Genomic DNA, 108811 nt, shown 5'->3' with positions numbered 1-108811 from the left:
CAGTAAAACTGTCACAAAACTAACAGATCTATAAGAACCAATTCTTTTCTTGTATACACACACACCAGCACATGAAAGCAGTATTAAAAATCAGGTAAACAAGAGCAAACCTTTACCAGAAACATGAATATAGTTTACTACAAAAAAAGACAACAATGAAGGAGGCCTGCAGATGTTGAGAAGAACCATGGATTCAACATTCATAATGATTTTTCCCTCCATAATGCATAAGAATGTTCTATGATGTAGATGAAATTCTCTAGGCAGATTTAAATTCGTGAGTAAACATTAGTGATTGCAGTACTGTACAACATTTGCTGGATGTTTGTGTAGGCTATGTAATTTTTGGGGGAAGTGGGAAAAGATTATAACAAAACCACTCATTAAAAAACAATAATAAGTTCATAAAGACATTGTTTAAAATTTATTTTAGATTAAATCCTGCAATTTGCAATCCTAGTCTGCTTGTGTACACCAGCAGGTGGTGGTAAAGTTCCACGTTTTTTATTTCACAAAATGACGCGTTAACACGTAATTACGCGTTAACACGTCATTTGCGCGTTAACACGTAATTACGTGTTAAGACGTCGGTTTCACACGTTTTGGCCCTTTTGGCCTTCCATACTGAATAGCAGTTTTGACGCGCAAATGAGGCCGCGGCCATCTTAGCTGCACGTGACCGCACGTCACTCACGGATAACTGAAAATGGGCAAAGAGGCGGGACGAAGTTGGAGCCCATGCGACTTGTTGCTGAAACCACGCCCGCCCTAGCTATCTATCTTAGATACTATCTAAAATATTAATAAAGATAGCAATATCATTAGAAAGTACTAAAGGATTACTGTCAATCTACGGTGATTTTTTTTACGATAACGTTATAGATGCTCCAACACCAGTAGGCTAATTAATTTGTGTGGGGTGTGCAAATAACACAAATCAAATGGGATTTCATACCTTTATAATGAAATAGAGATCGCGAGATGAATCCAATCCGTGGCACTTGGGTAAAATATATATATGTACCAGATGTATATCTCTCAAATGTTCTCTCAAACTAATGAGCACGTATCCAAAGTATTATTTTTCAAAATAGTGCAGCAGTTTTAGTTATATCCAAGCAGTGCTGTCGGAGTTATCCTCCTGGTATTGTCATTGTAGTAAATCTCAGGAACAAAACTTTTAGCCAATGCCACGACGATCCAACAACGTGTGTTCCGCATGCGAGCACATCTACACAGACTGACATCTGTCTCGAGTATGCAGCAAGCCATATATTGTATAAAATAATACAGAAAAAAGCACAAATACGAGTGAGATGCCAAATTCAGCGGCTGAAATGAGCTGCTGAGGTAACATGACGGCTCACAGACAGCAGCGGCATACCTGTCACTCAAGTGACCACGCCCTTAATTATGCAGAACTTTAAGGCTTAATATAATTTAAACGGATGAGCTATAAAAAAATTCACCCCCCTCAGAGTTGTCATGAAGGGCAAATTCGCAGTATAGACCAAAACCACAATATGAACCAGACTGTAAACAAGTTTTTTTCTGCTGTAAACTTGGCTAATTTAACATGATGGTCAATGAGATTCTGCTCACTTCTGCAGCCTGTCCCTAGCGGTCAGTCGATGAATTGCAGTTTAATTCACTTCCGTATTGGCTTCACGAGAAACGGGGAGGTTGCCACTTGGTAAAATCATGTCAATATCACCCCCCTTTCATGGGCACACTCACTTTTTCAATACTACAAAAACATAGAAGGAGACATCATGATTCAAAGAAACAAAATGGGCCACTACAGGATAGTTATGGCCTCATATGTTTTGAAATATAATTATTTTGGTTTTGACAGAAATTATTTTCTTCAGGTTAGTGGCACGGCAATGGGTTCTATTTTTGCCCTGAACTCTGCTAATTTATTTATGGGTTGTTGTTGTTGTTGTTTTAACATTGTTATGTATTTAATAGTGAAAAAAAAAACATTTCTGTTCACAGTGATATAGGTATATTGATGACATTTTTTTGTATCTTTTTGAGAGATCTCAATAAGGTTCGAGAATCTGTATTGATCTTAAATAACTTTGAGGAGGACCTGGAATTCACTTTGGCAGTTAATTTGTCCAGAGTATACTTTTTATATATGTTTACAGAAGCATAAAGATACTTTGATTACAACGTTATTTACAAAAGTCACGGATTGTAATACTTTGTTACGTGCTACGAGCTTCCATTCAACTGCTTTAAAAAGGGGATTGACTAAGAGTCAATTTTATAGGCTGAGGAGGATTTGTCATTCTGATTTAGATTTTATTGAGAAATTGAAAATCATGGAAAATATATTTTTAGATAGGGGTTACCCTACTGAATGGGTCGATGAAGCATTCACTACATCTTTTCAAAAGTCACGTTCTGAGTTGTTTGAAAAGAAGACAAAAAAACAAACAAAAAAAACATTCCTTTACTTTTATTACAACTTACTACTCCAAGTCCTATCTGATAAGATCTATTTTAAAAAGCATTGGCATTTGTTCACTTCTGATCCGGAGTTAAGTGTTTTGTGGATTAATCACTGCCTGAATTGGTGTTCATTCACTCACAAGTCGCACTCAAAAGTTCAACTACTCGCATATATCCCAAGGGAAGAAATGGACAGATTGAAAAGAAAATATATTCTCCATGGTTCCAATATAGCAGAGATTCCATCAACAACAAAATGTTGGGGGGAAAAAGGTTATTTTGATTCATCCTAGCTGACTAATAAACAGCAAAGTCATAGTTCTGTACTAGCATACAACTGATGCTTGCTTCATTAAACCTCAGGTGCTGTTTGGTCATTTTAGACCAAAAAAGTTATGAAGTTGCTACGAAATGGTACAAAACTCAGTTTCTTTTGTGGCAGTCACTATGTGACCACAATAAATAAATAAATAAACATAAATTGTGGACGTGATTTGAAAAACCTAAATGGTCGTAAACAAAATAGGCACACTTGTGTTGTATATACACACAAATGAACTGGTGTGGCTGTAACAATATGGCAAAATAGAGCCAGAAGACCCAAATAAGAGGACAATTTAAATATTCAAGTGCAAGAAGACACAAAAGATATATGATTTTATTGTTTTATTGTCTGATTTTTCTGATCAGAATTGACCTTTTTCCCTATTACAAAGCCTGCATGCAGACAGTAATGAATTCACGCCCAAAATATCCTACATCTCCACTCTTGTTTGAGGATGAATGTTCCAAGGTGCGCGACCTTCACTTAAAGAATCTACAAAATTTAAGCCCCGCATCAGTTATCTGATAATGTGGAGACCAGTATCGGTGTGTTTGAACCAAGGCAGTCTTTTACTGAATCCATTCTTGGCAGGAGAGAATAACTTTACCTTATGAGTATTACATTGGTGACAATAGTAGTGCAGGGCAGTGTACAGTGTGCCACACAGATTGAGACAAAGACAGCTCACTGAAGAATGGAAACTTCTTCATATACTTACCAATACAAACACAATTGGAACATCTTCTTCAGAGAGAAGGTATTGCAGGTTGTCAGGAAATGTGAGGAAATGGCAAATGTAATTCTGAATATTATAAGGACATATGTAATGGTGCAATGTACCAAAATCGAAACAAAATGATTTACTCTTTGGCTTGTGGTTTGGCAGTAAAAAGCCCAATGTTATATTTTTAAAGCCATTCACTCTAGAGTGTCAGAAGTTTTCAACTTTTCCAGGTGAAAAGAAATGTTGTTGTGGAACAAGGTACAGTGGGGGCAGCTCTTATGATGTGTGATCCAGTTGCCAGGCCTATACTACAAAACATGACCCAGTTTAATGATTAGTGTGCAGCTTTTGTCTACATCCTGGAGAACAAGTTCAAAAGGGAAATGGTACTGTTAGGACATACCCATACAAAGATGACCCAAAAAAGGACCAGGCTTCAACCATAAGTGATGCAAGGGAGTCTCTGCATAGCACAAAAACTGTGAGGGGTGTTAAAGGGCCCTCGTGTCTTATAAACATTCTTTGACATCATATCTGGCATGCCTCCTGACCATATGCATAATATACATCTTGGTCTGGTTCGGCAAATGGCTGAACAGTGGTTCAGAAACTGGTTAGTGTTTTATAGTATTTTTGTGCTAAAAGGGAATTCAGCCCCAGGTGTTTTACCAGCACTGCTTAATCCTTGTAACATTCATGTTATTACAACAGGGGAGTTAAAAAGATGTGAAAAAAATGGTTGTAGATTTTGTCAAAAAGTTTTAAATACTGTATGGAAAGCAAAATGTGTCATTTAATGTACATTTATGTCTCCATTAGCCTGAATCTGTGAATAATTGCCCTTTGTGGGCACATTCCGGATATATTTCTGAGTCATTTAATGGGGAAATACTAAAAATGGCACTCAGTGTGTTCCTTTACAGATAATGAAAGAATTCACACATTGCCTCTTTTGAGGAATGAAGCACTGAGAAATGCTGTCTGAATGCATCCAGCTGTATAACAATTTAACTGGTCAAAAAATACTGACAAAGTTTGAAATAGTAACAGATCAGATCGTTACCCCTGATTTGCATCATTCAAAACTTAATAGTGAAGAGATACTGGCCATGAGGGAGCAGCTTTCAATCACTGTGGACACATTTGTGGAAATATTCAGTAACTTCTAGTCTAAGGACAACTATTACAACAATTCTCTTAGCGAAAAGAAACAGCTTCACTGTTTTGTTTCAGAATGGACACATAATCACTGTTTACAATTACATTATAGTAACAAGTCAACAGAAAATGCTTTGCTCTTGGAAGAGAGTATGATAGATCACACATGTGCATTGATCATTGTAGAAAATGTAGTTGGTCTGAAACGAGTTTTGCAGGTCAGGAAACTATTTGATGTGACAATGTTTAAAGAAAAATGTGTGCTAATTGATCTGCCACAACATGCAATCCTCTTTGCATGCATACCACCAAGATACAGTGTGGAGGACTAAAATGTTTAGGCAAGATGCGTGTTAAAAAAACCTAAACAAAAACCTGTAAATTTTGTCCAACAGTTTGTAATTTGAACAGTTTGAAACAGTTCAATAGTTTGAACTTTCTTCTGTTGAAATATATGAAAAACAATTTACCTTTGTAGGCATATTGAGAATATATTTTTGAGACATTTAATGCTGTATATAAACCCATGCGTTAACTAATGAAAGTGAAATGATTTGAGTGTTTCAATAAAGCTATTACATGTACAGTTTTTGTATTGTTATTGCTATATAGGTATATATGGTTCATGCATATATTGCAGAATATTGAAAAATATAAGCACTAGATTCCCATATACTTTATGAGAATGTATTATTTAATATATCACATTATAGCATTTTCACATATAAAGGGGCCCCGGTCTGTTCTGATAGGGGTGCGGATGGCAGAGAAGAAAAATTCTAGAATAATAATATATTATGATAAATAAATAAATTTTAATAAAATTAAATGCAAATGTTAAAACTCACTGAGCAAACTGAAGACATATCCATAGAGTAAGTGTCCCATTGATTTTGGAAAAAAAAAAAAAAAAAAAAAAAAAAAATATATATATATATATATATATATATATATATATATATATATATATATATATATATATATTAGCTTGGCTTGTTGCTGTTTACCAATATTGTCTGTTTTCTTATTCAGATTATCATGTTAATAATTTTGCATGTTGTTTGACCTATTAAGTTCATGGTAATATTACCCTAATGCATTTCAGTGTTTGACATTTCTGTTCATTTTTGTGTATTGAGAAGTTTTTGATACTGTGCTGATCCACATATTCTGTAAAATATGTGTATTGATGGAAAACCAGTTGTTCTCAAATTTAAGCTGAGAGTTGTATGTGTTTACAAAGATGTTCAGCTGAGGTGAGAGTTAAATGGAGAAACTGTGATTATGTAAAATGATAGTGTCCTAAAATGAGCACTCATTTGGGTGTTTGTGTTTGAACTTGATAAATGGGAAGATTCTGCCAACATGTGTGTGTGTGTGTGTGTGTGTGTGTGTGTGTGTGTGTGTGTGTGTGTGTGTGTGTGTGAGAGAGAGAGAGAGAGAGAGGTCATGCAATCCCATATTGCAAAGCAATATAATAAAAAAAGATTTTTTTTTTTTTTTTTTTTTTCATTTGCAGAAAAAACATGAGTGCTATCCTGTGCAAGACTTGTTGCTAGGTGGTTACTAAGGTATACTCTGGTCAAACGAGCCCACCACAAATCTCAATGATATAGTTTGGGTCCTCCAAGTCCTCACCTCAACAAGTCCTCAAGGATTTGAGGTGTCATTCCTGTATGTAGCGCGTGTAGAGTAGGACGAGTTGCATGCTGAAATGTTCTACTTGGGGTGAGGGATTTGTTGGATACCCAACCCTTATCACACAACATGAAATACAGTTGTTTCTGCTGGGACAGTCAATTTCAATCATGTCAATGCTTGCAAAAAAGAATGTCAATAATAGCAAAACAAACAAACAAACAAAACTAGCTCATTCTCTTCTAATAAGCATCATGCACATGTGAGAATGAGTGTTTGTATGTCAATAATGACACAGTGCTTGAGGTCGCTGCCATAATTATGAATCACAAAGAACATTCTCATCATCAGTACTCCTGTAATTCATTTTCCTCTCTTTCATCACTGACAGTCATCTAAACTGTGATTAAGCACACGTGTTGTTCATCAGCTATCTTGTGTTTCTCATGCTGGAGTGGAAATAAAGAGAGACGAATTACAGATCTTGCTTGAGTCTATGTGTGTCAGTTGTCTGTCCTGTTCTTGGTTTGGGCTTTTGTGGCCACGTATACAAGTTTTGTGAGTTTATCACTTACCCTCAAGTTGTTCCAAACCTGTATGAGCTTCTATCTTCTGTTGAACACAAAAAAAAAGATATTTTGAAGAATATTGGTAATCAGACAGTTGACGGTTGCCACTGATTTCCATAGTAGGAAAAAAATATCTTCTTCTGTGTTCAACAGAAGCAAGAAACTTTGGAAACTTGTACAGGTGAGGGTGAGGAAGTGATGACAAAATTTTCATTTTTGGGTGAACTATCCCTTTAATCAAAGTTATATCATGATTTTCTGAGAAAATCTAGTTCCTTGACATCACTGGATCCCTGGATTTGTAAAATCTGAAAACCCCTGACCTGAGGGGGGTCTGATTGTATGGAATACAGGAATAACTCCTGAACATGTAACAGGGATAACCACAGCAAACTTTTGGCACCTCACTGCTATAAACAAGATACATGGATGACAACAGTTTAAGCCGCCCAATGTTAGGTATTTTTGACAAAACAAACACCAGAGATGTTTTATTATTTAACAATTGTTAGTAAACTACCATCAACAATGTGCTGAGTTTTGTTTAGGCCTATGGAGCTGGTTCTTTTAAATATCATGCTCTCTCTGTACTGTTATGTTTTGATTTGTCCAAGAATGCAGGATTGGTGTAAGCAACTACATTACCGAATCAAGACTTGTACCACTGTTTCTGTGATTTTCTAGCACTGCATCTCAAGTGACAAAAAAAAAAAGAGTGTTGTTTAGTTTGGTAATGTCCACACTATGTGGATATATGGACCCCATCTTTATCAAAAGCAACAAATTAGGGACATAAGTAATTTATCATATGAGAATTAACAAAATGTGCAGAGTGGGAATGCAAGAGTGGGACTTGAAAAATAGAGAAAAGATAAACATTTATAGGATTAGCCTTTAATTAAAACAAGAGGAAGAAATGTGTCTTCAGCTGATTCTTGAAGATTGTAATGGTGATCAGATGAGTATGAAAGCTTCTCCACCACAGGGGAGCAGAGAGAGTAAAGGTTCTGGAATGTGGCTTTGTGTATCAAATCACTAGGCAACGCTTGCTCATTGACAGTAGGGGCAGGGAAGATACTCAGATTTGTAGGAGTGTGTTGACGTAGGAGTGTGTGATGCCAATGGCAGTCCTGAAGATCAAGGTCAGAGCCTTGGATTTGTAGAAGCGCAGCTACAGGTAGCTAGTAGAGTGAAACCAGTAAGGTGTGTCATTAGACTTGTATGGTTTATTGAAGATCAGATGCGCAATCGTGTTCTGGATTATCTGCAAAAGTTTAATTACAGCCAACACAAAATTGCAGTAGTCCAATCTTGAAATAAAGAGCCTGGAGACAAGCTGTTTGCCTTTATGATAATGCCCAGTGAGGTTGTGTAGATAGAGAAGATTAGCGAACCAAGCACTGAACCCTGAGGTATCCCAGTGGTTAGCTGATGTGCCAAATCATTTTGAGAAATGAAATCACTCATAGTAACTTTAATTTTTTCAGATTACCTCCATCTTGCCGATACTCGACAACAGTATCTGACAGGAGATGATGAGAAGCTCAAATGTCTTGATTTCTATTGATAGTCACTGCATCGTTGCTGCATATAAAATTGCAGTGTAACAATATTGCAATGAAACAAACTTTGTTGCAATGTAACAAATAGTTTTAATACTGTTGTTGCATCACAGAACTTGCCTGCAACACATAGCCAACGTTCGTTGGTCACCGTCAGATATGTCAACTCTCTTTGAGAATGAGTGACTTTGTTTGGCAGCTTTGTTGCTCAAAATCATTGTATCTGAGAGAACCCTTAATTCCTATTGTAGTCTCACATAGTGAGATTTTTGACTCCGGGCAGAAGGTCTGGACCTTTTCACAGATCATTCTGGTCAACAGCCACCCACTTATACTGTCTGACTAACATCTTGAGTAAGCAACCATAATTTGCTCATTTCAATGTGATGCTTGAGGCTGGTCTATACCAGATATTGACTACAGTGTCTGAACAAAAGTCAATATTGAGACAATATTGATAGAAGCAAACAGGAACATCCATCTGTCTTGATTTTTAATGTTTATCAAAACATATTTTAAATGTCAGGTTAAAACTTTTAGTATGTGTGTGTGATTACATTTTTTCTGGATCAAGTTTTATCAGCGCAATATCAAACAAGCAACAGCACAACTGTGAGAAATATTGTTTCACGTTTATATGACCAGATTCCTCAGTTTGACCCCTAAATGCTTTTGTTGGTGATAATCTGCCCCAGACACATGCACATTTGCATGGGATAGACTTTTAGTGACCTTTAACTTGAAATTGTGTGTAAGAGAGAGAGAATTCATAGCATTCACAAACAATCCATTTGTTTTTCTTTTGGTGTTTGCGTAGATAAACTGAATTTGAATTGGACAGAGTTTAGTTTTTCCTGGCTGATAAACTAATATTTGTTCATTGGTGCTATTGTGCAGACTTGTATAATTTTCCTGCATAATTGATCCCTTCATAGTTTACTTTTTAGTGAATAAACAGAAAATGTATAATATATATACTCAAATACACTCCTGTAAAATGTAACCATATCAATCAAATGTTGAAACAGGTGAAACTGATCTAATTACTCACATATATGGTTCACACAAGCCACCAAACATATGAGTCTGATTAATTTATAGCACAAATAGAGGTTCATAAATCATGAAGAAATTTTGATAAGTCATTAAGTGCGACGATGAACAAAGCAGTACTGCCACCAAAACCAATATTGCTTTTGGGCATATAGCATATATTCTGAGAAATGTATTTATAAATAATGAGAACACTAATACTTATACCATGAAAAATCAAATAAAAGAAACCACTCTAATGTCTGTTCTGTGAATGCTTTTGAGTTTTCTGTCATGCTTGCCTGCTCCCGCATCAGACAAATCTGAAAAATGTGTTTTACGGTTTCATGAACTCTTAAAGTGTGTGCTTGTGAGTGTGTGTGTGTGTGTACAATCATCTGTGGGAATGTTTAATCTTTCAGATGAAAGGAATCTTTCTGAGAAATAGCTGTTTTAGCTATTATTTTGATCAAGAGAAGCAGGCATGAGAAAGCCACAAACTTTTATTCATAAACAAGTCACACTTGTTCCTGATTCTGATTATATGAGTCATTTTCCTTCTATTTTATGAACTGTCTGTTTAAATCAAAATTCCAAACAGATTGATTGAACCTGCAAAGTTGTACTGACAATTCACAGGCTCATAAGACATAATCAGTTGCAGACAAAAACATCAGTATTTATGCTGTAGCCTGAGGCTGCAGTTGCAAATATTCACATAAACAGATGAAAAGGATATGTATGCGTTAATGAATCTGTTTGTGTCGTATTTTGCTAGCCTCTGCAAAACCTGTTTATGTCTACTAAATACAGTCAAAACAAAAATTATTTAGACACTAGATATAATTTTTTATATTTTTTTAATAGTGGGTGCAGGACACTATAGTTTATCTGACATAATTAAGATTTTAGAGTTTTTTTTTTTCTGACACAGTTTAACTCTGAGATCTTGTCATATTTTATTACCATTTTTTAAACTATAGTGAATAAACTGTATTAATGAATGAAATGTTCAAGGTGTCTGAATAAATTTTGGTTTCTCATTCAGCATGTGCCATGATTAGGAACATTGAATCTTAGTTATGTTAATGGTTCTTGAAAGTTTGTCTATGTGGGCAAAACACCATAAAATGCTCTAACAGACCTGCACTGCTGTTTCCTGTGGTGCTTGTCTGTTTTTCACAGGAAAAACAAATCAACATACACATGACCAGTGATTTGTGAACATATTATTCTTAGGATTTAGTTCTTTAAATAAATTGGTCAAAAAATTTGTTTGATTTTGGTTACTAACTCACTCGCTGAATCAGAATGGTTCTTAACTTATTACTGAACAAAAACTTTTCATCATGTTTAACACACAAAATGGACCATGAACTGATACTGTTTAATGTGTACTGAGAGTTTTATTGAGGCCTAAATCTTCATACCTAAATATGTGTAATTACTGACTTGTTGCTCATATGACAACATGAAATTAAAGATGATATGTTAGGAAAGGATGTGTCCTTAAAATACTGAGAGAACCATAAACAGATTTTCATTCCTACTACTTTTTTCCCCCTGGTACCAGAAAAGCAACATTCTGGTCAGCTAATTTGATTTGAATAGTACTGATATTTCATATGTAGAAGTCCAGTGCTTGATTCTGCTTTGGCTTCAACTGAAACAACTTTCTCTGACAGAGTAAAAATTGTCCACATTGTGTCTGAAATGTCAGGTGATATTAAATTCTTTTTTTATAGAACTGTATGAAAGCAATATTTCTCACAGTTGTGCTGTTGCTTGTTTGATATTGCGCTGATAAAACTTGATCCAGAAAAAATGCTCTCACATTTAGAGGAAAACATCAAATTCAAAAGAATGTTCTGCTTAGTTTTGTGGAAATTTAAATCAAAGCGTATCTTTTTATTCAGCTACATCGATAGCTGTATTAGGGATTTTCTGGAATATCATAAGTTATTTTACTTCTGTGAGGCATATTTGGACTTTCTGCATGAGGGCGCCCTCCAGCTTCCAGTATGAATTATCATACATAATGTGTCTTTAGTGCTCAATAACGCTCACACCACTCTATTTTGGATAAAAATATGAAAACATTTGAATTAAACATATGACAATCCATATATTTTTCTCTAGTGTAATGTACTGAAGTGTTCCTTTCAAATGTTTTTTAGTTATAGGTCGCCTGCATTCCTCCCCCCTGTAAGGTAAAATTATTATTGTTATTATTTTATGCAGCCATACAAGTACAACAAACTATGTGTTCTTTATATGAAGATCCACACCCTTCCTGCATAAGCCTTTCTGATACAAAACATGTATTTCAATTTGTATTTCAATATATTGATTATGTGAATTAGTGGACAGGATGATTTTCACATTATTTTTTAAGCAAATATTCTAGGCTACAAGATACAGTTTTCAAAAGTCTTGTGAACAAATAGTCAATGTGGGTTTTATAGGCTTTTTTCAGTGACATTTTTTTTTCTTTCACAAACCACGCATAAACTTTTGCATACATGCTTGTGGCAAGCAGGATGAGGCTGTGAGAATGGGGCGAGGCCAGTGGTGCGAGTGTTAATGAGCATCAGCTGCACACTGCACTGGTCTCGCCCTGTTCTTACGGCCCTCTGCCTAGTCCTGCTTGCCACACTGCTGCTCACATATTATTGTAGCAGAGTTTATGCTGAATACAATGTAATCAGCCTTTAGGCATGAAAATGTTATAAGTAACAGAAATAAGCACAAGTGTCAAGGCATATCAAAACAGGGCTCAGAAAACACCTCAGACCTCAGAGGGATAACCCATGCCAGAGCACTATAACCTTTCTCATACAGAGGGAAACACACACACACACACACACACACACAAAATAAAAATAAAAAATAATTTTAATAATATCAATTGAAATAAATATATTTCAAAACTATACATAAATCTGTTGTTAATATATATGTATTGAAAATATGTTTTATATTATATATAAATATATTATCAATATGTTTCAGTTATAATATACACTGATCAGGCATAACATTATGACCACCTTCCTAATATTGTGTTGGTCCCCCTTTTGCTGCCAAAAGAGCCTTGACCCATTGAGGAATGGACTCCACTAGACCCCTGAAGGTGTGCTGTGGTATCTGGCTCCAAGATTTTAGCAGCAGATCCCTTAAGTCCTGTAAGTTGCGAGGTGGGGCCTCCATGGATCGGACTTGTTTGTTGAGCTTGAGCACATCCCACAAATACTCGATTGGATTCTGGGGAATTTGGAGGCCAAGTCATCACCATAAAATCATTGTTGTGCTCCTCAAACCATTCCTGAACCATTTTTTCTTTGTGGCAGGGCACATTATCCTGCTGAAAGAGGCTACAGCCACCAGGAAATACCACTTCCATGAAAGGATGTACATGGTCTGTAACAATGCTTAGGCAGTTGGTACATGCCAAAGTAACATCCACATGGATGGCAGGACCCAAGGTATCCCAGCAGAACATTGCCCAAAGCATCACACTGTCTCTGCTGGCTTGCTGGCTTGCCTTCTTCCCATAGGGCATCCTGGTGCATCCCCCGGTAAGTGACGCAAACGCACCCGGCCATCCACGTGATGTAAAAGAAAACATGATTCATCAAACCAGGCCACCTTCTTTTTATTGCTCCTTGGTCCAGTTCTGATCCCACTGTTGCCGCTTTCGGCAGTGGACGGGGTCAGTATGGGCACCCTGACTGATCTGTGGCTATGCAGCCCCATACGCAACAAACTGTGATGCACTGTGTATTCTGACACCTTTCTATCAGAACCAGCATTAACTTCTTGAGTAATATGAGCTACAGTAGCTCGTCTGTTGGATTGGACCACACAGGCCAGCCTTCGCTCCCCACATGCATCAATCAATTCAGCACTACTCCTTCCTTGAACCACTTTTGATAGATACTGACTACTGCAGACCGAGAACACCCCACAAGAGCTGCAGTTTTGGAGATGCTCTGACCCAGTCATTTAGCCATCACAATTTGGCCCTTGTCAAACTTGCTCAAATCCTTACACTTGGCCATTTTTCCTGCTTCTAACACATCAACTTTGAGGACAAAATGTTCATTTATCCCATCCACTAACAGGTGCTGTGATGAAGAGATAATCAGTGTTATTCACCTCACCTGTCAATGGTCATAATGTTATGCCTGATCTGTGTATAACTAAACGTATATTTAAATATATAAACATTATATAAACATTTTGCATTTACCCAAAATGCATTTTAAAATCCCACCCAAAAAACAATCTCATTATCTTATCATTTACTCACCCTCAGATGAATACACAAATATATTTTTTAGAAATATAATTAATCTGTGAGTCCATATTGTCACAATCTCACACTGTTTTCTGTTTTCACCGTTTCCCTAAGTTGTATTTGTTGTCATAGTTACTGATTTGTTTTGTTATTCAGTTCAGGTGTGTGTGATTAATTATCCTTGTTTGCCTGTGTTCTCAAGTGTGACATATAATGCAAGTGGAATCAATGGTTTAGCTGAAAAGGTTTAAAATATTAGTATTTTTCTTACATATATCTATTGTTTCATTTCAGAAGACATTGATTGATCCACTGGGTTCCATGAGTCACTCTCATGTTCATTTGTGTGGTTTTTGAAATGTCAACATTTTGGTTACTAGCCACTTGCAATGAGAAAATTGATAAGAAAATGTTTATTTTACCTTTAGTATACCTTTAAGTTTGGAAATGTATTTTCTTGCCCCTTGAAGAACATTTTGCAATATATTTTGTCATTTTAAGGTTTAAATGAAATATATTTTCAGTTTGAAACATATTTCTTTAAGCCGAACTATTTAAGACATATATATTTAACATATTTGAAATTTATTTTGGCTTGATTTTTTCTTCTGTATGTACTATGCAAGAAAAATGCCTATGATACCTGTACAATATTTCAATCATTTCTTTGAGACAGCAATAAAACAACAAGGGGAAATATCTCCTACTTCTCAGATTTTTCCTGAACTCTAAATAGCAACCTCCTTTGTACTAGGGGTGGGCGATATGACCAAAAAAATAAATCATGATATAGTTATTATGTGTTATTTTATCTAATTTCTGTTATTAAAAATAAGATAAAAGAAGCAAATTATAAACAATTGGACAAATACAATAAAACAAAAATATGATTGAAATTTTTCAGGTACAATAGGTTCATTTACCATGTAGTTAGAATTAGTACAGAAATGTAATTATCAAATGTAAAAATAAAATATTGCATAGTCTTCACTGTATGATATAGAATAAATAAATATGAATTTATTCTTATTAAAGTTAAAAAGTTATTCAGTCGAGCAGTAAGTCATGTTCTCTTTTGTTTGATTCACATTAATGACACAGAGCAGCAGGTATATTAGGCTGCTGTCACTTTAAGACTGAATGCACCGATCCAATGTACTGATATACATCCGTTTACACCCAACTGTTTACTTTCATTTGAGATATATACCAGCTGTGTTTACATGAATACTCCACACAATGAGCATTTTGACATAATTGCATGTGTATTTGACCTATCAAGTGCAATAAGATTTGATGTTGTTTTTGCACTATGATCCTGCGCTTCAGTGCTGTCCTTTCAGATGGCTCATAAGTATTATTATCATTAACTTTTCATTTTTGCTGAAAAACAACCCACAATCTAATTAAACAGAATAACTGATGTCTTCTGGATATTTATGATCTGGTTTCTTAAATAATAATTAATCTAAGTTTGTATTGTTGAATGATGAATACAGGACAGAATTTATTTTGGTTTTCAACAATGAGATTCCGGTCAGTTAAGAAATAGATGTGCGTCAGCTAAAGTTGTTTTTTATGTTCATGGGTGTGTGCTGAAGCCCTATGGAATTACATTTGATCCAAAAAATAATGAACGTAACTTTTCAAAAATACTAATAAAAATATAAATTGAAACTGAATAAAATGTCTTTGAAACTTAAAAAAATAAATCGCAGGCAAAATGTTTGACTTTGTTTTTAATACACTGCATGTTTTGCTAACAGTTTATTTTCTTTCTTTCACTGATCTTTACTTACAAAAGCATTTCCAGAGTTTTCATTTATGCTTCTGAAGTTTTCGTTTACAATCCCAGAGTTTTCGTTCGTCTTTCTGGCACAAATCTCTCGCGGGGGTGGGGCCAGCAGTGGTATGTTCTCATTGGCTACTGAGTTTTTTAATTAACAGCTTCTACTTGACCTGGAAGTGAAGACGTCTGTGTTGTGTTAACATGTGTGGAGGTGAGCGTCTGTAAGCGGCTTCTTATTTCATTTTAGTGATGTAAAGATAGGCGTTTTTATTATTTTATCTGTAGCTGCTGCTACTATAGTGAGATGATTTCTTAGGCCTAGCACAGACGAATGATATAATCATCATTATCATCAATCATCGTCGTTATCTGGATACTCGCGGTAAGTCAGTATTTTTTACGTTTACAAAATCAATATAAGTAACATTACTTGCTTTTGCTTTTTCAGATGGAGAGGTATTTTAGAGCTCATTTAGAGCCCACTTTATACAGCAGTGTTGTCTTGATTTAACCCAATCATTACATGATCTGGTTATGTACTGTACATACAGCCCTGGATTAGATCATATTTAAAGGGGAAAAGGTAGTCTTTAATAATAATACATATAAAGTACTGTGCAAAAGTCTTAGGACACCATTAGATGTTTTAGCAATGGTATAGAGACCATATAATTTGTTTTCAGACTTCTTATTAGAATATGACCAGGAAATACTTTAAATTTATAAGCATTATTAAAAAACAGAAAAAAAAGACTTCTACAGGCTAAAGTGGCAAGTATTTAGTGACCTCTCCTTACACTTGAGTAATAGTGAGAACCTGGCTCTCTCAAACCTAAATGGAATGGAAAATGACTGGAAGGCCAAGAAAACTTTCAAAATCTGATCAGAAGTTTCTCCTTTGAAAAAACAGTAAGTCTAGGAGGTCACATTAAATACAGATTTTTGCTTATAGAATCCATTTTGTTCAGATTTTTTTGTGTGCATATTTCCTGTATTTTCTGTTTGCATTGTAATAAAGACCAAAAAATAAACATGGGTGGCCATTAAAACATTGCTAAAACAACAAAGCTAAGACTTTTGCACAGAACTGTATGGCCAAATGCAAAACCTAATACATGAAAGTAATTATGGCTGAAATTATATATAATTTGTTTGAAATAAATATTTTAAGTCTGCATAATTTGTTATGTGGGAATTCAAAGCAGTTCGTATTGTTAGATTATAATACATCTGATTTCTTATTTTCCAGGGAGTGGAGCAACTTTTCCATTAACAACATTCTGATGATGACCCAGAGGAGGGAGTGGTAGCCCCAGAGATCCACTGTCCCCATCAGACAAGAATCTTATTTTGTTCAGACACATCACCTTTGACTGACTGGGATCTTGATCTTCAGACACCTGATATTATGCAAATATTTTAATTTTTTTGGAGCTCTACATTAAAACAAGACACAGTTCACAAACACACAAGAGGTTGTACTTTATTCTTATTAGTCCATACTGATCTTGCATTAGCATACCAACAACATATGAATGTTAAAGTGATAGTTCACCCCCAAAAAAATTCTCATATATTTTACTCATTCTCATGCCGTCCAAGATGCATATTACTTTCTTTCTACAGATAAACATGAATTAGGATTTTTAGGAAAATAATACATGTCTTCAAGTCCTAAAGACACAGTAATCCATGCGACCCCAGTGGATGAATCAATGTCTTCTGAAGTGAAACAATAGATGAGAAAAATACTAAAAATTTAAACTGTTTTAATTATTAACAATCGTTTCCCACCAACCATCATACGTGTATGGGTTACAGTCCACTTGTGAGATGGACACAGAGATGGACTATTTTCTTAAAGATATTTGTGCTTATGTGGAGAATGAAAGTCATACAGTAATACAGTTTATTCACTATATTTAAAAAAATGGTAATAAAATCAATTTTATGAATTTTACACATGTATTCTATAATAGGTGCTTGTGCATTTTTACAGTAATGTACTGTATATCATGAGAATACTGTGCATTACATGAATATGCAGTTAGTGTTTTGTGGATTCTGGTCGTTCCTTTCACAACATAATTGCATCCAACACTTTCACTTTGATACCTGTGTGTATGCTGTAGTGACAATAAAGAATTTAAATTTATTTGAATTGATTCATATTTTCATTTACATTTATTCAACTGTTTTTTTTTTTTTATATATAAGTCACAATTGAAACTGTTGATGATTGTTAAAAAAAAATCTACTTTTATATGTTAGATGATAATGTTAACTAAATAAAATAACTAAATAAAATTATTAGAATGATAAAAAATGGCAACAAGATCATTCTTTGTGTGGAGTACTGAAATGCCCTTTGAGGTCTATACCGTCTTACAGCAAGCAAAGACTGTTATTTTCATATTGTTTGAATCCTTCAGAATTGAGTGATCATTAATTGTGATGGTGTATGTGCATATGCTAACAATGGGTAGAGGGATGGCCATGGTTGCCAACCTTGATTACCTGGTTGGAGTGTGACTTTCTTGACGGCTGAATATATACATGTATATGATACTAGTATTCTCTTTAAATTGTAACAGCACAACCTAATCAGACCCAACAATAGAGAAGAATCATCAGAAATAATGAAATATTCTCCAAAAACATTGGACATTATGCAATATCTTCAGTATTATAACCTTTTAATGTACAATTAAACCTCAAGACATTCATTTTCTCTCGCGTTTGATCTCTCACGCTCCTAAAAGTTTATGTCGACAAAGTAGAAGCCGCAGATAAATACAGATAAAATTCAAAAACAAAACTTATATCTTTAAATGAAATAAGAAGCCGCTTACAGACGCTCACCTCCACACATGTAAACACAACGCTGACGTCTTCACTTCCAGGTCAAGAAGCAGCTGTCAATCAAAAACTCAGTAGCCAATAAGAACACACCACTGCTGGCCCTGCCCCTGCGAGAGATTTGTGCCAGAAAGACGAACGAAAACTCTGGGATCGTAAACGAAAACTTCAGAAGCATAAATGGAAACTCTGGAAATGCTTTTGTAAGTAAAGATCAGTGAAAGAAAGAAAAGAAACTGTTAGCAAAACATGCAGTGTATTAAAAACAAAGTCAAACATTTTGCCTGTGATTTATTTTTTAAGTTTCAAAGACATTTTATTCAGTTTCAATTTATATTTTTATTAGTTTTTTTGAAAAGTTACGTTCATTATTTTTGGATCAAATGTAATTCCATAAAGCCCATGATAGGATTTAGTTGATGATTTAAAGGTGCCCTAGAACTTTTTTTTGAAAGATGCAATATAAGTCTAAGGTGTCCCCTGAATGTGTCTGTGAAGTTTCAGCTCAAAGAGATTCAAGAGATTCATTTTTTTAAATTTATTTTTTTAACTGCCTGTTTTGGGGCATAATTAGAAATGAGCCGATTCAGGGTGTGTGGCCCTTTAATTCTCGTGCTCCATGCCCCAAGAGCTCGCACTTGCCTTAAACAACATAAAAAAAGTTCAAACAGCTAATATAACCCTCAAAATGGATCTTTACAAAGTGTTCGTCATGCAGCATGTCTAATCGCGTAAGTACAGTGTTTATTTTGATGTTTACATTGATTCTGAATGAGTTTGAGGCTATGCTCCGTGGCTAATGGCTAATGCTACACTGTTGGAGAGATTTATAAAGAATGAAGTTGTGTTTATGCATTATACAGACTGCAAGTGTTTAAAAATGAAAATAGCGACGGCTCTTGTCTCCGTGAATACAGTAAGAAACGATGGTAACTTTAACCACATTTAACAGTACATTAGCAACATGCTAACGAAACATTTAGAAAGACAATTTACAAATATCACTAAAAATAAAATGTCATCATGAATCATGTCAGTTATTATTGCTGAAGTACATACTAAACATATGCTAAATACAGTCAGATTTATGAGCGTGTATACTGTAGGTGTTGTGTATAAGGGGAAAAGTATGTTTGTAAGTGGGTTGTGTATGGTTGTGAGTTATCATCAATCAAAGCTGCAGTACGCAAATCCTAGTTAACCTGAGAATAAATGGTTATAAAGATGAGATGGCAATAGGTCGGATAACTTGCAAGCAGTAGAAGTGGTCAGAAGTGCCAGACAGACGCATACCTCTACAGTCCACATGAAAACAGGTAGTGGTCAGGCCCTGGCTCTCACAAGGCTGAGTTTAGTGGTCAGGACAACAACTGGACACATTAGTTTGACGACATCTTCATGCTTTATGACTGCAGACAATGATGGTGAGATGAAAAACGGTGGACAGAGAGCAAAGATAGCTGAGCTTAGGTCACCATGACTGAATATGTGAAGTCGGTTCCAGCAGGGACTACACACACACACACACACACACAGCCTAAGGCCACATTAAAAACGTCCTGCCACGCCTTCATTAACTTTTCAAATGCATTTTATGCATAGATTTAACAGTTTGACCTTCTCACAGACCCTGAGTTTATATTCAAATATGAAAATTCATCATACAAATTTTTACATGTTGAAAGCAGGGACTTTACAATATGTAAACACACACTGAAGTCATATTTACCTTGACATTTCCAGTTGACTCCTTTTCACATTTCCGGGTTTCTCAGAAACGTGAGTCGTCATATAATTGAGTAAATTTCTCCAGATCCTTAGAAACATGTGCGCAGCCATCTTCAGAATACTGTCTTGAACTTCCGTTTGTGCGGTAGCTCCGTATATTTCTGTGGCATCGCTCTTGTAGATTAATTAGCTTAACGAAAGTTATCATGAGCATTGTAATGCTTAAAGCATAGCCTACGTATTAAATGTGAGTAGACAGGGAAGATTTTGAAACGAGCAGTTCATTCATTAATCCGTAAAATCGCTGTGGAAATACAAACTGGAAGACAGAACAAGCGCAGTGCTGAAAAAGGGTGGGGATACATATATTTTTTACCAAAATAGCAAAAGAAAAACTCCACAATAGTGTTTTCACAACTTTTAAAAAGTGGACAAAATAGAGATTGATAACAGTCAGAAAAGAAAAAGATGTCAATTAATTGATACAATTTTACAGTCACTCCCTCCCATAGACAACGCAGTAAAAACACACTCGCAGCAGCGTTAAAGGGATAGTTCACCCAAAAATGAAAATTTGATGTTTATCTGCTTACCCCCAGGGCATCCAAGATGTAGGTGACTTTGTTTCTTCAGTAGAACACAAATGATGATTTTTAACTCCAACCGTTGCCGTCTGTCAGTTGTATAATGCGTGTCAATAGGAACTCCATCTATAAGAGTCAAAAAAACACGCACAGACAAATCCAAATGGAACCCTGCAGGCTCGTGACGACACATTGATGTCCTAAGACACGAAACAATTAGTTTGTGCAAGAAACTGAACAGGGTTTAATTTGGATTTGTCTGTGCATGTTTTTTTTACTCTTATGGAGTTCCCATTGACATGCATTATACAGCTGACAGACGGCAACGGTTGGAGTTAAAAATCATCATTTGTGTTCTACTGAAGAAACAAAGTCACCAGATAAACATCAAATTTTCATTTTTGGGTGAACTATCCCTTTAAATAGTTTTTTTGTATTTTGATGCAAAGGTAATATAATACAAAGTATAGTGTTATAAATGTACAGATTTATTTTTAAAACTGAAAATATAATTTTTTTTTTTTTTTTTTGCAGGATTTACGATGATGAAGACCGTTAAAAAGCATCATCACAGTCTGTGAAAAGGGTCAGTCAAAAAATAAAAATAGGAAATAAAAATCAGTTGTTGCGTGATGTGACAATATTCCGAATATTGCACGTTACAGTTAATTAAACAAAATAGAAATTGTCCTAGACCGTCTGAAGAAGATTCCAACTCAATTTTTATTATTTATATTATGATATTATTGGTAAAACATTTGTAAGAGATATCAACTTGCTTTAACTCATGTATAATTAAAATAACTGCCCGTAGCCTCGTTTAAACGGCTTGGGTGGTGTGCTTTCCACAGAATAATTAGTGTATAGTTATTCGCTCGTTCCCTTCTCTCTCTCTCTCTCTCTCTCGCTCTTTCTCTTAACAGTCTCGTGCATCACAGCAGAGCGCGCGCTGCTCCTCAACACATTCATCCGATCAGTTACAGAAGAGTCCACAGCTGCGCAGTTTATGTCTCAGCATAAAGTTTGAGGGTGAGTGCGTATTTTAATGTATTGTTTTTTAATTGTTGCATGTAAATTAGAAACATGCAGCGCAAAACGTGCCAATTAGGCGGAGACAGTTAAATACAGTAGGCTAATAAGTAACACAAGTAATCCATAACTTTTCACAATAGTGTTTAGGCTACTCGCTGCGTTATTTATACATTATGCCGAAATATCAGCGGTTTTATTTACCATTTCCCACTAAGGCTAACTTTTAAATTCAGCCATAACACGATCCTCATCTCTCTACATGTCTACTCCGCGTTATTCATGTTTAATTCAGATTCTAATACGATTCTCTTTTCTTGTCAATGATGGCTTAGTAGTACAATTTTAAACATTTTAACTCCCCCACTGCAGACAAATATAAAAAATTAATAATTAATAAGAAATACATCTGTAAAAAAGTACTAGCAGCTCCTCACACAGTACATTATCCATCAATTTTACGGACATTTCCGTTAACTCTAAAACACTACGCAATGCAGTATAAAATTCAAAATACAGGTAAAACACTTATAAAAAATAAATACGGAAAATTCCTTCAAATTAGTACAATACAGTACAAGAATAATGTTGTGCCCTATTTTCATGGATTTTTTTAGAGTGTAAAGTAGAGCTGTTTGGAAATGCAGTGCATTAGTTTGTTTACAGGTGACAAAATGAAGGCTGTATAAGAAAAAAGAACACGCTGAAGGCATTGGACGTATCAATGATGAAATCAGATTACCAAAGCGTTTTAAAGTGAAATGTGCCAAATCATTAAGTTTGAGGTCTTTCAGCAGGATGACGAACCAAACACACATCTCACAGCACCAAAGAATGGCTGAAAAAGACAAGATGGAGAGTTTTAAACATGTTCTGACCTAAATCCATTGAAAACCTTTGGAGAGAGTAGAAAAATGACTCCTGTAAACATAAAAGAGCTAAGAGTTTGAGTGCATAGCAATGGAAGATAAACACCAGCAGACAGGTGGAGGAAGCTTCTGTATGGATACAAGAAACGTTTAGAGGCTGTCGTTGCTGCCAAAGATTCTTCCACCAAATTTTAGTAAAGGGTGCCAATAATGTGTCCAGCATACATTTTTTGTCTGTATTTTTAATGTCACTATATGGAAGCCTTCTTTTGTTTGTGTTGTTCAATAACTTTCGACATGTCATTAAAATATTCTGATTATACAAAATTGGTTTATATCAACAATCAGGCATACCTCCTTACAAAAATAAACAAATTAGTCAGATTTTTATCAAAATAATATAATATTTTATAATAAATTCGTAGACCTTTCTATTTATTTATAGGCTACTTACGTGTTTAACAGGTAACCCCGCGGTTTTCCATAGAAGTTTTCTGTAAAATAAAAATATTATTAATATTATTTTCTATTTATTATAGTTATATTTATCATTAAATAATCTATTTTTTATTTTTAATAATGAAAGTTATTACAATAGTAATAATTCTTATTTGGTTTAATACCTGGTATTATATATATATAGCCTATATATTTATTTATTTATTTTTTTCATTTGTAATTTGTAGTTTCATTTGTAGATTTATAAAGCCATTTCCTCTCTCAAGATCCATTAATGTACTAAAAACATATTTAAATCGGTTCATGTGAGTACAGTGGTTCAATATTAATATTATAAAGCGACGAGAATATTTTTGGTGCGGCAAAAAAACAAAATAACTTATATAGTGATGGCCGATTTCAAAACACTGCTTCAGGAAGCTTCGGAGCATTATGAATCAGTGTATCGAATCCGGGAGAAGTGCCCGTACAAGGAATTCCGCCCCCGTTGACGTCCCTCAGGCCAATACTCGGAAAAAAAATCCGAAACCTGTGACGATTTGGAAGAGAACTTTTGGAACAGAAATACTCCGTCATACGTCCAACTCATGTTTTGAAACTCTGGCCATGTTTAGCATGAGAATCCAACTTTTTAACAGTGTAAATAAGTCAGAATACATGAAATAGCATTCCATCTTGGATGAAATATTAATTCTGAAGTGAACTAATCCTTTAAGAACATTCAGTGAATATGATCAATTCCTGTGATGAGAGATAGTCAATGGGAGTGTCTCTCTTCAGCAAAACAGACATCTGTTAACTGTGTACTGCAGTTGTCGAAGTAACCTCCTCCTGGTTTTAATTTTCATTTACCATATCAAATGCACCAAAATTTTGTAGCCCTGCATTATCCCTCCCCAAAGTGAAACCAAAGTTGAATTTGTATACAAATATCAGGAGTATAAATGTAAATGGAACGTGCAAACTCAATCAGCAATCTGATCGATTGAGACGCATGAAGTGACTAAGTGTTAAACCCCCCTTTGTCAGAGTAGACGTCAATACAGTACTAAAGTCTAGTATGTTCAATGACTTGGATTGGCACCTTGATGTTGATCATTAAGTTGATGATTTTTTTAGCTTCACTCCTGAACTTTTGTCTCCTTTACCTTCAGGAAGAGAAAAAAATGGCATCTTTGTGGTTCAGTTTGACTACATTGGCTGTGGCTGTATCTTTGGTCTCTACTGGTGCTTCTATCCCAAACAATGAAGACGAATGCCACTTGACGCCGATGAAAGTCCCAGTGATCCTGGACGAAAGCACAGTGAGGCTTCAAAGCCCAGAATTCACTGCTGGCGACTCGAGTGAGCCAGGAGTGATGTGTGGGATCGAGTGCCAGCGAAAGCTGCCAGAACCGAGGCCTGCTGAGCTGGAACGACTACTGTCTTATGAAACGATCTACGAGAATGGAACACGCATCTTCACCAAAATAAAACTGGAAGGGGTCACTGAATTAAGAAACACGTCCTCTTCCGTTGTCTGCAAGATGGGACACCTTAAACGCAGAAAACGGCAGGTATACGGCATGGACGGGCGCTTTGTGATCACAGATAAACACTTCACCACTAATTACCCCTTTTCTGCATCAGTGAAGCTCTCTACGGGTTGCTCAGGCATCTTGGTTTCTCCAAGACATGTACTGACTTCCGCCCACTGTGTCCACAATGGCCAAGACTATTTGAAAGGGACCAAGAGGCTCAGAGTGGGTATCATGAAGCTTCGCTCCAAACGCAGGGGAGGGCGCCAACGAGGAGGCAGGAGAGGAGAAAAGAGAAGAGAAAGTGAAGCAGGAAATGAAGGAGATGTTGCCACTGAAGTACAAGTTAGAGAACACAGGAGGAAAAGGAAGAACCGTTTTAGGCGAGAGACAGATTCAGACCAGACCAGACAACCAGCTTTCCGGTGGACACGCGTCAAACAAACTCAAGTACCAACCGGTTGGATGAGGAGAGCAGGCGAGGAGGTCTCAGCAGACTATGATTACGCCCTTCTGGAGCTCAAACGACCTCATAAGATGAAGTTCATGGAGTTAGGTGTTGTTCCTGTAGTCAAGGACATCCCAGCTGGAAGAATCCACTTCTCTGGTTTTGATAATGACCAGTTAGGGAAGGTGGTCTATCGCTTCTGTTCGGTCTTGGAGGAATCTAATGACCTAATGTACCAGTACTGTGACGCGCAGAAGGGATCAAGTGGAGCCGGTGTGTACGTGAGGCTACGAGATCAGGCAGGAAAAGGGAAGTGGAAGAGGAAGGTAATTGGTGTGTTCTCTGGACACCAGTGGGTGGATGTCGATGGGATACAAAAGGACTATAATGTGGCAGTCAGAATAACACCCAGCAAGTATGCCCAGATATGCCACTGGATCCATGGAGATGCTAGTCAGTGTGCATTGGCCTGAGAAAGCTTGATTAAAGGTTTTTAAGTGGAAGTAACTACATTCATTACATCCAACTTGTCAGTAAGTCTTCAAGACTGCTGGGACGGTCTAGATGCAAACTTGTCATATGACTAAATGGAAAGTCCATAGCGAGTAGTTGCGAGCACAAATGGAGCATCTGTACAGGAAATGCCTTTTTCACAAGATGAATTTGAATGCTGTATATTTATTTCTGTTTTTATTTGAGACTGCAGGCTTTGTAATGTCATGTTCAGGCCATGTTTATGTTAAAAAAGCCAATTTCACCAGCTGAGGCCAAGCAGTTAACTACTGAAAAGCAAAACAACTTGACATTCAGTATGATTTTTGTTTAAGTTCTTGAAGAGTTCACCCAAATATGAAAAATGTCACCAGTTACATGAAGAGCAGCCTGTTTTCCATGGAAGAAAAGTAGATGGTGATTCATGATACCTCTGAGAGAAAAAAAACAAAATTAAGTGCAGATTTGTAAATAACAGCTTAAAAGTTGGAGAATAAAATGATGTAAAGTTCAGTATAATTTTATTTAATGCCATGTCAGCATCTGAGGCTGTTTTATGGAAAAAAACTCAATTACAAAAAGAATAAAATGATGTAAATTGCAGTATAAATCACCATCCAGTTTTGCTGCATGGAAAGGAGCTCAGACACTCACAGCTTGAAAGGATGTGGAGGTAATTCATAACGGGGGTGATTGTTTTGGTCTTACTGTATTTATTTAATAATTAATTGCCTTTGTCTAATAAAGTCCATTCAGTTAAAATATTACAAAAGCACTAATTCATAAATGTACTGTAAAGTCAGCTTCTGCTGTTTTAATACATGGTTTTAATATCTTTCACAACAAAATGTCAAACAATTTTCCTTTTTTACACCATTCTGGTTTATTGTTTTTTGAAATGGCAGAAAAAGGAATATTTGTTACATTACACGTGACCAATAGCCATGTTAACAGCAAAAAATAAGTGACCCAAACAAAGTGCACATTCTACACTAACAGCTCATCTGTTGGATCCAAATATAAATACAAAGCTGAGCGGAGTGACACCAGAACCAGCCAACTGATGATTTGATGCAGCTGGATTTAATCCTCCAGAGAGCCTGATTGGACGGCATCCTGGTAGGAGGGCCCGCCCTCTTTCTGGTCAGGGAAGAGCTTGATGAGGTCGTCAATTCGAAGGATGGTGATGGCTGCCTCTGTGGCGAACTTCAGACTCTTGGTTTTGACCATGGTGGGTTCATACACTCCCGCCTGCTTGTTGTCTCTCGGCTTTCCATTTACCAGGTCCAACCCGATCCTAAGTGCAGACACACGGTTAAACAGAGTAATCCATCTATTTTTAAATTGCCATTGGCTCTCAGTTAAATCCATAATTGGCCATATAATTTCCAGATTATAGTCTGAACAAATCCTATCAATCTACAAAGACATTTAAAAGACATTTCAGGCAAGTAAACCAAAACCTTGCTTCTAAACACCACAATCTTTATTCCTGATTGTACGTTTGTCTGCTGTTTGACAGTGCAGTCGTATTTCTAAGACCTGATCAGGTTCCCGGTGTGATGAGAAGAGAGCAACACTAACCATTTGAGGTTCTTGCGTTCAGGGTTGACTTGAGCCTCGTTGTGGAAGGCTCTGAGTTTGGCCACCAGGTCAGTGGAGTCTTGTGCAGCGTTGACTGCCAGAGTCTTGGGAATGATGAGCAGAGAGCGAGCAAATTCAGCAATAGCCAGCTGCTCACGGGAACCCTACACACATGCACACAATAGTTATTTCACAAGTTCACAAGCAAATTATTAAAAAGCACAATTACTGTGTATTACCAACACAGTGCAGCAGTGGCCACCTGATTTCCCCCAGAATATTTTCAAAATACTGAATAATTTAAATAGACTCTGCTACAATTCCTGTTTTAACACAAGTGACGAGCGCGACACACAGCTTGAGAGCAGTGGAGCCTTTATGTCGCAGAGGAGCGCTTCCGGTCAAATATATGAGGTAACACAGCGCTGTTTATCATATTAGATACATTTGAGTGTGTTGAAAGTTGTTATAATGCTACTCTGTGTGTTCGCTAGGTGGCTACAAATTGAGTGTAACGCGGTGTCATGTCATTGATAGGCGACGCACGGTCACGCTTCGTATTCTGGTAGTGCTGGGCGGTATACCAGGTTCATATCGAATACCGGTATTTATTTTTGTTATGATATGAATTTTGATGATACCGCAATACCGGTATGTGTCGCTTAACCAACGTTCGGAACGCGGCGCAGCCCGTCACTATTTGAGGGGGTCCCGTTTCACTGTTGCACTGTAGTGAGAGCACATCTGAGATCGCATCACAGCCTATGGTAAGTCCGAAATCACCCCCTAAAGCCTCATTCACTATTCCCTACGTTATCAACTTATATTGTTCACTTGAAAGAGTGAATGAAAATGAGTGAGTGAATCCGTTGTGTGTACATTGGCTGTACACTCGTTATTGCGGTGCAATGTGAGACTTGAATGAGTGCACTCAACGTCCACTATGGTTTTGGACACCACTACAAATGGCTGTCACCTCAAATAATGCCCTATGAGGTTATAGGGGGCGAATTTCGGATTCAGCCCTTGATTACAGCGGAGAATTCAACCAACACGCGATGTGCAAGATAGAGCGGTTTCTGCGCGGATCGCCGTGATGAGATTAACAATGTTCTCCACATGGATCATATTACATAGAACGGAGCGAGCATGTTTAAGTTTTTTATGTGCCTATTTCATATACTCTAGTGCTCTAAACATGAACCAGCAGCGTGTATGCACACATATTTCATCACGTCTTCTTCAAATGAAATATAACGTTATGCAAAGGACACTGAACTGTACGTCTGATCACGACCGCAATGACACGATGGGTTACTCTGCTACACAGAAGATGATGCAAGTTAATAAATAGACTGACAATTCAAAGAAGAATGGGCAAAAATGTAACTGCTTTATTCTTTCTCTGTTAAACTTACGGGTGTCATTTGTTCAGAGACTGTAGTGCTCTTAAATGTACTGAAAATATCCTTAGTTTAAATGTTCTTCTGTGCGTTTCGCAGCAGTTTGTTGTTATATAGGGTTAGATTTTTAAAATGCTTAAGGTGCCCTCAACTCTTTTTTCTATCTCCATGGTCATATTTTAATATTCATGTGTCATGTAATGAGTGTGTTGCAGGTCTGTGTTTCAGTAGAAAATGTGGTTAACGCCTGGTCATGCATAGGGGAAAAAAAACCATCATATACTGTTAAACAGATATAATTTTGAAAAATAACGTGATATAAATTTTTGGTCATACCGCCCAGCACTATATTCTGGTTAAAATTGCTTATTTCTCTGGATTTAAACATTATTGGAAACATTTAGGATAATGTAAATATACAAGTCAACAAAATATATAACCCTGTTCTAGTGGTTTTTGGATATTAATTTTTAATCCAAAAATCTTACATATTGGGCCTTTAACTGTTCTTTGAGAGTTCAGCAATCAGAATGTGAAAAAAATAAATTTCACTGACCTATAGATTAATTTAACCTCAGAGCTAACAGTAGTCTGTCTAGAAAGGTTTACTGATAACAAGTCACTACAAATCTATTTCTCAATGGAGAAAATAGTCTGTAACAGATCACATACAGGTCTAGTGAGGGTTAATATGTGTCAATAATGAATTAGGCATGTTTGTTCTGAGCAGGATGAACGCAGCTGTCAGCAGAGCGGTTTCTGTCCCTTTCCCTCTCAGCCTCCCACCGCACAAGCCATCCAACATATGGGAATGTGTTCATACATGCAATCACACACACAGTAAACCATATAAACTGCTCTCAACTTCATTCAGACAATAAAAGCTTGACTGTCTTTTGTTGCCTGTCGCATTTAGACTGCATTTATATATCAGCTATAATTTACCCATGTCAGTTTATTATAACGTAACATGTCATGATGACTTGATGTACATCACATAAAAATACAAATAAGTTCCAGCAGCTGTCAGACTGGTTCCTCACCATGCTTGTGGCGTAGTTCTCCAGATAGATGGACAGCGCCGCCTCCACAGCGCCACCTCCTGGTACCACAGATTTGGACTCCAGCACTCTCTTGACCACACACAGGGCGTCATGCAGCGAGCGCTCCATCTCATCACACATGAAATCATTTGCCCCGCGCAAGATGAGAGATGCACACGTACGTGCCTTTGTGCTGAAATACAAAGAGGAAACGAGACGTTAATAAAACAAAGTTGTTTGCAACGCAAAACACTTCTACAAGTTTCCGTGCAATGGAGTTAAGTGCAAAATGTGCCGAATACATGTCACACTGTCATCATCAAATGTGCTGTTTTTATGATCCAACGCAAATTACATAACGAAAATAAGGTCAAGCACACACAAATAACATTTCAGTTCTAGCATTACTGTTTATATGGAAACATTTGCATTCATGTCGAATGAGAGGTACATGAGCCCCCACATCTGGATCATGCAGTTTTACCAACTCATTTTTGACTTAAGGCAAATATTCATAACCTAATGTTCCATGAAAGTCTGTGTACACATGTAAAATAATAAAAATCCATGTTCAAATGTATCATAGCATATCAGCTAAAATAGCAAGCAAGCTATTTGCTTGCTTGCTATTTGTCCTAATAAGTACAGACCAAAGGTTGCTTAACACAAAGAATAAATGTCACATGACTGAATGCCCGATTGCCAAGTATTGTAATTGAACTAATATTATCATCAATTAAACATTTTATTATATAGATATGTGTGAAAAATTTCCATGACTTTTCCAAAACTTTCTGGGCATATTTATTCAGGGTTCCTACACATTTTCATTTTGAAAATTCCATACTTTTCCAGACTCAAATTTCCAAACCTCTCTGTAGATTTCTCAAACCCTATTTAAATTAAATGGTTAATTATACAGCATTATATCTAGTATAAGGTACAATCATCTGTAAATATGTTCTCAGGAATTTTCCCACTGGTTTTCTCAAAGTGTAACATGTGCTTACATGATTAGAAGAAACCTAAAATGCTTTATAACTTGGACTGAGACGGTTAGTCAACATTATCCAAACGTGGAAAAAAAAAAAAAAAAAAAAAAAACTGGACAAATACTTTTGTTGTCGAATAGTCTTTGGAAATCAAATGACATTTTTAGAACCTGCAATATCGCAGTTTGACCAGTGGGGTGCTGTAACGCAACTAATGTAATATCAAACTGACAGATTAATCAGTGAAATAATCACAATTAGTTGATTAACCGTTCTAATAATCATTAGGATAATTGCTTAACATAATTTTTTGCAGCCCTATTTATAACCAGCACATATTCACCTCTGACACACCAGTTTGATATCGAATGTGTTGCTGGTTTGACTGATTAGTGAAGTTCAAAAGAGACTGGCTTATAATAAAGACAAACAGTTTTGCATAATGAATATGTGCGCTTTGATTTCATTCAGTTGTGTTTGAGAATAACTAAACTTTTGCCATGAAATCGCTCTGCTTATTTGATAGATTTATTTTATTAATTCTATATTTCAGAAAACTGAATAGTCTGGAAACACAAATATATTTTTCCATACCCTGTTTTCCTTTTTCCATACTTTACCAGGCCTGGAAAATACTAAAATCAAATTCCGTACTTTTCCAAACTGTGCAATTTGCCTAAAAAAAAAAACTTTCCAGGACTGGAATCTGCCATTTTAAAATTCCATGACTTTTACAGGTTTCCCATGAATGTACAAACCCTGGGCTTTACATTCTGTAGTGAGCTGATCACCAGATTTTCCAAAATTAACAAAACTGAAGCACACACAGGATCTTGTTTCTCTTCTTAAATCTGCATGAACAATCTTTTTTTGCAGGGGATTTATTTGTATAAACATTTATAATTCCACTCACATAAACATTTCATTAAACAAGGTTAATGTAGTAGATCAGATATATATGTTTTTCAAATTCAGTAAAAGACTTTAAATATAGATTAACAAGTCAATTGTTGGTGAATTCAAACAGAAATGTTTTATCTCATTGATTTTAATTTTACCTTTCTTTGTATACGAAGAAATACGGAAGCACGATATTTCACTTCATAACTTGTTAAATATGGATATTTTTCTTACATAAACGCATCACTTCGCTTCAGAAGGACTTTATTAACCCCCCGGATCCGTGTGGAGTATGTTTATAATAGATGGATGAGGATGGAGACTCTTCAGCTCATACTCGTTGATCCTGTTCACTGCTATTATAAAACTCGGATGCGTCAGGATATTTATTCATATTTCTCCGATTGTGTTCATCAGAAAGAATAGTCATATACGCCTAGGATGGCTTGAGGGTGAGTAAATCATGGGGTAATTTTCATTTGAGAGTGAACTAATCCTTTAACACAGCTTGTGCTGTCAAAGTTAAATGTGAAGAGACGTTAAGTTTATTTGTACAGTATATTTCTCACACGCCGGTAATTCCGTTTTGCTTAAAATACATTTAGACTTGATGTTATAAAAACCAAATTATAGAGCCATTCATTACAATTATTTAGTGTAAACATTTTATTCACTGTTCTTTTACATAATTTCTGAATGTAATAATAAAATGTGACTTTTAGACCAATAAAATGTGACTTTTAGAATTTCAGCACAGGATTGCAGGTATTGCAAATATTTTTACTCGTTCCTGCAGTTTTCGCACTTAAAATGCGGGAAATTCCCACAAAAATATATTCACTTTAGCATTTAAGTTGAATAAGAAAATTAATCCACACAGATTATCAGATTAAATCAGTAATTTGAAAACTTTCTTAGCCGTAATTAAACAAACAGCGTCAGTGAATCAGCGCCCGCTCTCTCTCTCTCTCTCTCTCTCTCTCATCTCCATATCCATCATGCTGCACAATAGCGATCTGCTATAAACGCTGAGCAGCTGACAAAACACTCTCACAGTCGGGCCAGTGTCACTCAAGTTTATCATTTGAACATGTTTTTAAGTCTTGCCAATGTAAACATTCAAGCGATTTTAAACCATTCAGCACTAGCGCACTCTGTGAGTGCTTGGATTTAAAGCCACCTCACAAACAGCTCACGAAGACCAAATTAAGCTCTTTGCATTGTTAATAGTGCTTAAATGGTCATACACAAATTTATGTACGAATTGCCCAGCTTGGCGCCACACTTTCACTGTACCGGCTGTGTGGATTTTGACACATTTCACTCAATCTCTGAAGGAGTTAACAGGCAGACATCCTATACATATATCTCCAGAATTGAGTTAATATCAGTGATAAGCTCTGTCCTTCAGGTTCTGATGAGAGAAAAGAAACATGATCTCACTTTTTGACCAGGATGAGCTCATCGTCACACACTCTCTCCTGCACCACCTCCTCTGCCTGACCCAACATGGCCGCCTCAAACGTCTCCTCTCCCTCCAGATTAGACAGAGATGAACAAACAGTGGCTGTAAGAGAAGAGTGAAAACATTGTTGATCAAAATTAAAGACTGAATCTAATCTTAATGGTAGACAAAAGCAAGTGTAGTCAGCTGACCGCCAGTGGCTTTGGCGATGCGTTTAAGGTCCCTCTTGAGCACTCTCCTCACAGCCATGGCTCCAGCATCTACAAAGTACTTCAGACACATGTCATCAATGCCTCCGGTGGTCAGAATCACGTTTGCCCCCGACGCCAGGATCTTCTGAATGCGCTCCTTCGTGATGTCTGATTCCCTGAGAGACAGATGCAGGAGAGGCACAGAATTAAAATGGTGCTATTATCAATCATACAGTGATAGCTAGAGAGTGAAATTTATGACAGCAGTGTTTCCTTATCAGTTACCAGACTGGTGACTGCCAGTTTCTGAAAATAAAAGGTTTCTTACATTTTATTTTGCGATATTGCTTTGGCAAAGTATCTGTCAAATGAACTGAAATCAAGTGTATGTGGCTTTGTGTCCTTATCAAAATGCTGTGATATAGCTTGTTGCACAGTGTTTCAAAGTGAAGCTCACCTGATCAGATTACATTTCCAGGACTCAGTTATCAGTAGCTGCATTTCCATTAGCCTTCAAATTGCGCAAATTGAAAATACGGCCAATGGAAACATAAATTTTGCAAAAACTCCCATATATATCACAAAAAAAAGTTTACATGCACGCATGAGGTGGATTTTCAAGCAATTCAAAAAAGGAACAAGCAATATAAACACTGATATTAACTAATTAATTGATAAACTACCGTAAAAATGTTCAGTCAGTATGATTTTTTTTTTAAAGTAGTCTTTTATGCTCACCCATGATATTTTACTATCCATCTATACACACACACACAGTATATTAATATTTTATTACAAAAATCATTTATTTTAAGTAAATGACCATTTCACAAAATACAGTAAATAATTATAATATTGTGAAATGTCATTACAATTTAAAAATAAGAGTTTTCCGTTATTTCTATGATGGTAGAGCTGAATTTTCAGCATCATTACTCCAGTCTTCAGTGTCACATGATCCTTCAGAAATAATTCTAATATGATGTTTGGCGGAACAAAATAAAAACACGCATGTGACTTTGGGCAGTTATAACTTCACACACGTATAACTTCAAACAGCACAGATGCGCGTTGTTTCGAGGAAGGGAACATAATGTGACCTCACCTCTGTCTGATTTGGTCAAGTTTCTCAGGATCACTGATGACCACCTGAACGCCCATCTTCATCTTGGTTTTTTGCAGGCTGAAGTCCAGACAGGCGATCTTGGCATTGGGCACGCGCTTTATCATTCCTAAACAAATACAAGCCATTTTAGCAGTGTCACACTAGCATATACTAATGCAAAAAAAAAAAAAACAAGCAGTGCACAAACAGACCTTGTGATCCCACAGTGCAGTTCAGAGCATATCCGTTGACGAGGAAACTCTCTTTCTGGCTGCGTCCGTGAGCCTTCAGCACATTAACAGAGTTGATTGGATAGCGAGCCACACCTTTACCATCAACAAACTTCACAGCCAGGGCAGCATCCACCACCATATTAGCAAAAAAATCAGCATCACTAACACAGCGTCAAGGAAAGCTACTCAAAGACTTACAAACGTCAATAAAAGTATCACAGTATTATGCTTTTTAGATACCATGGAGTGGACTTTGTAACATAATATAATTTTTTTGGACTCCACCATGATGGCAATCCAATAAATAAATATAACACACAAGTATTTATGTATATAAACCTGTGTGTATGTAAACATATTAACATTTGACATTAAAATATATTTAAATAGAAAACATTTTAAATTGTAATATTTCACAATATTGCAGTATTTACTGTATCTTATACAATTATTAAATATTAATATCATTCACTTTGTACACCAACATGTGTGTAATCCAATTAATCACACCTAACATTAAAGTTTAATATATTTTTATATTGTAGTAATTTCACATTTAATCTCCAAATTAAAGTAGAAACAAAGACGGTGTATTTGAAATATTTGATCTACCAGGTAGGAAGTATCCAGAATCAAAGCAGTTATCAAGCACTTCACAGTCTTCACTGCATAAGTTAGATTAAAATATAGATGATATTTTATTAAAGCTACAAAAGTTATTCAGATTTTCTTCTTTTGTCCATTAATTAACATTAATGGCAGACAGCAGCAGGTTTATTAGTCTGCTATAAGATCTGAAACATCCAATTATGTCACAGCTCTTTATGTTAATTAAAGACTGCTTACGAGGATACTCGACAAAACGGGCAGTTTGGCATCATTGTGTGTGTTTTTGTCCATTCAAGCGTGAAAGAGAACACATATACATATAAACGCAGCGGACAGCAAACAGCACAACACAGAGGATACACTCCGATGATCTTAGAGGACATGGAGGTCTTGGCAGCATTGATGAGACACTCTCTGCCCAAGTCATCTGTGCTGATGGTCAGATTCTCATTGATGTATCTGACTGCCTCCCTACAAACCACAGCAAACATAGATTAATGCAAAAGTCCTGCTGAATCATGCTTCAACAATAAGACACATGAAGTGACTCTTACTTGCAGGCCAGTCTGTATCCACTGATGATGGAGGTGGGGTGAATCTTCTGCTTGACCAGCTCATCTGCACTCTTCAGTAGCTCAGCGGCAATGATCACCTACACACACACACACAAAAACACACAGATGAGTGGTTTCGACAACGCAATCCTTTCTCTGAGATCCAGTCAACGCTGTCTAATGTACGGTCAGACATGTGGAAGCAGCCGGAGACAGACAGCTTCTGTGTCCTGTTAGCACAGCTACACACACTGACACAGCCCAGAAGGAAGAGTTTATATATAATAGACACTCATCTGAAGTAAGAAACATCTCACCACTGATGTTGTGCCATCTCCAACCTCCTGATCCTGCAGCTCTGCCAGTTCACAGAGAACCTTGGCCGCCGGGTGCTCCACCTCCAGCAGCTTCAGGATGGTGGCCCCATCATTGGTGATGGTCACATCCTGAAACACACATCCACCAGTATTAGCAAAGGAACCAGCAACACGCTAGATCTGGACTGACAACAATGGATCTTCATGTGATCAAGATCTTTTAGTCTGTGCTGTTTTCAGTTGAAAAGCATGCCTCCCATCCAACAATCACAATAAGCTTTGTGCTTTACATTTGATTCAAAAAGTCTGAGCTTCCAAATGATGTCCAATTTATAACTTAATTCAAACAATAAATGTGGTTTTGGCGTTCTTTAATGTGACGTGACAGATCACTGAAGCATCTTGTGAACTGATCATCTCTTCCTCTTTACTACTAGTGGAATGTTTGGTCTCATGTAAATGAATCACGTCTCATGTGACGATTCCGATTTTCAGTTTTTTCAACCGCATTATAATTGACAGCATATAAAACAACTTTTCTTCAATGTTTTTTCATTAAAAAACAAGTAAAAGTCAGTAATAAAATATAAACAGCTCAAATAAATGCAATAGAATAAAGAGAGCTATGAAACTTTGTTTTTCAGGTTAACTAGGTTTCTATTCAGGTAAAAAGAAGACAGGCGCCAAGCGGGTGTGTGTCACTTCACCGTGACAGAGAAGAGAGCAAGAACGCACAGCTGACTTTATTGCCTGTGCCGCTGGTAACAAAACGGATCGGCTCGGAATAGGTAAGAGGTGAGACTGATCGACCGATCACCGATCCGGGCCGATCATGAGTGAAATCGGCCGATTCCGATCCCTGGCCGATCGATCGGTACAGCTCTACTAGTTAGAACAGCAAATACACATGAACATCAGAAGGAATGTTCTGTCTCATGTAAATGAATCATGTCTCATGGAATCACTCAGTGCTTCAACCACAGAAAGACGTAACACCTGAACAATAATGTCACATAACATCACATTTATCTCAGAAAAGACATTCAATGACCATAAACTGGATAGATAGAAAAATAACTCTAGAGGAGCATTTTTATAAATATATGTGCTATATTACATATTCATTATTATTGTCACTTAACCTGTTATCTTCATTAATACATTAGAATTATTATTATAGACAGTTTAAATGTTTATTATTCAACCACAAATTAAAATCGTTAAAATGTTGATTTAAAACCTGCCTTATTTGCAATTAAAATATTTATATACAAGTTAAGTGTTGATTATTAAATAAATTTAAGTAATTGGTTACTAAATAAACATTTATATATTCTATTAAATATATTTTATATCTTCAGCTAAATGAAAACTTTAATTTCTGTGTCTGCAAAAATAATAATAATTAATTACTAAATAATAATGCCCGCTCGTTATTCATACTGAAAACATGTTTTTCTCTTTGGGATATACTTGTGGTTGCCAGATGCAAAGAGCTTAAATCCCCTTTTTCCTATGCCCAGAGCTTTGTGTGAATTCTGGAAGTAACTTCCGTTAAAAACCAAAATAATGACTATAAAGTGTGGCTTCCAGGTGTTTTACTATATCTGTGCAATCTGTCAACTCTGTGCATGCAGTCCCTCTAAATGCGGAAGAGTGCGCTGAAGTTTAGCGATCAACACAGCGAAATTCTGCTTCAATGAAAGTGTCATACAGTCAGTCTTTGCTTCTTCACAAGCAACTTGTACTATTTGTGTGACTAAATCTGCCTTGATCAAACCTTAGGCGACGAATTTCAACAAAATGATGTACTTTTGGAACCTAAATGAACATAGTTTTGAATTACTAGAAAAAATATTAGGAGTTTCACTGTTTTCTCTTGTGAAATTCCTAAAGGTTTTTTCAGTTTTCATAATGTTAATCAGTTGAAAATCATACCGCCACTGGGACATTTATATATATATTTATCAAAGAGCATCGTTCTTTGCTTTACGAATTTGCAGGGCAATCTGAATCGTCTCATTTGCGAATTGTGTTGCTTTAAAGATTGAATACAGATTACAAAGCGCTCACCAAAACCATGTGTTTTGTATTGATTTACCATCTAACGAAGTTATCATAGTTGGTTTAATTAAGTCGGTGTGCCACCTACAGGCCTTTTGGGTGAAGTGTAGGTTGGTAAAGAACATGCAAAATGGCCATAACCACATTACCCTTTTTGATAGAATAATCGTGATTATAATTTTGAGCAAAATAATCGTAATTATCAATTTAACCATTATTGTGCAGCCCTACTCCAATTCATTGTTGAAATATGATCATTTCTACACAGTAGCTGTCATTTTCACGACAGATTTGCATAAAAAAAAAAAATCAAGTCATCACTAACAGATTAAGTAAAATATTATGAATATATAGGTTAATACAGTACATATATTAAGCGAAAGAGTTCATTTCTCTAACAAACCAACAAGCTGTGAACACTAAATGGCTTTTCTGAGGTTAATGCTACATGACATTGTTTACAAACTGTTTTACTGTGATGTCTTTCCGCCGTTAAACACTACAAGCTACTACTGTTACTTCTTCAAACCGGAAGTGCCTCCCTGATCTAAAACGCAGTGGGCTCGTCAGGAAAGAGGTGAAGGATCACTCTGACAGACAGAGAAACGTGTGAAACTTACTCCAATGTCGTCCACCAGCATCTTGTCCAGCCCGACAGGACCGAGAGAGCTCTTGACGATGTTAGCGATGGACGCAGCGGCCATGACTGAAAACAAACACATAAACCATATCAGCACATGAGGAATATTAAACTTTTCAGCTCAACATGTTTATTCAGTGTAGCATGCACTCCGAAACCGTGACTGTGTAATTTAATGCATAATTAAAACACAAACGGTTAGTGAAGCCTAACTCGGTCATATAAGTGTCTGTTTATGCAGTGTGGGCTTATATGGCAGTATAAACGGGGCGTGGATGATGCAGCATCACACAAAAGAAGAAGCCTTCAGTCACATGTATGTCCATATATGCATGTTTTATATCTTTCTTCCACATTATTGTATCGTGTAGTGCAGGCAAGCACTTTTACCCATCATGGCATCACTCATACTTCATATTTCACATGTTTCATTCGTCTGATAGATTAACACACGCGCTGCTACTCCTGCACAGCCACAGAGTGATGGATCATGTACCGGCTCACGCCTCAAGAAGCACATTCACTGCGCCGACAGCGAGCAGAACACAGAAATCACCTATAAACAACTCCAGGACACAACGCTTAAGGCTGAACTCGTCTTTTATTACAGATTCACTATTAAATACAGTGATTCCTCTGAGCCGCACGTGCTGCTCGAGACACCGGGCGCCACAGCGCTTCCGTTTATTCATCGCCACAGCGGGCCGTTTATCGCGCGCTTTGTTTTATTGAGGGTAAATATGACACGACTCACCGTTCTGAGTCCTAACGGACTCGCCGCTCGTCCTCTGGCCGAGCACGGTTAACGGACCCTCTGTCATGGACATGTTCGACATGTTGGAAAGAAAGGAGACGTTTCGCGGTGGGTTATGGGTAGGGTGAGCGCGGGAGGGGCGCGTGTGGAAAGTTCCAGATCAGTCCTGATGAGCAGCTTTCTTTCAGTTCACACTAAACACATACATGAGCCACTTAACCTCTTCAAGACTATATATATTTTTAATGTCTATAAAGAACTATAAAACAACAAAGATTAATCAAAAGACCATTAGAGATATAAAAACTTCAATTCCCTGATTGAAGCCGGTAATTCATTCGATGGGTTTCGTCAAGGCATTTACTAAGATTGAGCGACATCTAGTGGACTGGAGGAGCAGCGGCAGTGCTTTTACCGTGTGTTCACCACTAGTGATGGGAGAAACGAAGCTTTGAATCAAAATGATTCACTGTTTCGAAGCGTTCGAAACGCCACTCGCTGGTGACGCCTGCTGGTCAGAACAGTGTAAATACAACAAAAGCTCTGGCCAAATATGCATAAAAACACCTTTTACAAACATATCGCAAATGTTTTATTTAAAGTAAAATCTATCAAATGCAATTAACTTATCATCTAATAAAATTAAATATCAGTTTATTCAGTTAATATTCAGTTGTTCTTGTTCATCTCATCAGTGAATCCGCAGAGATCATCAAGGAAAAACGTCATGTAAGTAGACAAGTGGTCAAGTGCTAAGAGCGTAAGTGTGGATATTTGGGACAGTTCCTCAGATTGATTCAGCAGATTTAACACATCAAAAGGCTTATTTGTTTGTGAATCAGACTGGTGAGTGAACTGGGAAATGGCAGTAACTGTATACTATAAATTGCTATGCAGATTACATGGTTTAGAATAAATAAGTAAACTGTGCAGGATGACAAATTTCAGTATACTACAAATACAGTTACATATTTATGTGCTAATTAATAAAACCCTGCAATTTGTATACTTTTGGTATACTAAACTGGTATACTTAAAGTCTGCTAAATTGGAACATCTAATTTTGTATTCAATGCACTTTAATTGTGTAGAAGTAGCGCTGAGGTCCAACTGAAGATATACTTAAGTATATTTGATTGTACTAAAGAAATTAATACTTTTATTCAGCAAGGATGCATTAAATTGATCAAACGTGACAGTACAGACATTTATAATGTTGCAAATGCTTTATATTTCAGATGAACTAGTTGTGCACTTAATGTTTACTACTGTTACACTTAAAGTGCACTTAAACATATACTTTAGATACTAAAAAGTGGACCAATTTAGTCACAATCATCACTGAAATAACCTTACAAGTTTACTAGTACATTGATATTACTTACTACATAAAGTATACTTAAAATACACTTGAACATTACTTAAGTATACTTCATAAAATGAACATTAAGTATACTTCTTTTTCATAAGGGACACTTTAAATATCTTGCATTTGAAAACATTATACAAAGATCATACAATCCTTCAATCCTTATTAATAGTGATATTAAACACTTTTAGGCATAATATTAAGAAATGTGCATTTTGCAATAAAGTACTTCAAATAAAGTTTAATTATAATTTTACACCAGTTTTAAGTGATACGTCAATAAATATTTTAATGGATTTAAAGTATACTCAGTATGAAATAAATGTATTTTAAATAGATTTTGGTATAGGTTTGTTTTTTCTTTTGTTTTTTCACTAGGGCAGCCCTTTATATTTTCAAATTTGTCAGAAAAGTTTTGTTTTCCCCTTATGGCTGGTTATATAGGCTAGCTTTTGCTCACAATCCTAAATATGTTTTCAGTCATGCAAGTATTTACCATACCATACCATATAGCAACTTTTCTTTTATGCCTACTTTAAACCTAAGTGCTATTTAAAAATAAATGAATCTTTAGTGTGAGTATATCTAGAAAGATATCTAACAGTCAGTGCTTGTATTTTCTGTTCTCTCTCTCTCTCTCAAAATGTGCAAATGGCTTCACACCAGATCTGTTTACAGTTCATAGAACTGTATTATTTGCAGGTTGTTTTAAGACTTGCCAATTTAAACATTCAGGTGATTTTAATCCGTTCAGTAGGCTACTCAGACGCTCTGATGGATTTTTCTGCACTCTCAGCCAAAGCACGCACATGCACCTCTCAAACAGCTCGTCAGTGTCAAACTGAGTTCTTTTTCACGCCTTATTGCGCTTAAACGCAAAATTATGTCAAAATCCCCGTTTTAGCAAGTATTCATGTAAACACAGTCGGTTATGTCTTAAATTAATGTTAACAGTCGAGAAAGAAAACGCGTGTGTATCAGTGGATCCGTGCATTCTCTCTTAAAGTGACAGAACCCTAATATAACTGCTGCTGTCATTAATGTTAATTCATAAAGCATTTCAGAAAAAAAAATGGACAGTGTGATGATGTCTTAAAGGTAGGGTAGGCAATTTTGGAGCAGCTAGCCATAGCAAGCTAGCTCTGAAAGCATGAGATCCCACCCTCCCTTCAGAGCATCTTCACCTCTTTCAAATCACATGAACTCACACAGCAGATTCTGCAAAGCATCACAAGAAAGCTTGTTGTTTTGGTTCAGAAGGAACTGTAAAAGGTGCTGCTGTTTGTTTGTGGCGCCCGATGACTGACGTCTGTCTACAATGCGCTGACGTGTGATCAACAGCAAAATAGAGCAAGTTTTGGTTAAAACTAAGTGAATATTTAATTACTACAATAGTCATTTCAGGAACACTTTACAATAAGGTTCATTTGTTAACATTAGTTAATGTCTTAACTAACATGAAATAACCATGAGCAATACATTTGTTACTGTATTTTACTAATCTTCGTTAACATTAGTTAATGAAAATACAGCTGTTCGTTGTTTATGTTAGTTCACAGTGCATTAACTAATGTTAATAAGATTTTAATAATGTATTAGTAAATGCTGAAATTAACATTAACAAAGATTAATAAATGCTGAATAAGTGCAGTTCATTATTAGTTCATGTTAACTAATGTAGTTTACTAAAAATGTGGAAAAAGTTGGTTATAAACAAACATTTAACTTTGGCAAAATGAAGGCAAAAGCAGTTTTGTTTTAATTGAAGGTTTATTTGTTGCCTACAATACATCTTCGACCAGTTACTACAGGGCAGTTATAAAAACAAAACAAATGTCAAAAAATTAAATTAAGATCATGAAAATAGGTAAATGGCAACATTCATAAATATGTACATCTTTACAAACAGAATGTTTAAAAGGAGGAAAAGTGCAAAAGTAACAATTCCAATGGATAACAGTCCCCACCAGTGAACGAAATGTACAACTAAATAAAAAGAAAAAAAACTATATAAACATACTTCATTCAAATCTTCCATCCATATTTAAATTCAGTTTATTTACACTGGTACTTTTATTTATATCATTTACTCCTGGTTTCAGGAGGATTCTTGTAACATTTTGTAAGGTAACATTTTGAACATGAACAATGGTCATACAACAACAGAGCTACACATTATAAACTTTTTTTTTTTTTCAAAAACCATACTTGCTGAACAACCAGTCGAAACATATAATAAATATTGTTTCATCAAATCGAAAGCGAAATTTGAAAATGCGGTGGGGGGGGGGGCTGAAGTACATAAAATTTACCCAGAAATAAATATGAAAAATAAACTGAAATGTGCTGTGAAAATCACTAATAAAAATATCAAAATCTTTGGGGTGACAGACAGTGTGTAGTTTGAATGCGGAGACAGGGTGGGGACAGCCAATGCTGAATATTTTAAACACTAAACAATTAAATGATCAGATAACACATAGTATTAAACTCAAATTTACATCAAATTACAGTACGTTTCTGACACCTCAAACTCCTCATTCTGCAACATGGTCCCCTGAACAGATTAATCTAAAATTAACACTATAAATTATACTTTCCTGTGTTTTTTTGCCGATATTCTAGTAGTGGACCTGTCATGATGCTAAATTAAATTAAATCTAAAAACATTATTGCAATTTTACTTCATATTTACTGATATTATGCTAATTTCTGAGACATGGTTGATTGTAACTAGGATTTTAGCAAAACTTGACCACCTTTTAAATATACTTATGACTTTCCAGTCTGATAAATCTATATCTATATCTAATGTACAGCATAGTAAAATATATATTGATTCTATGTATTCTTGGCCTGGAGAAAATGTGGCATGCAAATATTACAAATTACACACTGAATGGCCATTGGCTGATGTTAGCATAGTTTCCTGTAGATGAAACCACCTACATAACCAAATTTACTAATGTCTACACAATTAAAAGGAAAATATTTAATTATTGGCTTAAGGAACTGTCGACATGTTTACACAGAAATTATGGCAGATAATTTAATTAACATCACCAGGCATGTGCGCATTATCTTAAAGCTTGTATGGAAACATTTATGTACATGTTCTAGAATATTATAACCAGTAGTTTGAGAATATTGTAACATTTTAAGAGAGAAATAAGTTTAAGTTGTGTCTACGATTCAAGCCTATGTAGCTAGTGTTCTTCTTTCATTTTCTTTCTTTTCTGAATTACAGTTCCCTTTGAAACTTTGTAAAACTTAGAACCATGATCTTACCTGTACCATGACCTAAGTCATTTGACATAATTCTTGGGTCTTAATGTTAAGGAAAAGAAAGATATAATTCGAAAGATGTTGTGTACAGTGTTCCTGCTTAGATCTGTATCTTACTGTGTGAGTGTGGTGAGAGATGAGCAAAGTAGCTAACGCTTGAATCCATAATTTACAAATTGTATGGTGTTGTTGAGTGTACTGTAAAGCACAATGTTAAAATGTTGTATATCATGTGCTTTGTGTTGTGTCTTTAAGTTGTGTAACATGTTCCATGTAGACGTTTAAGTTTGTTGTGTCTCATTTCCTCCTTGTATGAGCTAAGCATGTGACATGTGTCCATCATTCCTGCCTCCTATGCAAAACTGCTTGAGCTGAGACACTGGAACTTTTCCCTCAGTGACTGGACAATAGTGGGCTGATTTACATCTTGCTGGCTGCAATCCGGATCATTCCACAAGTATCCCTGCAGAGCCATATCAGGGTTAGTGGAAGCCTGCTGTTCTTTTACGAGGGTTTGCATGTTGCCTTGAGGAGGGCTGCAGTACTTTACTGCGGTTTCCGACAGACTGTGTGGCATAGCTATTTCTTGCTTCTTTTCTTCACCCTCATCTTCAGAACGGATCTCTACATAATCGTCATCATCATCTCCAGTGTCTTTAAAGTTGGCCAGATAATTCTCAGTGGCACTTTGCGCATTCAGTGGCACATTTCTGTTCAGCACAAGTATTTGTTGTGAGTCCCGCAGTGTGATATCACATGGTGCTGAGAGGTCTGAAGTCCCCTGGACTGGGCATTCTGGGAGGCTGTGCTGTCGAGGCACCTGTGTCCTTGACTCTTTGCCGTCCACTTCCCGATTACACTGACCCCTGCCATTTTCTGTTCCAGTCTGGTCTATCAATGAAGATGAGGACTGGCAGCGATTATAGGATGGCACCTTAGTGTTTCGTGGTCCAATTGAAGTGTAAATGTGATCAGAGTCATCTTTACTTGTTGTCACACAAGCACTCCAACGCTGATTGGGTGGAGTACTAGGAGTAGGCGGGAGGTTCTTCAAAGCAGGGGTAGAACTTGCAGGAGTCAGTCCTCTCTGTGGGGTTGAAGTGCATACTGCTGGCCAGGACACAAAATCAGCAAGTTCCCCATTACTGTACGTGCTGTTCAACCAGTCGGACTCTTGTGTAGAGCTCTCAGATAAGGAAGGGGAGGAAGTGGTGCTGGGGAAAAGTGGATGAGGGCCGGCAAGGCTGATAGATGACTTCAGCACTGGAGTAGTGGTCGGAGAACCCTTAAAAACCACCTGATCATACAAATGAGAGTACTCTGCTATTCTTGCACCTAAGAAAGGAGGAAAGACGGAGGCATTCATAAACCAATATACCAACTTTGTTCAATCTTTGCATCTATGCAAGAATAACATAAGCCATAAAGTATGTCTTACCTATTGCAGTGCCACCTTGTTTCTTCTCCTCCAGTATAGCTGCCAGGTCCTTCTGTTTGCTTAGCCTTAGCTTAGCACAACTGGGTTCGTGGTCCATGCTCTTCATCTTCAGTAACTGGTTGGCCTTTTTGATCTTCTGACTGTACTGCCTAGCCATGAGGAACACTCTGTTCTTGCCCCTCTCCCCAAGCTCAAGAACCTGGTCCCCAGCTTCCACACCCAGCAGCAGACTGGAGGAGCCAGAGTCCATGCTACTAAACAGGGCATGAAGCTCTGTGTCCTTCGGTGGAGGGATGTCCTCATCATCCATCCGGAAACTTCCGCTGCTTAATCTTGCCAGTTTATTGCGAATGCTCTTCACTGTGCCAGGTTGAGGCTCTGGGGTAGGGGGTAGAGGAAGGGAAGGGGCTACAGGAGAAGACAACGCTCCGTCTTTCTCATCCAATGTAGTTTCTGGGAGGTCTGGAATGTTGAGGATAGGTATCTGGAGACCTGGAGGGGGATTAGCGGGTGGGTTAGGTGATCCAGGTGCAGCACAAACAACAGGGGTTGTTTTTAAGGGTAATTTACATGAAGAATCACTTGACTTTTGTGCAGAATTAGCTTTCTTGCTTGGAGATTCTTGTGCTTTACATTGGGAATCATTACTTCTCTGTTGTAACCTGTTCACTTTACTTGGGGAGTTATGCGTTTTTCTTGGAGAGTCTTGTGCTTTGTGTGAGGAATCATGTCCTTTTTTGGGAGAGTCATGTGTTTTACATGCGTTGTCTGTTCCGCTTACAGGAAATGCAGCTGGAAGTCTGTCTGGTTTCTTTTCATTTTTCCGGATGTAGTTTTCCAAATCCGTCCAGATCTCATCCACTTTCTCCAATGTATGATCAGCTGTGGAAAGCTGAGATGTTTCAGGGTCTGAAATTGCAGCAGAGGGAATGTGGTTCTGATCCGCCTCTGTCATATTTGTGGGACAGATTTTTTCCTCAGATATAAACCCTCTTAAAATCTGGCTAGTCATGAGATCTACCTCAGATGTCTGCAAACCCTCTGGTTTTCCACCATCCATCTCAGTTGCAAGGACTGGGGGCTCCTGAAAGACAATGGTGTCGTAAACATTCTCCTCATCCTCAACAATTTGCAGCTCACATGTCTCAAATGGCTCCCCCTCTTGACCAGAAGACCTATTGCTCCCACATGAACTCTCAGTTTCAGTTGGAGTTATGATGACTTGAGGAGCTATCCTAGATTTGACCTCTGCATGGTTAACTTGATCCTTGCGGATAAGCCCCATGGCCTGGAGCTCCTCGTAACTAATGTTGTCATAAACATTCTCGATATCATCGATTGTTAACTGCTCGGCAGATGATGACCCTGAGATTTCATTGCTTGAAGACTCAGTCTGGTTGTTGGTCTCTTCCTCTTGTAGGGCTCGCTTGGTAGGACTTAGTTGCTCACTCTGGTTTTCTCCAACACTGCTGGCCCTGCGAAGTATTCTTTTCCCACTTGTAGGAAGATCTAGGCGTGATGTTTTATTCTGTTCAACATGCCAGCTACAGGGTCTTTCTGGATGGTCAGCAGTTTCATGGTCACTCTCAGCATCATGACTGCTTACATCATTCTCCGTTGGCAGGAACATCTGATAGATGTCTTCTTCATCATCATCAATTTGGAAACTCTTTTGACGAGTGGGAAACATAGCCCTCCGGACTCGATGATCTGTCCATATGTTGCGGAAAGAAGGTTCCTCTCCAGTTGCCAGCCTGTTAGACATGTGTTCATTTCTGTCTGTTTCAGGAGGTGCAGTCACCCGTAGGATAGGGGGGGTGATAACCTTATTTTGCAGGGACTCTTTAGCAGTCTGAATGAAAAATGAATGATAAACATTTACCATACATTAGATTATTGCTGCAGGAACTAAAATAACATACTGATAACGACAATTGTGAGACTGATCAATTTTTCAAAGCATGAGAGCATTCTAACTTTTATTCTTTTTGTAATGATCTGTTTGCTTTTCTAAGTATAAATGCAAGCAAACTCCATTCGTTGAGACGTTGCTAAATCTCAAAATAATTATTTAACAAAATAATTAGTGGTGTGAACTACCACATCATGTGTCACCATGTCCTTACCTGGAGGTCTGCATGAGTAAGGTTGTGGTTTCTCCACTGGTCAATGCTGTCCACCGACACTTGCTGGTTTAGTCTTTTCCGGCTACCCTTCCCTGGCACTCTCAGCTTGCCCCCAGAGCTCTGGTTGTGCAAAAGTTGTCTCTTAGAACATTTTTCAAAATCATCTTTATATTTGAAAATAAGAGAGGTGAATGTCCTTAAAAAGATTGCAGGCACAATGGTAAGATGTTGTCTGGATACTGTTATACATCTAGGATTTTCTGGGTGGCTTCTAGATATATTTTGGTCTCTAGATATGCTTTTGGTCTCTTGTTCAGTTTTTTCTTAGCAAGCACCACTAATTATTTTACAAACAATTGTACTTCTGATTTAGAAAACAGGAGTGGCTGAAGTTTGACATCATTATGTAGGCAGCTCAGAACCTACACCCTTACCCTACTAGCAAACCTTGTTTGCTGCTATTTTAAAGGGTTAGTTCACCCAAAAATGAAATTTCTGTCATTAATTACTCAGCCTTACACCCGTATGAACTTTGTTCATCTTCAGAACACAAATTAAGGTATTTTTAATTAAAATCCAATAGTTTTTTTATTATTCCCCATAGAAACCAACATAAATACCACATTCAAGGTCCAGAAAAGAGTAAAGACATCGTTAAAACAGTCGACATGACTACAGTGGTTCAACCTTAATGTTAATGTTTTGTTTTGTAAAACAAAACAAAAATAACAACTTTATTCAACAAATTGATATCTCTCCCCTGTCATTCTGCTACACTATTTACGTTGTAGAACTTCCGTGTTTATGTCCGAACACCGGCTCATTATTGGCCAGAATTTCAACAGAAGACACAGAAGAGAGAATATTGTTGAATAAAGTTGTTATTTTTGTTTTGTTTTTGCACACAAAAATATTCTTGTCACTTTATAACATTAAGGTTGAAGCGCTCTCGTCACATTGTCTATTTTAACAATGTTTTTACTTACTTTTCGTTGCTTTCACTGGAGGATAAAAAAACCTCTTGGATTTCATCAAAAAAATTCTTAATTTGTGTTCTGAAGCTGAACGAAGGTCTTATGGGTGTGGAACAACATGAGGGTGAGTAATTAATGACAGAAATTTCATTTTTGGGTGAACTAACCTTTTAACAGACCTCTACGTAATTATTAATCGGGTGAAAAAAAACATCAAATGTCAATTCAGACTAACCAAACCAGTATCATCCTCATCATCAGCATCCTGTGGATGCAACTCTTCGTCTACATCACTGTGGTCACCAGGGTCCAGAGATTCCTGTGATTCGCTGACAAGGCTACGGGATCGGCCAATAGAACCCAGATGGGCCACAGGTGACAGGAGAGTGACTCCAAAACTAGAACGCTGTGAGGAGCAAATACATTTACATTTTTTTATTTTTTAGATTTGTATAGACCTTATTTCTTAGTTCAAAGACAACATTATAAATACGGCGGCACACTTGTTTCTCTGGTGCATAAGGTTTATAATGCATTGATGCTTGCATGTTATGGTGTTCTTTACCTTCTGTATATCTGGACTGGATACTACAGCAACAATAAGGAACAGAGAAAGAAAAAAAATCATAACATATCAAAACATAATGTCTAAATGATTATCATTATTTGCAGGCATAATTTTTTCTCAATTATTATTTTTCAAACAAATTCTACTTACTTATATGTTTGGAGTTTTTCAATAACTTAGATAAGGGCTCTGATGAGACAGAAAGACATGTACAGCAATGAGTGAAATGATGATCAATGAAAAACAATGTTTGTTTGTTTGTGCTGTGGGTCTCACCTGTCTTCCTGCGTACTCTCCGGGGCGAGGGACCCTCTTTAGTGTTCACTCTCTTGTCATCAGAGTTGAAGTTAAAACTTGGGTGGTCTGGAAAAAAGTTAAGAAAAGTATATGAAATCTCGTCATTGCAAACACACATAAAGTACCACATATAGCGGTGTGTGGCTTTTTTTTTTTTTAAAGTTTAGATAATACTTACTTGCGGTATCCATCTCCAGAATGGCCTGCTTAGCCTGTGGAGAGACAGAAAGAAAACTGACTTCCTCAAATACAACTATTTATTCATATGTAGTTTTTGACGAAATACCTTGAATTTGTGCTAATTATATATATATATATATATATATATATATATATATATATATATAATAAAATAATTATAAATTATTCATTTTATAAATTAAACTTTTTTTAAAAATTATTGAAAAAAAAAAGTGTCACGGTTGTTTTATTACAGTGATGAGAATTTGGGTGAATAATAAAAAATGTCACAATGCAAAATATCAGAATGGTCCTAAAAATAGACCATGTTTTTAATGCAAAATATTATTTTCTTTTTTCTTTTAATTTTGAGGCAAAATATGATTCAGACACATTTACATGTGGTTTACCCTACTAAAGGTAAAATAAATGCGCATAGAAAACAATTCAGTTAGTTGGTCTGAAATTAGTAAAAATCATTTAAATGAGTACCTTTGAGTATACCTAAACATGAGTCAACAGACATGTGCATCTTTTCAATGTAAAAATTTGAATTTTAACAACTGAATGGCCTCTGGGTGGCACTATGCCTTCACTTCTGTAAGTACAGAAACTTCTGCTTCACCTTCGAAGTTCTTTCATTCTCTTTGAGATGTGAACTACTTTATCATGACATAGTTGAGAGTGAATAGCCAGATTTGGCCACAGCTGCCTAATCACTGAGCACACTGTACAGAAGCAGAGTTAGGACAGTATGTGTATGTGTGCGCTCTAACCTTGGCCGGTATTTTGGCAGGATGGTTTTCAAGGATCAGTCGTTTTAGATGCAGGACCCACATTCTCTTGTCCTGCTGAGACTTTGCCTGAAAGTGGATTAGAAATATATCAGCACAATCTGCAAATTTAGGATAATTTACTGACACACCTCTATAAAACTGCTGTGACCGAGTCATCCCGCAATCAAAGAACATCAACACCAATCATCAAAATCAAAACAAACACTTTCATCAACCGGGTGAACGTCAGCACAATCAGTAACTAACATGCATGTGTGATCTACTGGAACGGCCACTCAGCAGTGACGCACTTGTACGCAGTTCATTTAAAAAGAAAGTAAACTCTTTTCATTCGGGTAATACATTTAAAAGAAAGAAAAAAAAGTTTTGTTATAAAGACACAGGGTCATGGGTGGATGGATGAATGGATGGATGGATGGATGTTCTATCTCATAACCTCTTAGGGTTAGAGGCAAACAGAAAGGCATGTATTATTTGCTGAGATAACAGTGATCATTAGGAGATGAGGTGATTTACGGCGTTCTGTTGGTTCAGTCTTCTGTGGCACACACTGCATCATATTTATGACTGCTCGGCTGAGGTCCAACACACAGGTCAGATGTAACAGCACTGGCTTTAGGCTAGACTCGTACCGTCACACTTATGTGTGCTTATATTCATACTTGCTTAAGCCTGTAGGTAGCTGGGTGTGGTTTTACTAGGGTAAAGTTCAAGGCAATTGGCTGTCCGTCAGAAGCCTGGCCTCACGCTGAACATTCCACTGTGTGTTAACATAACCTGCTGATCTTCGGTTACATGATGTGTGTGATAAAGTTTGAAAAATTACCTGCACAGTGTGTTGAAGTTTGGGGTTCTTGTAGTGAAACACGCTGAAGCTTAGAGGTTCTTTAGGAATGACTTCTACCAACATTAGGTTACAGCACTGCAAAATTGTAGAGATGGGAATAAAAATAGAAAAGAGATTATAGACAATTTATGCACACACTGTCAGGAAAAAAAAAGGAAAAATATTATCTTTAAGCCCAAAGTATACTTCACTTTTTACATATATGCGAGGATCAGCGTACAGTGCGCGTGACGCGAATTTCAACATCAGAAGAGTATGCGGGTTCTGTCCGTGCAACGCTGGATTTTTGTAACCAACATGCGCATTCAAATTTTTTTGCAGTAATTCGTTTATCCACAAGGTGGCAGCCATGCCCTGGGGGTGTCAATTCACAAGGTAGTCAAAGAAAAACTGCATAAACAAAGCAGACCGGAACGCATGCAAGCTAAAGCGACAATGGAGGCCTACATAGAAGCGAGTTTGTGCGAAGAGGTTAGAAAGTACCCTCATTTGTACAACTTTAGAATGAGTGGCAAGAGATAGCTAAAAACTGTGCATGCGTCGAATGCCTGTGTATGTATAACTCTAGCATGAAAGAATACAAAGATATTTACATGGGCTGTAACTCATGGCAAGAGATAGCTCAAAACTGTGCATGCTTCAAATGCCTGTCTATGCGTACGAGTCAAATGAAGTATACTTTCCAATGCTTGTGCATTAGACTGTGCGCATACACTAGTGTACGGCGTAATAAAACGAAGTATACCAGGGCTTTAGGGGTAAAACAGCTTCTCACTGGGGTAGTACCCTCAAAGTGACACCTTTGTACCTTCTTCACCCCCAAAGGGTGTATATTAATGCTTTGGAGTAGTAATACCATATGTTCTTAGTAAGGTAGTAATATGTACACTTATGGTACTACTACGAACCCTTGAAATAAGACACAAAGGTGTCACTTTGAGGGTACTGCCCCAGTGACAAGCTTGGAAAGTTCAATTAAACCCAGTTTATTTTTTGAGCTGGTCAATTCAGTCAGTGGATCAGCTGCATGATTCTTGCCCCTGCAGGTCTATTTTCACACTGTACTATTTGGGTCCAAACCACAGTATGTTCACATCATCATTGTGAGTGCAATCCGGAGCCGTTTACTGTAGTAGCTACATAATGACTTATTTGTGTCTTTGGATTTTCCACCAAACTTTACACACACAGAATGTCACTTGTGTTTGCCAAGGATACACTGCAAGAGATGCAAAGAATGCAAGCTGCTCTCTGAAGGTCATATTTCGGAGACAAGCAACAATGAGAATTGCATTATGAGCAGGAACATGCAAAGATCAACTTGTGCATCCTCATTCACAGTTTACTCACGAGAGTTTGCTTTTTTTTTTTTTACCAAACGTGAACTGGATTCATTTGAACCCAATTACCCAGTTTGTTAGTTCACACCAAAGTTTAGAAAACCATTTCCACACCCTTAAGGACATTGGCTGGTCCAAGTTGGTGTAACATGTCAATCAGCTGGGGTTCCAGTAAGTGAGGATGAGGCTGAGCTGGTGGAGCACCTTGGCAAAGTCTAACTACCAGCAAAAAGAAAGCTACCATGAACCGATAAACAGCTTGACCACCTTGACCTGGTTGTCCAGCAGGTGAAACTACACTCTAAAAAATGCTGGGTTAAACCCAAGTTGGGTTAAATATGGACAAACGCAGCATTTGAGTTGTTTTAACCCAGCACTTGGGTTAAATGTTTGAACATTTAACCCAACCCAACTTGGGTTATTTTTAACCCAGCATGTTTTAGAGTTTAGTAGGTATATGGGCTCTCACCAGGATGTGGGCCTTGTAGGTGTAAGTCTCCTCGCGTTTCTTGGTGATCAGCAAAAGTTTGTCGAACAGAAAGAGCGTTCTCTCATTTTTCGCTCTCTGGATACGGAATGTTCCCTCGAGAACCAGCTCGCCATAGCCAATCAGATCAGGGCCCTTCCAGTTAGTCAGCAAACTCTGAATCTCCTGAGAGAGAGAAGGGAAGAGCAGAAGAGGAGGAGTGTTACTTTCCACATACATGACTTTAGCCGGCAGGCATGTTGGGAATGACGTTTATGCCTGATGAGTCTCAAACCTAATGTTCTATTATCTGTTACCACACACCCATAAAAATGCGTGCACCCTGCAGCTAAAGCAACTTAAGGCAGTTAGTAGTGGGTTTGAACTGATCCAGGCTGGTCATTTATGGCAATTTTTCTATTCAAGGATAGAGTCTCAATGTTTAATCAACTGGACTACTAGCTAGTGGTCTTGTATGGTACTGACATAGTAGACTAGGGGTGTCCAATCCTGCTTCAGGAGGGCCACTTTCCTACAGAGTTTAGTTTCAACCTGCTCCAACACATCCTCCTGGAAGTGTAGTCATCCTGAAGACCCTGATTAGCTGGTTTAGGTGTGTTTAATGAAGTTTAACCCCTCAGGAAGATTGTCCTCCAGAGGTAGAGTAGGGCACCCTTCTTGTAGACCAGGGATGGGCAACTCCGGTCCTGGAGGGCCAGTGTCCTGCAGAGTTTATCTCCATCCCTGATAAAAACTCACTTGCCTATAACTTTCTACTAATCCTAAAGACCTTGATTAGCTGGTTCAGATGTGTTTGATTAGGGTTGGAGCTAAACTCTGCTGGGCAGTGGCCCTCCAGGACTGAAGTTGCCCATCCCTGCTGTAGACCATCTACACCAGCTTGTGCAAGCAAAAAACAGCTACCATGTTCTAAACAACTGCATGAACTCCTGTTTGTTTCTAGGACTGATCTTCCCAAATGCATCACAGGTGGTAAATAGATGGTAGAATCTACTGGCACCAAAGGTTTCTACGAACTACAGTATGGTTGGAAAACACGGCCCAGTGTGTGTATGAGTGTGTGTAGGGTACACAAACCTGCAGCCTCACTGCATGCTCGTGTTTTCTCTTCATGTCATTGATGTGCCAGGCCACCCTCTGCATGGTGTCGATCGCCTCCTGGATCACGTCATACATCTCTGAATCCTTCTCCAGATGAGTGGCGATCTCCTGCAAGACACCAGTACACCTCAAACTTCAGATCTGTGACCATCTCTACGTGCGTGTCTTTATGTACAGGTGAACTAAGAAGGTCATTCTGTGTGTGTGTGTGTGTGTGTGTGTGTGTGTGTGTGTGTGTGTGTGTATGTGTGTATATACTTACATGCAGTAGTAGATGGTACTTTAGGATCCTCTGGACAGGTTTAAGCAGGTAAGAGCCGAGAGGAAGGGAGTGTTTAAGACTTTCCTGGCGCTCTCGCAGAAACTTTGCCACCATTTTGTTCCGCATGCACTCTGTCAAGACAGCAACGGACCTGCAGATGCACACAAACACACTGTCAATGAAAACCATTCTACTCACAGACTTCAGCAGATGTGCAAAAAGATGTGCATAAACAGGTCACACACATACTATTGATTATATATCTCTGATGCAATGGCCAAAATACACTTAAAATAAAATGTCTGAATGACATTGCATTAGATACAAAATAACTTTTAATCAGCTGATCAGGTGATGTTTGTTGATGTATGAAGTCAGTTCCGCTCACGTTCACACAGGTGTCCTAGAAAATTAACCATATTTAACCAAATTTCTGTCATCATTTATTCATGTTGTTGGAAACCTGTAAAACTTTGTAACTGTTATTATGCAGACTTTTTTTTTTCCTATACAATGAAAGCCACAGTGGTCCTATTTGGACCCCACTGCTTTTCATTGCATGGACAAAAACAGTTGAAACTTTCTTCAAAATATGTTTTTTGTGTTCCATAGAGGAAAAAAATACAAGTTTGGAACAACATGACAGTGAGTAACTGAGGTTTTATTTTTGGGTGATCTAGTCTAAGTGTCAAACTTTTTTGGGGCCAATGGACTGTATATTACTGCATACATAAACACACACACACATACACACACCAAAAACTCATGTACACATGGTTGAGAGCGCAAGGTCGAGCCCTTCTGTTAAAACACAGATTTTACAGTTTATTGGATCTGCTGCCACACCTCAGTAAGCACTAGGACAGATAGATGTGTGTGTGTGTGTGTGTGTGTGTGTGTGTGTGTGTGTGTGTGTGTGTGTGTGCACGCGTGCATGTGTGTGTGCATTCCAGCATCCTGCTCACAGACTTCACATTGTCCCAATGGGAAATATGACCCGAGTATCACTGAGATACAGCTATTGCTTTCAGGAGTGTTACTGTATGTGTGTGTGTGCGTGCCATATGACCTTGGTTAGGGTCAACAGCTGTGTGAGGGTGTGGAGAGAGGCTCTCCATGGCCCAGACAAGAATCTATTCACACACACGCGCACACACACATTTTTCAGCATCTGATGAAACTACTACTGAGTCATGTCACTTTTAATTTCTCTTAACATCAGAAGTAGTACTCATGACAGCACGTGCTGCACCAGTGTGTGTGTGCTTGATAAAAATGAAAAGAAAATTGGGTGTGTGCGACATTTTTCAAGGAAAGGTGTTGTATGTCAGTGCTTTTGTTGAACTTTGTCAAATTTCAGGCTTATGAATAGATTCAAATCTTTGCACACATACAAGCACCCAAAGGCAAATATATTTGACACATATTCACATTAATCTCCAATAACCTTTATTCAAGGCCTCAGCACTGTTCAGCTACAAAAACAGTGAATTACTCTTTATATTTCCATCTCTGATTCTCATTTGCCCATTCACACACCAAGACAAATGTTTGTGAAGTTGACCCAATACAGCTTGCTAACCAAGGAATGCTACGCTATTTCTTATCTCTAGGAACTCATGTTTATTTTAGTATGGAATAAAACACTAATTGTAGTGTTTTTCTAGTCTTGCATACGTCTTGACTAGTCTGGTCCACTTGGTCCACAGTAGTGTCAGTCTCCAAAAAAGAAATGTGAAAAAAAGTGTGTAGACTTTGTAATCAGAAATTGTATGTGATTCACAGAACTAACTCAGAAAACAGTTCTGCTCATGGATGTCTGGTTTATTCGCTATTAAATGTCTCAAACAAGTATCTTTCAAAGATTTGATACACTAATTTTGCAAACTTCAAAATCCAGGTAACCATATACTCACCATATACTTAAAACTAGCCCATTTGCGTTTCAGGTTGGTTTCCCCAGTAAAAATCGCGTTCTGGGGGTAAAATCCGTGATTTAGGCGGGGCTCCCCTGGTAAAATTCGCATTCCAGGGACTAAATATCATGTTATTTGGGGTCACTTCATCTTGCAGACATACCCCTAACTACTGGAAGTTGTGTGACAGTCTTTGTTTTTACTGACACCTGCTGGCGTGGATATAGCACATGCAACTTTTTCTGTTACCAATGCCATTTTACTCTATTAACAAGCATATTCATATTATTATTAATTGTACAATGCATTATTGGAGAAATTAACTATCTAGTCATGACTGTTTCCTAAAACTCTAATGACACATCTGTTGTGCGAAACACACTCCATCGACAATAGAACTTACGTTAGACATCATCACATAGATGGTGGAGTAAAACTTCTGCTAAATAATCGGCTTGAGATCGAATTAATGTCAGATTGTTGTTGTAAATAATGAAAATGGAATCTGAGGAGCACTCTCTGTTGTTTTGCAGATTTCTGATTCATTCGCGGGTTCACTCTTATGTCATACTCTAGGGTTCACATACACACATGCACACTCTTCAAAAATGGTGCTTTCATTCAACTGACAGAGTAAAAGATGCTGAATGAAATTTGTATATGGAATGAAAGCTATAGATTGTACTGCATGTCAGCTTATTTTGCTCAAGAGCATGATCTATTTCAATCCACATACTAACAAGAAATGATACATCTGCGATTATAACTTTGCGATGCTGCTTAAGGCTCTGATATACTTCAAGAAAAGCCAAAGAATGAACTGGTGTGACATTACAAAATTAAATCAAATCAATACCACTGGTCAAATACTTTGAACTTACCTTACCCCTAAGCAAAGAACAAATAAGAACTTCGCTTTGAGTATATTGGGGCCTTTATGAATGTTCATTGCAACTATGTTTTCAGGAAACAGCGTTGAACTATGATGGTAATGATGCAATTGCTATTGGGAAGCACACCCCGGTCATCTTGGCAGCCACCATAACTGTATTCTTCATCTCATTTTTACGGGTAAAATAAGTGCAATAGGTTACTTGGTGCACTTTAAATGTAATAAACTAAGGGTCAGATTGAACAGGTGATAGAGAGCCAGACAGGCAGAGAGGGGGTTTCCCTCGGGGGTCATCATATAGAAACAGACTCCTAGACTCCAGTGGTGTTATACACATGCACACACACAACATATAATATGACCACACACTCTCAAATGTCTCACATTCCACACACACACAGGCATCTGAGACGGCCACTGCTCTTGAAGTCTTATAAAGCTCTGTACTGAGTGAAAGATGGCGACACATAAACCACAGGAAGTGAACTACAACCACAAACCACAGGACGTATTTCTTACCTTGGATAATTTGTGCAGTACTGTGTGTATATGTGGAAGTCTTCACTCTGAAAAACAATAAAGAAATTAGGGTTAGGAAGATATGGCGGTCAGACAAGGAAAATAACTAGATAAACATATTAAATAATACCTTAATGAAAAATAATGCAGAAAGGTTTCTGTGACGGTAAAGGACACTTGTGCAGGACAAGTAACACTCTTAGTTTAATACTTAAAGGGTTAGTTCACCCAAAAATAAACATTCTGTCATCATTTACTCAACCGCATGTTGTTCCAGACTTGTAAGACACATTCATAGAGCTCATCAGATATGGTAACCGGAATACCAACCATACTCGCTGTTCTCAAACATGTCACACCGGCACACTTGAGCTTTGCTCTTGTGTGTCAGGCAAGTTTGGCTGAGGTTCCCTGTACCATATTTGATGAGCTCCATGTATGTTTATATCTAAATCAATCCTAAATTTGATAAATGAAAGCACACACAAAACGAAAGTGACTGACAAAAAGTCTGAGAGTATAATATTAATGAAATAAAAGGCCGTTTAAGTATAGCACACTTTCATGGTTAAGTAACACTTAAGTCCTCTTTTAAATATGCACTTTGTAAACTATGATAAACTACATTTTAAATCATTATTTTTAATAATCTTTTCTCATGCTTTAAAGAAGTACTTATTTTGATAGTACTTGATTATAATTTTAACTGTAGTGTGTTATTTGATACTACATTTAAAATTAATATATTTAAAATGTACTAAATTGCAACTTTATTGTTACAAATGTGCAATTACAAATATATTTAATGACATAAGTTTCAATAGAAATGACATTAAAGGATATTTTAGTTTTTTATAAATGCTTGTCAATGCATGTGGAAATACACTTTATATTGCAAAGATAATAGAATTATGAAAATTACATATAAATATGTACTTAAGTCCTACTTAAAGGTGCTAAAGAGGATGTTTTGTTTTATACATTTTTGCAATATTACTTCAAACTGTCTTTACTAACTGATAAAAGACTATTTATTAGGTGCACTGAAATGAATAATATTAATATACATCATCTGTGCACGAGGTAGGGCCTTAAAAACATCAGCCAATCGTTTATGCGATCATCGCGTAAACGATTGGCCCTCTGGCTTGTCAATCACTGCCGTGACATTCCTTGTGAGAGACGTGCGCGGATTGGCCCTCTGGCTTGTCAATCACTGCCATGACGTTCCTTGTGATAGACGAGCGCGGCTGCGCGCTCCAGTAACTGTCCACACTCCACAGGCGCCGCATGCAATGTTTTTGTCCGGAGACAGGAGTAACAACTGCAGATTATGAGTTACCTGTGGTGAGTCCGACATAATGAATCCACTAACACGATACAGCGAATGCCGGTGGTAAACACTGGTGTTCCAATACTCGTGCACGAGTTTTGGGAGGCGTTCCCTCGAAAGGAGGGGGGTTGTTCTTACGCATGCGCTCATTTCAAAAACTCAGAAACAGTCTTTGGTTTCTCAGTCAACGAAAAGATCCTCTTTATCACCTTTAAGTGGGTCAAAAAACATTCTACAGTTCACCAATAAATCTAAATTTAAACTATAATACATTTTCATTTAACAGCAATTTAAGTGTCCCAAAATATTACATTCCGTTTGTACTTACAGTAAGTATTTTAAGTGTACTTCTTTTTCACAAGGGTATATGTCCAGATGTAGACGGCTATGTCAGTGTGTGTGTTTCTGCACATAGGCTTGCTCTGAAAGGTCACATCAGGATGATGCGTTACACTAAAAGGTTCACAGGACTGTAATAGGAGTCCTGATGTTGTGTTTATAGTAATGCTAGATGTGAGTGTGCTCTGATTAAATCTCTCTCTTCTCCTCCTTCATCTGAGTCTTTTGCTCTCTCATTCCGCCTATATGAACATCAAAGAACTTGGAAAAGTACAGAGAGTCTGAGTATCAAAGAGCCATTTATCCTCTTCCTCTAATATCCCTTCTCTAGGCCGCCCCCGTCGGCTTTCACATCTGCACACACACACACACACACACACACACACACACACACACACACACACACACAGGTAGCTTTATTAATGAATGTGTCCCTGCATAAATGCTGTGACTCAACACACACACACACACACACACACACACACACACACACAGTGAGTGGAAGGTTCTCCATGGGAAAATGTCAAAATACTCTCTTGTTTTCTAAAGTCTGAAGCACAACCAGATGTGTGTTTATTGTTTGATAATGCTATAGACTTAGAACAAAAACTGCAGTCAGAGCCGAGTCATAGCCTGTAGCACATGTGCTCCAATATCAATATTAATGTCAACTTAGTTTTGTTTCAGAGCTGTTACTATATTTGCATTTTGGTGTTTATGGGCAACTGCATTGACCAATCAGCATCCAGGACCAGAACTCTTCTGTTTTAGGGTTGTAAATGCTTCTGTCTAAACTGCAAACAGCAGGTGGAGGATCCTTACTGTTCTCAGAGAAATACACTGAGTCAGCGTTTGTCCTCAACAGAGTGAGAGAGAAAGGGCAGTGTTCTCAGGAAAGCTTTGATAGGAATCAGATGTAATAAAACCTCTCGCTCTTACTGGAATCCTGAAGCTCCTTTGTGATATCAATACCACAGAACCGGCTGAGTAATGCCTTTAAACACACACACACACACAGAGTTCTGGGAGTATTCGCTAATGATGACTAACCTTTATTGAGAGCACTGACCAGTAAGCACACACTGATCTTTATACACTGTAAAAAGTGGAAACCTACAATTGTCACTTTAAAGAGCTTTTTCTACTTGATTTAACCATAAAAAATTAAAGGTCCTCTAAGCGATGTCACACGTTTTTAGGCCAAAATTTTTTTTTGTCACATACACCAAACATCTCCTCACTATCCGCTAGCAGTCTGTCCCCTGAAAACACTGTAAAAAATGCGGTCTCTGTAGTCGCCACAAGCTCCGAAAATGGCAACAAACTGGTGCAGCCTGGACCACGAATCATAATAAACATGCTCCAGCCAATAACCGACAAGAATGATTTTAAATGCGCATTCATGACTGTTTCAGGAAGCACGGATGGGAGGGGAGGAGGAGGCGGAGGGAGGGTCTAGCTAGCCTCTGTTTTGTTTGACAACACTTCAAACGTCAACAGGAAGTTACTCCGCTCAGGATCACTTAGAGAACCTTTAATGTTATGTTGATTCAGCAATATTAAATAATGTTTATGACTGGAATAAAACAAGTTCATTTAGATGTTACCATACCATAAAACAGCTCAGTTCATTATTGTTATTAAATAATCTCTGTAATTGAAATATAAAATAAATTAATAAAGTAAAATAAAAATATTACATTAAATACTTAAACTTAATTAATGTAAATGAACATTAGAAATATTTGCTTGGCAACTAACTGAAATAAGTTCACATTGAATTACTCAAACTAAAACTGAAATAAAAAATAAATTACAACTGTAGAAATATTAAAAAACCTAATAAGACACATAACAAAAATACTAAAATTTATTATATTCATATTATATATTATAATAATATTATAATAGTATACAGTATACATAATAGTAAATGAACACTAATATAGTTTAGACTGATTGGATGAGGAACTTAAAATTAATTTATTTGTTGTATTCCTCTCTGTAAGTTGCTTTGAATAAAAGTGTCATCATATATTTCTAATAAATACAACAGTTACATAACTAACTTCATTAATAAATTAATTTCTAATTTTATATATAGACCTATTTAATTCTCTTAATTATTTTCAAATGTATTATTTAAACTTATTGACATAAATCAACTGCAGGTGGCAAATATTGAAATATTTAAAAAGATTAACATCTGACAACAACTACAGACTAACCTTTATTTATTTACATAAAATTGATTTGTTTTGATATATTGATATATTTTAATTTTTTTTAATTGATATTTACCTTTGAGGACAGTGTTTTGGCAGATTTTGATAACTTCTAGGCACACTTTTTTGTGCACTGTAAACACACACAGATTCAGATTCCTTTTGTAAACTCTGAGCCATATGATTAATTACCATTGTTCATAAATACCATATTTGATGTTCTGTTTTAAAGTTTGTCAGAAAAACACACACTTAAGCAATAACTAATTACAAACACTGAACACAAAGTGTGTGTATGACTGAAAGCCTGTGTTAGAGTATTTATTAAAAGAGAGCCGGGCTGAGAGAGGAAACTCATGTGTGTTAATCAAAGCACTGATCTGAGTATCTCTCAAACAGTATTTCACAGACATGAACACAGACCTCTGTAGACCTCTGAAGGCCAGTTTCTCACTCAGGGCTGGTCTGGATGTGTGGGTTTTGGGCTTTATATGAGTTCTCGTAAGCCTCAGTCATTTGCACCGTGTAAATTGTCAGCCCCCTGCTAACGCCACATTAGCACAACAATCACCCCAACAAAACAAAGCAGTTACCACACAAAACCACAGAACAGAAAACCACGGAAACCAGCTGCATTCCAGCAGCTGTTAATTAGAGCTATAAAACATTGAATACACACTCAAGCATGCATTATTACGCCAGTCAATAGAGACACTTGAGGTCGGAAACTAATTATAACACGTAATAGGCATAATAGAGTTGATGATTGTTTATGTGTGTGACCATGTGATAGCTTTGAGCCTGACAGCATGAGCATTCTTCATAATTCCTACTTTTGCATTTCATGAAGGAAAGAAAGTCTTAATTATGGTTTGTAATAACCCGAAGGTCATTTTTAAGTGATCTAACCTTTAAGGTTTGCTGAGTGAAGAAAACAAAATCACAAAGAAAAGAGTTTTTACCTTGGCTACGAAACACTTGGCAATGGCAACTGGGTTGGCGTTACACTTCTCCAGGTCATGAAGCAGATCACTGAAACACACACACACACATTCATTATATATTGTTACTCACATCCATGTAGCCGGACTGAGCCGTTATGAAACTATTCAAAATCTCTTGCAGTTATGCGGTGTATTGTAGGCCATGGGCTGCAAAGGAAAGACCCACTTCCATGAATTGAAAAGCATTGTGAATGCATGTGTGTGTGTGTGTGTGTGTGTGTGGTCACTTCTGCACTGCAGTCATGTGAAATAACACTCTGTTAGTGTGTGTGGGCTGAATCTGGTGTGAGTCGGGCAAAATGTGCAGGTGTGTGTGTGTGTGTGTGTGGTCCAAAGTGAGATGAACTGAGGAAAGACATCAAATACAACAGACAGTCTAAAACAGAAGATCTTCCATAAAGGACAGTTTCTCTGAGTAGGGCACTGCACACATGATACTCCTAAACAAGACATGTTGTTCTTTTTCGGCAGATGATCAGTGAAGTGAGATGTTTAACCTTCAGGGAATGTATTAGTCAACCTCGGGAGTTCAAACTAAATGTTAAATGAGCTGTTTTGTTATCTTTATTTTCATTAATATATTACCAATTTAACTTAAAGTTACCAAATGTGAGGCATTGTCTAAATACAGTTCACACCTTTTAAAACTAGTAGTTTTAGAAATACACATGAAAATATAGCTGCAAGCAGCAAATACGGGGTCAAGCCGAATAAGAGCAGAAAAGGAAATATGTGTGGACAGCTGTGATCATGAGGTTAGGATAAAGCTGTTTAAATTACATCAGTTAAAGCACTTATAACAATAACATGGTTTATAACTTCTTGTCAGTAGGTGGCGCTATGATGAAACTGTGCATGCACCCTCAAGTCATGCTTGTGATGTCAATACACAAAACTTTTGCAAAGATACAGCCGCATATCCATTTTGGCGTGCTCGCAGTCAAATTTGTTGACACAGTATAAAACAACGGTTGGGTCTATAAAAAATCTTTTAATAACTTTTTGTCATGAGTGTCTGCAGATGTTACATACCAAATTTCATACAAAATCGAACATATTTTGTAGGAGGAGTTAGAAAGACTAAGTTTTTGGTGGACAGTAAGTTTGGTAGAATATGGAAAATTTGGTATCGTAGGACTTGGCATAAGCCAACAAATCTAATGATGTAAGTTAAATGACAATATGTTAAATTTTTCATTTTATAAGTATATTTCATTATATCTCGACTACTATGGGGCACTGATCTAAAACTTTACAGATCCTCTCAGAACATGGCCTCGAAGAATCATACTGAGTTTTGTAAGGATACGTTCAATACATTCGTAAAACATAGCATTTTATGACAAAATTCAAAATGGTCGATGCCCAAATAGCCGCCCAATTGCATATCGTTCAACTCGGCATGCCTCTAGGAATCTAAGGAGACCATCCTCATGATTTTAGGACAAGGCGTTCAAAAGTTATAATCAAAAATAGCCATTTATCCTATCTCAGCACCAGTAGGTGGCGATGTGACGATACTGTGCATGTACCCCCAAGTCATGCCTATAATGACATATACCAAGTTTGGTGTCAATACACCAAATCATTGTGAAAATACAGCATCAAATCCATTTTTGCATGCTCGACGTCAAACTCATTGACGTGCTATATCAGAATGGATTGGCTGATCAAAAATCTTTTAATAACTTTTTGCCTTGAGTGTGAGTAGATGGCACATACCAAATTTCGTGCAAATTGGACAAATGCTCTAGGAGGAGTTTGAAAAAGTATGCTTTTCAGAAAATTCAAAATGACAGAAATTTTCATGATGGAAATTGGGTGAATGCATTTGAATCAGCAAGAGCCATGGATTCAGAGGGGAAAAAAAAGAATTTTGTTTCTAGGACTTATAACATAAACATGCATAAACATGAGTGAATCTTTGAACTGTTGGTGGCGCTAGAGGGTTTGAGGTAGAGACTCCAAATTTGCTATGGCAACATTTCAGGCTGTCCTCTATTTGTATGCCAAATATCATAACTTTTAGAATAATCTGAATAGCAAATAATCAAGTAATCATTTTTATTTCAATTATGACGTTGTATGATTTTAATTGTTGGAAATGACTGAGACGGTCAAGACCTCTGGTTTGGAATGGGCCAAAATCACCATGCTAATTGCATGATAGTTTAATTTTATGTTACAGAATAGTTTATCTAAAAAAACAAAACGTGTGCCTGGTTTTAAAACTTGTATTTAATGTAAAGTGGCAAACACCCATTACACTTCTCTAAAGAGATGCTTTTGTCACCAGCAGGATGTGTCTGTGTACCTGTTAAAACGGTAGATGTCACGGATGTTTCCAAATAAAGAGTTCCTCTCTTCATCTCCCAACAGCAGCAGAGACTGATTGCTGATGCAGTCCATGTAATCCTGCGGAGAGACAGATAAAAGGATGAATAATCTCATCAGCGCTCATGTGAGATGGGTAGCACAAGCCTGGCATCAGACAGGGTCCTGCCCTGACCGGCCACGAGTTCTTCAGACAGACAGACCTGCTCCAACTCTCACATTAACATTTGCGCATCAGTAGATTGGCTATGTCCGCCAGTTATGTAAAGTACTCTGGGAGCGACACTTTGATGCACATAGTAGCATCAACGAATGGCATTTGCCATTCCCATTATGCAAATTATACAATGGCCGGGACGGTCTGTATCTTAAACATATTTATTAAAAAGCAAAGTTTTCTGAGATATACTTGTGACATAGTGCGTATATAAAGATATAAATAATGAGTTTTCTTTCTTGATGTAGCGAGATATTAACACAAAGAAGAGCTCAAACTATCTGCTTTTGCTATAGTTACCTCTTCAATGAATGCAGATTGTGTGAAAACACTGTTGAAATGTTCTTCATGTCAGAAATTAAAACCTTTGTTATGACTTCCTTTGGTGTTTCAAGGCTTAATTAGGGGTCAATTAAAAATAAATTATTTTAATAGGGAGCCCCGCACATGACATGCGGGAAAAAATAAGATATTGTGGCCATGAATTAAGAGTTTGTTCCTACGACTTGTTCCCTCATTTTAGGTCAATCGTGGCCTCAATTACTAAATTAAAATGAGGGAGCAAATTTGTACAACATGGCCATGATTGACCTAAAACCAGGGAATGAATTAATCAAATGTGGCCTTGTTTTAGCCAACTGGAATGAAGATAGTGATCAGCATGAATGATATTCAAAATGGGAAGCCAGGGCTGCTTTGTTTATGGTTTGTTTATCTGCAGTCCTAGTTTCGGTTTCTCTTTTTGAATGAAGAATATACTGATACCCGCTGAAATAGACAGTTATTTCCAGAACGCATGTGCCAGTTGACAGTCGGCTTTTTAGTTCTTTTACATTGGCTTGGTGTGTCACAGCCTTAAGAATGGAGGAAAAAATTTTATGAACTACAGAAGCCCCCAGTGAGCTCTCACATACACAAATATAAGCATGTCAGAATCTGTATTTGAGCTGCATCTTCTGCTCTGCCCTGGTTGACAGATGAGATAAGTGATTCTTTCAAATCTTTACCTGAACACCCTCAGGCAGAGTGAAATAACCATTCCGTGTCTGCTATAATACACACCCTGTGTCAACACCCCGCTCACACAAACACAGACGTAGAGGTGTCATTTTCAAAACTGAACAATATCACAACATTATCATTAATAAATCTGGAAGTGCCTGCTTTGCTTTCTTTGAGCATGCCACGGTTTTCTACTTAAAAGTGCAGAAGATGTACTGAGGTAATAAACACTATAACAGAATCAGCTGATTATATTTGAATCATGTCAAACTTGTCAAAATCACCATTAAGAAGTCATTTCAAGTGCAATAAAATGTGTGATCTATGAAGTGAAAACGTTAAACCGAAAACATGAGAACTAACTTTTCTAGGTGTACAAGACATTCTGGCCCCTAGATATAGCAGTAAGTTATATCACAAGACGTTTGCAAACACCACTAACTAATGGACATTCAGCTGGCATCAGTGTTATTTTATACTATAATAGTGTTTTTTATATTTTGATTTAGCTTTTATTTTCAGTATTCACTGTCATTTTAGTTTGTTTTAGTAATTGTATGTGCTTTTATTAATGTGCTTATGTCATTTTTTTTCAAATGTATTTTTATTTAGCTTTAATTTATGTGTATTTCAGTTTTAGTTGTAGTAATTTTAATACTTCGACTTATTTTATTTCAGATAGTTGCCAGATAGACGTTAAAACTTTTAGAATGCATCTGGACGTTTCTGAATGGTTAGAGGATAAATTTATGTAGTTGCTGTGGAGTTGATTCAATCAAGTTAATCTTTTGTGCAAAACCTGTATAGATGTCCACTATACCTAGCGTACCTGTTTGCCAAACTGAGCCATAAACACCAGGCTAACATTTATGATTGCTAAGCAAATGCTGTGAATGGTCTAATATTTTTTCCAAAATATCGCTCGGACAGAAACACTCCTTTTTTAGCAATCGAGCTTGCCAGGGTCAACTTGCAGTCTATCCAAACTAACGAGACTCTCAATAGTGTTCTGTGCTCGTCTGTGCAGCCAACGACAGAACAGTTAGCGCGCTTTGCTCTGACTTTTGCCATGGCGTTAGAACTGGTACACCGTTGTCGGTGTCTGAGTAGCTAATTTTTTCACATGCTTGCAGAGAAAAGCTTACCAAAAAAAGTTACTGGGTTGACCTTTTTCATGTTTTCTGGGTTGGTAGATGCACCATGGACCCGATTACAGCATTTAAACACAGAAAAAGTCAGATTTTCATGATATGTCCCCTTTAAGTTTTAGTTAACAATAACAACACTTATAAGCCGTACCATTTGCATGGCATTTTAAACTTTGCTGTCAGATTGGGAGGGGAGCAAAAGGGGAGCAAAAATCTGCACATTGGATATAAACATGGTGAACTTTGTTAAACCAGAGGTCTTCAGCAGAGGATCCATGATTTATAGGGTTGGGGTGGGGGTCCGCCAATTCTTGTTGGATCTCAAACTAATTTTAAGTTAAATTCAATCAAAGCTAAAGTTCAGCTAAATGTTTCAGTGCCCCTCACTCATTAACATATGTAAATTAAGTAAGATCACAATGTAAGGGGTTCTTGAGCTTTATAGACCATAGTAAAGAATACTAAATTCCTATTTCTAAAAGAAAACATCATCAAATTACACCAATTATAGATCAGCAGGAATAACCAACTAACAGTGCATTATGGGTAGTGGCTTTTATTACATCCTTTAGCTCACAAATATGCTGTAAACGAGTCAATAGAAGGAGAAATTATTACTAAGTCAGAATATGTTGCCTTCAGAGCTTTACTTTAAAGACACAGTCATGTGTTAGCAGAACAGTTTATTTTAAAGTTGTTTTCATAGCCTACTTTCCACTCCTTTATCTGTCCTCTACATCCATCCTGCCTGTTTTTCTTTTATCCTATTCTCTCCACAAACCATCTATCATTCTCTTAGTGCCAGGGGGTCTGTGAATGTGAATGTATAGAGGAGTAGGTGGGGAAGGGGGTTGCGAACCCTAAAACTCTCCATCCCCACATTAAGCGAGAAAGAGTGAGAAAATCAGGGCAAGGGTGAGAGGATGAGTTTAGCATTCATCTCCTCGCTCTCTAGGTCAAATGACAGCCATGTGCACTTTACATTTGACAGCTAAATAAATCATACACAAAGAAACACACACACACACACACACACCTCTTACTCAAAGAGCTCCAGTACTCATGCTTTATGGGGAGTGGTAGCCTGATGGTTAAGGACAACAGTTCAAGGTTTGATCCCAAGTATGGGAAACACACACACTGGACAGCCACTACCATTTGTGTCCATGAGCATGGTACTTTCAGGGACAGTTCACCCAAAACTAGATGCTTTTGTCATCGTTTACTCGCCATCCTGTCATTGAACAAATCTGCATGACTTTCCTCCATGGAACACAAAAGGAAATGTTCTGAAGAACATGTTATATGTTACAGATGCTATCAAGCTATAAAATGATCCATAATCCAAATAAACCAAAGAATTTAATTTTAAGTCTTTATCAGGATTTGTCAAACCAGGTCAGGTCAGTGACAACAAATGCCATTGGTTATTGCATATACATGCATATTCACAACACTACAAGTTTGAAGAATGACTTAAAAGTTTTTTGCTCAACAGTAAGAATAGCCATCCATTTACAATGTATGAAAAGAGCAGTGTAAACATTCTTTAAATGTTCTTCTACTGTGTTCCTCAGGACAAAAACGTCATACGATTTAAAAAATATTTTTTTTAAATAAATCTTGTCAATGAAATCACTGAAGAAAATGTTTGTTTATTCGTTCATTAATGAAGCAAGTGGCTATATTCATGAATGGGTCATTGAATCATTCACTCGATACATTCAAAACCGCAGATTCATTTACGAAACACTGCTGTGTATATACAATATTGTGTTTAAAATGTACATCACTTAATATTACCCTTTTTGATTTTTGAGCTGTTGTATAAAATCAGTGTCACATTTGCGATCGCGTGGATATCTGGGAAAAATTTGCATTCTTGCTCATATAATATATGAGCAACATTAAAAACAAGATCTCACACAGGGTTTGTTTTTGTATCGAAGAGAGTTTGATCCCTTGTTCTTCATGCTAGTAAGTATTAAATCCCCACTTTTACAAAGGTTCACTGAACCTACTACTACTTCTGGTGAGATTCTAAAGTGTGCATTTGATGGACGCTTTACTATCCAATGAGGCCACGGGAGAGGATTTTTGAATGACAGTGATGCAACGCAACTGATGCCATAGGTCACATCACAATGACAACAAGCCGGATGTAGTATGTCTGAATTTCACATCACATTGTACATACTACGCACATTCATACTATATGGAACATACTTTTTAATGGTCGTGTAGTAAGTTTCAAACCAAATGTAACACCATACTATAGTATGTGATTTCTGACACAGTGATTGGCTACATGTCATGCTCAGGAATTGACTGCACATGCTTTGTGTCTTTCATACCTGGACTATACTGCGAAGGTCCTGAACGTAGGTTTTTTCCGTTTCAAGAATTTCCTCCACCACTCGGTCCACATACTGGATTTTACGTCCTTCTGGTGACTGAATATCTGCATCTCCCTGATTGGTCGGTGTAGGTGTTTGTCTTCCTGTCTCCTCCTCCTCCTCCAGCTGTCGGGCAGGCACCAGCTCCAATCGGATGGCTCCAGAATCATGATCCCGCTCAGGGGCGGAGCCTAATACCGGCCGACCCCCCAGCGAACAGTGACTGTCACGGGAAGAGGCGGACGAAGACGTGGAGCCGTAGCTCACCGGTCGGTCGTTGCAATGCGTGGCGTCCATGCTGCGTGAGGAGCAATATCTTAGGGCAGAGTTTCTGATGGGACCTCCCGCCTGGCTTAGGACCGCCCCTCCAACAGGGACCTCCGGGAGTGGCGGCAAAACATCAGTGGAGAATGGATAATCTTCTGAAAGATAAAAAGTACAAATTGGTTAGATGATATTGAAGAAAACTGCAATATGCCATATTGCGATAATAATATAACCAAAATGCACATTTCAAATTCTTCACATTTCACAAAAGAAAGCATCACTAAAACTTCTGAAAGTGAACAGCAGTATATTTACTTTAGCACTGCATAAAAAGTAGTAATGTCACAAATCTGACAATGTCATACATTCCAAAAACACACACAAAAACTACAACCCCAAAAACCCAGCCACTGCAATTACATATTCGATTCCCACAGATTCAGATCTCAAGAGGGAACTTACACAAAAACATCCTGAGAAACCCACAGCAATCTCTAGCATTCCTGTGTGGTGTTCGCCATACACACACATACACACACTCTTTTGGAGTTTGTTCTTCAGACAACAGTGCTTTCACAATTGAGGACAAAGCTAAACTTTAATCTTCTATTAGATACTAGTAGCTATAATCAGTGTTGAGGAAAATTTTTAAAAGTAATCCATTACAATATTGCTTTACTCCCTAAAAAAAGTAACTAATTGCATTACTTAGTAAGGTATTTAGTAATGTGTTGCATTACTTTTTCTCACCTAGGCTGGGCTTGCTTATTTTTTATTTTTTTATTTTTTAAGTTATATTTATGGGCTTTTTGTGCCTTTATTCAGAGAGGACAGTAGAGAGCAGACAGGAAGCATTGGGTGGAGAGAGGGGGGTGGGATTGCCTTGAACGCATTTGCGCTATAGGTCGGCAAACTAACCACTAGGCTATCGGTGTCAAAGCTTATTTGTTTTTTAATAGCAACAAAAAGTTCTATTTTTGGCAAATGTTAAGGCCCTTTCTCACCAAAAGTAAAATGAATAAGCCTCAGGCTGAAGGGAATGCATATACACACCTGTACAGTAGAGGGCGCAGCTCAAACAAACCTTACAGCTGTGCTGCCATTCTGGATTGAACAAATGTGATGTTTATCTAAAGTCATTTTCACTTATTAGTATGGTTGAATTGGAAATAAAGTGAGATTAATACTTAAAGTATATTTATTAAGTTTAATATATTGAATTATTGCAGGTTTGTGCAATATTCTGAGATTGCATTTCACAGTTTTTATTGATTTTAAGGAATGCCGACTGTTTTTCTGCAAGTGAGATGAGTAAATGCTCACATTTAGTCTAAAACTACAATAACCATCATGTTCACACAGAGCACTTCTCTCAACATGGGGACAGGAGAGCTGTCAGTGAATAAATGAGATGGTTCTCACTGCAGAACACAAGATCCAATCTAGATCAAACTCCTCCCACGTTCCATATCCATAAACCTACCTGTCTCCACCCCCTGGATCTGGATCCAACTCCTCCCACTTTCAATATCCCTAAACCTACCTGTCTCCACCCCCTAGATCTGGATCCAGCTCCTCCCACTTTCCATATCCCTAAACCTACCTGTCTCCACCCCCTGGATATGGATCCAGCTCCTCCCACTTTCCATATCCCTAAACCTACCCGACTCCACTCCCTGGATCACGAGTGTTCTGCAGCGAAGGGCTACTGGAATAAATGCGAAAAAGTAACTTACATTACTTATTTGAAAAAGTAACATATTTCATTAAAACGTAATGCATTACTTTACTAGTTACTTTAAAAAGTAATCTGATTACATTACTCAAGTTACTTGTAATGTAACTATTCTTAGTCTCACTGTCTCATTATCGCAGACTAAAATGTGACAAACCAATAATAACAACATATAACAGAACTCTACAATACATTATTTTTATATTTACTAAAAAAACTGTGTGGAAACTTGGTGTTGTGGGTGCTTCTATGTGCTTGCTAATGAGTTTTTAGCATAATGCTAAGTGATAACTTGGTTATTTGGAGTGTTTTCTAGAGAGGGACTCAAATCTAGAGATCAGATATCATTGAGGGTGACTAGAATCTGGACTTGGGAAAGTAAGTAACTTCCTAAAAACCAACTGCATATCAACCCCTACAACAGCTTAGCATTGTGGTGGAGAGTAGCATGACAAGCACTATACACATTTTCTTGAGAAAATTTCAAACATTAGTGTTTATTTTATTGAATTTTATAAGCTTTTACTGCTAGGTAGAGTGTTTGCATGTGTCTCTGACGTTGGGCACGATTCAGCTGTGTCTTAAAACAGCAGTTGACAGGCACTCACCACATCACTTCAACTGAATTACCATGGGAACACACACATGCACACACACACACACACACACACACACACACACACACACACACACACACACACACACACACACAGTCTTTCATAAAAAGAAAGGCCAGCACTGAAAGAGAGAGGCTTTAATGAGCAGATTAACGTGTAATGGAGACATTTTATTCTCTGGGTGAAATGAAAGAGAGCTCTGTGTGCCCGTGTGTGTGTGCAAGCAAGTGTGTGTGTGTGTGTGTGCGTGTGCATGTGTGTGCGTGTACATGTGTGTGCGCGTGTTCGTGCGCGTGTGTGGTTGTAGACTGTCTATTGTCAGACTCACTAACACAACACTGTAAGACCATCCAGGCGCACCCACTCCACACACACCAGCACAGGTGTGCACACACAATCAGCTCTGTGTAACATGGTCATTTTTACACTCCGTTCACACAATAGGTAGATTACAGCAGTGGAAAGGGGTAATATATCCTGTACATATGGAACAAAGTGAAGTGTTGAATTACAATATTTCATACAGTTCGCACCACATCACATCATGGAAGCCAGTCGAATGCAACAAGTAATCGCTCTCTGACAACAAAACCATATAAAGGGATTTCAGGGAATCTAAGACTTTCTTTTTGTCTTGCAGTCAACCACATGTCTCCTTCTCAGCTGCCAGTTATGAATAATCACCATCATTACTCACTCAACACGGAGCCATCTATATTATCCAGGACTCCAGAAAAAAGCCACATGATTGGCTCTTGATTGTCTGAGCAAGCCTCTGATTGGTTAATTCCTGCACATGCCAAACTCACACACTGACCTACTTTCACTAGACAAACAAACACAAAATGAGATGCGGCCACCAACAAACACAATCTCAAGTAAATACATATGCTTTTGTGTAGCATGTTTACTTCAGTTTGAACTATTGGAAATATAAATGAATATGTCTGTATACGTTAAAGCCTGTTCATGCCTCAGGTTCACTGCTGATGGTGTTTGGTGGGTGGGGTCATGTTCAAGTAAAATAAACTTCTGTGGGTGTGTTTGTACACTGCTCCTGCATCAGTTTCTCTGTTTTGGTTCAATTTGAAACTTATTTGCAATGTTTTAAAAACACAAAATGTCAGCACACTGTTGCTTTCAAATATGCAAAACACAAACAGAATGCTGGTTGTGCTGGTCAAGGGTTCCTGGGATTCCCAGAGGTCTGAAAGATGTTTCTGAGTGTCTGTGGACAACCTGAGATTTCACAAAATGTATGTTTAGTTATGTAAAGCTCTTCTGGAACAATATTTATTGCAAAAAGCTTTATACAATAGTTATTACTATAGTAACTACATGTTTGTAACAAGGACACTGTACAATAAAGCGTTACCCTAGATTTCTGAACACACTTAAGTGCACTTTGTAATAATGTCAAATTACATTTTAAAGTTCATTTTAAACCATTATGTTTTAATCTTTTGTCATGTTTTAAAGAAGTACACTTATTTTGATGTGTTGACTAACATACTAAAGCACATACTTGATTATAATTTTAACTGGGTTACACTTTATTTTAAGGTGTTTTTGTTACAGTGTAATTACACATTTAATTTCTGAGTAATATTAATTAACTACAAGTACTTCCTATAGGGTTAGGATTAGGACAACGGTTTGGTTTAAGGTTAGTTGCATGCAATTATGAATAATTTATAGTTATTACTACAGTAACTATATGTAACGACACTGTTACAATAAGGACACTGTAAAATAAAGTGTTACCTTTAACTGTAGTGTGTTATTTGATATTACTTTTAAAATGAATATATTTGAAATTTACTAAATTGCAACTTAACAATTGCAAATGTGTAAATACAAATATTTACTTAAACAAGACATACAAGTTACCATAGAAAGTAATATTTTAATGTTCAATAGACATTAAATCTTATGTTTGTCAGCACATTTGGTAGTACACATTAACTATATATTCACTTAGCTTGCTGAATTTAATTTATTCTTTTAAAATATATTATTTTCATAAGAACTCTTTAAATGTACATTAAAGTGCACTACTTTTTCAAAAAGTTAATACTATTTTTTCTTTGGCTTCAGTACAGTAATAAAATAAGAGTCAATTATTTCATTTATAACAACATGTTATCTTCTTTATATCACTCTTACTCTTACTTTCACACAGTATAAATGTTTTATATATAAATATATATATATATATATATATATATATATATATATATATATATAAATATATATTACCCCACAGGTCAAAAGACTGTTGCACAAGGGTATGTGGCCAATGTTAGCAATCCACAGGCATAAAAAAAGTACACCATCCGGGCATCTTTGGCATTCCAGTACTGATCTCACATACTATCCCAGACTCACAACAGGAGTGGAAACGCAACCGGTCAAGTGTCAAGTATCACAGCACATAGAGTTTCCTCAGTTTCCATTGACCATTAGAATAAAAGCCAACGATTATTAATCATTATCATATGGCCTTGTAAGTGTGACTGAAAACATAAAAGAGACTCAATCTACAACAATAAGATTTACAACCACAAATGCATCATGGCACAAATTAAAAGTTCAGTTAAACAATCTATCTTTTTATGTAACTGACTTAAAATTATGACCAGTCATAAAAAGATGACTAACTTGTAAGAGTCTAACCACCACTGATCTTCCAGGATGATGGGGACGCCACATGCCTTTCTGTTTTTCCAGCTCATCATAACCATATAATACATACTAATGTTAGCTGTAGTTCATATATATTGAAGTTCACTGTATTTTTGCTATGTCTGACATGTCAGAATTCACAGTGCCGTTTTTATAATCAGGTCAAAAGCAAATCTCGCAAAGAGGTCACAGACAAGAAGAGCTTAAATCCTGGGACATTAGACAAACATTTAAATAAATTAAACCTTGATTTACCTTGATTAACTTGACCTGGGCTGATACACTGTACCTGTACAGTGCTGATCTATCATCTGATCTAGCAGGTGAGGAGACTGACAGCAGGAGAGGTGGGATGGGACAATGTGACCCCGATCACACGAAACTCCACTGAACTAGAAAACTGTACTCTTCTGTGCTGATTATCACAGGAAAAGCTACAACAGCGGATTTGGTTTTCTGTTAATAATTTTAATAAAAGTAGTTCTGTCAGATTTGTCAGAAGTACTCCTGTTCCATTCCAAATTATTTGCTGTCATTCATTGAAAAACACTAAAGACCAATATCAATCCAATCCAACATGTCAAATGAAACCATATTAATCACAATTCAATGGTTTGTCATGCTGGGGTTGAATAAAGACTAAAATAAAAGTGCTAGATCTATTTGCAAGCAGTTATTTTAATAAAAATAAACTCTCAGGAATACAGGAAACAAAAACACGTAATTATAGAAGAGATCTGACAAAGAATAGCTGAAAATGAGCGCTATATCTACAGAGAGAAACATAAGGGACTAAACGAGGTAATTAACAAGACACAGGTGAGACACATGAGGGCAAATCAAAACCATGGCAACATAAGAGCATTAACAAAAAAAACACCGGAAACTGAACTGAGAACAGTTCAAAACTAACTCAAAGTCCAACTGAAGCAAAACACAAATGCAGATCAAGCGTGACAGTTACCATGTCCATTAGGGGTCTCTAACCCTGCTCCTGGAGAGTGAGCTTCCCGCAGACTTCAGATCCAGCACTGCTCCAGCACACGTCGGTTATTTCCACATTACCCTGAACACCTTGATTATCTGCTTCAGGTGTGTCTGATTGTGGTTGGAGGTGAATAGGATGGTAGCTCACCAGGAACAGGGCTGGAGACCCTGATGTACAGATTTAGAGTGCTTTCACACTTGGTTTGACTGCCTGAGTTCGACTGCTCCCCCTACTCCAACTGGACTGTATTCACATTATATTGCTTGGGTCTGAACCGCGGTGCGTTTGCACCATCACAGCAGCAGCTGTTGCTTAATAACAACGACTCAGGAGAAGGCCGCAAAATGCATAGCGTTGCTCGCCTCACTTTTATAATTTGGTTTTGTTTTCAGTGTCAGCACATAACGGCACTTGCATCTTTCTGCTGCGAATGTACTGCAAAGTTTCTAAAGAACGCAGTAGTCATTTTCAGTTTCTTTCACAGGAAGTGAGCGAGACACACACAAACACAGATTTTTTCCAATCATGCGTCATCAACACCGGTTCACTTACATGTTTTAGTATGATTGCGTTCATATCAGCAGCGAACTGTACCGGAGTTCACTTGAACCGTACCCCACACCACCCTTTCATTGAGGACTTCAGTACGGTTCACGGGTCACACGCGAGTTCGGGAGACAGCGTTCAGCTCATCCAAACAAACCGAACTTCTGGCGTCACACTGGGTGCACACTAAAAGTGCTAGTGTGAAAGCACCCTGAATCTCTTCACAGAAAGGCAATTTCGCACCAACAACGATAACTATAGAGATAATATTAACATCCATGAACAGGTGATAACACACTTTCTGTTCATAAGCACATTCTGCAGTTTTGTCGTCTGCCACTGTAAATGCTCAAGCTCTTTAAAGTCTGGTGGATTCTGATTGACTGTCAATGTTTTTACCGTTCATCAGCTGGAAAAAAAAATCATTTTGGAAAGTGATTCCAATGATATTGTTCCTTTGTGTCTTTATCATTATAGTTGTGGTGTGGACTTCCCTGAGTAAAACGCAGTAAGTTCAGAATACTCAAAACATTTGAGGAAACTTATTACCTCAAAACATTAAAGTAAACTAACTCTATTTTTAAGTTAGTAGAACTTAAAATTTTTGTGACAACCCATCCTCAACCTTACCACAGGCTCTACTCTTCACCACAATGGTAACCCTACAAAACTAACATGACAGAATCCAACATAACACAGCATTTAAAACTAACTTATGTCTCACTATGCTAATCTTGTCCAAAAACACACACAAAAAAAATTACACTTAATTTCAGCCTTTATTTATACAGTCTGATGCAAAGGATGCTGGGATTTGGAAATCTGCTGCAACTCAACTCAGCCATATTAAGTTCAGCTTACTATAATGACATTTTGAGTTCACACAAAATTTTTTTTTATTAAGTACAATGAACTTTCATTATTATTTGAGTGAAACAAACTCATTTCATTTAATTAATTTCACTGTTCAGTTTCATAGTGATAAGAAGGATTATTAAAACTTTATAATTAAATATATAATTTGCTCTGTCCCTGAAACATTTTCATTTCAGCTGATGTATGAATCTTTGCCTTTTGAAGAGGCTTAATAAGGCTTTTGTCATGATTGAATTGATTACTTTACAATACACACAATCTGAGCTCATGCAACTCATCACTGAGCTGTGAGAAACATAGACAATATCTTGTACTTCTTTATGTGTGTTTGTATAGACTATGTTTCTTGTTGAAGAGAAGCTCCAACTATCACATGACTGGAACTACTTTTGTTTGTCTATGATCCCACACACATTGTTTCACTCACTCTTTCACCCACACCGTCAGTGTCAATGATACACACTGTAAAAATCAGCTACTCATGACTTTACAACCTTACACACACACACAGAGAGAGAGAGAGAGAGAGAGAGAGAAATGCAATAAACACAAGCATGGTGTGTGCTGTTGAACTTCAAAGGCTAAGAAGCTCAGAGGTAACCATAAACCAAGCAATGGTTTAAAATAAAAGAAAATAAGGCTGTGTGTGTGTGTGTGTGTGTGTGTGTGTGTGTGTGTGTGTGTGTGTGTGTGTGTGTGTGTGTGTGTGTGTGTGTGTGTGTGTGTGAGTGATAAATGTTAAAGACATTTGTATAAGATCATGTTCACTTTGATCATTGCAACCAAACACATTAGAGCTCTAAGCCTTTGGTTTATTTAGCACAGGATTGTGGGTTTCACCAGCTTAAATTTCAGCTAAACCTGATATCCAGTGTTCTTCTTTTATATTTACACTTTGATCTGCGTAAATACAGTGATATAGTATATAAGATATGGCAGCATATCTGTTGCTACACAGTTGCTAGGATTTTCTGGGTGATTCTAAGTGGTTACTAGGGTGTTGCTATGCAAAGGCATTAGTAGATGGTTGCTACGGTGTTCTAGGTGATTGTTAAGGCACTTGTTATTTGGTTGCTAGATGGTTGTCAAGGTATTCTCATCCCATTGCTAAGTGGTTTCTAGGGTGTTGCTTATCGGTCAAAGACTATATTGGTCCAGTTCCCTGCTTTAATATAGTAATAAGTCTTTGGGATTTTTCACCTGTTTTATCATTTGGCATGCAAATACATTACTGCAGTTAAGGGTCTGTGCAGGTGTGTTAAGTTATTTGCTGAAGCCTTATGAAGTTCTATGTAGTCTTATGAAGCTTCATTGCTTACAGTGTGACTCAGAGGTAAAATCAGAAGGTAGGCAGCTGGACTCAATTTCCCACTCTCTTCATATCACAATCCTGGCTTAGAAACACACGCACACACACACATATATCCATTCCTCACAGTGAACGATAGAAGGAGGATGAAGAAGGGGGAGAGAGTAACTAGGGGGGTTTAAGGCGGATTAAGCCCCCCGTCTGCCCCCTCTGAGCGCTACTGCTGAGAGACTCAAACATGACATAATTCAGAGGAGACTAAAGGACAAAGACCTCTCTCTCTCTCTCTTTCACACACACACACACACATACACACACAGCCTCGCTCTCGTCTGTTCATCAGACAGACAACATCAAATAGTCCCCCAACAGCCCTCTTCAGATGAATGCTGCACATTTTACAGTGACACACACATTCAGAGGGTTGAAGGAGTTCAGGCCTGTGAATGCAGAGCTTTTGTAGTTTACTGGAGGGAGAAAGAGATTTTGAGAGAGTCCCAAACTTAAGTCATGTGTGTGTGTGTGTGTGTGTGTGTGTGTGTGTGTGTGTGTGTGTGTGTGTGTGTTTATATATAGCTGGATGTCAATAAAGGTTTTAAATACAGACTTTGAGCTGAAGTCCATCCAGCTGTGAGCTAAGCGGTACAGTTGAGCATTTCCTGAGGCCTGGGACGCCTCATTTAAACCTATTTTTACTCTATCTTTGCTCAAAACACACTAGTGGTCAACCAGTATGGGGTTTTCAATGGCTGATATCATATATAATGCAGTTATAAATACACAATACATTATAATTAATTCACAGTAAATGAGATGTCTATCACACACTTTGCTGCGTACACACAGTATACACTCATACTATGAGTGTATTAGTTTTAAATAAAAGACCAAAGTAATACTCACAAAAAGTTTTTTCAAGCACCTTATTATGACCTATATTTACGTTTTAAAGTAATGCACCCTATTGCTGGCGTAAAAATAATGACAGTGTCGTGTTACGTCTGTCGTCATGAAATGACGTATGACCGTCGTTACCAATCAAATTACGTGTTCATTTAAATGCAATGTGTGGACATTTTACACGGTTCCTTACCCGCCATTTGTCCTATTTCCATTTAGCAAAACTAATTTTTTTATTAAAGACTACACACACCCCAACCCTAAACCTACCCTTAGTGATTTATAGTGCATATACTCTTTATGAGCACATGCGTTCCCTGGGATCGAACCCATGACCACATGATCACATGATTCATGTAATGATTCATGTAATTCATTGTTGTATATTGCAATGCTCTACCAATTGAGCCATGCGAAACCCGAAATATGACACAGATAAAAGGGTACAATGCATTAAAATGAAAGTGTCCTGTTGTCGATAAGTGCGCAACTTTAGCAAATGCTCCTATGGGTCGTATTTCACGCATTAAAATGAAAGTGTCCTGTTGTCGATAGGGGTGCAACTTTAATAAACGCTCCTATGGAGACTGTCCTTCTCCAAAAAGCGACCCTATAGATCATTTTTTCAAGCACCTTATTACGACCTATATTTACATTTTAAAGTCATGCGCCCTCTAGCTGGCGTAAAAATAATGACAGTGTCGTGTTACATCTGTCGTCATGAAATGACGTACGACTGTCGTTACCAATCAAAATGCGTGTTCATTTAAATGCAATGTATGGACTTTTTACACGGCCCCTTATGCACCATTTGTCCTATTTCCATTAAGCAAAACTATTTTTTTTTTTTATTAACGACTACACCTACCCCAACCCATAGTGATTTATAGTGCATATACACTTTATAAGGTGTATATGCGTTCCCTGGGATCGAACCCACGATGCATGATCACATGACTGCATATTGTTGGATATTGCAATGCTCTACCAATTGAGCTATGCGAAACCCAAAGCATGATGCAGATAAAAGGGTACAATGCATTAAAATGAAAGTATCCTGTTGTCGATAGGGGTACAACTTTAGTAAATGCTACTATGGGTATGGGTATGACTGGATGTTAAGTACAATGTTTCTGTGCGGTTGCTAGGTTTTCTGGCTTGTTGCTATGGATGGATGGATGGATGGATGGATGGATAGATGGATAGATAGATGTTTCACAGATAATGTACAGTATACACACAGTGATAATGTGCGGTGTGCGTGAGCTGGAGTGTGACAGTCGGATAACTGCAGTCTGTGTATATTTCCGCCCTGTCATTACGCACAGTAAGCAGTTCCTTACCACACATACTGTACAGTAAACATAATTGTTTCCAAACACACACTCATAAACATGTCACATACTCTTCTGCATAATCATATAAGTACAATCAGAATGTATCTAAAGTGAGCAGCTGATGTTATTAATTCTATATTCTAGCTAACATGCTCCAAAACACACGTCCATCTGCAGGGAATGTGAGCTGGTGAGGTGTGTGTATTTTTGTTCTGAGCAGTGAACTGTGCTCCACTGGAAACTATTGCAGGAACTGAAATTAGAAGCTTGTGAGAACATCAAAGCATTAACATTATCATCATGAACATATTTAAGATGGTTGACTGCAGATGATCTTTGAATGCTTCATTTAGCACTAAGTGAGTTCTTATGAAGTTCTGCTGTCATCTGTGATGTGACATAACCATTTTACCCTGCACCATTCTGATTTATCATTTAAGAAGTGGCTTACTCAAAAATGAAAATTCTCATACTCATTTACAAGCTTCAAAAGGTGCATGGAGCATTTATACTGTAAATGATATTTGGGAGCTTATCAGTGAACTTCGGTCTTCACACAAAGCTGTAATATGGCTCCAGAAGACTTGTAATAACACATGAATTATATGGACTAGATTTATGATTATTTTATGGTGCTTTTATGGTACCTTCGTTTTCCTTTTGTGTTTGTGAAAGAAAAAAAAATCTGACGCCGGAACATCAAGACAGTAAGTAAACGATGACATAATTTTTTTCCTTTAATAATCTGTAGCATTTCCATGTTTATACTTTTTTTGGTCTAAGCTTTGTAGTGTTATCTGTTAGACTCTATTCACTCAGACTGATAAGGTCAATCTGTTAATGGTGCATGAAGAACTCATTATCCTATACCCTAAAAAATGTTGGGTTAAAAACAACCAAAGTTGGGTTAAATATGGACAAATGCAGTGTTTGGGTTGTTTTGGGTTAAATGTTTTGACCCAAAGTGCTGGGTAGTTTTATTTAACTCAACTTTTGATTAAAAATGACTATATGGCTGGCTTAAAATGAACCCAAAATATGTTGGAAAATTAAAAATCAGACATATAATTACTAGACACAACAATAATAATCAAAAGGTGAACATCTATTAATAAGCAATTTAATAAATGTTTATTGTTTAATTATTATTAATTAAACTTATTAATAAATGTTCATTTATTAAACATATTAATAAATGTTCATTTCCAACATATGTTGGGTTCATTTTAAGCGAGCAATACAGTAATTTTTTGAACAGTAGTTTAGTTAAATAAAACTACCCAGCAGGTTGGGTGAACATTTAACCCAACCCAACTGGATTAAAACAACCCATTCACTGGGTTAAAACAATCCATCCGTGGGTTTTAAAACAACCCAACCGCTAGGTTAAAACAACCCAATCAATGGGTTAAAATAACCCATTCACTGGGTTAAAACCACCCAATCGCTGTGGTTAAAACAACCCAACTGTTAGGTTAAAATAACCCATTCACAGGGTTAAAACAACCGAATTCGCTGGGTTAAAACAACCCAAATCGCTGGGGTAAAACATCAAACACCCCAATCACTGGGTTAAAACAACCCATTCGCTGGGTTAAAACAACCCAACTGTTAGGTTTAAAACAACCCATTCGCTGGGTTAAAACAACCCATTTGCGGGGTAAAACATAAAACAACCCATTTGTGGGGTAAAACATAAAACAACCCATTCGCGGGGTTAAAACAACACCATTCGCGGGGTTAAAACAACCCAACTGTTAGGTTAAAACAACCCATTCGCTGGGTTAAAACAACCCATTTGCGGGGTTAAAATAACCCATTTGCTGGGTTAAAACAACCCAACTGTTAGGTTAAAACAACCCATTCGCTGGGTTAAAACAACCCATTTGCTGGGTTAAAACAACCCATTCGCTGGGTTAAAACAACCAATTTGCGGGGTTAAAACAACCATTCGTGGGGTAAAACATAAAACAACCCATTCGCGGGGTTAAAACAACCCAATTGCTGGGTTAAAACAACCCATTCACTGGGTTAAAACAATTATACCTATACATGCAATATACATGCAGTGAATTTTCAGTCTCAAACACTATCATTTGTGTGTATTCATTATAAACGAATCCAACAGCGTAAAACATATGCAAACACAACGATTTTACACTGTCGCGACTGCTTTAAGAGATCTCTGATCACTGAACAATGAAAACAATCAGGACACATGCACAAAATTAGACAAAGCTCTCACGGTCTTGATATCTCCACGACAGTGTGTGTTTTGCAGCGAGAGCTGCGTGTCCATAACCAACGGGATTATCTCTCTCCAGCACGAGAGCGGCACACACACTCACGCTCTGCTCTCTGAAACATGTTGGAACGCCACCACGACTTCTGGAGCTGGAATCAACGGATTCATAACATTCCCAAACGTCTCCTTTTCTTCAGATCCTGAGAAAAACCCTGTCTTATCTCTCAATCCAACATAACGACTCAGAGTAATCATCTCTATAAATAGCTCTTCTTCACTTGCCCATTTCCTGCAATCAGACCAGTCTCATTATCTCTCAAAAATCATCAGGCCAATCGGAGATCTGATGCAGAATGTTCTCACAGTTAGACATTTTAAATCAGTGACTGAAAAGATGAGTCAGAATGAATGTTCTGTGTAAAGACCTGATGCACAGTAGAAAGAAAGAGATTTACTTTTCCCAGACAGACTCTCTATCTACTATAGAACATCAAAGAACGAGAGAAGACGAAACAGCCTGACTGCAGTCCAAGGAAAATCTTAAACATCAATTTATCTATTCCATACGGGAGGAGGACAGACTCATTCATGCTCTTGATGGATGGCTGATCATAGATCAGACTTTCTCTAATGATCTATGCAGTCATCTGTTGTCCGGTATGACATCTGAACTGTGTCTGCCCTGTCTGGAGGACCAGGATCTTTTATGCATGTGCTTCTATTCCCAGACAGCAGCAATGTGATATCAATTAACATGTACGATTCAGTTTTTCCACCTCTCTCGGATAATATATGCTTTAATACACATGTATAACACAGTGTGCATTTAAGTACAATGTGGTAATTACACATTTATAACAACCAATTACTGACAGGTTGGTAAGAAGTTCTCGAGTAACTGAATGCATTTAAAGAATAGAATGTGACAAAGGGACTTTATCCTGCATGAATGAACATATAACACACACACACACACACACACACATATAGGGGGTGTAATGTCCGCCGGTGACCCACTGCCCCAGTGCTACCCACAGATTAGATTTCACTAAGATGGATTTGCTTCAGAGAAACCTAAACCTGACATTTATATACGGCACACATTTATAACCCAGCACACAAATGCACACGCACAAAGGATGCCAATGAACAGACTTAGGCAACTTCCTGATTTGCAGTGAAAAAAGTACACTGAACTTTAGAGGTACAGCTTGTCACTGGTGCAGTACCCTTAAAAGGACATCTATGCACCTTATCAACCCCTAAAAATTGCATATTGGTACCTCAGAGTTGTAATATGTGACACCTTAAAGTACTACTATGAACATTTTAAGGGTAGATGAGGTACAAAGTTGTACATTTAGTGGTTCTGGCCCCATGGACAAGCTGTTCTAGCCCTAATAGTACACTTTTTGCACATTTCTATCAAAATGCTGTTTCTCACAGAAGTGAAATCTCTAATGTGAAGCTCTGAATAAGGGAGGGTAAAACCTCCTAGGACGACTGCTTTTTGAACTTTTGAATCAAGTAATTGTTATCTGCAAATAAGTTCTGACAGGTTTTGACTGAATTCTTCCATGCCATTTTTCAAACACACGCTTCAAACTCTTTCTCGCCGTCTCCAGCTGGGTCGTGTCCCGGGGGGTGTATTGCTCTCGGGACAGATGTCCTGAGGGGGTGCTGGTATTGTCTAAAGCAGACTCTAAACTGTTATTATCCCCCCCAAAAACCTCAACCCATGGGGGACTAATTTAGGTCAGGGGTGGGGGAGAGCGACAGAGAGACAGAGGTTTCCTCACAACAACAACAACAACATGAACGAAACATACACCTACTTATTACAATACACACATCTGGCATTAGCACTTGACAAAAAAATTGGATATACTTTAATATAGTTTTCACTTCAAACAATCCTTATTTACAGTGTAATACCGCTGACATTAATTTAAAGTCTTATACAAACACATGCTCAAAAAAAAAAAAACAGATCTACTTGAGCTTTTAAAATCAGTTATAATGACTTCAAACTAACACAAACCTTCCTTTAAGAGAAAAAATTAATTTTTTACTTTATTATTTACTTTATTTAGTTTTTGATGATGTCTTCAAGTAAAGGTTTTGTCTGATCCTAGCTAATGTCTGGAGGCAATTTTGTACCCCAAGTATGGCTAAGTAAACCAACACACACACACACACATGCACTTACAAACACTTCAGTCAGTTGAGGTTGTGTAGAGGACTTCTGTTTGATATATACGCCCACCAACACATAGCAAGCCAAATAAACACTCTCAGTTCACAACTTGCCAAAACACACACACACACACACACACACACACACAGATACAGACATAGCAGTATGTTTAGTTAAACAGAGAGTGCCCTAACGGCAGGACTCGGGCGGTTTACACACACACACACACACACACACACACACACACACACACACACACACACCAGCTCTGACATCAATCAGAGAAGTATTCAAATGTTGCTACACACATTCACAGAATGGTTTCAAGAGCTGAAATGACATTACAAGCCATAAAAACATCTTTAAACTGATTCTGCACATAACCAACACATCTAAAGGAATCAAGTGTACACAAAAGTAACACAGTCAAATGATAACAGTATCAATCTGTTCATCATGCTTATTGCAAGTGTGATCTCTTACCCGTAGGCATCGCAGCTCGATTCAGATTTGATTACATATCCACTTAGTATTCCAGACCAGTGCCACACACACACACACACACACACACTGCTCTAATCCTTCAATTCACTCTACATTCTCCCTGAGACACACAGGACTGCTCCGTCTGCGTGAGTGATACTGAGGGTATCTGCACACAGACACACACACATTCAGTATATCCTGTTTTCACACACACACAAGCGAAGTCTTGACGGTCTGCCTGTCACTCACACATTGAGTAGTCCTGGATTCTCTTCCCAGATCTCCCTCCCTGTGGCTCCTCCCTCTCCCACTGCAACAAATTACACTTCCACAGAATGCCTCTCTCTCTCTCTTTCTCTCTCTCTCTCTCTGTCTTGCTTTCTCTTTTGACTTTCTGTAAAGTCCGGGAAGTTTCTTTTTACTTCATATCATGTGCCTTATTTTAAGTATTTGTATTTTGGCACAGCAAAAGTTTGTCATCATGTGACCTGCTCACTGCTCACACTGACAAATAATTGCAAAAAAATTCTGTCTCTGATAAAGTTCTGACAATCTTAAGGTAAAGTGACGGTAACGTGAGATGGGACCTCACAAGTGACCGATGTAGAACACACTACAATCTGTAGGCAGCAACTCTTTCATCATACTAAATGGTACTACTCAAGAGAGAAACTACTCACAATTAGAACCGAGTCTGGCATTAGCACAATTCTAATAAACATAAAATACACCACACTCACAAATATTGGGTAAATAAAAAAAAAAAAAAAAAAAAATCTTTTCAATACAGTTCACTATTAAATAAATCATATTTAAAATTTCTCTTGCTTAGTCCACCAACTTGGATACCTTTTTCTTTGAGTTTATCCCTTGTGAAAAAGTGTGCTTAATTGTATTGAATATGTAATTGTAGTGTATTTCAAATCTTAAAAGTATATTTAAAAACTGTAGCCTACTTGTAGATAATATTAATGATGTAAAAGGCCACTTAAAGGCACAATATGTAAGATTTTTATATTAAAATATCCAAAAACCACTTGCACAGTGTTATATTTTCAGCTGTGTACTCGTTCAGCTGTGTACTAACATTTTCCTAAATGTTTCCAAGAATTTATAAATTCAGAGAAATTCACAATTTTAAATAATGCCCGTCCCTCCCTTGTCACTTGTCGCCTGTCAATGACGTAATATCTGCATTATCCCTGGTTTCCTTGTACTGTATAGTAACCATGGCAACAGACGCGGACTGTTGTCTTTCGTTCAAACATTATGGACCATGACAAGCTAACTTTGGGACAAAAGGAGAAATAAAACGAGGATCAATATCACCATGGCGTTTCCGAGATGGTGAGAGCTTTGCGACAACTTTGACTTGACAGAACTCAACAACGCCGCTCTTGCACGTTATTAGACAAGGTAAGCAAATGTAGGCTACATAAGTCTAATCAATGTTATATAGCTCAACACGATGAAATGTTAGAATATCATCAGTATGATATTCTAATGTTGATCTAGCTTACTGTTAAGTCTCATACAGCCATATAATACATAGAATAATAACATTACAATTTTCAACACACTCAAATGCAGTTTGGTATGATAGTAACGTGATACCAAGTAAAACTGCGCTGCGTTGCCTCACAATTTTAATTAGTCAAATAAACTGACCTGTATTAGTAGTATTTCAGCTTTGTGAGTAACGTTAGTTCGGTAGAATGAAATGTCCTCATTCCTTTATATCCACAGGGAGTCGCGTGTGGCACTGATATCTGTCTCTCATTAGCGATCGCGATTCTCGGCCACGCCCTGCTTTATACCACAGTCATGTTAAAAACATGAATGCATTCACTCATCCATAAACATTATTTCGCCATAAACATTATTAAATCCATCGGCATGAGGACAAGTTCCATGATTCCACGCTCATTCACTGCGTCATCAATCTACGCCTTTGTTATTGTTTTGAAGAGGTTAGCAATTCCTAGCGGTGAAAAAAACATACTGTGCCTTCAAGTGTACTTAAAGAGAGCACACTTAAATGACTGTTTCTTAACAAACGTATGTACACTTTTTAAAATGTGCACTTTATAGTATTGTTTAATTAGAAGTTTTACTTTAACCCTTAAATGATTGAATGTTTCGCCAATCATTCTTACATATTTGGGTCTTTAGCGACCCGGATCTATATCTAACACGGATGGATCTCTGCCTGTCATGATAATATAAAACTCTTCCGATATTAGTAACAATTACAGAAGAATAAAATAAAGCATAGTTTGTTACCTTTTAGAGCTTGGAAGAGTTCATTTTGAGCATATGTTTTATGCCATCATCACTGTCCTCGTCAGAGCTCATTTCCCTGTACATTCAGTAAATGATAGTTTTGAGAATATATTTCAGATTGCGAATATGAGCCCATTCGCGATCTAAAAAAACAATATCATTTTCAACATATTCAAAATCAATATTTTGATCGCTGACAGCTTCACCAGATCCATTAAGTGACAGTGAGAGTCATATTTGATTGCATTCAGTACTTGCTCTGCAGTAAATCACTGAGCCATTTCACATTTTGCTAATGCTAACTTCCTATTCTTTCATTTTCTGTATGAATGAAACGTCACTTCATCATTGTGTATCAGACATTGCCACCTTGTGGGACTCAGGACTAGTGCATCTCTGAGCCTATACATTCAGCATGAGTAAAATACTTAAGTACTGTTAAAATCAGATACTTTAAGACTTTTACTCAAGTCGTATTGGAATTGGTTACTTGTAAATTGTAGTGGAGTCATTTTCGATGTAAGGTATCAGTACTTTTACTCAAGTATGGCTGTCAGGTACTCCTTACACCTCTGGAATTGATTGAGGAATACTAAGAAAGTTGATGTCTATCTTTAAAAAATGAATGAGGAGGAGGGTAGTGAATGACGTCCAGGGTATAAAGACCCGAGGTATGCATTTAAGGGTTAAAATGTACTTAAATCATGTACCGTTCACTTATTTTAGTTTGTTCATTATATCTAATTATCTAGATATCTGTATATTCTGTCTCCTAACCCTAACCCTATACCCATCACAGAAAACTGTCTGCATTTTTACATAAAAAAAAAAAAAAAAAAACTCATTCTGTATGATTTATAAGCTTGTTTCCTCGAGGAGACCCCAATTTAGGTCCTCACGATGACTCGAATCTCCATGAGTCTGTGTGCATTCACGCTCAAGTCCCCACAGGGATAGAAAAACATGTACACACACACATTATAGGCCGGCTCCTGTGTCAACATCAAACGCATGCGTCGTGAACAGCGTTGGCCAATACTGAGCCGGCATTCGGACGTAAAAACAGAAGTTCACACTGTCTATACAAAGTGATCAGCGTAACAGACTGACAGGGTAGAGAAGATATTGTTGAATAAAGTCGTTATTTTTGTTTTGTTTTTGCGCACAAAAAGTATTCTCGTCGCTTCATGTCGACTGTTTTAACGATGTCTTTAGTGTCTTTCTGGGTGAACTAACCCCTTAAGCTGTGCTGTTTACAACATATTTAGCAAATATTTAAAATACGTTTTGGCCAGAATTTTTTTTACTAACTGACAAGCAATCAAACAAATAAACAAAGCAAACAAACCAACAAATGAACACACCAAACAAACTAAGTGATGAGCGAGCAACTGAAGGAGGGTATGGACAAGTCTTCAAGCCAACAAACATCAGCATCACATCATTGTCTCATGCGTCATACAGACGTCTGTGGTCAAAACTAAAGATCGAGTCATGTTCAGTGTTTCACTGGGTAATTAGTAAGTGTGAAGTAAACAGATTTGTGGCTTTGAGTTAATTCACAATGGGCTTGAGTTAAAGAGAGACTAAGACAGAAGTAGATAACAGAGCTACATGCTAGTACAAGTGACTCTAACACACCTTAAACACACACACACACACACACACACACACACACACACACACACACACACACACACACACACACACACACACACACACACTCTCTCTCTCTCTGAACGCCTAAGAAACACACTGCTATTTTACGCAATATGATAGGCAACTGTGAAAGTGATGATACCTTTTAATGAGCACTGGTGGAACGCGCACACACACACACACACACACACACACACACACACACACACAGTAACTAGTTTGACTATCCTCAATCGGTAGGGCTATTCATATCCAGTGACCCAAATTAAAGAGTGACAACCTCTCAGCTCATCACACACACACACACACACACACACACACACACACACACACACACACACACACACACACACACACACACACAGGTTTTTGCTATCAAAGTGAGAACATTCCATAGGCGTAATGGTTTTTATACTATACAAACTGTACATTCTATCCCCCTATACACTACCCCTACTCCTAAACCTACCCATCACAGAAAACATTCTGCATTTTTACATTTTTAATAAAACATTGTTTAGTATGTTTTTAAAGCTATTTTAAATATGAAGGACTCATGAAATGTCCTCATATTTCATGTTTATGTCATAATACCAGTGTAATACCCATGTCATTATACAAATTTGTGTCCTCATAAATCACAAAAACGTGCGCACACACACACACACACACACACACACACAACACACACACACACACCTGCAAAACCTTGTTGAACCACCTCTGTTTTCACTGACAGTAATCTGGATTTGTCACATGGTCAAACATTTATATATAAATGTGTGTGTGTGTGTGTGTGTGTGTGTGTGTGTGTGTGTGTGTGTGTGTTTTTGTGACATATCAGGACACAAATTTGTAAAATGACATGGGTATGACATAGTCCCCATCTGTCTCCATGTCCCCATTTTTCAAAAGGCTTATAAATCATACAGAATGAGTTAAAAATGTAAAAATGTGCACAGTTTTCTGTGATGGGAAGGTTTAGGGGTAGGTGTAGTGTAGTAGGGGGATAGAAAATACGGTTTGTACAGTATAAAAACCATTACGCCTATAGGAATGTCCCCACAATTCACAAAAACAAACGTGTTTGTGTGTGTGTGTGTGTGTGTGTGTGTGTGCTGCAGTGTAACAGAAGCTATAAGAGCTTGTTGTCAGTTAGAACTGATGGATTAAAGTCTCTCTCACACACCCAAATCCAGCTCCATTCACAGTTTCAGAGTATAATCCCTCATCACTCAAACTAACTGAACAAACCCCTCCAGTTAACAGGGAGAGGGTGAGATTTCACACAAACACACATGCACCCATTCACCCTTATATCCTATAGGTGTAGTATACACACGTTCAGTGTTAACTGAGGACAGCTCTATACCACTTGTGTGCTCAGTTCTATTTGCACGAACAGATATTGTATGAAAAGGATGGTTGTGTAAACATAATAATAAAATAATAAGCACAGTATAAGGACTGCATTTTTTAAAAGTGCTGTTTGGACATTTGCATAATTACAAAAATGTTTGCATATCAAAGCTAATGTTCCAACAGAGGAGATGAAAGCACTGAGACACAACACTGAATCAAGGCTGTAGGAAAGTGAATAAATTACTATTAAATACATAATCATGGAATGCGGCTCGTGCGGAAGATACATATTTTACTTCATAACTTGTTTAAATTTGGATATATTGCTTCGATTTAGAAGGCCTTTATTAACCCCCCGGAGCCGTGTGGAGCACACATTTATGATGGATGGAAGCGCTTTCTTCAGCTCATACTCATTGATCCCTATTCACTGCCATTATAAAGCTTGGATGCGTCAGGATATTTATTAATATTTCTGCGATCATGTTCATCAGAAAGAAGAAAGCCATATACACCTAGGATGGCTTGAGGGTGAGTAAAGTTTGGGCTAATTTTCATTTCAGAGTGAACTAATCCTTTAACTAAAGTTAACCAACTGAAGCTGTTTGTAAAGTGTTTTCATTTTTTTTATAAAACAAACAGCTGCAGTCCTGGATTCTGACTGGTAAATGGATACCTCCAGCTGTGCTAAAACTATGGACTAAATTCCAAATGGCGTTTCTGTGCCCATGAAGGGCACTTCGGGAAGGGGACGTCATTTCTAGGGCTTTCCAAACGAAAGTGAACATCTGAATCCCCTTCATGAAGGATCCTTTCACAAGTCCTTTAGTTAAGATAACATGCGATGGTCACTTCAAGGAAGTAATTTAATCGTTTATGGTCACGGGACCCAATGTGGCAAATCCTGAGCTTTAAAGCGGAACTCAATAAGATTTGCGAAGCTCCCCCTACAGGTTCCTTCAGTGAATCACACTGTCGTAAATACTCCAAGCGCAGCTCTGGACTACAATGACTACAACTAGGGCTGCACTACATGCTACTCACGCGCATCGTCAGTAAAGCCGGTTCCCTGATTACCGCACGCCATCACCTGTTTTTAAACGGAGCGCCTTTTAATAGCGGAGCCGTAGTTCACGGACAAGCCACGCAATACGCGTTCATTATCGCAGGCGATTCACTGCGAAGAACGCGATATTGCGTGGCTTTTCATGACCTACGGCTCTGTCTATTAAATGGTTCATTTGAAAGCAGTATGGCGATTTAGCGGTAATCAGGGAACCGGCTTTACTGACGAAATGCGCGTGAGAATAGCATGCGATTAATCGTGCAGCCCTAACTACAACGCTCACCAGCACAGTAGTTTTGCAAATACAGTACAAGAAATTTCGATTGAGGTGGGTAATTTTCGAAATTGTCTTTTAAAGTCATTATATATACATTGTATTTGAATTACCGTAAAGCATTTTGTCACTCTCGCGTGAACGTGAACATGAGGCGAGATTGTTTCGGGTCGGCGAAGCTCAACTTGCAAGTGCTGTTTTCTGGCGTAGACGTGCCAGAGGGGGTTAGTGCTCGCCTCAAACACACCACTACAAGTCAATTAACCATCGTAAGGACTTAGAAAACTATTTATGAAGGTAAAAAAAGATTCATTAGATTCATTTTAAATCTAGATGACGGGAGAGTTTGGGTTAACATGTAAACAGAATAATTCAAATGGTTTTGTTTTGTTTGTGACATATTACACACATTTATGTCATGTGAAATTTAAATACCTTTTATATGTAAGAACTGTGTTAAATAGTAAATGTGATGCAGGGTCCAAAGAAAAGACGGCAAGTTTTAAAATTGAGAGCAGAGAGGGAATACACTCACTCACTCACTCACTCACACACACACACACACACACACACACACACACCACACACACACACACACACACACACACACACACACACACACACACACACACACACACACACACACACATATATAACCAGGGTTATATAAAATTAACACACCAAATATGAGTAAAAATCAGTGTTGGTGGGTATATGAAACTGTGTCAGTCGTTAGTTGGCCGGGCAGCGCTGCATCGTCATGAACGTTTAAGCCTTGCCAATTTAAATATTCAAGCACAAGAAGACGTGAAAGGGACCTTAATTCGTTACTTGCATGCTGTGTGAGCATCTGCTCAGAGAAATCCCCATCTCAGACAGCGTGCGAATGCTGAATTTCACTTCTTCTTGAGCTTGAACGGACAAATTCACAAAAAAAGATGCCCGAAAATGCCCGTCTCAGCGTGTCTCCTAGTAAACATAATCAGTTATGGCCTAAGTGAACGTAAACAGTAGAGAAAGATGTGTGCCAGGATCAGTGTATTAGATCTGTGCATTATGTGTTAAACTGATAATATTCCTGCAGCTGTCTGTTTTTAATATTAATAAAACATTAAAGGACAAAGAAAAAAAATTCATCATGCTCTTATCTGAATAACTTTTATAACTTTAATAAGGATTAATCTGTTTAATTTGTAAGACTATTCAGTGTTATTTTACATTTGATTACTTTATTCAATGTCTCTGCCTGAAAACGACTGTTACTTGCAGGAACTAGATCGTCCAGACTAGAGGAATTTGTTTATTGAAATCACATTTTAGTGAAAGGCTAAGGGTTGGGGTTACGGTTATATTAGGGCTATATTAAATACTGAATATTATTTATTAATCCAATTTGCCAAATTAAGCTAAATTCTGCAAACAGTTTGGTACCCCAGACTATATCAAAGTAAAAACACACACACAATGCGGACGGGTGGGGTGGGGGTTGCCAGGAAGACAGCTGACAGCAGGTTTGGTGGCAGGCCCTGCAACGGGGATCTGAGGGTCGGGATGGCCCACACAAAAGAAGATGGTTAATAAATGAGTTGGTCGCTCACTCAGACAGAGAGGGTAAACACTCTGCTCTCACACTATATGGGCAAATACAAGTTAACATTTGTTGTAAGTTTGCATACATGAATATCATCACAATCCACCTGATGCAAATCTAAAGCAAATGTTCTTATATACATCCTTATAATAGACAACATTTCAGCAGGTGCCTGTGTATGCATCTGTCTTTCTGTTTGTCTTTGCATGATTGTGCTCAAGTGTTAGAGGTTGTTTTGATGATAAATTTACTAAACTGTGCTAGTTTCAGGTCCCTTGTGTCACTCCATTTCCAAAATTCAACTCAAATCAATGTTTAATGGCCATGTATATTGTGTTTTAAGGGGTCAGCGTCATTGTGTGTGTGTGTGTGTGTGTGTGTGTGTGTGTGTGTGTGTGTGTGTGTGTGTGTGTGATGGAGGAAGTGCTGTTTGGCCTCAGATGATCACGCTGGGTGAGCAGTCAACAGGAGGTGGAAATGGTTTTCCTCTGACTAACATGTGTGTACACTACAGTATGTGTGTGTGTTGAAGAAAAATGAAAAAATCAGTTGCAATTTATTTTACAGTATGTGCACTTTCAATGTTACTTACAGTGTATTTACCCATGTAAATACTGAGTAATGTAAGGTGACTACATGGGTTAAGTTAGGTTTTGGTACCTAGTTTAGTACCTAGTTATTACCCAGTTAGTGTCATTACTACAATAAGCACATAGTATGTACATGCAAAATAGGGCTGTAAAATAAAGTGCTACTGAAAAATCTAAAAAACATCACAGATTCAAAAATATAACAATAATTATTTTAAATTAAAAAAAACAATGACTTTGTGTACAACCGCACATTCACACACTCATAATATGTTTTTTTTAGTATTTTATCTCTTTGATATGTAAATGCTAACACAACGTTGCGTATCAAATATTTGCTTATAGATACACACAGACTGGTCTTATGCAACTCCAGAAAATCCAGAAAACACAACCATACAAACTCAGAAGACAGAAGAAGAGTTATTAGCATACATGGGGGAAAAAAGTTTTAAAGCACTACCACTTTCTGGTTTACCAGTGAAATTGTCTCAATATCATTAGATATTGAATATATATATATATATATATATATTAGATAAATTAGATAAGAAGAATCTCATTTTCATAAAATGTATAGTAAATATAATTAAACAATTTAAATGTATTGTGGATATGTGTCCAGTTGGATGTTCATGAATAGCTTTACAAAAAATAAGCTTTCTAATTGACATCTTAAAGCTCAATAATGATGGAGGATGATCAATGATGCCTCCATCTATACAAATAAAAACACATAAATACTCCTACAACTACACATATCAGTACAACACGCTCACAGCAAGAACCTGATAAACATGAAAAGCTGTCCTACAACCATCTGCGCAGGCATCATTACAATAAAAAACAGTATTTGGTTGTTGTCACTAAACATTGAGTCTATATAAAATTCATTCCCATTGTGAATGAATAAATAACAGCCATAAACTCACCTTTTAAACAGCTTTGCCACTGTTTCCTGCCCTTTGGACGAATTCACACAGTTTTCTTGAGAGTAAAATCCTTCGTAAGTTTAATTCCATGTCCATGGGCTCAAGCAGTCCTGCTTGCTGTCAAACACACACACACACAACTTGAGACTGACTCTCAAAGTCAGGCTGAGTGTCCACCACGTCCACACCTCTATGAGATCAGAGAGAGAGAGAGAGAGAGAGAGCGCAAGCACATATATCTGATGATCTTTCTCCTTATGCACCATCATATCACAAGACACACACACAGTCAATCACATTTTGTGGATGCAGTAACTGGATCACGGTAAATGCTGCAGGCAATGCAAATTGTAAAAAAAAAAATGACTGGAACAAAAGAAAGAGTTTAAGAGAAAGAAAGTTAGAGAGAAGCTGAGGGGTTAAGAAAACGAGAAAAGAGCCAAGGGCGAACTGTCCTCCTCTCTACACACACATACACACAATTGGGTCACTTTAAAGAGGCTACACTTACAGAAATAGATCTGAAAACAGTCTGAGATAGATGTAGAGATGGGATTTCTGCTCAGCGCTCAGGAGCTGATGCTTTGAAAACGCGCACACTCAGGGTGTAACTGTAGGAACCATACACTTGGTTGACCTTCAGTCAACAGAAGAGAAGAAAACACTTTACCTAACACACATAAACACCAACACCACCAGAGGAAATCAGTGAAATTGTATGAGACCTGGTGTAAAACATTGGCATTGTTTTGAAAATTGTTGCACACTCTTGAGGAAAGTCCCTCAGAGTCCAACGGTCATTCCTGCTTCCTGAGACTTAAGTGTTTCCATCACACTTCAGTTTTATACTAAAACACACACACCTAACATATTTATGACCTTATTTATGACAAAAGATACAATGCAGCATAAATAATAATAAATGTCCTTGTAAAAATGCCATAAGCACATAGACACACCCGCACAGGGCATACAGGGGCAACACTATTTGAGTTTGTGTGAGATTCAGTTCACTGTCTGTTATTGTGAGGTCTGGCCCACCCTACAAGGGGAACATAAAGCTAATTAAAGCTGTAAATTGATTTAAAACTTTCTGTGATTAATCATAGATACATTTTGTAAACATAAATATATTTACACATTGAAATCCCAAATTAATGTAGAACCAACATTCGACTTTTTTTTCTTTTCTTTTTTTTAAATTTTGAGTTATTATGAGTAATTATACCCATCAACAATATATCTGAATCATTTCAATTTAATAAGCAATCTGTTTTTGGTTTATCATTAACAACAATTACAGAACATGATCAGTCTCATAACTTTTTTGTGTCAGAGCACATTCCATCAACACAAAGCAGAACCTGCTGTTCGAGCACACCTGAAGCTCATCAGAAGTTTGGCATATAAACAGCACTAAAGAAGGAAGAGGTGAGTTTCAAATCCAGACTAAGCTTATGCTGTGTTCTTCTGTCTCCCCTTCCCAGCAACCACTGATAAGTAAGCCCAATCAGCACAAGACTCTCACCATCACACACCTAAGGAAGTTAATAAGGAAATTGGTTCACCTAGGTAAGTTTATCACAGCACAACACAAGTCACAGGCAGCACTACAGCCACCAATCACACCAGCCAACTTAAAACCTAAACCAATTGTCTAATAAAGAGCCCTTTGGGGTAAATTCTTCTGCATATCGTGTCTGTGCTTCATTTCTCCTGCCACAAGTGGTGGAGAATGTGGGCAGCACAAGGGTGAGAACATATTAAGAAAATCATGAAGATTTTTCTTCCAAGATTAGCTCTCTCTCTCAACTTGGATGACATTGTCCACAAACTGACATTACCCTCCACCAGCAGCAGTTCACGGAGCAGATGGCAACTAGGCAGGACAAAGGCGGAGTCGATTAGAAACAGAGCTTCATACTGCGATCCTCAAACCCAATGCCTGAGCCCAGGCCCGGATTAAGAACACATTGGGCCCTGGGCTATAGCAACACCAAGGGCCCCCTTTCATCTGATTGCCATGTCACAGTGTCTTGTACAACAATATATTTTTTTTTTTTATTGTTATTATTTTTATATTTTTACAAATCTCATTTTTATCAAATCATTTTATATAAGCACAAGCACACTAAATATTCCTTACTATTTAACACATTACAAACAAATGCATTAACTCCAGATATGAACTCCAAACAAACAGGTTGCCAAAAGCAGCAAAAACATTTGTCATACTTCAGTCATAGCCTACTTCCTCAATGATTACTTTACCATGAATATTTTAAAGAGATAGTTCACGCAAAAATGAAAATTGTCATTACTTACATGTTACATGTTGGTAACCAGACAGTTGACGGCACCCATTGACTTCCATAGTAGGAAAAAAATCAGTGGGTGCCATCAACTGTCTGGTTACGAACCTTCTCTAAAATATTTTTTTTTGTGTTCAACAGAAAAAAGAAACTCATTCAGGTTTAAAACAGCTTGAAAGTGAGTATGTGATGACAGGATTTCAATTTTTGGGTGAACTATCCCTTTAAGGACAAGGGTCCGCATGCTAACTATTAGGATGCTGTCACTTTAAGACCTGCACGCGCCCGATTTTCTCAACTCCCTTCGGACATAACCAACTGTGTTTATGTAAACCTTTTGTGTATTTGACAGTATTATAGCGCAATCAGACGCGAAAGATGAAGTCCAGTAGTCAGGTGCTGTTTGACAGGCTTAAGTGTGTGTGTGCACGCTTCAGAAAAAGCGCATCTCAGAACAGCACACGAATGACATGTTTAACTGGCAGGGCTTTAAAGCACATGCAAATAAAGAACTTTTGTCATTGCGAATAAGTGCAGTGTCCCGTGAGTAACTCTACCGCTGACATGTGATGTGAATGTGTCGAGGTCGAGTTGTACGGATGGAGGCACCAGAACTGCAACTGAAAGGATGTGCTTCAAAGGCAGATAGTGGAGACAAGTCACACGACATTGGTGTTCGTCAAAAAACAGTAGGAAAGTTAATTCGGGATTTTTACGCGGGTGATGATAATGATGACAGAAAAAACATTGACATTCTGAATTCAAACGGCAATAAAATCAATCAACTCGTCCCTGTAAATGTTGAAAACACCTTAGGTTTTCATGAGAAACAATTACCATCCGAATAGGGCTTAACTCGTTATAAGAATAATAACTTGCTGCAGCTGCTATCTCACCTTCTTCAACGTGTAAAGCACGCAGATCGGCGACGGTGTCGGTGGGTGAAGATAATTGTGAGCTGCCGCTGCACGCGGGGTCTGGCTCGGATGTTTTATGTGAACTGAAATAGTTTTGGAATTTTTGCTGTAAGATTAGCATCCCTTTTCTCTCTTTCAAGCTTATTTTTCCTTTTTTTGCGCACCACTATCACTTTTGTTTATCATTTTGAACACCAGCGAGGCCAATTTCCCATTTTCTAGTCTACCTGCGATAGCATAACGCAAAGAGGCGTTTCCCGATGTCATGGCGCGAATTGTAAAGTGATTTTGATTGGACGGTGATTTATCAGTCAGGCATATTTTCCAATCATTTTTTCTTGTTATTATATTAGACAAAAATCAACCACCTATGACTTGTCAATCTCATTTCCTCCAGCCAATCACGGGCCCCCTCTACCCGCGGGCCCTGGGGCTTCAGCCCCACCTAGCCCTTATGTTAATCCGGCCCTGCCTGAGCCAATGAGTTCTTACAAAGAATACTCCCTTTCAGGAGAGTGCAGTGTGAAGGTGACCAACTGAGGAATTGCTGGATGCTCATCCCACTCCACATTTAATTGTGGAAAATGGTTGTTTTACTGTGTTACCCAGAGGCAGGGGAGGAAGAACAACTTTTGGTAGTTCCAAAAACAAAGAATGTGATTGAGCTTGTGAACACAGCCAACAACATAAGCGATCAGTACCACCAGCCTGGCAGGAGGTAGAAGTGAGATGCTTTTGCCAGACTTGTGCAGTTTGCCAGAGAACAGCCTATCATTAAGATGCCCTTTGAGTGCACTGGGATGAATTAGGTTGGTCCACTGTCAAGTCAAGTCATCTTTATTCATATAATGCTTTGTACAATACAGATTATTTCAAAGCAGCTTTATAGTGATAACAGGAAAATTATTCAATGATGCAAACAGAGTTCATTTTAGCTGTACAGCAGCTCTAAAAGAAAACAGTGTCATTGTTCAGCTGAAGTCAGTTCAGTGTGCTATCTGTGCTGATAGCTGTCGTGTTGTCAAGATCTCTGCTGACTTTCAGGGCTATATTGTGGTAATGTCTTGGTGCAGGTCCACCATCTGATCTGGATAAACCGAGAGACTAATATTAGTATAGATGCCATTCTTCTTATGTACATTGGGTATTATGGGAAGTATTCCCAGTTCTAGTTGACTTAATTTATCTAGCCTAACAATCCTTTAATGGATGTGAACTATAGAAATGTGATAATGTGTTATGTGTATGCCAGGTTAAAGAGATATGTTTTTAGTCTAGATTTAAACTGACAGTGTGTGTCTGCTTCCTGAACAGAGCTAGTAAGACTGTTTCAGAGTTTGAGTGCTAAATGACTCTAAGATAAGTTTGCTTGGGGCGATGAGCACATCCTAGTCATTGTGGATTACACAACCCACAGGCAGTCCCACGGAAGATGGCTACATCAAAGAACATTTCTAAGAACTCTTCATGCTGTTTAGCTGCGTTTAAATCGCCAATTAGATTTTCACAGACCATTTTCTTTTGTATCCTGGCTTACGGTGGTCCTCTATAAACTGCTGCAGGTAAAACAACTCCTCAGCTCTGTGTATCACCTCCAAATGGATGACCTGGTAGAAAGGTTTAACCAAACTTCGAAGAGAATGCTGAGACAGGTGGTCACTGAGGATGGCCTCATGCACATGATGTATTTGTGTCAGAAAAATGCCCCAGGCCTCCACAGGATTTACTCCTTTTGAACTGCTGTTTGGTCAACAACCAAGGGAGTTCCTGGACAGAGGAACATCAGTCACCACACAGAACTGTAGTGGAGCATGTATGGGCTATGAGGGAAAGGACTGAATGAGTGATGCCCATGGTCCGAGAAAACCTAGTGGAAGCCCAGCGTGCCCAGCAATGTGTGTACAAATGCCTAGCCCAAGCAAGTTTCACCCAGCTTACCATGTCTTGGAGTTAATCCCCTGTGATAACTCAAAATTTTAGCATTGTGGCAGGGTCCTTACACAGCATCTGAGCAGGTGGGGCTGGTGATGAGCAGAGTCCATCAGCCTGGATGTAGATGGCAGGAGCAGATCTATCCCAACCTGCTAAAGTGGTGGAACAAACCAGGTAAGGCAATTCTCTGATGTCTTTTCAGAGCTTCCTGGAAAGACTAATATCATCCAAAATGTCATCAAGTCATCAAGTAGCGCTTTTACCTCAATCAATTGATTAATTGATTGATAAAACAATTGATTGACCTCAGCAAAGGCTATTAGGCACACCAAAGGCATACTAAATGAACATCGGCATTATAGAGTACTAACTTCCGGGCTGTACAGAGCACCCTTCATGTTCTAATGCATGATGGACATTCTCAGATTATTCAGATTATTTCTATTTTTGTGATGAATTAAATTAAATGTAATATTTTTGTCATAAAAAAATGACGTTTGAATTATACACTTGTCTTTGGTATTGTATACTGTTTTATTCATGCTTTATGATAGAACCACTAGTTAATGTAACCTCACCTATACCATTCTTGGTATCTATGAATTTGTGTTTTGATGATCTAAATGGTCATCTATATTATATATATTAGTATTACAAGAATCTTTAATAGATTATCAACATTTCAAACCATGTGTAACTTCAGTAACAGAGTCAAACTACCACAGCAGGTTCATCATCATTTCTTCGTTCAACGCGAAAGAAATTGATTGCAACTTCAACACCATCGACACATGGAACTATCAAGACTTTCTCCAGAGACTGCCTCTGAACGCTTATTCAACCGTTAAGGCATTGCAAATATCTTACAATTAAGTAACTAAACAGAGGTTTAGAATAAGCAGTAGACCACTTTGTTAACAAAGGTGCTTTTAAGTGAGAAACCGATAGTTCTTTCAGATTATTAAATAACTCTTTTCCATAGCTTCATTCTGTTTCTGTTCCCGTTTCATTCACTTTAACTTTTATCCATTTTACCCATGTATGCATGATTGTGTGTATGCATTTGTTTAGATTAGTTATGTGTTCGAGAAACTTTTGTATATATTTCATATGAGTTTTGATTCTGGTCCCTGCTTTTAAATCAATGTCCCTTTAATGATGGGATCACAGCTACATGCTAAGGAAGATTTATTTTTCTGTGGCCATGAAAAGTACCCATTCTGAGAGTTGATCGGCAATCAATACTGAGTGTTTTCTGGACGAACAGATTAATTGATTGATAATTCAGCTACATCAAGTTAATTCGGTTAACCAATCCAAATATTTATAATTAACTTTAACCTGTTATAATTAATTATTCATATTTCCTTTTTGAGCTAATTTGCTACATTATACTTCACAAATTCACATTAACATATAATATATAGGCCTCCTCTCATGCTGACTGGGTAGATAATCTCCTCCTAAACTTTAAAGGTCCCGTTTTTCGTGGTTTTTTGAAGCTTTGATTGTGTTTATAGTGTGCAATATAACATGTGTTCATGTTTCGCGTGTAAAAAAACACAGTATTTTTCACATAATTTACTTATCTGTATACCGCTGTTTCCACTGTCATAAAAACGGGCTGATGACTTCCTTGTTCTATGAAGTCCCTCCTTCAGAAATACGTAACGAGTTCTGATTGTGCCAGCGGTTCCTGTGTTGTGATTCGACAGCTCTGAGCGCACTGTGCCCGGAAAAGCCACGCCTCTTACCATAACGTGGAGATGCATGCACTCAGTGTTATTGTAAAATGTCTTTAATTTTACCCTATCAATTTGAGCCGGAATCAGACCCGGTGATTGGACTGCGGGATGAAAATAACAGCGTTTCGACGACATGGCGACAAACACACTCTACAAACGCAACTCTTGGTGTATTCCTGTGGGCGGAGGTTAGTCAAAAAACTGTTTTAGTGACGTCATTAAAGAAGGAAGTAGAGGGATGTAGTCCAAACTGGCCGTTCAATGTAGGCGACTTCTGTTAAATAAAATATCTCGCTTGGCATTGAACTTTGAGCTTTAAAATTTTACAGATTTTATTTATACTCTAACAACAACATTACACACTAACTAAAGTTTGAAACATGGGATCACGAAGAACAGGACCTTTAATAAAACATCATATAGAAATAATAAACAATAACAAAATAATAAACGCTTTTCATTCAGTAATTTATATGCTGCATAATAAAGTGTCTATATGTAAGAAACTACAAGGTACATCTATATTATAGGTTAAATACTAACAAAGTTGAGACTTGTCTTTTATTTTTAATAAACATGACATAATACAACATTAAAATGAAACAGTTTTAACTGTTATAAAAACAGATTTGTGGGCATTAGCATAACTGAAGGTGTCAGAATAAACATGTCGTTGTTGTCAATGAGTCTGGCCAATTGTGAAATAGCCATGAAATAAGTGTCATTATTAGAGCTCTTACAACTGCTTTGTGGTGGCTAAGAGAACTGCATGAATTGCTCTCACAGTACTTTGGTGTTCGTAACATTGGCACAGCGTTGATGGTATTTGAAGTTGGAAAAATATTAACCAACATGCACAACTTCAAGTCAGATCTGCGCAGCACTGCATAAAGTGAAACGCACCTATAATTTTCACAATCAGTGTGGACAAATTGCTTGTCAATGGAATTTTATCAAATCACACTTGGGTAAAGTATAGTGTTTTAGTCAAAAGAGCTTAGAAAGCCGCACAATTTTGCTGTCTACCATTTAGAACCTTTTAGATCATTTAGAGTAAATGATTCAGCTGTCCACTGATAACGTCACCAATTTTTCAGTGACTGGCTTGTTAAAACAAGCAAGCCACTCATTTCAGATAAAATCATGTGCAGGAAATGCATCATAATGTGACATCAGTTAAAAATACACTATTGTATACTTGGCTATTGTGATGGGAGGGAATCAGAGTTATCTTGTTCTCCTGATTGGCTATGAGCCATTGAGTGACTCATTGATTACACATCTGAAAGACTCTCAAGAACCAATCAGCAGTGAGCATGAGCACTCAGTTTACAGGCCAGGTGACTACCGCAACAGCACGTTTGTGCTGCAACGGGAAGCTCCCTACTTCCTGCTCCGGATCTCTGGAGATTGGGAAGCAAACAGGATGTGATGTAATTTCAGTCACATGGTAACTGATGGCTATTATGATAGTATGACCTCAAAACTATTTATATTGACGTACAAACATCAACCCTTCACAATCATGCTGCTGTACATTATTACTCTGAAAGTGTATTAAACACATGCACAGGAGCTACGCATACAGAGCACATAAAAAGCTAATTTTATGCACAAAGGCAGAAATAGACAGCGGTTTTTAACAGACACTTATAAAAATGGTGTGGGTAAGCCAGTATTGGGATCCCATATGTTTGGTATTAAAACTCAAACCACGGTCTCAACCCAAATATAACTGAAGTTAAAAGAATCACTGGACACTGCAATTGATTTTCTTTCTAATTTTGCTTGTACACAGAGATATTAACTAGATTTTTTGTTTTTTTTAGATGGCTCTTAGCAAGTTGCTAGGAAGTTGTGGGTGGCTGTCAGGGTGTTGCTGTGCAGGCGCTTAAGTTCTGTGTGGTTTTTAATGTGTTACTATGCAGTTGCTAAGGTGTTTTGTGTGGGTTATGGATGCTTATAACCTGAGTAAGTCCAAAATTTTGACATAAAAATTCAAATGTATTCACATGTTTACAAGTTCAGAAGGTTGAGGATGTTCTTGTGTCTCAGTTTCAATAAATGCTTCTTTTTCAGTGAGGACAAGAGTTGAGGATGAGTGAAGGTTACACTTTTTTCATAGTATAAATTTTTGTTGTTGTTGTTGTTGTTGTTGTTGTTTTTTTAATCATACTATGATAAGAAAACGATTGTATTTTTTCTAGATTATGATCAATGATGTATATGTTATGGCTATAATCTTCCAGATAAAATATTTTGAAAATGAAAATTGTGAATACTTCTTAATACACACAAGTCTCTCCCTGTCCCAACAAATCTGAAATGTGAAAACATGAAGAGAGAGAGAAACTCTGTAATTCATTTGGGCTTGGTTTTCTGCTTTCATTGTTGGCTGGACGACCAAAACCATTAAACAGGAGAGCACATGTCTGAATAATGAAGGGTTATCTGTGTCAAAACTGCTTTTAGACATGTATACACATTCACAAAGCAGTAACAGGGCCCAGATGTTTGTTGAGCTAAAAGTATGAATATCTCAGAATGTAAAGAATGTACTGACACAGCAAACTGAGTGTCAAATAGACAGCAGATGAACCAAAGATTTCATTTCTAGACTTCCTTCTACCGTCAACAGACAACTCCCAAAAACAAGACAAACATTTAACAACACTGACAACTAGGTTTACATATTTAGAAGAAAATGTGAATGGTGTTTACCTGTGCAAAAGTCACCACAATGATACCAGGATGCTGTGGGTGGTTGCCAGGGCATTACTAAAACGCCTGGCAAAAATTATGGAATCACCACACTTATAGGATGTTCACAGATTGTTTTTATTTCTAGCAAACAAACAAATCACAGATATGACACAAACAAGGTTTTGTTCAATAGCTTAACATTCTGGTTTCATGATACTTACCTCAAGCAAATCCACAACAAATATGGAATCATCAACAAAAAAACAATTGTTGTTTTCCTCCTCTGGCTTTTGACAGCCTGAATTCTTGGAGGCATGGACTTCACTAATGAAAAACAATATTCCCCATCAACTTTCTCAAATAGCGTTTGACAGATCAGCTTTGCAGGATGGAGCCTTGTCATAGACCAGTATTTTTAATTTCCACCATAAATTTTCAATTTGATTAAGATCTGGACTGTTTGCTGGCCATGTCATTGAGTTGATATGCCTTTCCAGAAGAAAAGCTTTAACACTCTTTGCTCTGTGGCAAGATGCATTATCATCCTGAAAAATGATTTTATCATCACCAAACCTATTTTCTATGGATAGAATGAGAAAATTGAGAAATGAGAAATTCAATGTGCACCTGTGCATTGACTGTTGAGGTAATGACTGCCATCTCCCCTGGTCCTTTACCTGACATGCACCCCCATATCATAAATGAGTTGGGAAATTTGATAGTTTTCTTCAGGCAGTCATCTTTATACGTTTCATTAGAACTGCACCTGACAAAAGTCAAATCTCCTTGGCTAATGCAGATTTGTGATTCTTCACTGAATATCACTTTCATCCAATCATCCACACTACAGCATTGCTTCTCTTTAGCCAACTGCAACCTTGTTTTCTTCTGTTTAAGTGTTAGTTGGTTTTTGTGTGAAGCCCATTTCATTCAACTGGTTTCTTACAGTTCTGTCACAAACATTGGCTCCAGATTCTGTCATTTGTTTTTCCTTTGTTTTGTTGTGCATTTTCTATTTTAAAGGCATATTGCTTTGAGTTTTCTGTCCTGATGCTGTTACATCTTCCTTGGTATGCCCATATGTTTTCCTTTATGATCTTCCCATTTAGTTTATACTTGCACCAAATTTTAAACACATCTGACTGGGAACAACCAACTTTGGCCACATTCCGTGTTAAAGGAGTTTTATAATCCTTTCCAATGTTTCAACTGAGAACTCTCTTTTCTTTTCTTTTCTTTCATTTCAATTAGCAGTTATTTTTTGTAAAAAGAATTATACTGTTAGTGATCATCCAACACCACCCACACTGTTTAGATGAATATGTAAATATGTGTTTTGTGCTTTCTTCTCAATAACAAAATAACAACAAAAATGACAGCGGTGAGAAAACAGCAGTTCAGAAAGCATCTGATCATAGTGATGAGAATATGTTTGCATCTGCTCAGCAATTCAGCACTCCAGTAACATCACGTCAAGTCTTGTTTTTTAATATACCACTTTATACAGTGTATTGCTTTAAAGAAGGAGCTTTACAGTAGTAAACATGAAAAACAGTGTCATTATCTCTTTCAGTTAGAATCACAACTTCAGTTTCTACTATAAAGCAGCTCTCATGTGTTCATGTTTATACTCGTGGACGTCTGACCTCGATGGACTGAATAGAAGAAATGAACCGGAGAAGATTTCTATGTCAAAGAAGGCAGAGCAGCAGAGCCACACCTACCTATTAAATGGTAGTTCAAAGATGTTTACCATCTGGAGTGAAATTTGGAAAGTTGGCTTTGGCAAGCTATTTTAAACTCGCAAAACAAACTCCAAACAAACATTGTTTTGGCCTGATTTTTTTCTAAATGACATCACATCAGTTTGTTCTTCGATTTCGCTTAAAGTATCAAGCTTACGAAGCCCACCCTCAAGTATACTATTTTGGTTCTTGTTTGCATTGTGTGCATTGTCAAAAACCTTCATGTAAAATTTATCAGCCAAGATATTTTAAGAATGTGAATATTTAGTGAGTACTGCCAAAAACAGAGGCTTCTTCTCTCAAAGGGATTCAGTTATAGACATTATCCAGTTTAACTGGTAGAGCTGTTTTCAGTATAAATATTTGCTTACACATACTTTAGAGTTCCAACACATTTGTGAATGCAGGTTGAGTATAATTTATATCCTGGACTGTGTCCTGTAATACACAGATCAACACGGTGAACTGCTGCAGGCAGATCTGCTGTACCGCATGCTGTGCAGACACGCAGTGTGTGTGTGTGTAGACACAGATGGTGAACCTGTGAGTCATCTCTCTGTTCTGCACATAAAACAGCCTTATTCTCATTCTGATCTCATATTTCTTGTGTATTTTGTTTCATTTAGGAACTGTTGTTTTATGGAGCATGAAATCATCACCTCTTTAATTTCACTTGTTGCTACAAGTTTCTTTCAGCGGAGATTTAAACTGTAGCATGACTACCAGCAGTGCAGGTGGGATATTGCACATTATCACAGTATTTCTGAACACATATATTGCACCCGCTAGATGAAATTTTAAGACTCCTAACAGTGTGTGTCCAATGCAACAGAAGAAAACTATCAGTGTTGTAGATCATCATTGTATTATCTATCAGGGTTGTAGACCAGACAAGACCAGACTTGAGACAGAGACTTGAAAGGGCTGAACGATTCAGACAGTGTAAATATTCTTTTGGGTGAATGAAGCCTGGTTTCTCATTAGGGTCACTCGAACATCTACAGTGAACAAGCGGATCATATGCACGAGTCGGCACAGACGACAAAACTTGTCTGTCCAAATGCTCCCAAGCCTGTGAAAATGCGGTCTTGGACATAAACTTTAGTTTTATTTAGTACACGGCCAATATGCACAAACTGTAAACACTAACGCTCAAAATATGTAATTGGTTTGAGTAGGGCAAACTTAAATTAAACAAATTAGTTCAGTTAAATTAACTCTTATGAGTATTTAGAACTTATATTTAGATTTCAAGTAATCTAAACTGTTTCATTGTTTTGAGATTTATGAACTAATTTATTTAAATTTAGACTAGTTTAAATGAAACTGGGCTGTGATTTCTATTTCCCAGCATGTTTTGTCCATGGCACTCAAAAGGGAGGTTAAATGAATTTTTTTTTTTTTTTTTTGGGCAAGATTAATGTTGGGAGATTTAGTCCCAACAGATTTAGTAGTGAATAATGTTTTGTTATGCTAATTTAGAAGAGTTTAATGTGGGTTTTTAGAGTTACCATCAGGCTGCTTGGTTTGAAAGCAGGTAAGTTACATGTTTTAAAGGTCCCGTTCTTCGTGATCCCATGTTTCAAACTTTAGTTAGTGTGTAATGTTGTTGTTAGAGTATAAATAAAATCTGTAAAATTTTAAAGCTCAAAGTTCAATGCCAAGCGAGATATTTTATTTAACAGAAGTCGCCTACATCAAACGGCCAGTTTGGACTACA

The 108811-nt window shown here is 37.5% G+C and overlaps 3 protein-coding genes across 6 annotated transcripts; 1 reads left to right on the top strand and 2 right to left on the bottom strand.

Moving 5' to 3' along the window:
• The first annotated feature begins 21296 nt into the window (after positions 1-21296).
• Positions 21297-26309, top strand: LOC125260508 (inactive serine protease 35). The gene is made up of 3 exons (XM_048178918.1): positions 21297-21314; positions 21652-21757; positions 24240-26309. The coding sequence occupies exon 3, from the start codon at positions 24252-24254 to the stop codon at positions 25521-25523; it is 1272 nt and encodes a 423-aa protein (XP_048034875.1). The 5' UTR covers positions 21297-21314; positions 21652-21757; positions 24240-24251; the 3' UTR covers positions 25524-26309.
• A 91-nt stretch (positions 26310-26400) lies between these two features.
• tcp1 (t-complex 1) lies at positions 26401-39628 on the bottom strand. The gene is made up of 12 exons (XM_048178914.1): positions 39397-39628; positions 38623-38708; positions 35939-36067; positions 35622-35719; positions 35428-35538; positions 34438-34619; positions 34226-34352; positions 33121-33296; positions 32908-33031; positions 29573-29765; positions 27127-27290; positions 26401-26839 (listed from the first exon to the last, which is right to left on the bottom strand). The coding sequence occupies exons 1-12, from the start codon at positions 39476-39478 to the stop codon at positions 26626-26628; spliced, it is 1686 nt and encodes a 561-aa protein (XP_048034871.1). The 5' UTR covers positions 39479-39628; the 3' UTR covers positions 26401-26625.
• Positions 39629-42516: 2888 nt separating this feature from the next.
• Positions 42517-95933, bottom strand: LOC125260499 (pleckstrin homology domain-containing family G member 1). Of its 4 annotated transcripts, none has more exons than XM_048178903.1 (18): positions 95738-95933; positions 69751-70214; positions 65010-65110; positions 62654-62723; positions 57795-57841; positions 54468-54618; positions 54182-54313; positions 53087-53269; positions 51257-51352; positions 50410-50496; positions 49632-49665; positions 49433-49519; positions 49307-49345; positions 49154-49176; positions 48824-48994; positions 47615-47734; positions 45489-47340; positions 42517-45385 (listed from the first exon to the last, which is right to left on the bottom strand). In XM_048178903.1, the coding sequence occupies exons 2-18, from the start codon at positions 70087-70089 to the stop codon at positions 44403-44405; spliced, it is 4515 nt and encodes a 1504-aa protein (XP_048034860.1). In that variant the 5' UTR covers positions 70090-70214; positions 95738-95933; the 3' UTR covers positions 42517-44402. The 4 variants fall into 4 exon arrangements, with proteins under 4 accessions (XP_048034860.1, XP_048034861.1, XP_048034859.1 ...); XM_048178904.1 differs by lacking the exon at positions 95738-95933 and adding an exon at positions 87649-87872; XM_048178902.1 differs by lacking the exon at positions 95738-95933 and adding an exon at positions 85978-86244.
• Between the last annotated feature and the right edge of the window lie 12878 nt (positions 95934-108811).

Source organism: Megalobrama amblycephala, linkage group LG24 (genome assembly GCF_018812025.1).
Source record: "Megalobrama amblycephala isolate DHTTF-2021 linkage group LG24, ASM1881202v1, whole genome shotgun sequence".
Lineage (NCBI taxonomy): Eukaryota > Metazoa > Chordata > Actinopteri > Cypriniformes > Xenocyprididae > Megalobrama > Megalobrama amblycephala.
This window is presented reverse-complemented; position numbering and strand designations above follow the sequence as displayed.

What these genes read in the sequence shown, in the direction of transcription:
- tcp1 (XM_048178914.1), bottom strand. Translation starts at nt 39,478, where the DNA reads ATGTCGAACATGTCCATGACAGAGGGTCCGTTAACCGTGCTCGGCCAG. An exon ending in GAGATGGCACAACATCAGTG is followed by an intron (nt 35,720 to 35,938) that starts GTGAGATGTTTC and finishes GTGTGTGTGTAG; the next exon opens with GTGATCATTGCCGCTGAGCT. An exon ending in CTTGACCAAATCAGACAGAG is followed by an intron (nt 33,297 to 34,225) that starts GTGAGGTCACAT and finishes TCTGTCTCTCAG; the next exon opens with GGAATCAGACATCACGAAGG.
- LOC125260499 (XM_048178902.1), bottom strand. An exon ending in AGTACCATCTACTACTGCAT is followed by an intron (nt 54,314 to 54,467) that starts GTAAGTATATAC and finishes GGTGTCTTGCAG; the next exon opens with GAGATCGCCACTCATCTGGA. An exon ending in CTGCCAAAATACCGGCCAAG is followed by an intron (nt 49,666 to 50,409) that starts GTTAGAGCGCAC and finishes GTCTCTCCACAG; the next exon opens with GCTAAGCAGGCCATTCTGGA.
- LOC125260508 (XM_048178918.1), top strand. Translation starts at nt 24,252, where the DNA reads ATGGCATCTTTGTGGTTCAGTTTGACTACATTGGCTGTGGCTGTATCT.